At 43.2% G+C, this 136,334-nt stretch overlaps 3 protein-coding genes and 1 pseudogene across 3 annotated transcripts; 3 read left to right on the plus strand and 1 right to left on the minus strand.

The window, feature by feature from the left end:
• Window positions 1-1,063: 1,063 nt before the first annotated feature.
• Window positions 1,064-1,518, minus strand: LOC138074206 (small ribosomal subunit protein uS10-like; annotated as a pseudogene).
• A 24,705-nt stretch (window positions 1,519-26,223) lies between these two features.
• Window positions 26,224-73,802, plus strand: THEM4 (thioesterase superfamily member 4). Its single transcript, XM_068965441.1, has 6 exons — window positions 26,224-26,391; window positions 38,647-38,833; window positions 48,680-48,839; window positions 49,854-49,964; window positions 70,018-70,142; window positions 73,215-73,802. Exons 1-6 carry the CDS (start codon window positions 26,293-26,295, stop codon window positions 73,253-73,255), a joined length of 723 nt encoding a protein of 240 aa, XP_068821542.1. The 5' UTR covers window positions 26,224-26,292; the 3' UTR covers window positions 73,256-73,802.
• A 34,378-nt stretch (window positions 73,803-108,180) lies between these two features.
• THEM5 (thioesterase superfamily member 5) lies at window positions 108,181-116,626 on the plus strand. The gene is made up of 6 exons (XM_068966452.1): window positions 108,181-108,303; window positions 110,252-110,453; window positions 111,548-111,686; window positions 115,585-115,695; window positions 116,130-116,254; window positions 116,580-116,626. Exons 1-6 carry the CDS (start codon window positions 108,181-108,183, stop codon window positions 116,624-116,626), a joined length of 747 nt encoding a protein of 248 aa, XP_068822553.1.
• Window positions 116,627-128,604: 11,978 nt separating this feature from the next.
• Window positions 128,605-129,645, plus strand: C2CD4D (C2 calcium dependent domain containing 4D). The gene has a single exon (XM_068963096.1). It carries the CDS (start codon window positions 128,605-128,607, stop codon window positions 129,643-129,645), a length of 1,041 nt encoding a protein of 346 aa, XP_068819197.1.
• The last annotated feature ends 6,689 nt before the right edge of the window (window positions 129,646-136,334 follow it).

Consider the following 136,334-nt stretch of genomic DNA (forward strand, 5'->3'; position numbering starts at 1 on the left):
CGCATCAGGTGGACAAAGTATTGGAGTTTCAGCTTCAGCATCATTTCTTCCAGTGAATATTCAGGACTGATTTCCTTTCAGATGGACTGGTTGGATCAGCCAGAAGTGGAGAGTGCTTAATGGTAGGTGCCAGGCCCACAGCTCAAGAGTCTGGTCAAAAACTAGGCTGACAAGTTTTTACTTTTATTTTTATAATTTCTGTATTGTTAAATTTTCTTAGCATGTACAGTTGATACTGTCTCTGTATTTTTTTTTTTAAGCGCCAAAAAAAGAAAGACCTTTATTTTTGAAAACAATTCTTTACCCCCGAGCTGCTGCCCTCGCCCCTCCACAGGGCAAGCTGTCTTAAGACCAGTCTGTTCCTGATTTTACACATCTATTCACAGAGTTTCCCCAGGGGTTCAGTTGGTAAAGAATCCACCTGCAATACAGGAGACCTGGGTTCGATTCCTGGGTTGGGAAGATTCCCTGGAGAAGGGAATAGCTACTCACTTCAGTATTCTGGCCTGGAGAATTCCATGGACAGAGGAGCCTGGCGGGCTACAGTCCACAAGTTGCAAAGAGTCAGACACCACTGAGCAACTTTCATGCATACGTATATTCACTTTCTACCCATCCTCCACGCCCTCCAGTCTAGCCTCCAGCCTCACTTCATCTAAATAGCATTTCTTGAGGTCTCTAATATGTTCTGTGTAATTAAATCAACCAGCATTTTCAGGTCTCTCTCTCTCAAATTCCTGACTTTTTTATTTGCTCACTGGACATCTCCACAAGTATGTCTAAAACAGAGCTCACCTTTCTTCCCTCTCCCCCCAAACATTTCTCCTTTCCCCACTTTGAAGAATACCTTCCACCATCCCCCATCCAAGCTCAGAAATCAAGTGACACCCTGATTCCTCCTCTCTCACATGCCCCAGGTCTCATCCATTACCAAATCCCTTCTTTCCCATCCATCCCCACAGAGTCTCAAGTGTATCTTAATTTCAGTGCAATTTTTTTTAAGATTTTTTGACCTTTTTTTTTTTTTTAACAACTGATTATCGATTTATTTAAAAGGTTGATTTTAGGCATCGGCAATGGTGACTTCCACCTGACTCCCGGCTCAATACTGATGGAAGTGATCTGCTTGACAATTTCAGAAGGGCTGTGCAGGTCAATGAGTCGCTTGTGGATCCTCATTTTGAATCGATCCCAAGTCTTAGAACCTTCACCACAAGGAGTTTTCCTAGTAGTTATTCTCAGAGTCTTGGTAGGCATCCGAACTGGTCCTTTCACTTTGAGATTCTTTTCCTTCGCGCCTCTGATCAGGTCAGCACACACCTTCTCCAGAGACTTCACGTTGCGGCTGGTGAGGGTGATCCTAATCCGGTGAATGGCCACGTCTGGCTCCACGGGAGTCTTGCCGGTGTCTTTAAAGGCCATGGCTGCGGCGTGGCTTCCTGACCGACTTGTTCCTCGGCGAGAGCGAACAGCGGTGAGTCAGGAGCAGGAGCGGGCGGCACACAGAGCCGCTGCAACGGCGACCGCGTCTTCCTCCAAGAGGAGCTTTTTGACCGTTTTTTAAGTCTTTATTCAGTTTGTTACCATATCGCTTCTGTTTTATGGGTTTTTTTTGTTTTGTTTTTTTTTTGCTGTGAGGCCTCTGGGGCCCCAGATCCCCAACCAACCAAGGATGGAGCCCATACCGCCAACACTGGAAGGTGAAGTCTCAACCACTGGACCATTAAGGGAAGTCCCAATTCCAATACAGTTTTATGGTCTCCATCATGATCTTTCTGAAATGTCAGTTAAACAGTGTCACTGCTCTGCTAGCAGTCCTCCTGGGCTCCTGCTGCCCAGAGTCCCAGAGTCAACCCCCAGCATGTTATTAATAGTATGGGTGGTAACAGTCCTTCAGGATCTTGAAGGCTCTGCCTACTTCTGCAGCCTCATCTCTCCCTACATCCCTGTCCTAACCCCACAGAAACTGGTAGCAGTTCCCTGAGTGAGTGGCCCAATGCTGTCCTCTGGCATGGAGGATGACACCTGGACACTCTGCAGTTGTGTGTCCTCTCCCACCTCATTCCTGGGCCAACTCCTGCCCCTCGTGACTTAACTCAGACTTCACTTGCTCAGAGATTCAGTAACTCATACAGGGACAGTATGAATGCTAATCTGTTGCAGCTTTCCTTTTCAAGACTCTGAAGGCATTTGAGTTAGTGTCTAATCCTCAAGGGTTTTATACAACAGGAAAGAAAGTATGGCCTATAGGAAAGCTACAACTACAGAAGTGGATTTGTTTCTTTAGTAACATGTGGGTGCTTTAAAATTTGTATAGTATTTATGAATGGTACCTTTTATTACTCATGGCATACCAAGGCAAAAATAAACTTTCTTAAATCTTAATTCTGTAAAGAATGCTGCTTATCCAGTTCAACAGACCCCACTCACATCCAGAATCTTTATCTAATACTTAGATCAATCCAGGTGTCTATATAAAAAATTTTACAGGAGTCTTTAACTCTGAATTCAATGCAAGTCATCTTGAAAAAGACTGATCCAGCACTCTGTAATGAGAATGACATAGTAAATCCTTCTTAGGAACACATTATAACATCCACACGCCCTACATTTGATGATAGTACTGGAAGATATAATTTTCTCCAGGTGTTCTAACTATAAAATAGAGATAATAATGGTTATTTCACACAATTATTCAGATGATTAAGTAAAGAGAACTTACTGGAGATAAAAAGTTGGGAGCATCAGAATAAAGTGTTTAAATTGACAATTGATGAGAAAGGAAAGAGAATGAGTTGAGAGAGAAAAATAAAAAGCCCCAGCCTACTTTCCAAATGTTTCCCATTCATTTGTTCATTCAGCAACTATTTTCTGAGTGCCCAAGATCGGTCAGTTATTGTGCTAGGCACTGGGATGCAGGGGTGAGCCAAATGACACAGAAAAAGTTTACAGTCATTTGAAGGAGGCATAGAAATATACATTTACCTGTAAACTACTGTAAGTACTTTAAAGATAAAGTTCCAGCTATTATGGGAGAACTTAGAAGGAAATGGCGACCCACTCCAGTATTCTTGCCTGGAGAATCCCATGGACAGAGGAGCCTAGCGGGCTACAGTCCACGGGGTCGCAAAGAGTTGGACACGACTGAGCGACTTCACTTTCACTTTCACTTCATGAGGACCACATTCAGTAAGGCGTTGCCTGTAAAGCACTTAGCATAGTGTCTGACACACAGTAAACACTTTAGTCAAGGAAAGCCTCACTAAGAAAGCGACAGTTAGGGACTTCCCTGGTGGTCCAGGGGTTGAGACTTCTGCTTCCAATGCAGGAGGTGAGGGTTCGACCCCTGGTCAGGGAGCCAAGATCCCACATGCCTTAAAGACAAAAAACCAAAACATAAAACAGAAGCAATACTGTAACAAACTCAATAAAGACTTAAAAAATGGTCCACATCAAAAAATTTCTTTTAAAGAAAGAAAGAAAGTGACAATTATGCAGCCAGCAAAGGATTAGTTGGAGCTGGCTAGGTAGTGAATGGGGTGAAAAAGCATCATCAGCTGAGGAACACATCCAAGAAGGCCCTGAGGCAGGACAGAGCCTGGGATGTTCCCAGAAAGGAAAGGAGACCTGGATATTGAGAGGGTAACAGGAAGGAAGGCTAGGAGTCTCCATACGGAGGAAATAGGCTGCAAGTGTCAGACGATTTTATCTCTCTCTTAAGCAGCTGGAGAAAACAAACTGCAAGTGTCAGATTTTTTTCCCTTCTCTATACAAAATTAAGAGGAGGTTTCTCTTAAAATTCTGTGTTGCCATGACAACACCTGGTTCCACCTGAACTTAACTTTTCTCAAACCTTGAGCTAACCAATGCGTTTTTCTTACAGAAATGTTTTTCATTAAGCTATGTTAATGAACTATGTATTTACCCTGGACTCTGTCTTCAAGTTGGTTCCGCCTAAGACTCAGAACCGACTTGACAAACCAGTATGTTTTACACATACAATTTTTTTCCTATGTTACTGAAACCATATATTTGCTTGGAAACCTGCCTTTCTTCAAGATTCACGTCAATCATTTTATGGCCCGGGATGATTCAGCTTGTGTCGATGTTATCTCAAAATGCATGCGGTGGGTGAAGGGCCTGGTGCCACTCTGAATTTCGAGACATTTCCTTTCTCTAATTAGCAGACTGCTAGTAACCAAAGCCTTTGATTGTGTGGATCACAATAAACTGGAAAATTCTGAAAGAGATGGGAATACCAGATCACCTGACCTGCCTTCTGAGAAATCTGTATGCAGGTCACGAAGCAACAGTTAGAACTGGACACTGGTTCCAAACAGGAAAAGGAGTATGTCAAGGCTGTATATTGTCACCCTGCTTATTTAAATTATATGCAGAGTACATCATGAGAATCTCTGGGCTGGAAGGAGCACAAGCTGGAATCAAGATTGCCAGGAGAAACATCAATAACCTCAGGCATGCAGATGACACCACCCTTATGAAAAAGAACTAAAGAACCTCTTGATGAAAGTGAAAGAGGAAAGTGAAAAAGTTGGCTTAAAGCTCAACATTCAGAAAACGAAGATCATGGCATCCGGTCCCATCACTTCATGGCAAATAGATGGGGAAACAGTGGATACAGTGTCAGACTTTATTTTGGGGGGCTCCAAAATCACTGCAGATGGTGGTTGCAGCCATGAAATTAAAAGACACTTACTCCTTGGAAGGAAAGTTATGACCAACCTAGAGAGCATATTGAAAAGCAGAGACATTACTTTGTCAACAAAGGTCCATCTAGTCAAGGCTATGGTTTTTCCAGTAGTCATGTATGGACTATAAAGAAAGCTGAGCGCCAAAGAATTGATGCTTTTGAACTGTGGTGTTGGAGAAGACTCTTGAGAGTCCCTTGGACTGCAAGGAGATCCAACCAGTCCATCCTAAAGGAGATCAGTCCTGGGTGTTTATTGGAAGGAATGATGTTGAAGCTGAAACAGCAATACTTTGGCCACTTGATTTGAAAAGCTGACTCATTTGAAAAGACCCTGATACTGGGAAAGATTGAGGGGAAGAGGAGAAGGGGACGACAGAGGATGAGATGGTTGGATGGCATCACTGACTCAATGGACATGGGCTTGGGAAAGCTCCAGGAGTTGATGGACAGGGAGGCCTGGCGTGCTGCGGCTCATGCGATCACAAAGAGTCAGACACGACTGAGCGACTGAACTGAGTAGCTATATAACATCCAGCTAAAGACTAGCAGGGGGGCCCTCTTTCTGCTTTCTTCTGATGTCTACGTCAGAAGCTTTCTCTCTTTTATACTTTAATAAAACTTTATTACACAATAGCTATGAGTGATCAAGCCTTGTCACTGGCCCCGGATTGAATTTTTCTCCTCCAGAGGCCAAGAATCCCGGTATCTTTCATGGCTCAGGAATAACCTTTCAATAGCTAGAAAACAATAGTTAGGAAATAATAACACTTTCTGAGCTTCCCAGGTGCTCAGAGGTAAAGAATTCGTGGAGACTTGGGTTCACTCCCTAGGTGAGGAAGATACCCTGGAGAAGGAAATGGCAACCCACTCCAGTATTCTTGCCTGGAAAATCCCATGGACAGAGGAGCCTGATGGGCTACAGTCCATGTAGTCGCAAAAGAGTCAGACTTGACTTAGCATCTGAACAAACAATACCACCTTCTACCCAGCCACCCAAGGTAGAAATCTCCCTTTTCCCCATATGACTAAAATCACTTTAAGAAACACACAACAGGGACTTCCCTGGTGGTTCCAGGTTAAGACACTACACTCCAAAAGCTGGGGGCCCAGGGTTCAATCCCTGGTCAGGGAACTAGAGCCCACATGCTGCAACTAAGAATCTACATTGTAAAAGAGCCCTTGTGCTTCAACTAAGACCAGAAGAAACCAAAATAAATAAACAAATATTAAAACACACACACAATTTCTAGATACTGTATCAACATAGTAACAACACAAATGCATTGCATCTACCTGAAAATTAGCCTGCAGTCTGTCTTCAACCTCCCCTCTCACAGTCGCCCTTCTCCTGCTCTGCACTCTCACCCATCTAGCATCTCACTTTGGTGCACTGTCCTGGGGATAACAATTCAAGAATACATTCTTTCTGAGAAAGAGTCCTATAATAGCAAATCAGAGAGAAATTGAGCAAGAAATCTTAAACAAGGCAGCATTTTTATTGTCATCAAGGATACATATGGGCTTCCCTTGTGGCTCAGTTAGTAAAGAATCCGCCTGCAATGTGGGAGACCTGGGTTCAATCCCTCAGTCGGGAAAATCCCCTGGAGGAGGGCATGGCAACCCACTCCAGTATTCTTGCCTGAATAATGCCCATGGACAGAAGGAGCCTGGAGGGCTGCAGTCTATGGGGTGGCAAAGAGTCAGACACGACTGAGCGACTAAGCACGGCACACTTAGGCTACGTATAAATGCAGGGCTCAGAATTCAGTTTAAAATTCAAATGTGAAATGGCTATCTATCAGAAGGATACATATTATTAACAGCATTATTTGAGTTGAAAAATTACAGACTTCTTCTAACAGAAAGATTGATTTCCCTAACCGATTTTCCAATGAGGATCAACTTTACCAATTAGTTCATATGGCAAACATCTTCCAAAACTTAAGTGAGCTTAATCTGCAGCCCTAAGATTTTGACAAAAATATAAAGTATGTATTCATTATATAATACACCAAAAATTATAAACCTTACAACTATTTATGAGAAAAAAATTTAATATCACTTTTAAGATGTATGACAATAAAAAATTTTTCAAAATTATTTTAAGGTTATTCTAGTAAAAAACAAGAATGTGAAGACAACTGGCTTACAAGATTAACTGAAGAGTATCTGCTAAGTGCATGGGGTATAGTGGTATGGAATAAGAAGTCCAAAGTGATTCCTAGATTTATAACCAGGAAATATAAATTTGAGATTAACCCAAAATTCATGTATGTTCACATAGAGAATTGACAACAATGCAAATAACTGCTGATGAGGGAAATTAACTTCTGATGAGGGAAATTAACTTCTTGTGTCTTCGCTATTGTCTTGTGTATTTGTAATAATTTGCAATTATTGCCTTGTGAATTTATATTTGTAGTAACAAATGCATTTTAGTGTATCTGATTATACATTTACATATTTTCTCTTTGACTTCTACTTTAAAATTGTTATATATCTTACTGTTTCCCTCACTATATAATAAGTATAATAATAAAAAGTGCATGTATGTTCATGGTTCATTAAGGTACCTCTTAAATATTTTCCATTATACTTTATTAATTTTCTTTCTGGCCACACCATGAGGCTTGTGGAATCAGTTCTCCAACCAGGGGTCAAACTCTAGGCCCCCAGCAGTGAGAACACTAAGTCCTAACCACTGAACCACCAGGAATTCCCTACTTTATTAAATTTTGGAGGAGATGGTATATATGGTTTAGAGGTGAAAAACTTTTCCCGTCCTCCTTTCTGGTTAATCTAATAATTAAATTGACATAAAGCAGATTAACAGGAGAGAAACAAATTTCACACATAAGGGAGCCCCAAAGATATGAAACACAAAGATAGTCAAGCAATTGAGGCTTATACATCACCCTCAGCTAACGAGAAGGGGGAAGGGTCTGAGGTTTCAAAAGGGAGGAAGACAATTCACAGGAAGATGAGAAGAGCAAGTGCTTGGTAAGCAACTGTTTGCCATATAATGTAGCTAAGTCTCTCTGATAAAAAGTTATCTTTGGTATTAGCTCTTTTTCTGCCATCAATCTAAATTCTTTCAGGCAGTTAAAAGGAAGGTAAACAGCTCTTTCAGAGTCTGTTGGGCCTTATCAACTCAGAATAATTCACATGCCAAAGTGATGTATTTTGGAGTCACTTATTCTGTTCCTCCTCAATGGTGATATTGGAAATTTTGGAGATCTGTGAAGGTCTTAAAATTTAACTTTCAAGAAGATCTAAGGTCCACTATAGCTTACACGTTCACATTAATTCTGACTTCTGTTTTATAAAGAGGTCTAAGTTGCAGTTTTTATGTAATATCAAAGTTAACCAGAGAGAGAGAAAAAAAGTTTACCAGGAAATAGGCACCCAGTCTTAAAGTTAAAAATTAAAGGACTGGCTTGTGGTCCAAGATGCAGTTTGTTACCTGGATTTACCCTTTTACCTTAAAGAACTCTGACCCTACCTCATTCCCTACAAAAATCACCACCAACCACCACACAAAATGTATGAACAACAATTTTCAAGATACTGGACATCCGCCAGTGAAGAACAGTGATCCCTGAGAGACTGGAAGCAATAAAGAGAGCTGTGCAATTAACTTCAGAGGGTTCCCAGGCTACTGCCCAGGGGAGGGAACTCAGGGGAAGCTGTCAGAGTCCCTGAGTTGAGGAAGTGCAGCTGAGAGTATGTGGGACAGAGTGCTAGAGAGGAGAGATCTGTACAGAGAAAGAACTCTGGAGATCTGTGGAGGGTATTCAGAGTATTGGTTGGTGCCTTCGTGTGAGGAAGCTATCCCACAAATGCTGGGGAGAGAACTATCGAGAGAATGAGAGTAAGCAGCAATCAGCACTCACAGAGAGCTGGGAAGACAGCCTGTTCCCAACAGCTTATACTGGGAAACCTCATGATTCACAGGGCATTGGGTAAAGTATTCAACAGTCTTTCTTCAGTAATGGGAGATAATTAGCCCTTGACTAATGGTTCTCAGGGAGGGGAAATTGTGCTCCACTCCCCCAGGGAACAATGTCTATAATATCTAGAGACGTTTTTGATTTGTAAGGACTAGGGGCAAGGTGCTACTAGCATTTAGTGGGGAGCCAAGGATGCTACTAAATATCTTGCAGTAACCAGAACAGCCCTCCTGACAACAAAGTATCACTTGGTCCAAAATATCAATAGCGCTGAGGCTGAGAAACCTTGCTGTAGACTCAGCACTGCTCTTGTCCTTGCTAACAAACCTTAAAAGCAAGACTCAAAAGGATCATACTGTTCCCAAGTAAATTAGCTGCATCCCAGAGCAAAGCTCAAGCTTTATAGGAATACAAAACTGTGGTACTTGACAGGGTAAAATTCACAATGTCTGGTATTCAGTTCTTCCTCATTTAACAAAGATTACCAGGCATGCAGAGGTGCAGGAAAAAAAGAGCCGATCGAAACCAATCGGAACTGACACAGACATAAGAAGTGGCATAAAATGACATTAAAAGTTAATACACCTAAATTCTATAAATTCAATAGGTAAAGCAGAGATATGGCAGATATAAAAAAAGACCCAAATCAAATTTTTAGAGATAAAAGTTACAATCTATTAGATGAAAAATACACTGGATGGGACTTAATAGCAGATTACATATTTCATAAGAAAAGATTCATTAACTTGAAAGTATAGCAATATAAACTATCCAAAATGAAACAGAGATAAGAGAATTTTTAATGACACTCAAAAAGAAAAATACATCAGTGAGCTGTGAGACCATGTTAAATGGCCTAATATCTAAGTACTTGGAGTCCTTAAAAGAAAGGGCAGAGAGGAGAGAACTGAAAATAAAGCTGAAGAAGTTACAGTCAAAAATTTTCCAGATTTGATGAAAACTATTAATCCACAGATCTAAGAATCCCAATGAATCCCCAAACACCGGAAATACTAAAAATATATCAAGGCACATCATAACCAAATTGTTTTTTTTTTTTTTTAAGACAAGAAGAAAATCTTAGAAGCATCCAGAGAAAAAAGACATCTCATATATAGACAAAAATAAGGATGACATCAGATCTCTCATTGGGAATAATGCAAGCAATGCTAAATATTATGTGGCAGTCTGGATGGGAGGGGAGTGTGGGGAAGAATGTATACATGTATATGTATGACTGAGTCCCTTCGATGTTCACCTGAAACTATCAAAACATTGTTAAAAAGCTATGTGAGTGCTGCTTGCTCATCATGTCCAACTCTTTGTGGCTCCATGCACTGTAGACTGCCAGGCTCCTCTGTCCATTCAGTTCAGTTCAGTTCAGTCGCTCAGTCATGTCTGACTCTTTGCGACCCCATGAATTGCAGCACGCCAGGCCTCCCTGTCCATCACCATCTCCCAGAGTTCACTCAGACTCACGTCCATTGAGTCAGTGATGCCATCCAGCCATCTCATCCTCGGTCGTCCCCTTCTCCTCCTGCCCCCCATCCCTCCCAGCATCACAGTCTTTTCCAATGAGTCAACTCTTCACATGAGGTGGCCAAAGCACTGGAGCTTCAGCTTTAGCATCATTCCTTCCAAAGAAATCCCAGGGTTGATCTCCTTCAGAATGGACTGGTTGGATCTCCTTGCAGTCCAAGGGACTCTCAAGAGTCTTCTCCAACACCACAGTTCAAAAGCATCAATTCTTCGGCGCTCAGCCTTCTTCACAGTCCAACTCTCACATCCATACACGACTACTGGAAAAACCATAGCCTTGACTAGATGGACCTTAGTCGGCAAAGTAATGTCTCTGCTTTTCAATATGCTATCTAGGTTGGTCATAACTTTTCTTCCAAGGAGTAAGCGTCTTTTGATTTCATGGCTGCAGTCACCATCTGCAGTGATTTTGGAGCCCAGAAAAATAAAGTCTGACACTGTTTCCACTGTTTCCCCATCTATTTGCCATGAAGTGATGGGACTGGATGCCATGATCTTCGTTTTCTGAATGTTGAGCTTTAAGCCACCTTTTTCACTCTCCTCTTTCACTTTCATCAAGAGGCTTTTGAGTTCCTCTTCACTTTCTGCCATAAGGGTGGTGTCATCTGCATATCTGAGGTTATTGATATTTCTCCCGGGATTCTCCAAACAAAAATACTGGAGTGGGTTGCCATTTCCTTCTCCAGGGGATCTTCCCAACCCAGGGATCAAAACTACATCTCCTAAGTCTCCTGCAATGGCAGGCAGATTCTTTATCCAATACAAAATTAAAAGTTTGTTTTTTTTTTAAAAGAAATTATGCTAATGAGAATATAGTAGAGCAGTACCTTAAAAATACTGGGAGGGGGGGACTGTAAATGCAGAATTCTATACTCAGTAAAACTTTTTCAAAAGTAACAGCAAAATAAAGGCATATTCAAACGCATGAAGGCTGAAAGAATTCATTACCAAAGTACCCACTAGAAGACCCCCACACTACATACATAGATACATAGTACAAGAATATAAAGGAAGTCCTCAAGCAGACGAAAATGATACCAGATGGAAATCTGGATCTTCACAAATGAATGAAGAACCCTGGAAATGACAACTACATGGGTAAATTAATAAGATTTTTTTCTTACATTTTAAATTCTTTGAAAGAAAAATGGCTGCCTAAACAAAATAGTAGCAATGTAATGTGAGGGGTTTTAATACTTAAAAAGGTAAAATGCATAATAAAAAGAGCATAAATGTCATGAGAGAAGAAACAACACTATTGCAAGGCTCTTACAGTAAGAATGGTCCTGCATCTATCAAAGAAACTGAATGTATAGTTGAAAACCCTCCCACAAAGTAAACGCCATGCCCAGGAGGCTTCACTAGTGAATTATACCCAACATTTTTGAAAAAAAATGCCAATTCTACACAAGCTCTTCCAGAAAATTGGAAAGGGTAATACTTCCCAACTCATTCTATAAAGCTAGCATCATTCTAATATCACAACTAGAAAAAGATACTACAAGAAAACAAGGTCAGTTTTACATTCAAAAATCAATCAGGGTAGACTTCCCTGGTGGTCCAGTGGTTAAGAATCCCCCTGCCAATGCAGAGACACAGGTTCCATCCCTGGATCCCTAGTCTGGGAAGATCTCACATGCTGTGGGGCAACTAAGCCCCTTTGCCACAACTACTGAAGCCCGTGCACTCTAAAGCCTCCATGCTGCAACTAGTGAAGCCCGTGCACTCTAAGGCCTCCATGTTGCAACTACTGAAGCCCGTGCACTCTAAGGCCTCCATGCTGCAACTAGTGAAGCCCAAGTGCCTAGAGCCTGTGTTCTGGAACAAGAGAAGGCACTGAGATGAGAAACTCGCACACACCACAACACAGACACAACGCAGACAAAAATTAATTAAAATTTAAAAGTCAATCAAGGTAGTTCACAATAATAAACAAATTTAAAAAGAAAAAACACATGATCCTCTTAATAGATGCAGAAAAAACATTTGATTAAAGCCAACATCCATTCCTAATAAAAACTCAGCACACAAGGAATTTTAGGTAGGATTTCTCCTTATGTTAATAAGCATCTACAACAAACACATAGCTAACATCATCCTTAATGCTGAAAGACTGAATACTTTCCCCGTAAGATCAGCAACAAGACAAGCATATCTGCTTTCATCACTACTATTCAACATTGTAGTGGAAGTCCTAGACAGTGCAATAAAGAAAAAAAAAAAAAAATAGAGCTGTCCAGATAGTAAAAGATGAAGTAAAACTCAGATAACATGATCATCTTTGTAAAAAACCTAAGTGAAAATGAAAGTGAAGTCCCTCAGTCGTGTCCGACTCTTTGTGACCCCTTGGACTGTAGCCCACCAGGTTCCTACGTCCATGGGATTCTCCACGCAAGAATACTGGAGTGGGTTGCCATTTTCTTCTCCAGGGGATCTTCCCGACCTAGGGATCGAACCCAGTTCTCCTGCATTGCAGGCAGACGCTTTAACCTCTGAGCCACCATAGAAGCCCATGAAAAAAAACAAACTAAGGAATCTATTAAAAACTTACTAGAACTAGTAAATGAATTTAAAGTTTACAGATATAAGATCAATATATTAAAAAGTAAGTGGATTTCTATATACAAGCAATGAACAATCAGGTATTGAAATTTTAAATGTTCTTACTAGCATCAATATATATAAACTTCCTAAAGATATAAATATGACAAAAGATGTATAAAACCTGCACTACAAATTGCAGCTGAGGGAAATTACAGAAGATTTAAATAAATGAAGAAAAATAACTTGTTCATAAAAAAACTTGTTTAAAGACATAATTTGTTCATAAGAAGACTCAATTTGCTAAGATATCAATTCAAAACCCCAGCAGGTTTTTTGTAGATATTGACAAAATTATTCTAAAATTTATATTGAAATCCAAAATATCTAGAATAGCCAAAACAAGATTGATAAAGAACAAAGTTGAAAATAATTTCAAGACTAGTCACAACACTTCAGGAATCAAGATGGTATGACGTTAGTATTAAGAAAGGTAACTAGATCAAAGGTACAGAATAGAGAATGTAGACCAATACACAAAAGTGGATAACCAAAGAAGTCCCTGGCAGTCCACTGGTTAGGATCCCATGCTTTTACTGTAGAGGCCAAGGGTACAATCCCTGGTCAGGGAACTAAGATTCCATAAATCTTCTGGTGTGGCAAAAAAAAAAAAAAAGATAATCAATTTTTTTGATCCAGGAACAAGGACAACTGAATTGAGAAAAGAATGCATTTATTCATATAAAGACTTGTGCTCAGAGCAGTTTTATTCGTAATAGAGAAACACTGGAAACTACCTAAATGGTCATTGACAAGTGAATGGGAAAATTGTGGTACATCCAGACAATGAAATACTAATCAATAAAAAGGAACAAATTATTGATACAAGCAACAACATGGATGAATCTCAAAAAAAAAAAAAAGAGTATATACTATATGATTCTATTTAAAACTTGAGAAAATGCAAGTTTTAAAGTGACAGCAGATCGGTGTTCACTTAGAGGGTAGGAGGAAGTTTACAAAGGACATGAGGAGAAAACTTGTGGGTGCAAGATAGGCTCATTATCTTGACTGCAGTGATGGTTCCATAGGTGTATGTGTTCATACATGTTAAGTCTCTTCAGTCATGTCAGACTCATGCGTGACCCTATGGACCATAGCCCGCCAGGCTCCTCTGCCCATGGGATTCCCTAGGCAAGAATACTGAAGTGGGTTGCCATACTCTCCTCCAAGGAATCTTCCCAACCAGGGATTGAACCCATGTCTCTTATGTCTCCTGCATCAGCAGGTGGGTTCTTTACCACTAGGGCCACCTGGGGAAGCCCTCATAGGTGTATATGTGTATAAAAATTTACCAACTTGTATACATTAAATACATGGGGTTTATTATATGTCCCCATTTAACCTTAATAAAGCTGTTTATAATATTAAAGGAGAATGGTGAAAATACCATTAAGTTTCATACAGTTGACTTATTTTGTTATAGTTCTATCAAAAATGAGGAAGAAAATTTATTCTTTATGTAAGCCACACAAACACCAAAGAAAAACTTTTCCATATCCACAGGCTACCAATTCTATTGCTAGATTGTTACTTTCCCCATCTCCCTTCAAACTTGGCCAGACATTTCATATGTGTTGTCAACATGAATACCTCGGAAAAATACCTGGTGAAGGCTCTAGGTCAGAATGTGGGTGACTGGGCCAAATACATTGCTACTATCTGACATACGTGGAAGTTATACTGAGTATAACTGATCTAGGAGAGCTGTTGGTACCTTTACAATCTTAGCAGAGCTGGAGTCTACTTAGGGGTTTTGATGGATTCTAAGAGTACATCATGAGAAACACTGGGTTGGAAGAAGCACAAGCTGGAATCAAGATTGCCGGAAGAAATATCAATAACCTCAGATATGCAGATGACACCACTTTTATGGCAGAAAGTGAAGAGGAACTAAAAAGCCTCTTGATGAAAGTGAAAGTGGAGAGTGAAAAAGTTGGCTTAAAACTCAACATTCAGAAAACAAAGATCATGGCATCTGGTTCCATCACTTCATGGGAAATAGATGGGGAAACAGTAGAAACAGTGTCAGACTTTATTTTGGGGGGCTCCAAAATCACTGCAGATGGTGACTGCAGCCATGAAATTAAAAGACACTTACTCCTTGGAAGAAAAGTTATGACCAACCTAGATAGCATATTGAAAAGCAGAGACATTACTTTGCCAAAAAAGGTCTGCCTAGTCAAGACTATGGTTTTTCCAGTGGTCATGTATGGATACGAGAGTTGGACTGTGAAGAAAGCTGAGCACCTAAGAACTGATGCTTTTGAACTGTGGTGTTGGAGAAGACTCCTGAGAGTCCCTTGGACGGCAAGGAGATATAACCAGTCCATCCTAAAGGAGATCAGCCCTGGGTGTTCTTTGGAAGGAATGATGCTAAAGCTGAAACTTCAATACTTTGGCCACCTCATGCAAAGAGTTGACTCATTGGAAAAGACTGTGATGCTGGGAGGGATTGGGGGCAGGAGGAAGACGGGACGACAGAGGATGAGATGGCTGGATGGCATCACTGACTCGATGGACGTGAGTTTGAGTGAACTCCGGGAGATGGTGATGGACAGGGAGGCCTGGCGTGCTGCGATTCATGGGGTCGAAAAAAGTCAGACATGACTGAGTGACTGAACTGAACTACATTGTAATTTATATATATATATAGTTTTAAGTTATCTGTATAAACTATCTTCTTATTTATTAAGAGAAGTCATCTTGATGTATGGATTTGATTTATTGCCCGGGTCCAGCCCCGGTGGATCCAGGGTGATTCAAAGGTGGGGACGGAGTCAGCGTCTTTGGAAAAATACATATTTAATTATAGATATAGAGAGATTAGAAATGGATAGTGTAGTAGGAAGATTAGTGGAGAAAAAGAGGCTGAATAACTTGGATTACGTGGAATAGCATCCATGCTCCAGATGGGAATTCAGCCAGAAAAACGGGAGCAAGAAAGAAACGACATGAGGGAATCAGTCTTTCCGGAAACTGATCCGATTTCTTTATTTTTGGGTGTGCTTATACACCTTTTGTTACACATAGGGATGAATACAGAGTCACGCGGGGGTCAGCAGTCCTGACCTTTATCAAAATCAGCTGCTTCACATAAATGTATAAAAAAAGGTCTTAGGGATATTACATCATCTTCTGGCCATGAGTGAGACCTGCTGACATTTTATGATCCTTTCTTTCTGATAACCAAAAAACATTTTTTCCAAGGGTGTTTTTTCTTAAACCAGGCACCACCCTCCAAATAAAGTTGCATTCCTATAGGGTGAGGGTGTAGTGAGTTACAATCAAGAAAGGAATTTATTTAACCCAAGGTTAACATGATTAGTCTTAAAGGTTAATACTTATTTCTCCTATATGTTAGTTATATTCATTATAAGGGTAGGGAACATGGAGATTTAGCAGCAAACATCAGCCCAACAAATGAAAATCCTTTCACCAATGTTCCCCTTAAGATCTATTTGGTCTTAAGATAGTGATAAAGTTACGTTTTTGCATAACAAGGACACAGTGATTTATAACAAAGCACAGTGATCTATTATAAAAGAGAAAATCCATTAACTCAGAAAGTCTAGTATTGCTAACATCAAAAACTACTGTATTTCCTTTTCTATATTCCAAATACATTGATTAATATATTCCCAGGTGCTTAAGGATATGGCGGCCTGGCAGCAATCATTGACTCAAGAAGAAGAAAGAGCCCTATGCTAATTAAGACTCTCAAAATACTCCAAAACTCTCTGTGCTGTTTATGGTTAAGAGGTAGTAAACAATCATGTGTGTAATGGCAGGAGTATGGATAATCCTGTCACACAAGCTAGTCTGTCAGCAGCAGGTTTGACCTGAGACATCCTTGTCCCACCCAGGGCAGGGAATTAGCAGCAATTATTGACACAACAAATGAAAAACCCTTCACCAATATAATTCCTAACCAACCCATTAAACGAATAATTTCTAACTCCCCAAAAGAATTTGCCTTTAGTAAGTCTAAAACATCTCGTGCCTCTCAGATTGGGAGGCTGTAAACAATCACATGTGGCCGGACGAACCTATACAGGCGGGCTAGATAACCTCCAGAGGAGTCTGTAAGCTGAAACACTCTTGTCATGCCCAAGAATTTGTATTGCCTTGGAGCTGCGCGTTTACTCCTTCTCCAAGAGAAACGGTTATGGGGGAAAGCCCCCTGTAAAGTCAGAGGTATAGGTGAGAGCATAAAACAGACTCTGGTTTTGGGGTTAGATGCTCGGGAACAGGGGGTTTCCTGAGGCTTGATCACGCCTTTGCGTATGCCAAGCCTCCTTCCTCAGGACCTTTGCCATGGGCGGAGTTCCTGGCTCCCGGCATATCCCCCTTTTTTGTTTAATTTAATCAGGTACAGGTCAGTTGAGAGCTTCTGAATGCTCTGCCGAAGAATCCTGACAATACAAGGAAGAATTATTATAAGAAGCAAAATTAAAGCACCAACGGTAACGTAACTGAAGACATTAGACAGAATGTTTTTTCCAGAGATAAAATTAGAGAAGGTGTGGAAAAAGTCATTAGCGGCTCCAGCGGCAGTAAAATCCAAACGAGAGTGTTCCAAGGTCTGTATCTGATTATGAAGTTTTCCTAAGTCCAGGCCAATGTCAGAGCTGTTCCAAACACCTGAAATATGATTTTTAACCTTTTCCCACTCATAATCTGTCTTGTTTACTTTCAAAGATGTCACGCATATCCACCAGTAATCAGTGTGGCATGACAGCGCCATTTTCACTTTAAGAGCTTGCAACTCAGTCCCAGTATGCATTATTGCCTCCTCTAAGGCGTCTACCCTCATCTCTAGTTTTCCGTCTATAATTTCCTGATTTGCCAGCGTTAAAGAGACATTTTTTGACATAGTATCAACATATTGAGCAGTATGCACCTGTTGAGACAATGAAACTGCTGCCACAGTAATAGTAACAGTAACAGTAGTAGTTGTTGTTATTAAAGCTGAATTCCCTAAAATTAGTAAGCCCACAAACCATCTTGATCACCCTAAATCTTAACAAGATGAGAGCATACATTGTTTACAAGACACTACAGTAAGTCCACCTGTGTAATTCATATGAATGTTAAGTTTTCCCAAATTGTTAACAAAGAGGAAAACATGAGAGGGTAGACAAGCTAAAATAGAATAAGTAAAATCATTTTCTGGTCAGAGTTCGTCCTGCAGCAGCTGTCAGTCCTGCCAGGATCTCGATGCTTATCTTGCCTCTCCTGCCTGTGGCCAAGCAACCGCAGACTCTGTCGGGGCTACCGGCTGCGAGCGCGGCGCACTGGGTCTGGTCAGCAAGGCTGGCCCAGCCCATGGCTCCTGGCGTGTGGCTCTTCCCTGCAGCGGCAGTGAGAGGAGCGCCCTTCAAAGCAATGGGGAATCCTGATGCCTGGGGGATCCAAATTGGCGAATCTGCGTCCTGTAGAAAAATACAAGCACACCCTCGACCGCTATGGGTTGGGACCTTTCCATTGTCTGGAGAGGAGATCCTTCCACTTTACCAATGGCTTTGCATTTTGTATTACAAAGAGAGCATGTTGTAAAATCTGATGGGGAGAGCTATACTTAAACTCCCCTTCTCTTAGTTTTTGAATTAACAAAGCATGTGAGGGTAAATGATGTAAAAGTTGACCACAATAATTTCCTATAGCAATCTGCCAATCTTCATCAAACATTAGAAGAGCATCAAGTTGTTCCTTATTACATGGAATTACAACCTCTGCTGGCTCTCTCCCAAACAATTCAATACTCCGTTTCCTCCCTTTTAATATCAACGTTGCTATTGAGCCTGGGTAAGAAGCTACTACTTTTTTAGCTTGGGCAGGAAGGTGGATCCGTTCTAAGGGACCATTTTGCCACAGAACTCCCGTAGGTGCTGTCAGGGTTGCTAGGTAAAGGAATTGCCAGTTTACTGCTAAGTCAATTCTTTTTACATAACTATCAGATAAAGCTGCTTCTACTTTGCCTAGGGCTTCCCAAGCCTCAGCAGTTATTTGTCTTTTAGAAGTGGGGTTAGAATAAAAAGAGGCTTTCATTTAGCAGTCATTAATTTTAAATAAGGCCTAATCCAGTTAATATCACCTAAAAGTTTTTGATAATCATTTAAAGTAACAAGACAGTCTATCCTCAATTGCAGCGGGGCATGGTCACTGTTCTGAATTTATGACTCTTTCTAAGTAGGTTATGGGAGGCTTGATTTGAATTTTCTCTGGGGCAATTTTTAGACCCCTATCTGTCAATGCTTGGGTCAAATCTTGGAGAACAGTTTGCAAATGAGTTCTAACAGGATGAGCTATTAAAATAACATCCATATAGTGAATCATATATACTTGTTCATATTTAATCTTAGTATCTTCTAGGGCAGCATTAACAAATTTCTGACATAACGTGGGGCTATTTTTATTTTATTTTTTAATTTATTTATATATATATTTTTTTAAGCATCCCAAATATAACTTACATTTATTAAACAGGGGAAAAATCAACATATTTTCCAAAGAGGCAGATATCCCAGTAACTAATGTAACATCAATTTGTTTAACAAGGCATTTAGAATAAGCAAGCAATTAAATTCTTCAGGTAGGAACAGAACATCAACAAGCTTTAGATCGCAGAATCGTTACAAGCCAAGTTAGCCATTGTTTTGCTTAACAATTTAACTTTAATGTAAATATTTATTATTTAGAATATTAGCTTCTGAACTACATAATGACTTTATCACTATAATTAAAACCAGGATTTCTGAAACCTCCAAGTAATCTTTTAAAGTTTTCCAATATGGACATAAATTAACCCTTATTCTTGTCTACATATCGAATTTGAAATAACTGTCGCAATATATCAGCATTTTCACAGGAAGAATTTTAAGGCTTCTGGCACATAAAATGTGCAAAATCTGTGTGACAATAATAATTATATACAGAAAATAGTTAAAATTCTCCTTGTGCAACTTAAGTTCTAAAGATTAAAAAACTTAAGTGTCCATGTTAATAAAATACTAAAATACGAGCTTTTTGATAAACTTGACACTGATTTTGTAATTACATAAAGAATGTGCAAGATAAGACTTGCTCACTAAGTGATTCATCATTGAAATTAACTGTTAAACTGAATATACTTATTGATAGCATTAGTTTTCTAGATCAAACTTTCAGCACAAACAGGCTTTAATATAACTTAAAAACATTTCCAATTAAACTGTAACGTTGAGGCAGCAAATGTCAGATCTATGTTTGCCTAGCCATTTAGGTGTCACATAAATAAGTCTATGAATCCTAATTTATCCTTTTGTCTAAGTCACCATTGTAGATAATGTGTTAATAAGTGGAAAATAAGTGAAATCAACAAAAAGTGATTATTTCTCATTTGAAAAAATGAGTTATCAACACCTTGTCTTAAAGTTTTGAAGCAGCATATTCAGTTCTTAAGGCAAAAAAGGCCAAACATTATTATAAATTATAAATTTTGGTAATTTTTTTTGCACGAAAAGTCACAGCACAAATTCTTATGCTTTTATAGATAATATATTAGTGTATATCTCACTATACATTTGCTAACATTCTCCATCAGTATTAAGTTGGGCAGGGCTATTTTTCATTTCCTGGGGCAAAACCTTCCACTGAAACCGCAAATAAGGCTATTTAAGATTTTCTGATGGCAGGCTAAAGGCAAATCGCTTTTTATCCTCAAGATTTAAAGGAATGGTGAAAAAAGCATTTTTGTAAATCAATTACAATTATATTATATCCCTCTGGAATGGCTATTGGAGAAGGGAGCCCAGGTTGTAATGGGGTCGGCAGCAAAAACAATAGCCTTTATTATAAATTTGGATACCCCAATCCAGTACGTAGCCTTTGCGTATGCCAAGCCTCCTTCCTCATGACCTTTGCCATGGGCGGAGTTCCTCACGCTGGCTCCTGGCGATTTACAACGTGCCACTTTCTGCATGCACCACATGGAAAGACAATAGGATACTTTGGGCTCTTGCTGCCAAACAAGTATTGAAATAATTTGTGTGGGTTATTAAAAGAAGTACTACAATTAACAGGACAATTTGGCACCATCCATGCCCTCAGGAAACTGGAGTACTGTATTGGAAAGGAGACAACTTAGGCAGACTGCTAAAATTACAGAACATCAACAGCCACCCCTTATGCCGAATCATCTTCAGTTTGAGTCATTCTTGCACACTTCATTTCTCAAATTCTGTCTATCTCAGAATGATATACCTTTACCCCCCAGTTAATGTTGTGGGTTTAAAGTACTGGGCATTCTTTCCTACTGACAAACTGATGGAGAAGTTCATATAGTCAAGGAAAACTGTTGTTGTTGTTAAGTCACTCAGTCATGTTCAACTCTTTTGTGACCCCATGGACTGTAGCCCACCTGGCTCCTCTGACCATGGGGTTTCCCAGGCAAGAATACTGGAGTGAGTTGCCATTTCCTTCAGGGGATCTTCACAACCCAGGGACTGAACCCTAGTCTCCTGCATTGGCAGGCAGATTGTTTATCACTGAGCCACCTGAGAAGCCCGAATCAAGCAAAATATCTGATTTTTATATAAAGATATTTTAAATAAAAATACTAATTGCTTACAAAAAAAAGTAGACTGAGGATCTCTGAACTTAGACCCAAACCCAAAGCCAAGTTTGTTTATCTCTGATAAATCTCTCCTGATGATTCCTCCAGTCCCACCTTTAATGTGTGAGTAGTTACAGAGCTGTGTTGGCAGAAAAACTTTGTGTACGGATGTTCTGGGGGTAAGCAATTCTAGTAACCCTTAAGACTTAAAACTAAGACTGTGGTATATTGGTGAATATTTAATAAGGTAAGAAAGGAAAGCCCTCAGTTGCAGTATCTGAATGAATACTCCCAATCAGTCAGTTTTAAGCCACCACTGTAATGTGACCAAATGCAATATTTGGAAGGGGTGCCTAGTATTCCCACCATACAAATGTGACAGAGATAAACAACCTCAAGAGTGTAAGGTCGGACCCCGGGGGCCATGATGGGCGGCTCCTCCTCTCCCTCCCGCCGGCGAAAACAGTCCCTAACGGAGGATCCTCCCAGATCCCAGGGACCAATGACAGCACACTTCGCCGGTTGCCATGACGAGCCGCCCCCTCCTCAGTCCCTAACGGAGGGAGCCTCCCAGATGCCAGCACACTCCGCCGGCTAAAGCCGCCCCGCCCCAGCCGCATAGAGAAACCTATCAGCTCGCGACGCCAGGAACCAGCAGCCTATCCAAACCTCCATCCGCTAGCCCAGCCATCCCTCCCAACGTGCATATATAAACAAACTTCCAACGCGGTCCAGCGCCCGGATTTCCTCGACCTGCTCCGTTCGGTCCGGGAAACTCCGCCCGGGAGCGCTGTGCCATTAAAGCCCGTTAACCATATTTTGGTGTACCTGGTCGTCTTTTACCTAATAAAGAGCACATATAACAGCAAAATAGAATAAAAATAATTAAGCAGTTTTTTACATTCTAAAAGAACTAATAATTTATTACAAAGCATAAATCAAACTATTGTTGGTATTTCATTATATTCCTAAAGAAATATATTTTTTAAAAGTTTTGTACACCAGAATTAAAACAGCACTTATAATTGTTTGTGGCTATGAAAAGGCAATCAACTTTCACTTAAAACTGTAATCAGTGATGAAATATACTTCAAGAACATAAACAGTTTTTAGTATCTAATACTGTCACCAGCGAAGCCCACGAACAATTCCCAGAAAATAAAATCTGGGTAGTAAAATAAAATCTAACCTTTTTCTTTTCCTTTGTGCTTAGTCTAGTTTCAGTTGCTCACACGGTGCCCGTGTGCAGAGATTTTACACCAGGCTCTTCAGACCAGAGTTCCTAGTACAAAAAGGCTGTGCCCCCCACACCTCAGCTCCAGGAACCATATTTATTTATTTATTTATTTATTTATTTTCAGGAACCATATTTAGAAGCACTGCAAGCAATATTGCAATTCAAGATAGCTATCAAGCCCAGGGGAGGTATGCTGCCCCTCCCCCACATTGCCTTCTGAAAGCTTGAGCTGCGAAAGTGGGGGGAGGTGCTTGCCAAGAACTCGCCCGCTCCCTGCTGACAAGAACCCTATGAAGCAGCCAGGCCAAACGCCTATGAGGAAGACCCGAGTACTCTAGAGCTGGAGCTCACACCTCCCTTTTTTATTTCCTTTGATTCTGAACCAGACTTGATCTCCTACTGGCTCCAAGATACCAGGCAGAAGGACCTTTATTGGGGACTGACTCAGGGGTGTTGTAACAATACTTTCATTTTTAAAATACAACTTATTAACTGTAAGTTTATATAAATTACATTTTAAATAATGGAAGTGTTTGAGAACTGGCTAGCCAAATTCTTACCATTTTAACAAGTCTGTACAAGCCCCATTTCAACACATTACTAGCCTGGGGTCATTTTCTTTGCGAGCAAGATACAAGGTAACCTCAAATAACTTCTAACTTAAGTGACTCCTACTGAAAGAGAAGGTCCTGGTGACAAGTAAAACTTGATATATTCTTTTTAATACAACAATGAAGAAATAAGACGACAGGTACAGTTTAAAAGCATACAGTGTTACAGGGCTTCTCCCTTGGCTTAGCGGGTAAAGAATCCACATGTAATACAGGGGACACAGGAGACCCCCCTGGATCCCTGGGTCAAGAAGATCACCTGGAGAAGGAAATGGCAACCCACTCCAGTATTCTTGCCTGAAAAATTTCATGGACAGAGGAACCTGGCGGGCTACAGTCTTCAGGGGTCACAAAGAGTCAGATAAGACTGAGTCACTAAGCACAAACCCACCAGCGGTGTGGGTGGTGCCCTGGACTGGAGCTCAGTCATGTCTCCAGAGCTAAGAGGTGTTGCTACAACTTCTATTTTTTAAAAAGTCAGACTTAAAGACTTTCACAGCTCTGCTCCCGTAAAGATGTGTGTGCAGGGGTGTGTGTGTGTGGTGGGGGTGGTCTCCAAGAAAAATATTCTATTCCTACAATCTTCTGTGTGCACTCCTACCCGCCTGAGGGCTTAAGTCAGCTGCCAGCAGTGCAGCGCTAAGTCTCTTCAGTTCAGTTCAGTTCACTTCATTCGCTCAGTCGTGTCCAACTCTCTGCGACCCCATGAATCGCAGCACACCAGGCCTCCCTGTCCATCACCAACTCCCAGAGTTCACTCAGACTCACGTCCATCGAGTCAGTGATGCCATCCAGCCATCTCATCCTCGGTCGTCCCCTTCTCCTCCTGCCCTCAATCCCTCCCAGCATCAGAGTCTTTTCCAATGAGTCACTCTTCGCATGAGGTAGCCAAAGCACTGGAGTTTCAGCTTTAGCATCATTCCTTCCAAAGAAATCCCAGGGTTGATCTCCTTCAGAATGGACTGGTTGGATCTCCTTGCAGTCCAAGGGACTCTCAAGAGTCTTCTCCAACATCACAGTTCAAAAGCATCAATTCTTTGGCGCTCAGCTTTCTTCACAGTCCAACTCTTACATCCATACATGACCACTGGAAAAACCATAGCCTTGACTAGATGGACCTTAGTCGGCAAAGTAATGTCTCTGCTTTTGAACATGCTATCTCTGTTGGTCATAACTTTTTCTTCCAAGGAGTAAGCGTCTTTTAATTTCATGGCTGCAGTCACCATCTGCAGTGATTTTGGAGCCCAAAAAAATAAAGCCTGACACTGTTTCCACTGTTTCCCCATCTATTTCCCATGAAGTGATGGGACCGGATGCCATGATCTTCATTTTCTGAATGTTGAGTTTTAAGCCGACTTTTTCACTCTCCACTTTCATCAAGAGGCTTTTGAGTTCTTCTTCACTTTCTGCCATAAGGGTGGTGTCATCTGCATATCTGAGGTTATTGATATTTCTCCCGGCAATCTTGATTCCAGCTTGTGTTTCTTCCAGTCCAGCATTTCTCATGATGTACTCTGCATAAAAGTTAAATAAGCAGGGTGACAATATACAGCCTTGATGTACTCCTTTTCCTATTTGGAACCAGTCTATTGTTCCATGTCCAGTTCTAACTGTTGCTTCCCGACCTGCATACAGATTTCTCAAGAGGCAGGTCAAGTGGTCTGGTATTCCCATCTCTCTCAGAATTTTCCACAGTTTATTGTGACCCACACAGTCAAAGGCTTTGGCATAGTCAATGAAGCAGAAGTAAATGTTTTTCTGGAACTCTCTTGCTTTTTCCATGATCCAGCGAATGTTGGCAACTTGATCTCTGGTTCCTCTGCCTTTTTTAAAACCAGCTTGAACATTAGGAAGTTCACGGTTCACGTATTGCTGAAGCCTGGCTTGGAGAATTTTGAGCATTACTTTACTAGCATGTGAGATGAGTGCAATTGTATGGTAGTTTGAGCATTCTTTGGCATTGCCTTTCTTTGGAATTGGAATGAAAACTGACCTTTTTCAGTCCTTGGCCACTGCTGAGTTTTCCAAATTTGCTGGCATATTGAGTTCAGCACTTTCACAGCATCATCTTTCAGGATTTGAAATAGCTCAACTGGAATGCCATCACCTCCACTAGCTTTGTTCATAGTGATGCTTTCTAAGGCCCACTTGACTTCACATTCCAGGATGTCTGGCTCTAGATGAGTGATCACACCATCATGATGATCTGGGTTGTGAAGATCTTTTTTTTACAGTTCTGTCGTGTATTCTTGCCACCTCTTCTTAATATCTTCTGCTTCTGTTAGGTCCACACCATTTCTGTCCTTTATCGAGCCCATCTTTGCGTGAAAATTGCCCTTGGTATCTCTAATTTTCTTGAAGAGATCTCTAGTCTTTCCCAGTCTCTTCAGTCGTGTCCAACTCTTTTGCGCCCCCATGGACTGTAGCCCTCCAGGCTCCTCTGTCCATGGGATTCTTTCTCCAGGCAAGAATACTGGAGTGGGTTGCCTTGCCCTCCTTCAGGGGATCTTCCCAACCCAGGGATGGAACCTGCGTCTCTTACGTTTCCTGCATTGGCAGGCGGGCTCTTTACCACTAGCGCCACCAGCGGCGGGAGGGAGAACTATTAGGAAACAGCACAGAATTTGGCCCTCTAGCAAGAGATGGGAAAAGACCAGGGAATCCTCACCAGCAGCGCTTAGGTGCCGGGGCTTGGGGGCTGAGCCACAGTCGCGGACCCGCACATCTGGCGTCCTCGCCCTCCCCAGGCCGCGCGGCCGCTGTTGCCGCTCGCCCCTCGGTCCAGTGGCCTTCACAAGTCTTGACAGTTTCCCCAGCAAAGGTTCAGGCGCGGAAGGACAGCTAAAGGCTTTACCCGACGCTGCGCCTGCCTTCAGGCCCCTCCCTCCCACTGCCCCTCCGAGACTCGTGTGCCCTCCCACCGGCGCGCCAGGCCCCGCCCTCACCTCGCCTCAGTTAAAGAAGAAGAGCAGGAGGATGGGTAGCTGCGTGAGTGAGTCAGCTTTTACCTCAGCTGGCGCGAGCCAGCTCCCTCACTTCTGAGAGCCATGCTGAGGAGCTGCACCGCGGGACTTCGCTCGCTCTGGGCCCTGCGCGGCCGGCTGCAAGGCGCGCCCCGGCTATCGACGGATCTGCAACCCGCGCGGGTGAGTCCCGGTTAGCCCGGCAGCGAAAATGGGCAGAAGGGTAGAACTTTTTCGTCAGGAACTTAGCCTGTGATAAGGGGTATGCTGCTGCTACTGCTGCTAAGTCACTTCAGTCGTGTCCGACTCTGTGCGACCACATAGACAGCAGCCCACTAGGCTCTTCTGTGCCTGGGATTCTCCAGGCAAGAATACTGGAGTGAGTTGCCATTTCCTTCTCCAATGCATGAAAGTGAAAAGGGAAAGTGAAGTCGCTCAGTCGTGCCCGACTCTTAGCCATCCCCATGGACTGCAGCCTACCAGGCTCCTCCATCCATGGGATTTTCCAGGCAAGAGTACTGGAGTGGGTTGCCATTGCCTTCTCCGAATAAGGGGTAATGTTCAGCTGTTTATCCCTTTCCTCAGCCTCAGAATGAAAGCTAACATTAGCTCCAAAGGGTATCAGTATTAACAAGGTCACCGGATCTTTCAGTCTCGAGAGTCAAGCCGTAAGAAACTGGACAGGAGGGTGACAGGGTTTTGAGGCAGTGTGCAGGATGCTTGAATCGCGTCAGCAAGTAAAAGTATACCACTACCACTAATAAAGAAGGGTTATGACTTAAGGAAGGTCACGTGCTTAAGAAAACACGTGGTAGAGTTGGAATTTGAACCTAAGCAGTCTGGCAAATAACCGTTACCTTATACCCTCAGGAGGATCAGTTTCCTCAGGTTTAATACTTGTTACAAGGTTTACATGAGATAAGGCTATGTAACAGCGGTGTCTGGCATTCAGTTCAGTTCAGTTCAGTTCAGTTCAGTCGCTCAGTCGTGTCCGACTCTTTGCGACGCCATGAATCGCAGCACGCCAGGCCTCCCTGTCCATCACCAACTCCCGGAGTTCACTCAGACCCACGTCCATCGAGTCAGTGATGCCATCCAGCCATCTCATCCTCTGTCATCCCCTTCTCCTCCTGCCCCCAATCCCTCCCAGCATCAGAGTCTTTTCCAGTGAGTCACCTCTTCGAATGAGGTAGCCAAAGCACTAGAGTTTCAGCTTTAGCATCATTCCTTCCAAAGAAACGTCTGGCGTTAGTATTAAATAAATATTGTTGTTGTTAAGTCTCTAAGTCCTGTGACCCCATGGACTGTAGCCCGCCAGGCTCCTCTGGCCATGGGATTTCCCAGGCAAGAATACCGGAGTGAGTTGCCATTTCCTTCTCCTGATCTTCCTTATCCAGGGATGGACCTGCATCTCCTGCATTGGCTTCTTTACCCCTGAGCCACCAGGGATGCCCTAAATAAATATTGCCTGTTGGAGAACTGTTTCCTCCTCTATGTACTCTTAGTACTTTCCCATTGTTTTTGTTGTTCAGTCCCTGTCGTATCTGACTCTTTGGGACCCCATGGACTGTAGCACACCAGGCTTCCTTGTCCTTCACAATCTCTCTCGGTTTGCTCAGACTCATGTCCATTGACTCAATGATGCCATCCAACCATCTTGTACTCTGTTGCCCCCTTCTCCTCCTGAATCTTTCCCAGGATCAGGGTCTTTTCCAATGACTTGACTTTTGCATCAGGTGGCCAAAGTATTGGAACTTCAGCTTCAGCATCAGTCCTTCTAATGACTATTCAGGGTTAATTTCCTTTAGTATTGACTGGTTTAATCTCCTTGCTGACCAAGAGACTCTCAATAAATAAATATTGCCTGTTCTTGTATCCCTATGTTTTGATTCATTGATATATTCAATTAATATTAATCAAGCACTAACAGTATGCCAGATATTGGTTTCTAATGCTGTAAAGATGAATAAGAAACAACCCTTTCAGAGAGCTCAAGTCTAATTTGGGAGAAAGAAATGAAAGTGCAAAATTTTTAAATAAATGTACTATGGGAAGTACTAAGGGTCCATAGAGGAGGGAACAACTCTGTTTTGAGCATGAACTAAAAGCTGTTGTACCTTGTTTTTATTTATTTTTTCAACTTAGGCATTTAGGCATTAGTATCATAAGTCACTCCCATGTTACAGTTTGAAAACACCAATACTAAGAGAACAGAGCACTGGATTCAGATAAATTATCTTTTAGTTATTTTTAAGTTATCTTTAAGCACTTGAAAACTTTAAAAACAGGTACAGGTGGGGGAGAGGAGACTCAGCAGGCTTCCTGAGAGGACAAAGACAAGAACAATAACATTTCACTTCAGTATAGCAATCCAAGATTTATCTACTAGAAAAAATAAGATTTTCTTTCTTATCATAAACAAACAAATAAATAAAAAGGTACCAGCCTCTCCTTTCTTTTTGCTAAAAACTTCATCTTGAAATTCCACTCACCAATTAATACAAATATTTGCTGCCTCTCGCCAGCTATATCTAAGGAATATCTAAAAATAATAGTTTATAAGGATATTGACTTAATTCTAGATAATTAAATTAAATTGTACTGCTTAGATTGCCCTTTCTGAAGGAGATCAGATAGGTGAAAATAATCATTTTAGGCCCTTATAGGACACGCACAAATGGATTCCATTCATGATAGTTAAAACCATTTGAACATCTCTGAAAATGTTAAGTTTAAGAATGTTGAAACAATTGCTATACAGTACTTATTATTAAGCAGTCTACTTGAATTGAATAATGAAATAATATTTACCTTGGAAGATTCAAGGTAACTAATAATAATTTACAATAAAATTAGCTTCCCCAATTATTTTAATAGTAAAAATAATAAAGACAAGTAACGTATTAAAATATTCAAGTAATAGTAAACAGTGAAAAATTTCAAGATGAAGTTTTTAGCAAAAAGAAAGGAGAGGCTGGTACCTTTTTATTTATTTGTTTGTTTATTTTGGTTGCACGGGGTCTTTGTTGCTGTGCCCAGGCTTTCTTGGGGCTTTTTCCTAGTTGTAGTGAGCGGGGGCTACTCTTGGTTGCAGAGCACATGCTTCTCATTGCAGTGGCTTCTTTTGTTGTGAAGCACAGGCTCTAGTGTGTGTAGGCTTCAGTCACTGCAGCACACAGGCTCAGTAGTTGTGGCTCCCAGGCTCTAGCATGGGCTTAGTAGTTGTGATGCACTGGCTTAGTTGCTTAGCAGCATGTGGGATCTTTCTGGACCAGGGATCAAACCCATGTCCCCTGCATTGACAGGCAGATTCTTATCCACTGTACCACCAGGGAAGTCCAATGGTGATACTTTTAATAGAAATATTAATTAGTATTGTAATAGGATTCTAATGATATTAGCTGTAGGGAATAAGTAATAATTGATGAAATGAGGATGTTTTTATTGATATTTATTTCCTCGATTACTTAAATTTTTCACTAGAAGTCTAAAAACTTGGGGTTGAGTATACAGAAGAGCATTAAGTATGGGCCATTTATAAGAGCAAAGACATCAAAAGAGTATTTTGAAGTTATAGGCTCATTCCTAGGCTTATGCAGAACATGCTTCTCTTTTCAACTTTGGGTTAAAAAATATCTACAAGACTGGTTGGGAGCCTCCAAATAGGGCTATTCAATAGTCATGTTTCCTTCTTCTGGGCCTTTTGCCTTCTGCCAGTTCTTCTCAATTTTCTAGAGACAGGAAATGATACTTCATTCCATTTATCACAATCTTAAGGCATTCAGGATTATCTTGAATAAGTGGTTCAGTTTGTACTGTTTTACTTAAATTCTTTGTTATAAGTGGAAACCTGACTTTGACAAGAAAAAGTGAAAGTCACTCAGTTGTGTCCTACTCTTTGCAACCCCATGGACTGTACAGTCCATGGAATTCTCCAGGCCAGAATACTGGAGTGAGTAGCCTATCCCTTCCCCAGCAGATCTTCCCGACCCAGGAATAGAACTGGGGTCTCCTGCATTGCAGGCGGATTCTTTACCAGCTGAGCTACCAGGGAAGCCCATAACAAGGATGTCAGCCATAAATGGCTGGCGATTAGGTTCACCGTATTTTAACCACCAGACTGTGTGCTGTGTGCTTAGTCACTCAGTTGTGTCCGACTCTTTGCGACCCCATGGACTGTAACAGGCCAGGCTCCTCTGTCCATGGAATTCTCCAGGCAAGAATACTGGAGTGAGTTGCCATGCCCTTCTCCAAGGGGTCTTCCCAACCCAGGGATCCAACCTAGGCCTCCAGCATTGCAGGTGGATTCTTTACTGTTTGAGCCATCAGGGAAGCCTGATCCTCTGCTCTCACAGTCAGAGTGTCCTGGGTGAGGAGATGTGTAACTCGCTTGGCATCAAGTTGCAGACGTTCATCAGTTTTAAACAGTTCAACAAAATGCTGATGAATAAAGTCATCTGCTGTTCCTTTCAATTCAGGACAGTCTAGACACTCTGCTAGTACACTTAAACTGAGACAGTTTGAGGCATCAGCTTGTTCTTTCAAAAAATCAACACACAAACCTCCCTGGGGTCCAGTGGTTAAGAATCTGCCTGCCAATGAAGGGGACATGGGTTTGACCCCTACTCAGGGATGATTCCACATGCCGTGGGGTAACTGAGCCCATGCTCTAGAGTCCACAATCTACAAGTTCTGAACCCACAGGCCACAACTATTAAAGCCCAAGCACCCTGGATCCCATGCTCTGCAACAAGAGAAGCCATCGCAATGAGAAGCCCTGCTTACCTCAGCTAAAGAGTATCCCCCACTAGCTGCAACTAGAGAAAGCCCACATGTAGCAACAAAGACCCCGCACAGTCAAAAAAAGAAATTAAATTTTCTTCACAGGTTCAGTCTGGTACTAGTTTGCTGCATCTAACAAAGACTGAACATTGTTGCTATTCACAGAAATTCTCATGGTATAAGCAAATTCCACAAGTTATTTGATAACCTCAGGTGCAGCATCTTTGAGTTCTATTTCAAAGGTCTTTGATTCAAGCATGGGAGTTGTGAGCATTAAGTTTTAAAAAATTGACTGGCTGCACCAAGGACAACATCATGAGGTATCTTTCGTTCCTGGACCATAAGAATCACATCACACAATGTTTTCTTTGTATTTTTGTAGCTTGTCAACAAGTAGTGATTATAGTAGTGATTATCCCTGACATTTATCCCTCATGCACAGTCTGTGCTGTGAATTTATAGGTGCCTTTACTTCCAAGTATCACTTAGTTCTCATCTCCTAGAACTGAAACTTTCATTATTTTTATTTCTCACAATATCATAGTGTTCATCTGTGGTCCCAAACTCAACATTCCCCAAACTAAAATTAATGGTTCCACTCCTACTTTCCACCTCCTGACATTCACACAAACATTAACAAAAACCTCCTCTTTCTTTTCCTCTGTCCACTCCAGTCTTCAAATCATAAGTCAGGAATTATCCAAAACTCTTCTACTTTCTCTTCCCCCATGATCAGTCAGTCTCTACAACCCTTGGTCCCAATATCCTAGATATCTCTTAAATCTTTTTCATTCCTTTCTAGTTCAGTTTCTGACCATATTTCCCCTGGATCTCTGCAACAGTCTTTTAACTGGTTTCCTTACCATTGCTTCTCACCTTACAATTTATCCTTTACATCAGAGGGAGCTTTCTAAAACCTCAGTTCATGTTACTGCTTTGCTTAAAACTCCCCAAGGCACTCCATAATGGAAAAAAAAGTACTTTGCCACTCAGTTGGCATGTACTTTTCATGAGTCTTTAAAGACTCCTTTCCTTTAAACAGCTTCATCCTAGGCAATAACACTTACGAAATCAAAGTGTGATGCACTATTTATGTCCTTTTATAATATTCATTTAAAAATACACGTGTTATTGTTGTTATGCCACCTAAAATTGTCTTTCCTATTGACCTTTTGAAACATTAACCTAGAAGATGAAATCTAAGCTTTCGTTAAAGCCAAAGAGCCACTATAGTGTCACTCCTCTTTTGTTTTGCCATCCCCATCTTGCTGCTGTTCTCTTTGTACCTTTTAGCCATAAAGGCTGAAATCCTAGCAGTTCCGCATATTAATCTGCCTTTGCTTGGAGCAGCCTGCCTGTTGTTTCTTTAGTGAACTTTTCATGCTTTAGAAAACATCTGTATCAGTTCTCATCTTTTTGAAGTTTTCCCTAAAAGTCACTTCTTCTGTGTCTGTATCTACTTCTGTTGTAGCATTTTTCACACTCAAGGCTACAAGCACTCGAGGACTGGGTCTAAGTTTTCTCTCTTTATGTTACCTGTACCTGGCCCAGAACCAGAGCATATAGTAGGGCTCAAAAAAGTTTGTTGCAGGACTTTCCTGTCAGTCCAGTGGCTAAGATTCCACACTTCCACTGCAGGGGACATAGATTCCATCCCTGGTTGGGGAACTAAGATTCCACATACCATACAGTTTGGCCCTAAAACGGGGAAAAAAAAAAGTTTGTTACATTTAGCTGAATCCCCTCAGACTTCAAAGTTAAAATCAGACAGGAGAAACTCCTAAACTCATTCTATGAGGCCACTATCACCCTGATACCAAAATCAGACAAAGATGCTACCAAAAAAGAAAATTACAGGCCAATATCATTGATGAACTTTGATGCAAAAATTTTAAACAGAATTGAACAACACATTTAAAAGTTCATACATTATGGTCAAGTGGGCTTTATTCCAGGGATGCAAGGATTCTTCAGTATATACAAATCAATGTGATACATCATATTAACAGATTGAAAGATAAAAACCATATGATCATCTCAACAGATGATGAGAAAGCTTTTGATAAAATTTAACATTCATTTATCATAAAAAAAATATTCTCCAGAAAGTAGGCATGGAAGGAAAATATTCAACATAATAAAGGCCATATACGACAAACCCAGAGTAAACATTATTCTCAACAGTGAAACCTGAAAACATTTCCTCTAAAATCAGGAACCAGACAAGGGTGCCCACTCTTGCTACTATTATTCAGCATAGTTTGGGAAGTCCTGGCTGCTTCTCAATCAGAGAAGAAAAAGAAATAAAAGAAATCCAGGTTAGAAAAAACAGAAGTAAAACTCTTATTATTTGCAGATGAAATGAGACTATACATAGAAAGGCATAAGGATGCCACCAGAAAATTACTAGAGCTAATAAATGAATATAGTAATATTGCAGGATATAAAATTAACACACAGAAGAACTCCCTTGCATTCCTATACACTAACAATGAAAAATCAGAAAGATAAATTAAGGAAACAATCCTATTCACCATTGCAACTAAAAGAATAAAATATCTAGGAAAATCTACCTAAAGAGATAAAAGACCAGTATGCAGAAAACTATCAAACAGTGATGAAAAAAAATCAAAGATGACACAAACAGATGGAGAGATATATCATGTTCTTGGATTGGAAGATTCAGTATTGTGAAAATGACTATGCTACCTGAAGCAATCTATAAATTCAATGCAATTCTATCAAACTACCAATGATATTTTTCACAGAACTAGGAAAAATAATTTTACAATTTGTATGGAAACACAAAAGACCCTGAATAGCCAAAGTAATCCTGAGACTGAAAAATGAAACTGGAGGAATCAACCTTCCTGACTTCAAACTATACAACAAAGCTACATCAGGACAGTATGGCATTGGAACAAAAACAAATATAGAGCAATGGAACAAGATAGAAAGCCCAGAAATGAATCCACCCACCTATAGACACCTTATCTTTGACAAAGGAGGCAAGAATATACGATTGAGAAAAGACAATATCTTCAATAAGTGGTGCCGGGAAAACTGGACAGCTACATGTAAAACACTGAAATTAAAATACTTCCTAACACCATACACAAAAATAAATTCAAAAGGAATTAAAGACCTATATGTAAGACTAGAAACTATAAAACTCTTAGAGGAAAGCATAGGCAGAACACTGTCTGACACAAATCACAGCAAGATCCTCTATGACCCACCTCCTAGAGTAATGGAAATAAAAACAAAAATAAATAGGACCTACTTAAAAGCTTTTGCACCGTGAAGGAAACTATAAACAAGGTGAGAAGACAGCCCTCAGAATGGAAGAAAACAATGGCAAATGAAACAACTGACAAAGGATTAATCTCTAAAACATATAAAAAACTATTGCAGCTCCTTACCAGAAAAACAAACAATCCAATCAAAAAGTGGGCAGAAGACCTGAAGAGATATTTTTCCAAAGAAGACATACAAATGGCTAATAAACATGTGAAAAGATGCTCAACATTGCTCATTATTGAAGAAATGCAAATCAAAATTACAATGAGGTATCACCTTTCACTGGTCAGAATGGCCATCAAAAAAAAATCTACAAACAGTAAATGCTAGAGAGGGTATAGAGAAAAGGAACACTCTTGCACTGTTGATGGAATGTGAATTGATACAGACACTATGGAGAACAGTATGGAGGTTCCCTAAAAAAACTAGGAATAAAACTACCATATGACCCAGTAATCAGGCATATACCCTGAAGAAAACCATAACTGAAAAAGACACATGTACTCTAATGTTCACTGCAGCACCATTTACAATATCAGGACATGGAAGCAACCTTGGTGTCCATCAACAGATGAATGGATAAAGAAGCTGTGGTACATGTAACAATGGAATATTTCTTAGCTATAAAAAGGAATGTATTTGAGTCAGTTCTAATGAGGTAGATGAACCTAGAGCCTATTATACAGAGTGAAGTAAGTCAGAAAGAGAAAAATATGTAATAACACATATAGATGGAATCTAGAAAGATGGTACTGATGAACCTATTTGCAGGGCAGCCAAGGAGACACAGACATAAAGAACAAACTTGTAGATGCAGTAGAGAAAGGAGAGGATGAGACAAATTGAGAATAACGTTGCAACATATATATTATCATATGTAAAATAGATAGTGAGAATTTGCTCTAAGATTCATGGAGCTTGAATCCATGCTCTGTGACAACCTAGAGGGATGGGATGGGGTGGGAAGTAGAAGGTCGGTTCAAGAGAGAGGGAACATATGTATACCTATGGCTGATTCATGTTGATCTGGGGCAGAAACCATAATATTATAAAGTAATTATCCTCCAATTAAAAAAAATATTTTAAAAAGTCAGGTGGGAGAGCCCAGGATCAAGGGAGTCATTCTAATTCCTAAAAGTCTTCTATTATCTCTATTGCACTGGTCCATAAAAGGATGCTAGAACTGATCAAACCTAGAGTTTCCTATTTTGAAGGAAAACTATAGATGAGGTAAACCCAAATTCACAACTCCAAAGCTTACACATGCTATTCTATCTCTCAGTTGAAAAGTATTGGTCAATACACACTAATTTATGACTAATTGTGTCTGTTATGTTACTTCCAGAATTTATGTACTTTAAAAACTACACAATTGGAACTAAATTCTAAGAAAATAATCCAAAGTAGAGAAAATACCATATTCATAATGTTCCAATGGTCCTTTTCATTTAAAGTAGCAAAACATTGGAAACAATTTACATGTACAATTTAAATGGTTGAGTAAAGTATAGTATATCATTTTAAAGGACTATTTTTCTGCTGTTGAAAATGGTGATAACAGATTAAGGACATGAGAAAGTCAACACCAAAGCATTTTAAGTGATGAGGTAAAAGAAAAATTATATTTCTTACTGAGATTACAAGTATACTAAGAAAAGTTACAAAAACTTGGAGGAAATATATCAAAATTTTACCATTATATTAATATGAAGAGATAATACATGGGTTAAAGTTCTTTTTGTTTGTTTTTCTTTTCTTTCCTTACCAAAATTTTTGAGCTGAAAACCATAGGAAAAAAAAAAAAAAACAAAGGTACAAGTATTGGGCTAGGGAAGTGGAGTAGTCTCAGTCTTACTCATATTTCCCCTCAAGAAGTCAAGGCTTTTTATAGCTAGGAAGTTTTTAGTTCCGTAGAGTTCTTAAGACGGGCTCCCTAAATTCTTACCATTTGATTAGGACCCAACCCTGAGGTCAGCAGAAGCCTATTTGTCTGGTTATTCCATCACAGTAAGTATACCTCCCTGTACACTGGGTGTAGTCCGAGTGTTGTAGATACTTTGAATCTGAATGACTTGGTAAGGGTGACTGGAAGTAGAATACTACAGAGGTGATAGCTTCTGCAGTCTTAATGTTCTAGGACTTCTGCACAAGTCACAATAACTGATTTTCCTTTGTGGTGCCTGTGGACATTTGCTTTGTTCAGCTCCCTAGGCGACACTTTGTCCCTCATTCACCAGGGCCCCTGTACCTTTCCACCTGCTGTGTGGGCACTGGTGTGGTTCAGTTCAGTTCAGTTCAGTTCAGTCGCTCAGTCGTGTCCGACTCTTTGTGACCCCATGAATCACAGCATGCCAGGCCTCCCTGTCCATCACCATCTCCCGGAGTTCACTCAGACTCACGTCCATCGAGTCCATGATGCCGTCCAGCCATCTTATCCTCTGTCATCCCCTTCTCCTCCTGCCCCCAATCTCTCCCAGCATCAGAGTCTTTTCCAATGAGTCAGCTCTTCACATGAGGTGTCCAAAGTACTGGAGCTTCAGCTTTAGCATCATTCCTTCCAAAGAAATTCCAGGGTTGATCCCCTTCAGAATGGACTGGTTGGATCTCCTTGCAGTCCAAGGGACTCTCAAGAGTCTTCTCCAACACCACAGTTCAAAAGCATCAATTCTTTGGCGCTCAGCCTTCTTCACAGTCCAACTCTCACATCCATACATGACCACAGGAAAAACCATAGCCTTGACTAGATGGACCTTAGTCGGCGAAGTAATGTCTCTGCTTTTGAATATACTATCTAGGTTGGTCATAACTTTTCTTCCAAGGAGTAAGCGTCTTTTAATTTCATGGCTGCAATCACCATCTGCAGTGATTTTGGAGTCCAAAAAAATAAAGTCTGACACTGTCTCTACTGTTTCCCCATCTATTTGCCATGAAGTGATGGGACCAGATGCCATGATCTTCGTTTTCTGAATGTTGAGCTTTAAGCCAACTTTTTCACTCTCCTCTTTCACTTTCATCAAGAGGCTTTTTAGCTCCTCTTCACTTTCTGCCATAAGGGTGGTGTCAGCAGTGCTGAATGCTACAGGGAAATAGCAGTCGTGGAAGCTGCGGTTATTGTGATGCCAAGAACTTTTCTCCTCCAACCTCCTCCTCCTCTTTCTTTGTGTTGTCTTTCTGTTCTCTTTCTGAAAGAACATTTAGCTCTTTCACCGACTTTGTTGCATAGTTCAGAAACCTGGGATTAGCTCTGGTATTTTTCCCCTTCCCTCACTCTCCTGTATCCAATTAGTCACCAACTGTGCTTCATGTACTCATAATTTTTCAGCTGAGTTATTCCAGTAGCTTCCAGACAAGGCCCTCTCATTCCAATCTTGAAATCACTCTCACTATCTTTCGTATTATGACCAAATCTGATCTTGTCACTCCCTTGTTTACAATCCCACCAACAGCACTGCAGATACAGTTCAAACCAGTCTCACAGTCAGGCCCTTGCTCCTCCCCTTGTACTGAAACAATGCCAAACTTCCTTGAGGCCTTGTTTCTTTTGTTTATTTACTTATTTGTTGACTGCACTGGTCTTGGCAGCACATAGGGCTTCTCTTAGTTCTAGCGCACTACTGCAGGGCTTCTCATTGCAGTCCACTATCATAGTTGCCCCTCGGCATGTAGGTTCTTAGTTCCCCAACCATGGATCAAACCAAGTCCCCTGCATTAGAAGGTAGACTCTTAACCACTGGACACCAGGTAAGTCCTGAGCCCTTAGTTTCATCATCTGTAAAATGGGGATATAATTAGTACATACTTCATATGGTTGTTGTAAGGCCCCTCAGAACTGTTTCATGTCTCCTTGCCTTTGCACACAATATTCCTTTGCCTACAATACTCTATCTGGCTGATTTCTGCTTGTCTAATTGAATCTAGTGAAGATTCAAGTCAAAGGACCCCCTCCCTGATTACGCAATCTGAGATGAATACCTCTCCCCTGTGCTCTGGCTTCCTGTGTGTTCCTCACTGGTAGCACCTTTTACATGGAGAAAAGTTGTCTGACCTTCATCTTTCTTTATCACCAATTTCTGGCTCACCTGTGCTTCATTAAGGTTTGAGAAAAAGAAGGGGCTCTGCAGACCTGGACTTAATACCAACTCTGCCACTAGCTAGTTAGATGACTTTGAGCAAATCATTTATCCTCTCAGTCTCCCATTTCTCCTAAGGAGGGAGGACCAGGTGATGCTAGAAATTTGTTTCCACTTCAAAATAATAAGCTTTAGGGAAGAGGAAAAGCAATAAGATAGTCTTAGAAAATAGAATATGTTATGAAATAGGATGTACCTTCCTTTACTCTTCTTTTTCTCCTTTTAGAGGTTGTTTTCTACTGAGAAAGCCGTTCGTAAGGACTGGGCTCTCCCCAACCCCAGCTGGAGCAAGGACTTAAAACTCCTTTTTGACCAGTTTATGAAGAAATGTGAAGACGGCTCCTGGGAACGTTTGCCTTCATATAAACATACATGTACTCAACAGAGTGAAGACTTCAAGACCTATTTCCTTGGTAGGAACAGCTACTCTCCCATAACAGAATACTTAAATATCAACTATAAAACTAAGAACAGATTGAAGCACTAGTTATTACTTGAAAAAGGAAGGAGAAAAGTGCTATATGGTTGCTATATTCTCCAGTTTTATAGGCCAGAAATCTCAATAAATTTTGCAGATTGTGGGAGAGCATAAAGTCTATTGCCATTAACAAGACTACCCCCACCATGGCATCATCATCAACATTAGCAGGAAGGGGCCCCAGAAAGCCTCCACCCTCCCACATTCTCATCACCTTTCTGTCTTGAGGCTGTCATCACTAACCTTAATTTAATATTTAAATATGTGGCTCTGTCCCCCTAGGAAGCTCAGAACACTCAAGTCACCCCCTCATCTCACAGACTCTAAACTCCCAAGGCAGACCACACCACCTCCAACTTACACACATTGCACTTCCTGTCTGTGTGTGTTTTAATTAATAGATTTTTTTTTTTTTAGTAGTAGTTTCAGGTCTATTGGGCTTCCCTGGTGGCTCAGCGGTTAAAGCGTCTGCCTGGAATGTGGGAGACCCGGGTTCAATCCGTGGGTCGGGAAGATCCCCTGGAGAAGGAAATGGCAACCCACTCCAGTACTCTTGCATGGAGAATCCCATGGATGGAGGAGCCTGATAGGCTACAGTCCATGGGGTCGCAAAGAGTCGGACACAACTGACCGACTTCACTTTCACTTTCTTTCACTTTCAGGTCTATAGTGAAAAAAGTGGAAAGTGCAGAGTTCTCAAATATCCCTTACTTCCCTCTGCCAGGATCCCATTTATTAATATCTTGTGATAGTAAAGTATATTTGTTATGATGGTGAGACTGTATTGGTAACATGAACTTAAGCCCATAGTTTACATCAGGGCTCATTCTTTGTGTAATACTTTATGAAGTTTGACAAATGTATAATGACATGTATCATACTGAATAGTTCCACTGCCTTAAAAATTCACTGTTTTCCTTCTGTTCATCTCTCCTTCCTCCCTCCAAACCCTAGGTGACGACTGATCTTTTCACTCTCTCCATGATTTTGCCTCTTCCAAAATACATACAGTATGTAGTGTTTTCTTTCACTTAATAATATGCATTTTTAAGGTATATATTTATTTTTTCCACAGTACTTATCTCCATAAGACAATGCTTTGTGTTTTAACGGTTTCTCTCTCACCACTAGAGTGTTTGCTTCAAAAGGGCAGAGATTTTTTGTGTGTTTTATTCCCCACTATATCTCCAGTGCTTAGAATAGTACCTGGTACATAGTAAGTGCCTTATACATACTTGTAGGAAGAAGAAAAATAAGAAGGGAGGGAGGAAACACACACCAGGGAACCTGCTTAAGATGCTGTACTTGGTTTTTTGTTTCTTTTTTTTACCTAACATCTCTGCCCTTCTGGAGTAATGAGAGATAAACCACTAAGTAATGAAAACAAAGTAAGTCAGATTGTAAAACATGCTGTGAAAAAAATAGATGCACTTTATTTTTTTTTAATTTAAATTTTATTTTTTTACTTTACAATACTGTATTGGTTTTGCTATACAGTGACATGAATCCACCACAGGTGTACATGAGTTCCCAACCCTGAACCCCCCTCCCACCACCCTCCCCATATCATCTCTCTGGGTCATCCCAGTGTAGATGCACTTTAATAACAACAAAAGAGATTCCTCATATAGGAATTGGGAGGAACAATGTACGGCCACCTTTTCTACCCATTGCTTTTTTTTTTTTAAAGGAAATTTATTAGCACATATACCTCATGTATACCTGGGTGATAGCCAGGGGAAAGTAGTGAGTAACTCCCCTAGATGGTCTAAGCCACTGGGTTAAATACCGTTTCAACTAAAGACAAAAGAGAAGGGTTGGGGATAGGAGGCAGTATGGGGAAATTACCAGGAAAAGATGTAAGTTGTTGCTTTCTCCCTTGAAAAGATTCTCTTGTGATACAGAGTTTTCCATCTCTTACTGATACAGAGATGGAGATTTGCTTTATATGTAATTTTCTGAGGTTATTGATATTTCTTCCTTGCAAAAAGTTAACGTCAGTTGTTTTGTAATAGAAAACAGGTTGGGAGCTTCCCTGGTGGCTCAGTTGGTAAAGAATCTGCCTCTAATGCGGGAGACCTGGGTTTGATCCCTGGGTTGGAAAGATCCCTTGGAGAGGGGAACATCTATACACTCCAGTATTCTGGCCTGGAGAATATCATGGATTGTATAGTCCAATTCAGTTCAGTTCAGTCGCTCAGTCATGTCCGACTCTTTGCGACCTCATGGGCTGCAGCACACCAGGCCTCCCTATCCATCACCAACTCCCAGAGTTTACCAAAACTCATGTCCATTCAGTCGGTGATGCCATCCAACCATCTCATCCTCTGTCGTCTCCTTCTCCTGCCTTTAATCCTTCCAAGCCTCAGGGTCATTTCAAAAGAGTTAGCTCTTTTCATCAGGTGGCCAAAGTACTGGAGTTTCAGCTTCAACATCAGTCCTTCCAATTCAGGACTGATTTCCTTTAGGATGGACTGGTTGGATCTCCTTACAGTCCAAGTGACCACCAAGAGTCTTCTCCAACACCACAATTCAAAAACATTTCTTCAGCGCTCAGCTTTCTTTACAGTCCATCTCTCATATGCCTACATGACTAGTGGAAAAACCATAGGCTTGACTAGATGGACCTTTGTTGGCAAAGTAATGTCTCTGCTTTTTAATAATGCTATCTAGGTTGGTCATAACTTTTCTTCCAAGGAGTAAGCGTCTTTTAATTTCATGGCTGCAGTCACCATCTGCAGTGATTTTGGAGCCCCCCAAAATTAAGTCTGCCACTGTTCCCATTGTTTCTCCATCTATTTGCTATGAAGTGATGGGATCAGATGCCATGATCTTTGTTTTCTGAATGTTGAGCTTAAAGTCAACTTTTTCACTCTCCTCTTTCGCTTTCATTAAGAGACTCTTTAGTTCTTCTCTTTCTGCCATAAGTGTGGTATCATCTGCATATCTGAGGTTATTGATATTTCTCCCAGCAATCTTGATTCCAGCTTGTGCTTCATCCAGCCCAATGTTTCTCATGACGTACACTGCATATAAGTTAAATAAGCAGCATGACAATATACAGCCTTGATGTACTCCTCTTCCAATTTGGAACCAGTCTGTTGTTTCATGTCCAGTTCTAACTGTTGCTTCTTGACCTGCATACAGATTTCTCAGGAGTCAGGTCAGGTCTGGTATTCCCATCGCTTTCAGAATTTTCCACTGTTTATTGTGATCCACACAGTCAAAGGCTTTGGCATAGTCAATAAGGCAGAAATAGATGTTTTTCTGGAACTCTCTTGCTTTCTCAATGATCCAGCGGATGTTGGCAATTTGATCTCTGGTTCCTCTGCCTTTTCTAAATCCAGCTTGAACATCTGGAAGTTCAGGTTCATGTATTGCTGAAGCCTGGCTTGGAGAATTTTGAGCATTACTTTGCTAGCGTGTGAGATAAGTGCAATTGTGCAGTAGTTTGAGCATTGTTTGGCATTGCTTTTCTTTGGGATTGGAATGAAAACTGACTTTTTCCAGTCCTATGGCCACTGCTGAGTTTTCCAAATTTGCTGGCATATTGAGTGCAGCACTTTCACAACATCATCTTTCAGGATTTGAAACAGCTCAACTGGAATTCCATCACCTCCACTAGCTTTTTTCGTAATGATACTTTCTAAGGCCCACTTCACTTTCATTCCAGGATGTCTGGCCCTAGTTGAGTGATCACACCATCGTGATTATCTGGGTTGTGAAGATCTTTTTTGTATAGTTCTGTGTATTCTTACCACCTGTTCTTAATATTTCTGTTTCTGTTATGTCATACCATTTATTTCCTTTACTGTGCTCGTCTTTGCATGAAAAGTTCCCTTGGTATCTCTAATTTTCTTGAAGAGATCTCTACTCTTTCCCATCCTATTGTTTTCCTCTATTTCTTTGCATTGACCACAGAGGAAGGCTTTCTTATCTCTCCTTGCTATTCTTTGGAACTCTGCATTCAAATGGGTATACCCTTTTCAACAGGGTATACCCGTTCTCCTTTGCCTTTCACTTCCCTTCTTTTCATAGCTATTTGTAAGGCCTCCTTAGACAACCATTTTGCCTTTTTGCATTTCTGTTTCTTGGGGATGGTCTTGATCACTGCCTCATGTACAATGTCACGAACCTCTGTCCATAGTTCTTCAGGCACACTGTCTATCAGATCGAGTCCCTTGAATCTATTTGTCACTTCCACTGTATAATCGTAAGGGATTTCATTTAGGTCATACCTGAATGATCTAGTGGTTTTCCCTACTTTCTTCAATTTAAGTCTGAATTTGGCAATAAGGAGCTCATAATCTGAGCCACAGTCAGCTCCTGGTCTTGTTTTTGCTGACTGTATAGAGCTTCTTCATCTTTGGCTGCAAAGAATATAGTCAGTGTGATTTCAGTATTGACCATCTGGTGATGTCCATGTGTAGAGTCTTCTCTTGTGTTATTGGAAGAGGGTATTTGCTATGACCAATGTGTTCTCTTGGCAAAACTCTATTAGCCTTTGTCCTGCTTCATTCTATACTCCAAGGCCAAATTTGTGTGTTACTCCAGGTGTTTCTTTTCTTTCTACTTTTGCATTCCAGTCCCCTATAATGAAAAGGACATCTTTTTTTGGTTGTTAGTTCTAGAAGGTCTTGTAGCTCTTCATAGAACTGTTCAGCTTCTGCTTCTTCAATATTACTGGTTGGGGCATAGACTTGGATTACTGTGATATCAAATGGTTTGCCTTGGAAATGAACAGAGATCATTGTGTCGTTTTTGAGATTGCATCCAAGTACTGCATTCTGGACTCTTTTGTTTACTATGATGGTTAGTCCATTTCTTCTAAGGGATTCTTGCCCACAGTAGTAGATATAATGGTCATCTGAGTTAAATAGACCCATTACAGTCCATTTTGGTTTGCTGATTCCTAAAATGTCGATGTTCGCTCTTACCATCTCCTGTTTGACCACTTCCAATTTGCCTTGATTGATGAACCTAACATTCCAGGTTCCTTTGCAATATTGCTATTTACAGCATAGGACTCTACCTCCATCACCAGTCACATCCACAGCTGGGTGTGGTTTTTGCTTTGGCTCCATCTGTTCATTCTTTCTGGAGTTATTTCTCCACTGATCTCCAGTAGCATATTGGGTATATGTGCGTGTGTGTGTGTGTATGTATATATATATATGCCTAAAATGTATACATTCTTTATTTTTAGAGTCAGCCTTTTGGGTTTCTTATTTGCAACACCCTTTGTATGTTCATTCAGCAACTATCTGTTGAGGATCTGTGCTGTACAAAGCATATTCCTGAAACAAGCCTGAGTGCACAGATAGGGTTCCTGACTTCATGAAGTTTTTACAAATATTTCTCAGTTTATTCATTACCTTTCAATCATGTAAACGTATCTTTAGGGAGGCATTTGGGGATTGTGATGTTTTGAGGTTGTTTTCTTTTTTCTTTTGGCCATGCTGTGCAACTTGCTGTATCTTAGTTTTCCAGCCAGGATTAGAACCCATGCCGCCTGCAGTGGGAACAGAGAGCCCAAACCACTGGGCAGCCAGGGACTTCCCATGATGCTTGTTTGTTTGTTTAAGGACCCCAAGTAGGCCCTTAATGTTGCCTGGCCACCGTATTTCATTTTCCCCTTGTCTCCTCACTCTCCTGCTCTCCTGGATGACTGTTTCCTACCTTCTTTTTCTCAAGCCTTACTCTTAGCTGCTCTTGTCTCCTGTTTCATAGAATCAAAGCAGTCAGAAGATAATTTCCAAACAACCCCTGCTTCTTCCCTGTATCTGTGCCTGATGTTCTGCTTTGTCCTGTGGTGAATGAAGTAGCCATACTCCAACGAGAGGTCAAGCTGTCGATGTGTGCACTGTATCCCTTTGGCCTACTTAAGGGCATCCCTTCTCTGCTACATCTTTCTCATCAGCGTGCAGACATGCCACATCTCAGTTTCTTTCTTCCTAGTCTCTCTTAAACCCTCTCCAGGCAGACTCTCACTCACACCACTCCATCAGAACTGCTGTCACCCATGACCTTCATGTTGCTAACCAATGACCTCACTTAGCTTTTGGCACAGCTGACGACTCTTTTCTCCTTGAACGTGGCTTCCAAGACACCACATTCTTCTACTTCACTGCCTCTTGCCTTTTAGTTTCTTTTGCCAGTTCCTTCTTGTCCTCAAACTTGGTGTTAGGATGCCCCATGTCTCCAACCTTAGTACTCCTTGCTTCACTATACTCTGTTGGTAATCTCATTCAGTCACATGGCTTTAGAGGCTATTCAAAAGATAGCTTCCTAATCTAATGGTTGAAATTTAGTGAGTGGGTTCAAATTTTGCTTCCACAATTTAAAGCTGGGTTACCTTGGGCAAGTTACTTTACCTTTCCTTGCCTCAGTTTCCTCATGGCATTTGCTGAGTACTTCAGTATTTGCTGAAGGAATGAAACAAAAATAAAACCACCTTTACCAATAAAAATGGTAATTTACAAGTTTCTTTATAGAACTACCAGTATAGAGAGAAATAAGAATTAACTATTTTACAAATGAGGGGGAAATTTAGCAGTTTGTAGTACTAATTCCATTCTAACTATTGAACACCTCACACAATTAACTGAATATACTTAACCAGTGCAGTTTGGCTTCTATGCTAATAGCTCTACTTCAATTTCTTCACTTAAGCCACTAGCAACCTAATTGTCAAATTTGATGGACATTTTTCAGTCCTTACTGTGCTCGATCTAGCTATTAATTTCATTCTCCTTGAAATGTTTTGTCTGTCGGCTTTCACAAACTTCTCTGAGCAATTTTCCCTTTCTCCTTCTATCCACTCCGTAAATATCAGTGGTTTCCGGGGTTCAGTTCCCACATGTTTCTGCTCATCCTTTCATCCAACCTAACTACCCTCTCTTGCCTGAAACTTGACCCTCTCAGACTAGGGAGGAGTTTGAGGTCCTCTCTTCTACTCACACTTGCTTTCAAATCATTACTTCCTCTGCTTCTTAGAAAACCCCCATTCCTTTTGAGGTTTATACCTTCTGACTTTATCACCCTCAACTTCCTCTTCTTGTAGCTGTCATCCAGCCTCTCCCTCATATGTTGAGCATTTCAGCGCCTGGTTAACTGTCTTCCTCTCTACCCAGTTCCATACACCATCCTCGGCAACCCAACATCCACATCATGGCTACTCGCTTTATTTACCTCCTCAGAAACTTTCTTTTGCACAGCCCCAGCAACACACTCCCACAGACATCTTGAGCCTTTTCATCTTCAGAAAATGGCACAACCTCCAAATTCACACATTTAGACATCCTTTTTTTTACTGCAACCTTTTTCCTACCAGCTTACTTGTGCAAAGGCCCTACAGAAAAAATTATTTAGCCTCATTAAGACTGTCATCTCATCGAGTCCTCTACTTTCTCACTATCTCCATAGCCCTCTTTTATCTGAACTCCTTTAGCGTACTTGTGTGGGATAACCCCAGCCCTCGATGAATCCAGCCATCTGCCACCACTTACTTCCACAGGCCCTCACATAGCTGGAGAAAATCACCCCTCGACTCAGAAAATTTTGGTGGTTGTGATTTGATAGTGTTTCTGTGATCTTCTCACTCATCTTTTTTTTTAATATGCTCTCTTTTTTTAAATTTTTATTTATTTATTCAGTTTTGGTTATGCTGGGTCTTCGTTGCTGTGTGTGCTTTTCTCTAGTTGAGGTGTGGGCTTTTCTCTAGTTGCAGCAAGCAGGGGCTACTCTTTGTTGCAGTACACAGGCTTCTCTTGTTGCAGAGCACGAGCTCTATGGCCCACAGGGTTCACTAGTTGCAGAGTGTGGGCTCTAGATCACAGGCTCAGGTGGCACACGGGCTTAGTTGCTCCTTGGCATGTGGGATCTTCCCCAGCAGGGATCACACCTGTGTGCCCTGCATTGGCAGGTGGATTCTTTTACCAGTGAGCCACCAGGGAAGCCCCTCACTCATCTTTCTTATCGGCCTCCTTTCATCCCGCTGGCAGAGATTCTGAATGCAAATTTTTATCATGTTACTCCTCTGCTACCTTCAGTGTTATCTCATGTATTAAAAGACCGGTTCTTCTCAGATTTTAACATGAATATGAAGCAGCTGGGAATCTTGTTAAACTGTAGTTTCAGCTTCAGTAGGTCAGGAATAGAGCCCAAGAGCCTGCATTTCTAACAGACCTTCCCACCATCTTTTTTTTCCCCCATTTTTATGAGGTAACCTCAATGTTTAGTAACCTAGACCAGAAGTTTTGAAATCCTAAGTCAAAAATTAGAAAGACTTGAGTACTTGGGCCATCTCATGTGAGGAGTTGACTCATTGGAAAAGACTCTGATGCTGGGAGGGATTGGGGGCAGGAGGAGAAGGGGACGACAGAGGACGAGATGGCTGGATGGCATCACTGACTTGATGGACGTGAGTCTGAGTGAACTCCGGGAATTGTTGATGGACAGGGAGGCCTGGTGTGCTGCAATTCACGGGGTCGCAGAGTCGGACACGACTGAGTGACTGAACCGAATCGAACAGATGCTTATCTTATCCTGAAGTCCCAGAATGTCAGAGTTGGAACAAACGTTAGGGGTCATTTAGATTTATCTACTTGCTGTATGGATAAAGTATGGAGAAAGGAGCAAATTCTAGGCCAAAGCTAAGTCACAGAAAATTTTCTGACTCCCAGGACAAGACTCTTTCTACTGTGCTGTGAGACTGATTATCAGTTTTAAGTTTCTTTGGCTCTTCAAATCATTCAATTTCTCAACAACTGCTAGAATGAACATATTGTGTGCCTATGTGCCAGTTGTTGAGCACATGGAGTCCAAAAGACAGGGTGTCTGCCACCAAATGCTCAAGGCATAAATAACAGGCATCCTTTCTTGTCTTCCCCACTTCTCCCAGATCTTCTCATCTCATATCCTTTTCCAAGTTTGTAAATGTAAATCTTGTAGCAATAAAGGAAACAACATTATACATAGCAAATCATGATGAGCTGTAAAACAAAGCTGAGAGTTTGGGGAATTAAATCTTAAAATGGATATGAAAGAAAAAATATGCCCTTCCCTCAGAGCAGTAGTTTTTAGTCTTTATTTTGAAGTTACCTACATTTTGACTCACAACCCAGAACACACAACTTGTGCACAGTTGTATAACTGAGAAAACATATCTAAATGAGTACACTAGTACTTATCCAGGATATATGTGAAGCATGAGGAAAGTTTCTTTTTAAAGTCTTACAACCCACTAACTTGATTTCATGAACCATAATTGTTCTGACCCTGAGTTTCAGACTCAAGCATCATAATCACATTGAATATTGGGTTGAACTGGCTCAGTTTCTGATTCAGTATGATATCTATCTTCTGCTCAGGTTAAACTCATGTCTGCAAGGAAAACTTCTCTACTATTACATTCCTCACTTTCTTTAAATCCCATTTAAACTGCACTTATTTGCAGAAGGATTTCTGTCTGTATTTTATTATATTATTCCATATTCCCTTCACATTTATGTACTGTATTTCCTGATTGCCATGTGTTAGTACTTTGTTTTGATTTCATTTATTTTTTACTGTGTCCCCACTTAGACCAATTCCACAGGAGCAAATATCCTGTATTCTGTTTCTTTGGAACTCTCCCATCCCCTTCGATTTTGCACCTGGCTGGCATTTTAATCAATCATCCGCTGACCGGTAATTCTCGCAGGGAACAGATATTTGCCTCTGACATGGTGTTTTTCTCATACCTGTTTCTCATGTGTGCATCCATCTGGTTGCCCTGCAGACCCACAGCTTGTGGAAGGAGAAGGATTATCACAGGCCCAGCTCTTCACCAGAGGCTTTGAGGATGGCCTGGGCTTTGAATATGTGATATTCAATAATAATGATGAGAAAAAGACAGTTTGCTTGTTTCAAGGAGGTCATTATCTGCAAGGACTACCTGGGTAAGAATGATAGCCTAGAAATGTGGATCTAAGAGAGTATCTTACAGTATCACCTTGTATCAATGGACTACAATAAAGGCATTCAAGTGGTAATATAGACATATATATATATTTACTGACATGGATATATATATATATATATATATATATAGAGAGAGAGAGAGAGATGTAAATTATTGAATGACAAAAGCATAGGACATAGTGCAAGCATATAATTTTAGAGAGTATCATTAACATGTTAATAATGGTTTGTCATTAGATGGCCTTATAGGCTTTCCTGAAGGTGGCTCAGCAGTAAAGAATCCACCTGCAATGCAAGTGATATGGGCTTGATCCCTGGGTCAGGAAGATCCCCTGGAGGAGGGCATGGCAACCCACTCTAGTATTCTTGTCTGGAGAATCCCATGGATAGAGGAGCCTGGTGGGCTACAGTCCATGGAGTCACAAAGAGTCAGACACGACTGAGTGACTTAGCACACTTTCATCTAGATATATGCCCAGGAGTAGGATTGCTGGATCATATGGTAACTCTATTTTTAGTTTTCTAAGGATCCTCCATACTGTTCTCCTCAGTGGCTGTACCAACTTGCATTCCCCCCAACAGTATAGGAGAGTTCCCTTCTCTGACCTAGCAACAGCAGCAGATGGCCTTATAATCTTTAGTTTCTTTTTCTTCTGTTTGTCTGCATTTCCTAAATTTCTAAACAATGATATATATAGTTAGTTTGATAAAAACATAAATTTCCTAAATTGCATTTTAGCTTTTTGCTTACTTGTGACCTGATTATTATTAGGTTCTAGCTTTGTTACAAATACTACAGTATTGTGCTATGAACAAAACAAAGGTGTGAAGAACATGAACATAATTTGATATTTAGTACCTTGAACCTGAACTATTAAATAAGTGGAACTTTCAGAAATAAATTATATTGGATGCTTGGATAATTTTTGTCTCTGAAAGGGCTGTTCTCAGAACTTCTGAATACCTTTCTCATTTCCTCCTGTTGTACCTAGATTCCTTCATGGAGGTGCCATAGCAACAATCATAGATGTTGCTCTTGGTTCGTGTGCAGTTACACCAGAAGGAGCTGTCATGACTGCAAATCTCAACATCAATTTTAAAAGGTAAATTCATGGGTATTCTTTACTTCTTAGGTGTCATAAGTTGGATTCCCCAGCAGCAGACCCTGAGAAAAGGATTTCTATGCAAGAAAGAAAGTACTCCGAGAGGAAACTAGCTAGGGCATGGGAGAAAGACAGGCAAGGAAGTCACCCAAGGTTAGGCTCTCAGTCCTGCAAAGGGTAGCTTCATCCTGAACATGCAAAGAATTCCAGAGTGAAATGTGTACCTTGGGATTGTCCCTACCTCAGGCAAGGGAGCTGGAGTCTTCATATTCTCTCACACATTCATCATAAGAAAAGAACTACCCTGGGACCATAAATTCCCAAGTACTTCTTGCTCACAGTCTTTGAGCAGAGCAGGTTCTCAGAAAAGTATCCAAAAAGCAAAGGGAAAAAAGGATTGAAAGGAATCTGAGTGAAGCACGAAATACCACTACATAACAAAACATAAGTTTTATATAACATTACACAAAGAAATAAAAGGGCAGCAAGAAAAGTTTGATATCCATCAAAAACAAAGCTCAGCATGATCTTAATTCTTCAATTATGCAGCTATACCTCTACAGTTAATCAAATATTATGGATATTGGCATAAGCATAGAGAAGGAGACCAATGGGGCAGAACAGAGTTTAAAAACAGAGGTTAGTAGAGACGAGCTCCAAACAAGGTTCTGAGGGTTATTATTTCACACAGTAGGAAGCATGTAGGTAACAAAACATCTCCATATTATATACCAGAGAGTTGGATGGCTTCTGTGGCAGTCATCAGGGAGCCATGCCTCATAGATTATGGGTTTATTTACTTGAAGTAATACTTATCCAGGTATGTCCTACTCAGGGCATTCTATAGAAAAAGACTCTTCCCCCTAGCATGTATCATTAGTTTATTTCAGGGGTCAGCATAACTTTTTCTACAAATCTTTTATGCTTTATGGGCCATACAGTCTCGGCAGCTACTCAACTCTGCCAGCGTAGCACAAAAGCAACCACAGACAATACATAAATAAATGGGTATAGCTGTGTTCCAATAAAATTTTAGTTTTAAAACAGGTAGCTGGCCAATGAGACATACTTTGCCAACTCCTGGTCTAATTACCTGCAGGCCCAGGGGAAAAAATTAGTCAGAGTCACTTGCCTCCTGGGAATGTTTCTCTTTGCTCCCCACAATACACACACACACACATGCAGGGCCATTTGCCTCCTGGGAGTGTTTCTCTTTGCTTCCCACAACACACACACACCAAAAAATTGGAGGCCAGCTGCTTTAACTTCCTCCTCCCCAACTTCCAGTAATAGTAACTTCAAAATAAAAATAACTTAAACAAGATAGAAACTTATGTGAAAGAAATCTAGTATGGCAGCTCCAGAGATGCAGGCTCTTCCAAGCTCATCTTTTCACAGTTCAGAGTGGCAATAAGAGCTGTCATCACATGTCCAGGATTGAGTAATAAGGATAGAGCTGTCTTCTCTCTTTCCAAGAGACTTCCTGTAAGTACTGCGGAACACACCCATTTAATCTCATTAGCATTAAAGGAGATTGGGAAAGTGGTTCCTTAACTGCTGTCACTGTCACCCCAGTTAAACTCAGTGTCATCAACTAACACAACTACAGACATTTTTAAAATTTTTATTTATTTTTTGTCTTGGTTGCTGCACAAGGGCTTTCTCTTGTTGCGGCAAGCAGCGGGGGCTACTCTTTAGTTGCAATATGCAGGCCTCTCATTGCAGTGGCTTCTCTTGTTGCAGAGCATGGGCTGTGGGCCACACAGGCTTCAGTAAGTTGTGGCTTATGAGCTTAGCTGCCCTGGCAGCAAGTGGAATCTTCCCAGACCAGGTATCAAATCCATGTCCTTTGCATTGGCAGGTAGATTCTTAACCACTGGACCACCTGAAAGTCCACAACTATAGACATGTTAATAAATCCACACATAAATAATACAATATAAATCATTTTAAATACTAAAGCACTAATTAAAAACATAATTGGATTTAACTAAACATCAAATTAGTTTCTTCTAATTATCAAATTATCTCAGTGATTACAAATCTTATTATTTCATCTACACTTAACCTTGCATTTCCCAGGTGGCACTAAGGTAAAGAACCTGTCTACCAATGCAGGAGACATAAAAGACTTGGGTTCGATTCCTGGATTGGGAAGGACCCCTGGAGGAGGGCATGGTAACTCACTCCAGTATTCACGCCTAGAGAATCCCATGGACAGAGGAGGCTGGCAGGCTGCGGTCCGTAGGGTTGCAAAGAGTTGGACAAAACTGAAGTAACTTAGCACACATGCACATTCCCATTTGCACAGAATTTTTTAAGTTTGATGTATTCCCCTTTTTTTTTTAATTTTGTTGTCTCTGTCTTTGGTGTCATATCCAAGAAATCATTGCTGAACCAACATCATGAAGCTTTTCTCCAATGTTTTCTTTTAGGAGTTTTATAGTTTTAGGTCTTTCATATAGGTCTTCAGTCCTTTTCACATTATTTTTTTTATATGTGGTTTAAGGTAAGAGTCCAGCTTCATTCTTCTGCTCGTGGATATCCAGTTTTCCCAGCACTATTTTTTTAAGAGACTGTCCTTTCCACATTGAGTTCTTTTGGTCACTTGTAGAAAATCATTTGACCATATACGTGAGGGTTTATTTTTAGGCTTTCTGTGCTATTCCATTGATCTATATAGTCTGTCTTTAGCCAGTACCACACTATCTTGATTATTGTAGCTCAAACTACCGTACAATTGCACTCATCTCACATGCTAGTAAAGTCATGCTCAAAATTCTCCAAGCCAGGCTTCAGCAATACATGAACCGTGAACTCCCTGATGTTCAAGCTGGTTTTAGAAAAGGCAGAGGAACCAGAGATCAAATTGCCAACATCTGCTGGATCATGGAAAAAGCAAGAGAGTTCCAGAAAAACATCTATTTCTGCCTTATTGACTATGCCAAAGCCTTTGACTGTGTGGATCACAATAAACTGTGGAAAATTCTGAAAGAGATGGGAATATCAGACCACCTGACCTGCCTGTTGAGAAATCTGTATGCAGGTCAGGAAGCAACAGTTAGAACTGGACATGGAACAACAGACTGGTTTCATATAGGAAAAGGAGTACATCAAGGCTGTATATTGTCACCCTGCTTATTTAACTTATATGCAGAGTACATCATGAGAAATGCTGGACTGGAAGAAACACAAGCTGGAATCAAGATTGCCAGGAGAAATATCAATAACCTCAGATATGCAGATGACACCATGGTTATGGCAGAAAGTGAAGAGGAGCTAAAAAGCCTCTTGATGAAAGTGAAAGAGGAGAGTGAAAAAGTTGGCTTAAACCTCAACATTCAGAAAACAAAGATCATGGCATCCGGTCCCATCACTCCATGGGAAATAGATGGGGAAACAGTGGAAACAGTGTCAGACTTTTATTTTGGGGGGCTCCAAAATCACTGCAGATGGTGACTGCAGCCATGAAATTAAAAGACTCTTACTCCTTGGAAGAAAAGTTATGACCAACCTAGATAGTATATTCAAAAGCAGAGACCTTACTTTGCCAACTAAGGTCCGTCTAGTCAAGGCTATGGTTTTTCCAGTGGTCATGTATGGATGTGAGAGTTGGACTGCGAAGAAGGCTGAGCACCGAAGAATTGATGCATTTGAACTGTGATGTTGGAGAAGACTCTTGAGAGTCCCTTGGACTGCAAGGAGGTCCAGCCAGTCCATTCTGAAGGAGATCAGCCCTGGCATTTCTTTGGAAGGAATGATGCTAAAGCTGAAACTCCAATACTTTGGCCACCTCATGCGAAGAGTTGACTCACTGGAAAAGACTCTGATGCTGGGAAGGATTGGGGGCAGGAGGAGAAGGGGATGACAGAGGATGAGATGGCTGGATGGCATCACTGACTCGATGGACGTGGGTCTGAGTGAACTCTGGGAGTTGGCGATGGACAGGGAGGCCTGGTGTGCTGTGATTCATGGCGTCACAAAGAGTCGGACACTACTGAGCGACTGAACTGAACTGATAATGTGTTTTGAAATCAAGAAGTGTGAGATTTCCAACTTTTTCCTTCTTTTTCAAGATTGTTTTGGCTCTTTGGAGTCCCTTGAGATTCACGTAAACTTTAGGTGGATTTTTCTTTTTCTACGAAAAATGTCATTGAGAGAACAAGATGGCAGAGAAGCAGGTGGACGTGAAGAACATCTCTCTCACAGATACATCAGGAATACACCTTCAGACACAGAAGTGCATGCAGCACACCAGCTGAGAGCAGATGGGAGTACTTGACCAGCAGAAAAGAATATATAGAACCACGCAAAACTTGGTAGGATGAAGGAACTAGGGGAAGTAGGACTGGACCTGCCCTCGGCGGGTGGCAGAACTGAGGCAGGTGTCCGATCCCCACACTTGGGCAATTGTCTGAGTCAGAGGAGAAACGTTTAAGGCTGAGAGTAAGGCAGCTGCTTTGTAGCGGCCTAAATGGAATGAGAATCAGACAGTCCTTGCCACTACCATACGCACCCCAGACAGGGATGCAGGTCCCCTGGAAGGCGCAGAGGCTGGGAGCTGGAGTTGTGGAGCAATCCCAGGGCGAGGGCTGCTGTTGACTGTGGAGAGACCAAGGGGAGGTGAGGAAGGAGACTGTGGTGGGAAATACCTGTGGAGGAAAGCCGGGCAGCCATGGAAGCCAGGCGATACTGCTGAGTCACACGTGGCAGGTGGAGCCATCACTGTCGCCTCTCTCTCCCCATACGTCAGCATTGGCAGCTGAACAATAGAGAGGCTGGCCCATCAAACGCCTGACACACTGAACTCCAGAGTAGGACCCCACCCTGGGTGCTCCTTTAAGTGACTGATACACCAAACTACAGAGTAGGACCCCAGCCAAGGGGGCCCTCTATGTGCCTGATGCGCCGAACCACAGAGAAGGGCCCCAGGCAAGGGAGCAAGCACTCTAAGTGCCTGAATGGATGGAGCTACAGAGAAAGACTGGCTAAAGAGGCCTTCTGATCGCCAGCTATAAGAGACTCGAAAAAAACTCTGAGAGTGCCATAACTCCTATGGTGGAGGCAGTTCATGTCCCTGCACACTTGGTGCTGCCAGGGTCCCCGCAAGCCAAGCAGCTACACCACCTTCATGCTCAACTCTTACCGGGGCAGAGCTGCCACAGACCAAAAAAGTCTTGCATCTATGTGCACAGGGTTGCTTTGGTCCTGTCCAACTCTTTGCACCCCTGTGGACTGTGGCCTGCCAGGCTTCTCTGTCAGGGGGGTTCTCCAACAAAGAATACTGGAGCATATTGGCCAATACTGGTTGCCATACCCTTCTAGAGCACTGTATTTCCTGCTGCCCTAGCCGCCAACTCCCCTGAGTATCCGGTGCTGCCAGAACCCCTGTGACCCAAGCAGCTGCACCATCTTTACACCTGGCCCTCACAGGGGCAAACCCAAGTCCTCCAGGGCAGCCTCAGGAGCAAACCCCAGTGGACAACCCACATGTAGAGGTGGAAATAAAACCACAGTTGAAACCCAGAGGCAGTGTGGCTACAGAAGAAGACCCAAAACCTTCCCACCAGATGTACAAGCTGCAGATTAAATCTACACAATCAACTAGGCAGACTCTGTGTCTATGAAATATATAAAAGGACACTGAGAGCTCCCACAAAAGAAAACGCACTAGTTCTGATAGCTGTGGACATTGGAGACAAGAACACACAGGAGTAGGACCAAATTAGAATCTGAGCTGCCCCTACAGCAGGTCCCAAGACCAGCACAGTGTTGGAGGGCATCCTAGGTGAGGTGGACTGTGACTCCCAAAGGGGGAAAGGACCCTGACACCAGTGACTCAAGCAAAACATTTATTATTCTTATGTTTTGACTTGTTCTGTAGATTCTTTTGGATATTTTTTCTCCCTTTTATAGTTGTCAATTTTATTGGCATTATGAAATCTAATTAAGCTTCTGAGCTTTTTTTTCCTCAGTCACATTTTTTATTGTTGTTTTAAACCTCTGCCTCTGTGTGGGGCTTTTGCAGTTCTGGGGAGTTTTCCTTTTTTTTTTTTTCTTTTCTCTTTTTTTTTAATTTCAATTTTTTATTTTTTAAACCTATTACTATTTTTCTACATTTATTCCTTTGTTTCCTTTTCCTACTGTTCTTTTCCCCTTGCAGTTAAGTTCAGTTCAGTCACTCAGTCGTGTCCAGCTCTTTGTGACCCCATGGACTGCAGCACGCCAGGCCTCACTGTCCATCACCAACTCCCAGAGTTTACTCAAACTCATGTCCATTGAGTCGGTGATGCCATCCAACCATCTCATCCTCTGTCATCCTCGTTGCCTCCTGCCTTCAATCTTCCCAGTATCAGGGTCTTTTCAAATGAGTCAGCTCTTCTCATCACATGGCCAAAGTATTGGAGTTTTAGCTTCAACATCAATCCTTCCAATGAATATTCAGGACTGATTTCCTTTAAGATTGCCTGGTTTGATCTCCTTGCAGTCCAAGGGACTCTCAAGAGTCTTCTCCAACACCACAGTTGAAAAGCATCAATTCTTCAGCGCTCAGCTTTCTTTATAGTCCAGCTCTCACATCCATACATGACCACAGGAAAAACCATAGGCTTGACTACATGGACCTTTGTTGGCAAAGTAATGTCTCTGCTTTTTAATATGCTGTCTAGGTTGGTCATAACTTTTCTTCCAAGGAGTAAGCATCTCTTAATTTCATGGCTGCAGTCACCATCTGCAGTGATTTTGGAGCCCCCCAAAATTAAGTCTGAAACTGTTTCCACTGTTTCCCCATCTATTTCCCATGAAGTGATGGGACTGGATGCCATGATCTTCGTTTTCTGAATGTTGAGCTTTAAGCCAACTTTTTCACTCTCCTCTTTCACTTTCATCAAGAGGCTTCTTAGGTCCTATTCACTTTCTGCCATAAGGGTGGTGTCATCTGCATATCTGAGGTTATTGATATTTCTCCTGGCAATCTTGATTCCAGCTTGTGCTTCTTCCAGTCCAGCGTTTCTCATGATGTACTCTGCATAGAAGTTAAATAAGCAGGGTGACAATATACAGCCTTGACATACTCCTTTCCCGATTTGGAACCAATCAGTTAGTTGCATGTCCAATTCTAACTGTTGCTTCCTGACCTGCATACAGATTTCTCAAGAGGCAGGTCAGGTGGTCTGGTATTCCCATCTCTTTCAGAATTTTCCATAGTTTGTGGTGATCCACACAGTCAAAGGCTTTGGCATAGTCAATAAAGCAGAAATAGATGTTTTTCTGGAACTCTCTTGCTTTTTTGATAATCCAATGGATGTTGGCAGTTTGATCTCTGGTTCCTCTGCCTTTTTGAAATCTAGCTTGAACATCTGGAAGTTCAGGGTCACGTACTGTTGAAGCCTGGCTTGGAGAATTTTGAGCATTACTTTACTAGCATGTGAGATAAGTGCAATTGTGTGGTAGTTTGAGCATTCTTTGGCATTGCCTTTCTTTGGGACTGGAATAAACACTGACCTTTTCTAGTCCTGTGTCCACTGCTGAGTTTTCCAAATTTGCTGGCATATTGAATGCAGCACTTTCACAACATCATCTTTCAGGATTTGAAATAGCTCAACTGGAATTCCATCACCTCCACTAGCTTTGTTCGTAGTGATGCTTCCTAACACATCTTGACATCTCATTCCAGGATGTCTGGCCCTAGTTGAGTGATCACACCGTCATGGTTATCTGGGTCTGTATTCGTACCACCTCTTTTGACATTTTCTGCTTCTGTTAGATCCATACCATTTCTGTCCTTCTGAGCCCATCTTTGCATGAAGTGTTACTTTGGTATGTCTAATTTTCTTGAAGAGATCGCTAGTCTTTCCCATTCTATTGTTTTCCTCTATTTCTTTGCACTGATCACTGAGGAAGACTTTCTTGTCTCTCCTTGCTATTCTATGGAACTCTGCACTTAAATGGGTATATCTTTCCTTTTCTCCTTTGCTTTTCCGTTCTCTTCTTTTCACAGCTATTTGTAAGGCCTCCTCAGGCAGCCATTTTGCTTTTTTGCATTTCTTTTTCTTGGGAATGGTCTTGATCCCTGTCTCCTGTACAATGTCACAAACCTCCATCCATAGTTCATCTGAATAAAGGAAACCAAAAATTATATCTACCAATTAAGAACAAAACTAAAACACAAACTGGAAAACAAAACTAAAGTAAGGTGCCAAATGGGAAATAAAGCAATGAAAATAAAACTAACAAATATGTTGAGAGGAAAGGAAAGAAAGAAAAGAAAGAATAGATGTGCAATAGTTAGTTTTGTTCTTAACTGGTAGATATAATTTTTGGTTTTCTTTGTTCACTGGGTCAATCTACTGACTTTATTTCTGTTAGACTGTTTTGATTTTGCTTATGGGTATATAAATGCTGAGCTGGAAGAAGCACAAGCTGGAATCAAGATTGCTGGGAGAAATATCAATAACCTCAGATATGCAGATGACACCACCCTTATGGCAGAAAGTGAAGAAGATCTAAAAAGCCTCTTGATGAAAGTGAAAGTGGAGAGTGAAAAAGTTGGCTTAAAACTCAACATTCAGAAAATTAAGATCATGGCATCTGGTCCCATCACTTCATGGGATATAAATGGGGTAACAGTGGAAACAGTTTCAGACTTTATTTTGGGGGGCTCCAAAATCACTGCAGATGGTGATTGCAGCCATGAAATTACAAGACGCTTACTCCTTGGAAGGAAAGTTATGACCAACCTAGATAGCATATTGAAAAGGAGAGACATTACTTTGCCAACAAAGGTCCATCTAGTCACGGCTATGGTTTTTCCTGTGGTCATGTATGGATGAGAGAGCTGGACTATAAAGAAAGCTGAGCGCTGAAGAATTGATGCTTTTCAACTGTGGTGTTGGAGAACTCTTGAGAGTCCCTTGGACTGCAAGGAGGTCCAACCAGTCCATCCTAAAGGAGATGAGTCCTGGATGTTCTTTGGAAGGATTGATGCTGAAGCTGAAACTCCAATACTTTGGCCACCTCCTGTGAAGAGTTGACTCATTGCAAAAGACTGATGCTGGGAAGGATTGGGGGCCGGAGGAGAAGGGGACGACAGAGGATGAGATGGCTGAATGGCATCACCGACTCGATGGACATGAGTTTGAGTGAACACCGGGAGTTCGTGATGGTCAGGGAGGCCTGGCGTGCTGCAATTCATGGGGTCACAAAGAGTCGGACACGACTGAGTGACTGAACTGAACTGATGGGCGTATATGTATATGTGTATATTCAGTCACACTTTTTATTGTTGTTATAAACCTCTGTCTCTATGTTGGGCTTTTGCAGTTCTGTGGAGTTTTCCTTTTTTTTTTCTCTCTCTCTTTTATAACTCTAATTTTTTTAAACCTATTATATTTTTTCTATGTTTATTCCTTTGTTTGCCTTTCCTACTAGTCTTTTCCCCTTGCAGTTAATCTTTAATGTATATAAATCTTCTTCATCTACCTCTGTTTAACTTTACATGTCTATTCTTTCTTATTTTTTCCTTTCTTTCCTTTCCTCTCAACATATTTGTTAGTTTTGTTTTCATTTCTTTATTCCCCACTTGGCACCTTGCTTTAGTTTTATCTTCCAGTTTGTGCTTTAGTTAGTTTTGTTCTTAACAGGTAAATACATTTTTTTATTTCATTTGTTCTCCAGGTCAGATAACTGTACTGTATTTTCATGGACTGTTTTGACTTCGCTTTTGGGTATATATGTATACTCCATTATTTTAATTATCATTTGCCTGATTTTGTAACTGCCATTTGTCTGGGGTTCATCTTTGCTTCGGAGAAGGCGATGGCACCCGACTCCAGTACTCTTGCCTGGAAAATTCCATGGATGGAGGAGCCTGGTAGGCTGCAGTCCGTAGGGTCGCAAAGAGCTGGACACGACTGAGTGACTGCACTTGCACTTTTCACTTTCATGCATTGGAGAAGGAAATGGCAACCGACTCCAGTGTTCTTGCCTGGAGAATCCCAGGGACGGGGGAGCCTGGTGGGCTGCCGTCTATGGGGTCACACAGAGTCAGACACGACTGAAACGACTTAGCAGCATCTTTGCTTTCTCATTTTGGGGTATTTGTTTCAATCTTACTTAGTGCCATAGCAAGCCACTTGTGGAATCTTCATTCCTGACCAGAGATCAAACCCTGTGCCTTTGGAGTGGGAGCACTGACTCCAAGACCCTAGACTCCCAGAGAACTAACCCTAGGGAGTATCAAATAGTGAAAGCTCACACAAAGGAAACCACTTAAATACAAGACCCAGCATCACCCAACCACCAGTAGCACCCTGTGCAGGATGCCTCATCTAAACAACAAACAAAACAAAAATATAAGCCCAATGATCAGTAGACAGGATCACCACCTCACTCAACCTTGCCCAGCAGAGGAAAAACAAACAAACAAAAAACTCAGCACAAATCTCACCCTGTACAAAGCTTACACAAAGCATTGGACCAAACTTAGGAAGGGAGAAACCAAAAGGAAGGAAGAATTCAGCGTTGAAGCCTGGGTAAAGGAGACCTCAAACACACACACACAAAAAAAATAGTGAAAAGGCACAGAAATACTATACAAATGAAGGAAAAAGTAGAAACACAAAGTCCAAATAAATGAAGAAGAAATAGTCAAAATACCAGAAAAAGAATTCAGAATAATGATAGTAAAGGTGTTCAAAAACCTTAAAAACACAGTGGAGAAAAATGCCATTGACATTTTAATGGGGATTGCCCGGAATCTGAAGATTGCTTGGGGTAGTAATGACATCTTAAAAATATTGAGTCTTCATTATCAGAGAAATGCAAATCAAAACCACAATGAGGTACCATCTCACGCCAGTCAGAATGGCTGCTATCCAAAAGTCTAGAAACAATAAATGCTGGAGAGGGTGTGGGGAAAAAGGAACCCTCTTACACTGTTGGTGGGAATGCAAACTAGTGTAGCCACTATGGAGAACAGTGTGGAGATTCCTTAAAAAACTGGAAATAGAACTGCCATACAACCCAGCAATCCCACTGCTGGGCATACACACTGAGGAAACCAGGATTGAAAGAGACACGTGTACCCCAATGTTCATCGCAGCACTGTTTATAATAGCCAGGACATGGAAGCAACCTAGATGTCCATTGGCAGAAAAATGGATAAGAAAGCTGTGATACACATACACAATGGAATATTATTCAGCTATTAAAAAGAATGCATTTGAATCAGTTCTAATGAGGTGAATGAGACTGAAGCCTATTATACAGAGCGAAGTAAGCCAGAAAGAAAAACACCAATACAGTATACTAACACATATATATGGAATTTAGAAAGATGGTAACGATGACCCTATATGTGAGACAGCAAAAGAGACACAGATGTAAAGAACAGATTTTTGGGCTCTGTGGGAGGAGGCGAGGGTGGGATGATTTGAGAGAATAGCATTGAAACATGTGTATTATCATATGTGAAAAAGATCACCAGTCCAAGTTCCATGCATGAGACAGGGTGCTCAGCGCTGGTGCACTGGGATGACCCTGAGGGATAGGATGGGGAGGAAGGTGGGAGGGAAGGTCAGGATGGGGAACACATGTATACCCATGGCTGATTCATTGAATGTATGTCAAAAACCACCACAATATTGTAAAGTAATTAGCCTCCAATTAAATAAATAAATATATATATATATATATATATATATATATATAGAGAGAGAGAGAGAGAGAGAGAGAGAGAGAGTCTTCTAACTAATGAACACAAGATGTCTTTCCATTTATTTGTGTCTTTAATTTCTTAGTCTTCTGTCTCCTTGATTAAGGTTATTTCTAAGTATTTTATTCTTATTGATGTTGTTTTTAATGAAAGTGTTTTCTCAGTTTCCTTTTTAGATTGTTCATGGTTCATGTATAAAAATGCAATTGATTTTTTATGTTGATTTTATATCCTGCAACTTTGCTGAATTTGTTCATTAGTTCTAACAGTTCTTCTTTGGAATCTTTGGGCGTTTCTATAGATAAGACCATTTCACCTGTGAACAAAGATTATGTACTTCTTCGTTTCTGATTTGTCTGCCTTTCCTTTCTTTTTCTTGCCTAACTACTGAGGCTAGATTTCTAGTACTTTGTTAAATAGAAATGGCAAAAGTAGACATCTTTGTCTTCTTCCAAATCTTAGAGGAAAAGTATCAGTCTTTAAACTATTGTGTATGGTATTAGCGATAGGCTTTTCATATGTGGCCTTTATGATGTTGAGATAGTTTCTTCTTATTCCTAGTTGTACCTTAGATTTTTAACCCCTCACCCAGATTGTCACTGTACCTCATTCTCTTGTTTAACCCTGTGTCTCATCAACCAATTCTCTGTCTCACTTGAGTGAACCAAATTAAAGTTAGAATAAATTTGTCGAATTCTACCCAAAAGCAAAATGTGATTTTGATAGCAATTATGTTGACTTTAAAGATTAATTTGGGAGAAATTGTCATCCTTACATGTAGTCAATATTTTATATCATTTATGACTAAAAATTAGATCCTAGAAATGGCTTTCCTAACATGAGATATAATATATTTTAAATTAAATTTTTAGTGTTTTTCCTTGCTTCACAGTTTTTAAAATATTTTTCTATGTTTACATACAGGTGAAGAATACAGTACAACCTCACCTGTCAAAAAAAGGGGGGTTTCATCTGGAAACAAGTTCAGCAGAGTATTTATTTGGATTACAGTTTAGCACAACAAGTGTTTGTGTGTTGAGCACACGCAACCTGGCAGGTCTTATACCTAGTCCTTGTCTCATCCAACAAACTATTCACATAAATCAGTTAATTTGTTATTTATTTGTTATTCACAATTGGAAAATGTACTGAAAATAAGTTTTACCTGAAATCACATGGATAGAGAGAATCCAGCCAGGGTTAGAACTCAAGTCTTCTAAGTCTGGTACTTGACACTACAATGTACAACCTCCATTCTCTTCTGATGATTAAAGATCAGAATAAAGCATTAGATTATATAAGTAGTCTAGAAGTTAATATTTATCAGATCCTGTATTTTGTATGAAGTTGTTAGATTCATAATAATAATAGTAACAATAAAAAAAACATGCTTAATCAATTGATGGCCCTCTGGGATGCTAGAGACAACCACCTGGGATTAAAATTTAATTGAAGATAATTTATAGTGTCAGTTTCGGGTGTCTTAATCTACCCTTCTGCTTCTAACAAGCAAAGCTACTTCCTTCTTTTTATACTGGTTCTGGCCTTCACTGATGTGTGGGCTTTCCTCTAGCTGTGGTGAGCTGGGGCCGCACTCTAGCTGTAGTGTGCAGGCTTCTCATCACAGTGGCTTCTCTTGTTGCTGAGCACAGGTTCTAGGGCACACGGGCTCAGTAGTTGTGGTTTCCAGGCCCTAAAGCACTGGCCCAATAGTTGTGGCGCACAGGCTGAGTTGCTCCACGACATGTGGGATCTTCCTGATATCCAGAATTGAACCCATGTCTCCTATATTGGCAGGTGGATTCTTTACCACTGAGACACCAGGGGAACTTGCAAACCTGCTTCTTATTCATCCCAAATACTTTTCAAGCTCCTGGTCCAAATGTCACACTTGGTTTATTTCCTTGTGCTTAGTACATTAAGATAACTAGACAAAGAAGCTAATGAGTAGGGCTGACTAGGCAGCCAAAAGGATTAAGGTCTCAACATTTCTATAATCCATTCATGGTATATTGGTTGGGAAGTTCTAGATTAGACTTATTCACGCAACAGAGCAGACCAGAAATTCTGAAGGACATTCCTCATTGAGAACAGCTAGATCCTGTGCCAAAATGTAGGGAAATAAACCACCATAAGTGAGAATCAGCAGAAACAATAAACAATGGACTTGGACCCTCAGGGGCTTAAGATAGCATGATAATTAGATATATAGTATAAAATAATTATATATGAGATGTTTAAAGAAATAAAAGATGAAATCACAAAGAGAAAGCAACACAAAGCTATAAAAATTAACAGGTTTGCCACAGAACCTAAAACCTATAGAAATGAAAACATCATTGTTTAAAAACAGAAGTATCTCAGCAGATAGATTAAAGGGCTATCTAAACACAGCTGAAAGTGAACAGAAATAAAGAACTGAAAAAATCAAACTGAATTCAGAGCAAATAGAAAAAGAAGTGAAAAACAAGAGAGGTTAAGCTAAGAGGACAAGTGAAAAGTCTTAATGTGCTGTGGCGCCCCACTCCAGTACTCTTGCCTGGAAAATCCCATAGACGGAGGAGCCTGGTAGGCTGTAGCCCATGGGGTCGCTGAGGGTCGGACATGACTGAGCGACTTCACTTTCACTTTTCACTTTCATGCATTGGAGAAGGAAACAGCAACCCACTCCAGTGTTCTTGCCTGGAGAATCCCAGGGACGGGGGAGCCTGGCGGGCTGCTGTCTATGGGGTCGCACAGAGTCAGACACAACTGAAGTGACTTAGCAGCAGCAGCAGCAGCAGCAGCTGTGGTTGCAGTTCCAGAAGACAGCAGAGTGATGGAAAAGATCTAATATTTGAAGAGATAATGAGTGAGTATATTCTAGAACTAAAGAAAATCATGAGCCATAGATACAGAAAGTACAACTTATATCAAGACCAAAACCATAGCTTTGACTAGATGGACCTTTGTTGGCAAAGTAATGTCTCTGCTTTTTAATAATGCTATCTAGGTTGGTCATATCAAGAAATATAAATAAAAATAAATCTGTATCTTCAGAAATTACAGAATGCTAAAGGCAAAGTGATCTAAAAGCAGTCAGAGATAAAAGACAGGATTCTCATAACAGTAGTCTTGCCTCTTAGAAACAGTGTACTTCTTTTCAGCAACAGTGTATGTGAGAAGATATAAAATATCTTCAGAGTGCTAAAAGAAACATGTAACTTAGAATCATGCTCTTGGCAAAACTAAACTTCAAAAATGAGGACAAAATAAAGCCATTTTTACTTAAACAAAAATGGGAAACGTTTACAAACAGGACAATACCTAGGGAACTTCTAAGGAATATACTTCAGAAAGAAGAAAAGTAATACCACCAGACAGGAGGATGAAAGAAAGAATAATGAGCAAATATATCAATAAATATGTTGATAATATACATCTCCACAAAATCTATATATAAGTAGTAATAATGGCTATATTTTGGGGATTTCAAAAAAGGACAGCTAAAAGACTGAACAAAAATAGTATGGGGACTTCCTTGATGGTCCAGTGTTTGAGATTTGAGCTCCCAGTGGAGGGGAACTAAGATCCCACATGCTTTGTCCAATAAATAAATAAAATTTAAAAAACATTAAAAAAAATAGTATGTAGTTTGGGGATGGGGTAAACATAGGTAAACATAATTAATCTTTGTATTTTTCAGTGGCAAAAGTGATTAAAATAATAATGAAAAAATGAGTGTATATAGTTAAAGCCTAACCAGTAGAAGAGTCAAAACCAAATAACTATATAAATAAATAGAAATTTTTAATTTTTTGAAATCCAAGAAAGGGAGAGGAAGCATCATTAGAGTCAAATAGAATACCAAAATAAGATGGTAGAAATAACTCTTAATGAAACACGAAGTACACTAACTATAAATGGACCAAACCATCAGTTCAAAGAAAGAAATTATAAAATTGACTTTTACAATACAAAAAGCTATAAACTGTTTATATGAGACATATCTAAAACATGACACAGAAAATGGAAGGGAAAATATGCTAGGCAAAAGAAAGTGGAGTAGCCATGGAAAAAAATAAATTATCAAAAATTAATATTGGGGATAGAGGAGACTACTTCATAATAATGAGATTCAATTCAGTAGTGGATAGTAACAATTCTAATCCAGTATGTATATAATAAAATAACTTTAAAGTTAGTAGATTCTTAGGAATAAATTAATCTATTTTCATAGTGGGAGATTCCAGCAAGCTGTTCTCAATAATTAATCAAGCAGACAAAAAAAAGAAAAAAATTTGAATACCTCAAAATAACAAGTATGATTTATTGGACATATGTTGAACCCTATATTCAGTAATTAGAGAAAAATATACTTTCTGCTTAGGCAGTCTTGGAAAATTTACAAAAAACAGTCAGGATTAGTCCATAGATTAAATCTCAATATATTGTAAAGAATCAAGATATTATAGGCCAAGTTCTCTGTACATTAAACTAGAAGTCAAAAATACAGACTTTTTTTTTTTAATGTAGTAAATTAGTTGGGATAGCACTAGGTACATTTATAACCTTTAACGTTTTGCTTGATTAAATCAATAGACTTTTTGTTTGCATTGTCTTATGTGTGAAAGTTAGTAAAGGACCCACCCCTGAAATGATTCAAAGACCTGGATCCTTCCTGGGTGTGGCTTCTCTATCCTCTGGCCTCAATGACTTCTTTGTTCAATTATTCAGGCTTTCTAACCCTTTTTTTTTTTTTTGGTCAACTTCAATAACTTTTTTTTTTGCAACTTTTTCCATTTCATCTGAGTTTTTAAATTTATTAACATGAAATTATTAATAGGGTTCTCAATTTTTCTTACCTCAGTTAAGTACTTAGTTATGTCTTTTTTGGTCCCAGTTCAGCCAGTTGAGTTCAGTCAGTCAGTCGTGTCTGACTCTTTGCGACCCCATGTACTGCAGCACGCCAGGCCTCCCTGTCCATCCCCAACTCCCGGAGCTTACTCAAACTCATGTCCATCAAGTTGGTGATGCCGTCCAACCATCTCATCCTCTGTCATCCCCTTCTCCTCCTGCCTTCAATCTTTCCCAGCATCAGGATCTTTTCCCATGAATTGGCTCTTCCCATCAGGTGGCCAAAATATTGGACCTTCAGCTTCAGCATCAGTCCTTCCAATGAATATTCAGGACTGATTTCCTTTAGGATGGACTGGTTGGATCTCCTTGCAGTCCAAGGGACTCGCAAGAGTCTTCTCCAACACCACAGTTCAAAAGCATCAGCACTCAGCTTTCTTTATAGTCACATCCATATACGACCAGTGGAAAAACCATAGCTTTGACTAGATGGACCTTTGTTGGCAAAGTAATGTCTCTGCTTTTTAATAATGCTATCTAGGTTGGTCATATCTTTTGTTCCAAGGAGCAAGTGTCTTTTAATTTCACGGCTGCAGTCACCATCTGCAGTGATTTTGGAGCCCAAAATAAAGTCTCTCACTGTTTCCATTGTCTCCCCCATCTATTTCCCATGAAGTGATGGGACCAGATGCCATGATCTTAGTTTTCTGAATGTTGAGCTTTAAGCCAACTTTTTCACTCTCCTCTCTCACTTTCATCAAGAGGCACTTTACTTCTTCTTTGCTTTCTGCCATAAGGGTGGTGTCATCTGCATATCTGAGGTTTTTGATATTTCTCTCAGCTATCTTGATTTCAGCTTGTGCTTCATCCAGCCCAGTGTTTCTGATGATGTATTCTGCGTATAAGTTAAATAAGCAGGGAGATAATATACAGCCTTGATGTACTTCTTTCCCAATTTGGAACCAGTCTGTTGTTCCATGTTCAGTTCTAACTGTTGCTTCCTGACCTGCATACAGATTTCTCAGGAGGCATCAGGTGGTCTGGCATTCCCATCTCTTTAAGAATTTTCCACAGTTTATTGTGATCCACACAGTCAAAGGCTTTGGCTTGTCAATAAAGCAGTAGATATTTTTCTGCTTTATTTATTTATGCTCTCTCTGTTTTCTTGATCTGTTTGTCAGATTCACCATTTAACTTTTTAAGCCTCTCTGTTGTATACGTGTGTTTTCCCTTTTACTTTTAAAATTTGCTTGTATCTCTATTATCTTTCTTTTTGCTTCTAACACACATCTAAGTAAGTTGTCTAATAAAACTGAATAAATAAAATTATATGAAGCCTGTTTTTTATGCCAATCAAGCTTATCTGTGCCTAAATATTAGTTGCACTAAGAAAATTATATTCTATAAACAGTTATATTATTTTGTATTTCTCCTTTCTCTTACTCTCTCTTATTAAACAAGGAACTTTTCATTCTAAGGGACAGACCTCTTAATTCACAATAGTGCAAGGAAAAAAGGAACGTATTGGCTTGCATGGTGGAGAAGACAGATATGTCTGGATGCAGGCATTCAATGATGCCATTAGGAATCTGTGCCTGTGTCTCAGCCACACTTTCCTTTAAACCTTCTCCATCCTTGGGTAGCCTTTCCCAATTTAGTGCCACAGCTAACAGGCAGGCTTGTATCTTGCAAGCCTAGCAACTCAAGCAGAAAAAGAACCCAGCCCCAAGGGCTCCAGCACAAGTTCCAGGGTTGATAGTCTCAGCTCATGCTCATATGCACAACCAGTCACTGTTGGGGGGGGGGGGCGGTGGTCAGGGGGTGTGGGGGATAAAAGTCAGCTGTCAACCCTAGTCAACATACGTGGGTTAAAAATGGGGCTGATTCCCCAAAGAAAAGGGAGTGTTGGTGTGTGGATGAGTGGTGAGAGGTAGAACAGATGGATAAATGAAAGGAGTGATGTTAGTAGGAAAGGAAGATGCTGAGCAGGCAAGGACACCTAATGTCCCCTGGGTCTTAGTAAATACTGGGTTGGCAAAGCTCAGTTTTTTCATCAAGAAGTTCAGGAAAAGCTAATGGGAGCAAAAACTGGACAGAAGGGTAATCAGAATGTTCATTTCCTTTCCACATGGAGTAGTTCCTTCATCCACATGATGGTACTACAGGAACGTAAAACACATCTCCCTGCTCTACTTTGTGTTTCTATTAACTAAAATTTTACCTTTAAAGAGATAATGTTTTTCACTACAGCACTTTCTCTAAGATTCCCAGAATTGACTATAGACACATATAGCCAGTAGACACATATAGCTATATAAATTTAAATATAAATTAATTGAAACTAAAAGACGCTTACTCCTTGGAAGGAAAGTTATGACCAACCTATAGAGCATATTGAAAAGCAGTGACAGTACTTTGCCAACAAAGGTCCATCTAGTCAAGGCTATGGTTTTTCCAGTGGGCATGTATGGATGTGAGAGTTGGACTACAAAGAAAGTTGAGTGCCAAAGAATTGATGCTTTTGAACTATGGTGTTGGAGAAGACTCTTGAGAGTCCCTTGGACTGCAAAGAGATCCAACCAGTCCGTCCTAAAGGAAGTCGGTCCTGAATATTCATTGGAAGGACTGATGCTGAAGCTGAAACTCCAATACTTTGGCTACCTGATGCGAAGAGCTGACTCATTTGAAAAGATCTTGATGCTGGGACAGATTGAGGGCAGGAAGAGAAGAGGACGACAGAGGATGAGATGGTTGGATGGCATCACTGACTCAATGGACATGGGTTTGGGTGAACTCCGGGAGTTGGTGATGGACAGTGAGGTCTGGCATGCTGCAGTTCATGGGGTCACAAAGAGTCAGACACTACTGAGCGACTGAACTGAATTGAAACTAAACTAGTTTAAAGATTTATTTTCTCATTCACAATAGCCATATTTTGAATGCTCAGTAGCCATCTCTGGCAACCATGTTGGACAGCTCAGCTGTGGCCCATCGTTTCTGTCATCACTTACAGTTCTGTTGGACAGCTCTGACTTAGCACATTAAGCCAATACCAGCAATTTGTTATTCAGTGTCTTTCTAGTGACAGTTACTCTAAAGCAGACTGGGTGAGAAATTTTGATTATGACAGAGAAAATGAGAGACGCTGACTAGGACCATTCCATGGTCCTATTTTCATTTCTTTAAAGGATTTCAGCTCCCTTCAGATGGGACAGTCCCTGCCATCACAGAGCTGGAATCCCTGGTGATCTCTTTGAACATAACCCACAACAGCAGGCTGGGACTGGATGCCCAAGAGCCACCTGAGCGCAGTTGTGCTTGGGAGCAAGGGAGTGTGAGTGGCTAGTGATGTCAGCCCCACTTTAGGAGCAGTTTATCTAAGACAGTCAGTACCCATTGATACCCAAATGTCATAAATTTCCACCCCTGTCATGCACTTGATCATCTCTCAGTGTTACATAAATCTGATAAAAACGGATTTTTTTTTCCTTTTTTGTTCTGCAGACCTGTCCCTCTTTGTTCTGTTGTTGTGATAAATTGCCAACTTGATAAAGTTGAGGGGAGGAAACTGTTTGCTTCCTGTGATGTTCGAAGTGTTGATGAGAAGACTCTATACTCAGAGGCAACAGGTAAGAAGCTGCCACTTGCTATTTTAAGTTTGGTTTCAGCTGTTTGGGGTGTTTTTGTTTGGGGAGGGGTGGGGTTGGTTTGGTTTGGTTTGGTTTTTTAACCCATGCATGCCTAGAAATTCTTAATTCTGAGAACAAGCTATTCTTATTCATTGTTTGCCAGTATCTCTCAAAATTATAGTCATGAGCCTCGTGACCCATCTTCAGGGTTTTATTCCAAAGGTGTACTAACATGTGTTCAACATTACAACGTGTGTAAGGTTGCTCTGTTGTTCTTTAGTTGCTAAGTCTTATCTGACTCAATTGCGACCCCACGGACCCCCTGCCAGGCTCCTCTGTCCATGGGATTCTCCGGGCAAGGATCCTGGAATAGGTTGCCGTTTCCTTCTCTAGGGGATCTTCCTGACCCAGGGACTGAACTCACATCTCCTGCTTGGCAGGCAGATCCTTTACCACTGAGCCACCTGGGAAGCCCCTAAGGTTGCTCTAGAGCTCTAGTATTCGTGCTGCTCGTGCAGTGTCATTTGACCTGGCCGAAGACTGGCCAAACATAGATGTCTATCAATAGGAGACTAGGTAAAGAGACCACAGTTCATCCATATACTATATTGTGTGTGGGGAAAAAAAAATTATTGTGGAAGGAAATGGCAAGCAACTCCAGCATTCTTGCCTGGGAAATCCCATGGACCGAGAAACCTGGCAGGCTACAGTCCATGGGGTCACAAAGAGTCGGACACAACTGAGCAATTAAACAACAAATAAGAATAAGGGAACTCTTTTGGTCTGATACGGAGCTATATGTCATTACTATATACTGAACGAAAAATACAGGATACAGGACAGTGACTGTAGTTGTGCTATCATTAGCGCAGAAAAAATAGAGAGGTTCTTCCCATTCTCTTCCCTTTTTCTTCTTCCTTCCATTTCACCCATTCCTTTCTTCTTAAATATTTCTAAGGCTAGGAGGGAGAGTCGGGGTGGGGCGTGGTAGGTTCAGGGGTGAGGGCAGGGCCGTGGGGAGGGATGGTTACAACAGCCTGTCGCTGTCTAGGAACCTGAGTGGAGTAAAGGATGTCGGCACAGGGCAGTGGCCCAGCACAGGATGTCAGAGTCCAAGTAGGGAAAGGGTAGAGTTCACATGGGGAGCAGCATGGGTGTCGAAGCCCACAGGGAAAGAGTAGCATCTGCACAGGCTGGGAACCAGGTTTCTCACATCAGAGGAGTTCCAGATATGGAAAAAGTGCAAATGAGAATGAACCCTTTGGTCCTGGATTGGAGTTGGAGATATTGGACATGGATATTTTCTGTCTTTTGCTCTTGCAAATACTGTTGTAATCAGTAACTTTGTATATTGTCAGCTCTCACAGGGTCTTTGCAAGTGATGGGTCCTGGAAGCCTCATCTTCAGTAGCTTCAGACTTAGAAAAGTTAATTTAGATACCCAATACTTTTTATCTGTTTTTTTTTTTTCTTTTTATTTTAATGGAGCTCAGATTCACATGTTTGGGTTAGTCAGAATCCTTGATGTAGGATATATACAGTCATTATTCGTATTGACATGAAAGGCAATCTTTTACTTACTCATTCACTAATGTGTTTATTTTTTCTAATTTAATAACAAACATCTTGAAATTTTCAATCAAACAAGAACCAGACTCTAAATAATGTTATATCCCTACCTAATTACTTTTCCCCATCTCATCCTTCTATTTTTCCTTCAGAAGTAAGTATGATCTTGAATTTTGTGGTTTTCATTCCTTTATATCTTATTTTGTTAAGTTTTATTAAGAATATATGTGTGTCTAAGTAATATATTGTTTAGGTGTTTGTTTTTGAACTTTGTAGAAAAGAGATTGTACTGTATGTGCCTTTCTGGGATTTGATTTTTTTTTTTCCCACTCAGCTTCATATAACTGAAGTTCACACATGTTGGTTCTGTAGCTTGTTCTTTACTACAGTATAATATTCCATTGTGTGACTATACCACAATGAATTTATCTCCCCCTTAAATGGTGGAAGTCTGACTATTATGAATGGGGCTACTATGAACATTCTTATTCATGTCTTCTGCTAGTATATATGGGCAAGAGCTTGGCCTATACTTAGGAGTGAAATTTCTGGGTTGTGGGGTGTAAGAGTGTTCAGCCTTACAGAGGAATGCCAGATTATTTTCTCAAGCTGTAGCAAATTACATTCCCACCAGCAATAGATAAGATTCTCTTGATCTCTATTTTTTCCAGCAATTGATAAAATCAAACTTCTTGATTTTTGCCAATCAAATGGTTGTAAAATGGTATATCAGTGTGATCTTAAGTTGCATTTTCCTGATATATTTATTAATCATATTTGTCTCCCATTCTGCAAAATTCCTATTTGTTCAGCCTCTATTGTTTTTTCTCACTTTTTTAATTGGTATAGAAATTCTTTATCTATATTTTTATTAAACTAATCTTTTTGTTGACTATATAAGCTGCACATATCTCCTAGAATATGTAAGTTGCCTTTTATTTGCTATGTTATCTTTTTATGAACAGAAGTTTTTGATGTAAATGTATTCACACTTATTAAATTTTTTCCTTTACAGTTAATGCTTTTGTGTCTTGTTTAAGAAATTCATTTTTCCCTTAAGTATCAGCTTTTGCAGGAATGATGGATAAAAGAAGGAGGAGGAAGATCATGAATAATTTGAATCCACAGTTAATTTAAACCCCATTCCAGGCTGTGGTTTGTGCTTCCTGTCTCACTAAACCTTTCAGTATCATAAAGGTACCAGATGGCTCAGTTGTAATTTTACATCCTTTCACCTTCTTGACTATGTCTAATGGAAGTGGTAAAGAACCATGAAATGACCAAGAGGTAGACGACTTGGTTACCCAGGAGTTGCTAATACGGTATTGTGATAGTCAAAAGTTGATTCTTAATTTAGCTGAAAAATGAGAGTATGCAAATATCCTGAGATTACCAATATGAATCAAAGTGCTTTTCTTTGCGTGTATTTACGTATTTCTACTTGTAGAAGTTTCATCAGGTTAAAGTCAGTTGACTTATAATCATCTCCTTCTGTTTTGTTTAGGTTTATTTATAAAGCTGGATCCTAAAAAAAGTTCAACATAAAAGAATTCCATAGCAGTCTGTGTAAGGCTGCCCCTCCTCCAGAAGAAGCAGTTGTCTCCAGTCCTGCTCTTGTCATCCACTGTTGACTCCCCATCAGGCAAAACTTGCTAACACGGACCTTCCTAAATAAGTCTTTTGAATTCCATTCCAGGAGCTCCATTTCCACCTTCCAAACTTTTTTTAACACAGAGACACTCCCTGTGAGAGTATCAGCAATTCTTTCTGTCTCCTTAGGATGAGTGTCTGGTTCTCCTAAAATTTGAATGGGCTCCTTAAGCTTGCTCGAGTGTGATGTCTGATCCATTGCAGACAAGAGGAAAAATTCATACTGAAACTTTTACCACAAACTTGGAAATGCCAGAAAACTGAAGAAAGGAATGAATATGTGGGTACATGAGTGTGTGTGTGTGTGTGTGTGTGTGGTGTGTATGCATTATAAATTACAAAACTAGCTTTGTTGTATCTAAACGAATCTTCTAGGCTACAGTAGGAAACAACCAGTTTCTACAGAATCAGACCCTTCACCTCTGTTGTCTTGGAGTCTAGGGATTAAACTTGTACCATTTTAACATAGACCGTGTTATTGTCTCTCACCAGTAGCATGGTTTATCATCACTGGAAGGAGCCTGTATTCATTTCCTAAGTGTCTTAATCCATTTGGACTTCTATAACAAAATACCACAGGTCAGGTAGCTTGTAAAAAACAGAAATTTATTGCTCACAGTTAAAATGAGTTAAAATGGAAAGCCCCAAGATCAGGATGCCAGTATGTTCACCTTCTGATGTGGGCCCACTTACTAGTTCATATTTGGTACCTTCTCACTGTGTCCTTACATGGTGGAAGGAGCTAGAGATCTCTCTGGATCTTTTTATAAGGACACTAATCACATTCTTGAAGGCTTCACTTTAAGCACTTCCCAAAAGCCCTGCCTACTGATACCATCATATTGGGCATTAGGATTTCAACACATGAATTGGGCCAGCCCAGGGTGAGGCAACCCAAACATTCAGACCATAACATTAAGGCTGCCATCATGAAGTACCGTGCACTAGGTGGCTTAGAACAACAGAAACTCATTGTCTCATGGGTCTGGAGACTTTAAATCCAAAGTCGAGGTATCAGCAAGGCTGTGCTCCCTCTGAAGGTCTAGGGAAGGGACGATTCCACGCTCTCTCCTAGCTTCTGGTTGCCTCATGCAGCCTTTGGCTTGTAGGTGCATCAACCCACCTTCAAATGGCATTCTCATGTGTGTCTTTGTATCATTTTCCCTCTGTCCATGTTTCCCCTCTTTATAAGGATACCAGTCATATTGGGAGGGTCCACCTTAACAACCTAGTTTTAATTTGATTACCTCTATAATTGATTACCAAAGATAGGTGGGTCATGGTGGAGAGGTGGGACAGAATGGTCCACTGGAGAAGGACCACTTCAGTATTCTTGCCTTGAGAACACCATGAACAGTATGAAAAGGCAAAATGATAGGATACTGAAAGAGGAACTCCCCAGGTCAGTTGGTGCCCAATATGCTACTGGAGATCAGTGGAGAAATAACTCTAGAAAGAATGAAGGGATGGAGCCAAAGCAAAAACAATACCCAGTTGTGGGTGTGACTGGTGATAGAAGCAAGATCCGATGCTGTAAAAAGAAATATTGCATAGGAACCTGGAATGTTAGGTCCATGAATCAAGGCAAATTGGAAGTGGTCAAACAAGAGATGGCAAGAGTGAACGTCGACATTCTAGGAATCAGCAAACTAAAATGGACTGGAATGGGTGAATCTAACTCAGATGACATTATATCTACTACTGTGGGCAGGAATCCCTTAGAAGAAATGGAGTAGCCATCATGGTCAACAAAAGAGTCCGAAATGCAGTACTTAGATGAAATCTCAAAAACGACAGAATGATCTCCGTTCGTTTCCAAGGCAAACCATTTAATATCACAGTAATCCAAGTCTATGCCCCAACCAGTAATGCTGAAGAAGCTGAAGGTGAACAGTTCTATGAACACCTACAAGACCTTTTAGAACTAACACCCACAAAAGATGTCCTTTTCGTTATAGGGGACTGGAATGCAAACATAGGAAGTCATAAAACACCTGAGTTAACAGGCAAATTTGGCCTTGGAATATGGAATGAGGCAGGACAAAGGCTAATAGAGTTTTGCCAAGAGAACGCACTGGTCATAGCAAACACCCTCTTCCAACAACACAAGAGAAGACTCTACACATGGACATCACCAGATGGTCAACAGTGAAATCAGATTGATTATATTCTATGCAGCCAAAGATGGAGAAGCTCTATACAGTCAGCAAAAACAAGACCAGGAGCTGACTGTGGCTCAGATCATGAACTCCTTATGCCAAATTCAGACTTAAATTGAAGAAAGTGGGGAAAACCACTAGACCATTCAGGTATGACCTAAATCAAATCCCTTATGATTAAACAGTGAAAGTGAGAAATAGATTTAAGGGCCTAGATCTGATAGATAGAGTGCCTGATGAACTATGGAATGAGGTTCGTGACATTGTATGGGAGACAGGAATCAAGACCATCCCCATGGAAAAGAAATACAAAAAAGCAAAATGGCTGTCTGGTGACACCTTACAAATAGCTGTAAAAAGAAGAGAAGAGAAAAGCAAAGGAGAAAAGGAAAGATATAAATAAGCATCTGAATGCAGAGTTCCAAAGAATAGCAAGAAGAGATAAGAAAGCCTTCCTTAGAGATCAATGCAAAGAAATAGAGGAAAAGAACAGAATGGGAAAGACTAGAGATCTCTTCAAGAAAATTAGAGATACCAAGGGAACATTTCATGCAAAGATGGGCTCGATAAAGGACAGAAATGGTATGGACCTAACAGAAGCAGAAGATACTAACAAGAGGTGGCAAGAATACACAGAACTGTACAAAAAAGATCTTCAAAACCCAGATAATCATGATGATGTCATCACTCATCTAGAGCCAGACATCCTGGAATGTGAAGTCAAGTGGACTTTAGAAAGCATCACTACGAACAAAGCTAGTGGAGGTGATGGAATTCCAGTTCAGCTATTTCAAATCCTGGAAGATGATGTGAAAGTGCTGCACTCAATATGCCAGCACATTTGGAAAACTCAGCAGTGGCCACAGGACTGAAAAAGGTCAGTTTTCATTCCAATCCCAAAGAAAGGCAATGCCAAAGAATGCTCAAACTACCACACAATTGCACTCATCTCACACGCTAGTAAAGTAATGCTCAAAATTCTCCAAGCCAGGCTTCAGCAATACGTGAACCGTGAACTTCCAGATGTTCAAGCTGATTTTAGAAAAGGCAGAAGAACCAGGGATCAAATTGCCAACATCCGCTGGATCATCGAAAAAGCAAGAGAGTTCCAAAAAACATCTATTTCTGCTTTATTGACTATGCCAAAGCCTTTAGCTGTGTAAATCACAATAAACTGTGGAAAATTCTGAAGGAGATGGGAATATCAGACCACCTGACCTGCCTCTTGAGAAACCTATGTGCAGGTCAGGAAGCAACAGTTAAAACTGGACATGGAACAACAGACTGGTTCCAAATAGGAAAAGGAGTACGTTAAGGCTGTATATTGTCACCCTGCTTATTTAACTTCTATGCAGAGTACATATGAGAAACACTGGGCTGGAAGAAGCACAGGCTGGAATCAAGATTGCCGGCAGAAATATCAATAACCTCAGATATGCAGATGACACCACCCTTACGGCAGAAAGTGAAGAGGAACTAAAAAGCCTCTTGATGAAAGTGAAAGAGGAGAGTGAAAAAGTTGGCTTAAAGCTCAACATTCAGAAAACTAAGATCATGACATGTGATCCCATCACTTTATGGTAAATAGATGGGGAACAGTGGAAACAGTGTCAGACTTTATTTTGGGGGGCTCCAAAATCACTGCAGATGGTGACTGCAGCCATGAAATTACAAGACGCTTACTCCTTGGAAGGAAAAGTATGACCAACCTAGACAGCATATTGAAAAGCAGAGACATTACTTTGCCAACAAAGGTCCATCTAGTCAAGGCTATGGTTTTTCCAGTGGTCATGTGTGGATGCGCGAGTTGGACTGTGAAAAAGCTGAGCACCGAAAAACTGATGCTTTTCAACTGTGGTGTTGGAGAAGACTCTTGAGAGTCCCTTAGACTGCAAGGAGATCCAACAAGTCCATTCTAAAGGAGATCAGTCCTGGGTGTTCTTTGGAAGGAATAATGCTAAAGCTGAAACTCCAATACTTTGGCCACCTCATGCGAAGTGTTGACTTACTGGAAAAGACTCTGATGCTGGCAGGGATTAGGGGCAGGAGGAGAAGTGGATGACAGAGGATGAGATGGCTGGATGGCATCACCGACTCGATGGATGTGAGTCTGGGTGAACTCCGGGAGTTGGTGATGGACAGGGAGGCCTGGTGTGCTGCGATTCATGGGGTCGCAAAGAGTCAGACACTACTGAGTGACTGAACTGAACCTCTATAAAGACCATATTTTCAAATAAGGTCACATTATAAGGTACTGGGAGGGTTAGGACTTCACCATACCTTTTTAGGGGCAGGGGACACAATTCAAACCATAACAGAACTTTAGACAAGAATAAAAGTAAACTGAGAAACTAATGTTCTAGAAAATATATTCTGCTTCCAGTAGATTGAGTTGAATCTATTGCAGGCAATGGATTCTTTGGGCTTCAGTTTCTTGCTTGTTTTCTCCTTATTGAAAGTTTAGGCTGCCTTCTGAATGGGAGAAAATAATAGTAAATGAAGCAACTGACAAACTAATCTCAAAAATATACAAGCAACTTATGCAGCTCAATTCCAGAAAAATAAACGACCCAATCAAAAAATGGGCCAAAGAACTAAATAGACATTTCTCCAAAGAAGACATACGGATGGCTAACAAACACATGAAAAGATGCTCAACATCACTCATTATTAGAGAAATGCAAATCAAAACCACAATGAGGTACCACTTCACACCAGTCAGAATGGCTGCGATCCAAAAATCTGCAAGCAATAAATGCTGGAGAGGGTGTGGAGAAAAGGGAACCCTCCTACACTGTTGGTGGGAATGCAAACTAGTACAGCCACTTTGGAGAACAGTGTGGAGATTCCTTAAAAAATTGCAAATAGAACTACCTTATGACCCAGCAATCCCACTGCTGGGCATACACACCGAGGAAACCAGAATTGAAAGAGACACATGTACCCCAATGTTCATCGCAGCACTGTTTATAATAGCCAGGACATGGAAACAACCTAGATGTCCATCAGCAGATGAATGGATAAGAAAGCTGTGGTACATATACACAATGGAGTATTACTCAGCCGTTAAAAAGAATTCATTTGAATCAGTTCTGATGAGATGGATGAAACTGGAGCCGATTATACAGAGTGAAGTAAGCCAGAAAGAAAAACACCAATACAGTATACTAACACATAGATATGGAATTTAGAAAGATGGCAATGACGACCCTGTATGCAAGACAGCAAAAAAGACACAGATGTGTATAACGGACTTTTGGACTCAGAGGGAGAGGGAGAGGGTGGGATGATTTGGGAGAATGGCATTGTAACATGTATACTATCATGTAAGAATCGAATCGCCAGTCTATGTCCGACGCAGGATACAGCATGCTTGGGGCTGGTGCACGGTGATGACCCAGAGAGACGTTATGGGGAGGGAGGTGGGTGGGGGGTTCATGTTTGGGAACGCATATACATCCGTGGTTGATTCATGTCAATGTATGGCAAAACCAATACAGTATTGTAAATTAAAATAAAGGAAAATAAAATTTAAAAAAAGAAAGTTTAGGCTGAACTGAGATCACCATTTTCAAAGGTCAAACTGGTTCAGTATTGACAATTTCCTATGGCTTAACCTAATAACTTCGAAATATCTGTGGGGGCTTCCCCAGTGGCTTCCTGGCGGCTCAGTCATGCAGAATCTGCCTGCCAATGCAGGAGATATGGGTTTGATCCCGCATTCCTCAGAGCAGTTAAGGCCGTGTGCCACGACCATTGAGCCTGTGCTCTAGAGCCCAAGAGCTGCAGTTATTGAGTCAACACACTGCAGCTACTGCAGCCCACACCTACAGCCCATGTTCCACAACAAGAGAAGTCAGCACATTGAAAGGAAGAGTAGCTCCCGCTCACCACAACTAGAGAAAGTCCTCACACCAATGAAGACCCAGCATAACCAAAAAGAAATAAGTAAATAAAAGTTTTGAAAAAAAGAAATATCCTTGTGGTACCCTAGCCAGTCATCCTTCCACAGGTACGAGATCAGCTGGACTCCTCTACTTCCAGGGCCGACTGATCCTGGGATGGCCAAGTCTCCTGTCCTAGAATTTCTGTCTCTAGGGCCCACCTGAAGTTCCCAAACTCCAAGAAAAGCCCGAGCAGATGACTCACTGCGGAGGCGAGGCTGGCAGTTTCATCTCCCTGGAAACTCAGAGAGGCCTTGCGAACGTGTCCGGGAAGTGCCTGGGCTTTCAGCTCTGCAGTTTACATGTCTGGCAACAACCACCCTTTCTTCCCAGTCTTCCTTCCATCCAATCCTAGGCCTACAGAGACAGGGCTTTTATGACAGCTCTGTCTCACAGCTTGCTTTCAAGGACACTAGGCATGTTAAAAATGTGAAGCTGAAAGAACAAGCCAGCACTGCCATCTATTCTCACTTAATTAGTACAATTTAGACAGTGAAAGTACTTAATCATTTGGTCAGACTTACAAAGCTTTGGTAAAGAACCCACCTGCCAATGCAGAAAACATAGGAAATGAGAGTTGGATCCCTGGGTCAGGAAGATCCCCTGGAGGAGGGCTTGGCAATCCACTCCAGTGTTCTTTCCTGGAGAATCCTGTATACAGAGGAGCCTGGTGGGCTACAGTCCATAGGGTCACTAGAGTCAACACAACTGAAGCGACTTAGCATGCACACAAGAAACTGCTACAACACTCCAGACCTTCAGCCAAGGGAAAAGAAACACAGGAAGAATGCCAAACGACTGGTTTCTCTTCTTTCTATCAGATATGCTCATATCTCCATTTCTAGCCATTGTGCAGTTTTAGTTCTGACTCTACTTTGTCTATGTCCAAGGTACATGGCAACATATGAGTGAAACTACACCAAATAACTAAAGGAAAAGCTCAGTAGCTGTTAACACAGGGTTTCCCCCATAGCCAGTGAGGCCAAAATGGGTTCCCTGTTTTGCAACAGACTGTTCCTAGGCTTGACCAAGCCCTGGCATTCCTGCCCTTACCAGATTTTTACTTTGATAAATACATAAGATTAGCAAAAGGTGGCTAAACAGAAAGGAGATAAGAGCACAACTGTTGCAACCGTCACTCCATTACTAGCTTGCTGTGTAACCCATGCAGTTGTTCCTCACTGCCCATTTCCCCTCTACACTGGATGGAAAATAACATTTTGAATGAAGATTAGGAATAGATGCTGGTCAGTGTTAAAATATCCTTGAACTATCAGTGCAAACATAACAAGGCAGTGAGTTTTTGCTCTTAACCCCATGCATCTAAATGTTTAAGAAGCATTATTGGAGAAATAAAAAATAATGGAAAATAAAGGTAACTTTTTTCCTCTAATTGGAAAGTGGATGGAAACAAAGAGAAGTCAAGAAAAACTTACTCTTTATTAAGCAACTTCCTGTCTCCTGTGTTGCCCACCCCATTACCTTCTCAGGACCCTGACATTCCCTCTACCCTAGGGAGCTGTAAAGTCAAATTGGTGTTCTACTAATAACCAGCCATCATGGAGCCCTAGCAAAACATTTCAGTGCCAACTATAATGGTAGGAACAAGGTAATCTCTTTCAAATTTATATCACTGAAAATAAACCATGGACTTTTCTTCTCGGGAAGGGTTCAAATTTATTCTGATAGTATTCTTGGTCTTGCACTTCTATGGTCAACACAGAATTGCAGAATTGGCTCATTCTTCTTAAGTGTAGATTTAAAATTAAGTGGACTGCAGACAAAGGTACCACAAGAAAAAGAAAAACGCCAAAAGATTAATATCCTTTTTGAATATGGTTACAAACATTCTCAACAAGACAGAAGTAAACTGAATTTCAACAGCACATTTAAAAGATTATATACACCATGACCACGGGGGTTGATCCCAGAAACCCAACAATAGTTCAACATAAGAAAATCAGTAATAGAACAAAGGCATAAAACTACATGATCATCTCAATAGATGCAGAAGTCATTTGACAAAATTCAATATCTTTTCATGAAAAATATACCAAAAAGTAGAAATAGAAAATAACTTCATTAACATAGTAAAGGGCACCTATGAAAAATCCACAGCTATCATACTGAATAGTGAAAGACTGAAAGCTTTCCCCTTTAACTCAGAAACAAACAAAAAAGGATTCATACTTTTACTACTGCTATTCTAAGTAAAACCAAAGTCCTAGACAGTAATTGAACAAGAGAAATAAAAGGCATCCAAATTGGAAAGGAAGAAGTAAAGCTATTTTTAGATGATATGGGTTTATACATAGACAATGCCAAAGAATCTACCAAAAAACAAGCTATAGCTAATACATGAATTCAGCAAAGATACAGCATACAAGACTTCATATAAATTTTAAACTTTTGTGCATCAAAAGACATTATCAAGAAAGTGGAAAGGCAACCTATAGAATGGGAGAAAATATTTATAAATTATGTATCTAATAAGGGTTTAGTACCCAGAATATATAAAGAATTCTTAAAACTCCACCCCAAAGGCCCACAGTTTAAAAATCAGCAAAGCACTTGAATTAACATTTCTCCAAAGAAGGAATACAAATTGCTAACAAACACAAGAAAGATGTTCAATATAATTGGTCATTAGGGAGTTTCATATCAAAACTGCACTTCATACTCACTAAGATGACTATAATTTTTTAATGGGAAATGTGTCAAGCAGAATATGAAGAAATGGGAACCCTCCTACATTGTTGGTCAGAATATAAAAGGGTGCTGCTATTATGGAAGTTTGGTGGTTCTTCAAAAACTCCTAGAGGAGAACATAGGCAAAACATTCTTTGACATAAATCACAGCAGGATTCTCTATGACCCACCTCCCAGAATATTGGAAATAAAAGCAAAAATAAACAAATGGGATCTAATTGAAATTAAAAGCTTCTGCACAACAAAGGAAACTATAAGCAAGGTGAAAAGACAGCCTTCAGAATGGGAGAAAATAATAGCAAAGCAACTGACAAAGGATTAATCTCAAAAAGTATACAAGCAACTCCTGCAGCTCAATTCCAAAAAAATAAATGACCCAATCAAAAAATGGGCCAAAGAACTAAACAGACATTTCTCCAAAGAAGACATACAGATGGCTAACAAACACATGAAAAGATGTTCAACATCACTCATTATCAGAGAAATGAAAATCAAAACCACAATGAGGTACCATTTCACACCAGTCAGAATGGCTGCGATCCAAAAGTCTACAAGCAATAAGGGCTGGAGAGGGTGTGGAGAAAAGGGAACCCTCTTACACTGTTGGTGGGAATGCAAACTAGTACAGCCACTATGGAGAACAGTGTGGAGATTCCTTAAAAAATTGGAAACAGAACTGCCATATGACCCAGCAATCCCACTGCTGGCATACACACTGAGGAAACCAGAATTGAAAGAGACACGTGTACCCCAATGTTCATCACAGCACTGTTTATAATAGCCAGGACATGGAAACAACCTAGATGTCCATCAGCAGATGAATGGATAAGAAAGCTGTGGTACATATACCCAATGGAGTATTACTCAGCCATTAAAAAGAATACATTTGAATCAGTTCTAATGAGGTGGATGAAACTGGAGCCGATTATACAGAGGTAAGCCAGAAAGAAAAACACCAATACAGTATATTAATGCATATATATGGAATTTAGAAAGATGGTAATGATAACCCTGTATGCAAGACAGCGAAAGAGACACAGATGTATAGAACAGTCTTTGGACTCTGTGGGAGAGGGAGAGGGTGGGATGATTTGGGAGAATGGCATTGAAACATGTATAATATCATATGTGAAATGAATTGCCAGTCCAGGTTTAATGCATGGTACAGGATGCTCGGGGCTGGTGCACTGGGATGACCCAGAGGGATGGGATGGGGAGGGGGGTGGGAGGGGAGTTCAGGATGGGGAACACGTTTACACCCGTGGCAGATTCATCTCGATGTATAGCAAAATACAATATTGTAAAGTAATTAGCCTCCAATTAAAATAAATAAATTTATATTTTAAAAAAATGTTAAGCACAGAATGACCCAGCAATTCTATCTTAGGTGTATGTTCAAGAAAAATAGAAACATGTCCACACAAACTTGTACACAAAAGTTTATAGCCACATTATTCATAATAGCCAAAAGGTGGGAAAAAAAAAAAACCCAAATGGAAAATAACAAATGTTGGCAAGGACATGGAGAAATTCTAACCCTCATATGATGCTAGTGGGAAAATAAAATAATGCAGCCACTTTGGAAAACAGTTTGGCAGTTCATCAAAAAGCTAAACATATAAATTACCATATGACACAGCATTTCCAAAGGAATTGAAAAGAGACACTCTACAGCCATCAGAGAAGAAAAAGAAATAAAATCATGACTGGAAAAGAAGTAAAGCTCTCACTTTTTGTGAAGACATGATTCCTTACACAGAAACCTCTAAAGGTGCCACCAAAAAATTATTAGTTTTAATCAATGAATTAAAGTTGCAGGACATAAAATTAATACACAGAAATTTCTTGTATTTTTATACACTAACAATGAAAATTCCCATCTCTTTCAGAATTTTCCACAGTTTATTGTGATCCACACAGTCAAAGGCTTTGGCATAGTCAATAAAGCAGAAATAAATGTTTTTCTGGAACTCTCTTCCTTTTTTGATGATCCAGCAGATGTTGACAATTTGATCTGTGGTTCCTCTGCCTTTTCTAAAACCAGCTTGAACATCAGGAAGTTCACAGTTCACGTATTGCTGAAGCCTGGCTTGGAGAATTTTGAGCATTACTTTACTAGCATGTGAGATGAGTGCAACTGTGTGGTAGTTTGAGCATTCTTTGGCATTGCCTTTCTTTGGGATTGGAATGAAAACTGACCTTTTTCAGTCCTGTGGCCACTGCTGAGTTTCCCAAATTTGCTGGCATATTGAGTGCAGCACTTTCACAGCATCATCTTTCAGGATTTGAAATAGCTCAACTGGAATTCCATCACCTCCACTAGCTTTGTTCATAGTGATGCTTACTAAGGCCCACTTGACTTCACATTCAGGATGTCTGGCTCTAGGTGAGTGTGATTCATGGGGTCGCAAAGACTCGGACACGACTGAGCAACTGAACTGAATTGAACTGAACTAAACAATGAAAAACTGGAAAGCAAAATTAAGGAAACAATCTCATTTGCCATTGCAACAAAAAGAATAAAATATTTAGAATAAACTTACCCGAAGAGACGAAAGTTCAGTTCAGTTCAGTTGTTCAGTCGTGTCCAACTCTGTATGACCCCATGAACTGCAGCACACCAGGCCTTCCTGTCCATCACCAACTCCCAGAGTTTACCCAAACTTGTGTCCATTGAGTTGGTGATGCCATCCAACCATCTCATCCTCTGTCGTCCCCTTCTCCTCTTGCCCTCAATCTTTCCCAGCATCAGGGTCTTTTCAAATGAGTCAGCTCTTCAAATCAAGTGGCCAAAGTATTGCTGTTTCAGCTTCAACATCAGTCCTTCCAATGAACACCCAGGACTGGTCTCCTTTAGGATGGACTGGTTGGATCTCCTTGCAGTCCAAGAGACTCTCAAGACTCTTTTCCAACACCACAGTTCGAAAGCATCAATTCTTTGGTGCTCAGCTTTCTTCACAGTCCAACTCTCGCATCCATACATGACCACTGGAAAAACCATAGCCTTGACTAGATGGACCTTTGTTGGCAAAGTAATGTCTCTGCTTTTTAATATGCCGTCTAGGTTTATCATAGCTTTTCTTCCAAGGAGCAAGTGTCTTAATTTCATGGCTGCAGTCACCATCTGCAGTGATTTTGGAGCCCAAGAAAATAAAGTCTGTCACAGTTTCCATTGTTTCCCTATCTATTTGCCATGATGTGATGAGATTGAATGGCATGATCTTAGTTTTTTGAATGTTGAGTTTTAAGCAAGCTTTTTCACTCTCCTCGTTTACTTCTTAATTAGTGAACACTAATGGTTCTGGAACTGCTTAGTCAGTTGGTTATCTTCATTTTGTACAAAATGTAGCAGTAAAAAAAAAGAAGTTGTGATACATATACACAATGGAATATTACTCAGCTATAAAAAATGAATGCATTTGAATTGGTTCTAGTGAGGTGGATGAACCTAAAGCCTATTATACAAAGTGACATAAGTCAGAAAGAGAAAAATAAGTATCTCATATATATATATATATATATATATATATATATATATATATATATATATATATATATATATATGGAATCTCTTGCTTTTTCAGTGATCCAGAGGATGTTGGCAATTTGATCTCTGGTTCCTCTACATTTTCTAAAACCAGCTTGAACACCTGGAAGTTCAGGGTTCACGTATTGCTGAAGCCTGGCTTGGAGAATTTTGAGCATCGCTTTACTACGTGTGAGATGAGTGCAAATGTATGGTAGTTTGAGCATTCTTTGGCATTGCTTTTCTTTGGTATTGGAATGTAAACTGACCTTTTCCAGTCCTGTAGCCACTGCTGAGTTTTTCAAATTTGCTGGCATATTGAATGTAGCAATTTCACAGCATCATCTTTCAGGATTTGAAATAGCTCAACTGGAATTCCATCACCTCCACTAGCTTTGTTTATAGTGATGCTTCTTAAGGCCCACTTGACTTCACATTCTAGGATGTCTGGCTCTAGGTGAGTGATCACATCATCATGATTATCTGGGTTTTGAAGATCTTTTTTGTACAGTTCTGTGTATTCTTGCCACCTCTTCTTAATATCTTCTGCTTCTGTTAGGTCCATATCATTTCTGTCCTTTATCGAGCCCATCTTTGCATGAAATGTTCCCTTGGTATCTCTAATTTTCTTGAAGAGATCTCTAGTCTTTCCCATTCTGTTCTTTTCCTCTATTTCTTTGCATTGATCTCTGAGGAAGGCTTTCTTATCTCTCCTTGCTATTCTTTGGAACTCTGCATTCAGATGCTTATATCTTTCCTTTTCTCCTTTGCCTTTCACTTCTCTTCTTTTCACAGCTATTTGTAAGGCCTCCTCAGACAGCCATTTTGCTTTTTTGTATTTCTTTTCCATGGGGATGGTCTTGATCCCTGTCTTCTGTACAATGTCATGAACCTCTGTCCATAGTTCATCAGGCACTCTGTCTATCAGACCTAGTCCCTTGAATCCAGAGTTCCAGAAAAACATCTATTTCTGCTTTATTGACTATGCAAAAGCCTTTGGCTGTGTAAATCACAATAAACTGTGGAAAATACTGAAAGATATGGGAATATCAGACCACCTGACCTGCCTCTTGAGAAACCTGTATGCAGGTCAGGAAGCAACAGTTGGAACTGGACATGGAACAACAGATTGGTTCCAAATAGGAAAAGGAGTACGTCAAGGCTGTGTATTGTCACCCTGCTTATTTAACTTCTATGCAGAGTACATCATGAGAAACACTGGACTGGAAGAAGCACAAGCTGGAATCAAGATTGCTGGGAGAATATCAATAACCTCAGATATGCAGATGACACCACCCTTATGGCAGAAAGTGAAGAGGAACTAAAATCCCTTGATGAAAGTGAAGGAGGAGAGTGAAAAAGTTGGCTTAAAGCTCAACATTCAGAAAACAAAGATCATGGCATCTGGTCCCATCACTTCATGGTAAATAGATGGGGAAACAGTGGAAACAGTGTCAGACTTTATTTGGGGAGGCTCCAAAATCACTGAAGATGGTGATTGCACCCATGAAATTAAAAGACGCATACTCCTTGGAAGGAAAGGTATGACCAACCTAGATAGCATATTGAAAAGCAGAGACATTACTTTGCCAACAAAGGTCCATCTAGTCAAGCCTATGGTTTTTCCTGTGGTCATGTATGGATGCGAGAGTTGGACTGTGAAAAAGCTGAGCACCGAAGAATTGATGCCTCGAACTGTGGTGTTGGGAAAGAGTCTTGAGAGTCCCTTGGACTGCAAGGAGATCCAACCAGTCTATCCTAAAGGAGACCAGTCCTGGGTGTTCATTGGAAGGACTGATGCTGAGGCTGAAACTCCAATACTTTGGCCACCTGATGTGAAGAGCTGACTCATTGGAAAAGACTCTGATGCTGGGAGGGATTGGGGGCAGGAGGAGAAGGGGACAACAGAGGATGAGATGGCTGGATGGCATGATCGACTCGATGCACATAAGTTTGGGTGAACTCCAGGAGTCGGTGATGGACACGGAGGCCTAGCGTGCTGGGATTCATGGTGTCGCAAAGAGTCAGACATGACCGATCGACTGAACTGAACTGAACTGATGTATGGAATCTAGAAAGACTGTACTGATAAACCCATCTACAGGGCAGCAATGGAGATGCAGACATAGAGAAGAGACTTTTGGACACAGTGGGAGAAAGAGAAGATGGGATATTTGAGAAAGTATCATTGAAACATATTATTTACCATATGTCCAGTAGATAGCCAGTGGGAAAATACAGAATAACACAGGGAATCCAAAGCCTGTGACAACCTAGCGGAGTGGGATGGGGAGGGAGGTGGGATGGAGGTTCAAGAGGGAAGGGACATACATATACCTATGGCTGATTCATGTTGATGTATGGCAGAAACCATTACAATATTATAAAGTAATTATCCTCCAGTTTAATACAAAAGACTGCAAAAAAAAAATTTAATTTTAAAAAAGAGAGACTCTAACAGGACTTATTGTTCATTGCGATATTTTTAAATTTTATTAATATTATCATTATTTTCAGCTGCATCAGGTCTGAGCTTCAGTGTGCAGGCTTCTCTCCAGCTGTGGCCCGTGGGCTCACTACTTGTGGCACACGGGCAGAGTTGCCCCACAGCATGTGGGATCTTAGTTCCCTGACCAGGGATCCAACCCGAATCCCCCACACTGGAAGGCAGATTCTTAACCACTGGACCTCCAGGGAAGTCCTCCACTGCAGTATTTTTCAAATCGCCAAAAGGAAGAAAACCAAGTGCCCATCAGCAGATAAATGGGTAAACAAAATCCATAAAACATAATATTATTCAGGCATAAAAAGAAGGAAACTCTGACACATGCTACAATGTGAATGAATCTTGAAAACATGCTAAGAAAATACCCCAGACACAAGAGGACAAATATTATATGATTCCACTTGTATGAGTTATCTAGAGTAGGCAAATTCATAGAGACCGAAAACAGATGAGAGGTTAAAAGAGGGCTGGAGGGAGTGAGGAATAGGGAGTCATTGTTTAATAGGTACAGACTTTCTGTTTGGGACAATCAAAACATTTTGGAAATAGTGGTGATAGTTACACAATATTGTGGATGTAATTAATGCCATGAGATGTACACTTGAAAGTGATTAAAATGGCTAGTTTATGTGATATATAATATATATATACTACAACTTTTAAAGTTTAACATAACATATAGAAAGCCTTGAATTATACACTTTGCTATGTGAATTGTATGTTAAATAAATGTTATATCAATAAAGCTGTTTAAAAAAAAGAGGTAATACTAACAATGCAAGCACATGTTCCCCCCCACTATCCCAAAGTATAGCATTCCTATGAAACCTTTCATAAGCTGAAATAAGTTAAAGGGAAGAAACAGTTTCCTAAGGACACATCTTGCTGGTAAGCTGAGACAAAGCACAGATGCTCACAGACACAATTCAAAGGTGCGGCGGCTTGATGCTAACTAAGATGCTGAAGATGCTGAAATTCCCTGGGAAGGAGTTGATGGTGCCACTCGGGGTGTCTCGGGGTACCTGCTGCCTCTAAAAGGCTCATTGCAAAACAAATGCTGAATGCTATTTTTGCTTTTCAACTTTTTTCATAAAAGCAAAACTCCTCTTCAGATTTCTTTCAGTTAGTGAAAACAAGTACTAATATAGGTCTTTTGTAAAATCAAAGTTGAGTAAAGCAAATTTTTCAAAAGCAAACAAAAGAAAACAACAGAGCCATCACTCATATTACCAGGAGTCCTTTGTCAGTCACATTACAAGAGTGAAACGATGTATTCGGTTTTGTTGAACTCCCTTAAAATACTATTACAATAAGGTGTTTCTAGTAAAAGCAAAAATATGATTTGTATTGATACCAAATAAATTATTTTAATTGTTTAAAAATTAAGGGGGCTGGAAAATGTATCAATTTTGTGTTTACGCTGTGTTTATTTTGCAAATCTTCTTTAACTTATTACTCTGAGGAAATCAAACTTGCCCAAGCAAGAGTCTTTGAAGTTTTCATTTTCTTCTACTCCTTCTCAGCCAGGTTCTTCCTAGGCTACAGTCATTCTCAAGAGCAGAACATTTTCAAACTCATTCAACTTATCTTTGACCCTCAAAAACCTTTCAGTACAATGATCTGAATCTTACCAAACTGCCTAATAATCTGACAAAGTGATTAGAAACCAGAAAGTTTTCCCACTCGTGTCTTAATCTCAAAATCTTAATAAAACTACCTAACCTTTTTCCCTGAAGGAAAAGTATTATGAAATAGATACAAACTGGTCTTTTTTTTTTTCCTCCTGTAACACCTTTACGCAACACTATTTAGTCAATTCTGTTATGTAAACAGGACAGAGGTCAGCAAATTTTATCCAAAAGAACCAGAGGGTAAATATTTTAGGCTCCTTGGTCATACAATCTGTCACAGCTACTTAGCTGTGACATTGTAGCTCCAAAGCAGTTACAGATAATAAAAGTAGCCTCCCTTATCCATAGGGGATACTTTCAAAGACCCCCAGTAGATGCCTGAAACCTCGGACAGCACGGAACCCTATATATACTACCTTTCCTCCTCTACATATATACTTGTGATAAAGTTGGGGCTTCCCCGACAGATTAGCTGGTAAAGAGTCCACCAGCAACACAGGAAGCCCCAGTTCGATTCCTGGGTCAGGAAGATTGCCTGCATAGGCTATCCATTCCAGTATTCTTGCCTGGAGAATTTCATGGACAGAGGAGCCTGGCAGGCTACATCCACTGGGCCACAGAGCTGGACATGACTGAGCGGCCTTCACTCACTTCACTATGATAAAGCTTACCTTATAAATTAGGCACAGTAAGAGAACAATAATAACTAACAATAAAACAGAACAACTGTAACAATATACTGCAAGAGTTTTGTGAATGTGATAGCCCTCTCTCACAATAGCTCATTGTACAAACTTAATGCCTTTCCCATCTGAAAAAGCACGTCCCTTGCGCTCTGGCCGTAACTTTCACAGTCTGAGGTGCAACAGCCAACTAGCACAAAGTTCCCTTTCCTTCTTCACAACTTCATGACAGAAGATGAAGTTCCTTCATGCATAGAAGATTCATCCTTACCATCCTTCTTAGCAACCTCAGCATATGATTTTTTTTTCTCTCCTTTTTAAGTTGAGAACTCTCACCTTTCCACTTAAAGGAGGCACTGTCTCTTTGGGAATTCTCTTGGACATATTTGAATTGCCGGTATCACCACTCTTGTGCTCTGGGCTCAGTCATGTCCAACTCTTTGCGACCACATGGACTATATAGAGCCCACCAGCCTCCTCTGTCCATGGGATTTTTTCAGGCAAGAATACTGCAGTGGGTTGCCATTTCCTCCCCCATGGTGTGCTTTGGGGATATTCATAAATAAAATAAGAGTTACTGGAACACAAGAACTATGATACCATGGCAGTGGCTCGATAGCGATGAGGTAGGAGATAGATGGGCATCTGCGCTGGACAGCTGCTGTTTGTCAAGTGGAGTAAAAGTGAAGCTTTATTCTCCACTCCAAAGAGGAAGCTAATGGCAGAAGCTGAGTAAAGAGATAAGATGAAGTAAAGAGATAAGATGCTGAAGTAAAGAGATAAGATGACCACTCTGGAGGTCAAGAAAACGTTCCTGTCTGCACAGTCCCAAGAAGGCTCCTTAGGGGTCAAGAGGACACCACCCTGTTGTAAGTGTGGACATGCACCCACAGACCTCTGTATGGGATTCATCTTAGTAAACAGTTGCACGTGCATCTTGGGGTGGGTCTTAGGACCAGTCGGGTGTGAAAAAAGAAACAAGATAACTGGCCAAATGTAAACAGAGGCTCCAGAAGGACTGTCCTATATAAGTGATTAAAATCACCTCTTTACTGCACTCCTCCTCCTCATGAGAATGCCCACAGCTTTCTCTCTGCTTTGCTTCTGTCTTAAACAAACTGGTTCTCTGCTCTCCTGCATGTTATGCTGTATCTCTAAAAAATAAACTTTGTACCTGCTTTTACAGTGTTGGCCTCCTTGAAACACTCTTGCTTTCAAGTGGGAGAAAGAGCCAGGGCCACTTTGCTTCTGGCCTCTAGCCCCTGGCGGCCTAGTAGCTAGGATTCCTGGTTTTCATCCTGGTAGTTGTTGTTATTTAGTCGCTCAGTCATGCTCAACTCTTTGTGACTCCATGGATTGCAGCATGCCAGGCTTCCCTGTTCTTCACCATTGCCCTGAGTTTGCTCAAACTCATGTCCATTGAGTCAGTGATGCCATCCAACCATCTCATCTTCTGTCATCCCCTTCTCCTCCTGCCTTCAATCTTTCCCAGCATCAGGGTCTTTTCCTGTGAGTCAGCTCTTTGCATCAGGTGGCCAAAGTATTGGAGCTTCAGCATCAGTCCTTTCAATGAATATTCAGGGTTGATTTCCTTCAGGATGGACTGCTTTGATCTCCTTGCAGTCCAAGGGACTCTCAAGAGTCTTCTCCAGCTCCACAGCTAGAAAGCATCAATTTTGCTGCACTCAGTCCTCTTTATGGCCCAACCCTCACATCCATGCATAACTACTGGAAAAACCATAGCTTTGACTATACAGATCCAGGGTACCCATGTCCAATTCCTGGGCAGGGAAATAAGACCTCTTTTCAGGACCACTCACTGCATCTCTCCAAGATCATTTGGTGCTGAAACCTAGGAGTTCAAGTTAAACTGCAGGTCTTCCCAAACTGTTGGCTGGATACTCTTAACTTTCTCTCTCCCGTGCTTCTGTGATTTTCTTTCCCACTTTACTTGCACAGCTGGGCTTCTAATCGCTTTACCCAATGCTTTAATACCCTCTGGGGAAAGAGTCTCTGTACTGTTGCTACTGCCAAACCCATTATTGTCAATATCAAATAATTGGCCTTGACTTCCGTGGTATTTTCCATTGCCGCCAACTCCAATTACTCCAGAGTTCCCCCCTTCACTCCAGGACTTGGCAGCCTGTACACTGTAACAGACTACTTACTGGGCTGGCCACTGCCAAGCAGCCTGCCTCTAAGGCATTATATGTTGTCTATAAAAAAACTTAAAGGAAAACTTTGCAACCGCTCTGCACTGCTCTGAATGTCCTCTCCAGATGTGAGAGGAGGATACCCTGTGCAAGGCACCAAGAACAACCTGAGATAATCAGGTTAGAAATCAGCAGGGGTTATAGCGGGTACTCCAAGTCCTGTTAAGCTATAAGGTCGAAGGGAATTCAGGAGACACTCTGAGTCCATTTCATGTGCCTCCTAAACGTGTTTAGGGCACTGGATTACATTTCTAGAAGCACTCTTTGCTTTCAGTTGCAGGTTGAGACGCAGGAGACATAAGTTCAATTTCTGGGTCGAGAAGATCCCCTGGAAGAGTTAACTCCTACATGTCCTTGAGATACAAACATAGCCCACTTTGCCTGAGACTTCAGCCTTTGGTTATTTAGTGAAACCTCAAGTCAAGGAGGCAGTAGGGGGTAGGGGAGAGAGGAAAAGAGATATTTTAAATTTCAACTAGAAAACTATGATATCTCTCTCTGTATTTATGTGTGTCTTAGTATGTGTCTTTGCCTTTGGATAATATTGCTGAGGTTAATTTGTAAATAAGCCCTGTTCAATTGGCTTAAAAGAAAAGAAAGCACTCACAAATCAAGCAATTCTAAATACAATAGAGAAACTGAAAATGCTTGGACTTGTTAGACACATGCTTTGTATTACATTGAGAAAAGAAGTTGTGCCTTGGGAAAATGCATGTTTTTTGAGGTTATAGAATATGTTCTTGAGTGTGCTAATCAAAAATTGCCAATATGACAAATAGTTCATAATTGCTTTTATATTGGTTTTCACTAGAAATTAAGGTTTTTTAAGGGTTAAAAATTATAATATGTAATCAAAGCCACTGAAGTGACAAGGGAAGCATTTCAGAGTGCAAAGCAGGTAAGATATATGTTTTTGGTATATCTGGAGATATCTTGTTGAAGGAAATGAGAATAATTTTGTTCTAGAGCCAACTGTATATGATGGGAAAAAAAATAGGACAAGTTAATATAGATCCAGAAAGTGATAAAGGGTTTGCACAAAAGGAGCATTGGGAAAAGAATTTTGTATGTGCTCAGGACTTTCTAAGATTAATTGGGACTAGATTGAATTTAATTGCTGCTGCTACTGCTACTGCTAAGTCGCTTCAGTCGTGTCCGACCCTGTGCGACCCCATAGACAGCAGCCCACCAGGCTCCCCCGTCCCTGGGATTCTCCAGGCAAGAACACTGGCGTGGGTTGCCATTTCCTTCTCCAAAGCATGAAAGTGAAAAGTGAAAGTGAAGTCGCTCAGTCATACCCGACCCTCAGCGACCCCATGGACTGCAGCCTACCAGGCTCCTCCATCCATGGGATTTTCCAGGCAAGCGTATTGGAGTGGGCTGCCATTGCTTGTAATTAATAGTAAGCTGGTACCAGACTTAAATTTGGCTTTCTCTCTGTTAAGAGAACAAAGTTTTCTTGGGATGCTGCTTTTGATACCAGGCTGCATGAATTTCTTTGCCTTTAAGTAATTTATGCTTGCTTTAAAATTTTTTGTTATTTTGGTTATCAGGTAAATAAAAAAAGACTGTCTCCTGGTATGTACAGGAATCTCAAAATATTTTGAAAACCTCTAAAACAGGTCCTCTCTGAAAGAGAGAAATCCACCTAGACAAAATCTGATGGCAGGCCTTTGACATGGCTTTCTTGCCCTTAGGAATTTAGTCTGAGACTCCTGAGGAATTACACCAGAATCAGCATAGAAGAGCCTATGCAGTCAATAGACCAAACTTATTTTAAAAACAAATTCGCCTTGGCTGGGTTTGGTTAAAAAAAAAAAAGTGGGATAATTTTAGGAAAAAAAAAATGTGTTTCACTGAATATTAAATTCTAGTTTTATTAATTAAAGTCTGTGTTAGTAAGACTCACTTCTCGATAGTTCCTTGCTATGATGTTATACTGTTACAAGATTTAATTAAATCATTAAAGGAACATTCTAAGTCTGTTTCTAAAGCCTAACTTTTGGGGTAATTTCAGATACTCCATGAGCTACAACCAGGAGATTAACACTGGGGTATGACCATTTAAATGCAAAGGAACATTCAAGACTGTACCAAGGATAACTAATCTAGTAACATTAGGAAATTGGGGTAAATGCCTTATGAACGATGCCAATGTACACACTTTCCCTTAAAGATAAGGACTAGTATGAAACAGACTAAGCCAGACAAACTGGGGATATACTCAGTTCAGTTCAGTCGCTCAGTCGTGTCCGACTCTTTGCGACCCCATGAATCGCAGCACGCCAGGCCTCCCTGTCCATCACCAATTCCCAGAGTTCACTCAGACTCACGTCCATCGAGTCAGTGATGCCATCCAGCCATCTCATCCTCTGTCATCCCCTTTTCCTCCTGCCCCCAATCCCTCCCAGCATCAGCGTCTTTTCCAATGAGTCGACTCTTCACATGAGGGGATATACTAGGCTGCACCTAATGAAAGATCTTAAAGTCATACTTATGACCTTACTAATACTGCTAGCTATATTGTTTCTTTTTTTTGGCCTGTTTTACACAATTATTATTTCTTACATTACCAAATATGTGACTGCGCCTCTAATAAAATGATGGTCTATAGTTCTGTACAAAATCAATTATTGTAATAGTATAACTATAGATATCGGAAGAAGCAACAAGAGGGAATATTTTCCTGGACCTTAAGAGACTAATAAGATAGGTGGTCCAGAGATTTCTGGGTACTGCTAACAAGCCCTAGTCCAATAATAGCATATTGAGTGGCCCCTTGGCAAAATCTTCGTCACACCTGGGCATGAACATTCCTAGCACCATGGGACGAAATGAACATAAAATGCATCACCCAAACCACGGTCAAATTTACAGCCATGACAGAACCCTGCTGACCGAAAACTAACACTTGCCGTCTGCTTCTGCGAAGATTAAATCAGGAACGGCTGCAGCTGCTAACCTTCAACACCCCCCGAAAGGAATTCAGAGTAGAGATCAGGAATGAGACCCTCTGTACCCTGAAAAAAACTGACAGAGCGAGCCTTCAGATAGTTAGATATTTTTAGGTAAGGATTTTTAGGAGCCCAAATTCTTGCATCTTCTCATACCCAGAGAAATACTAAAATTATTAACAGTGACAACTGCTTTGGTTTACGGGTTAATACCACATCAAAGGTTAAAACCTACTTGGATGAAACCAAACAACTGGCTACAAGTCTCCTCCAAGTGCCAGGTCTAGACTGGGATTCAGGCTTCTGGACTATTGTTAAGATACAGCCATAGATGTCAGTTGCTTTTTTGTCTGCCCATCTTTCCTTCCTCCCTTGTCTTCTGGTAAAGGAATGCTGCTGACTTGGCAGACAGCCCTTCTGGGTTACATGTGATTCTATGGGGGAGGGGACCAATCACACCTCTGGCACTGGGGCAGGCACTTGACCAGCCTCAGTCCCCTGTGTGTGCATTGTATAGACATGTTTATGAGTGTGCATGCATGTATGAGTGTGAGTGTGCATGTGAATGTGAGGCGGGGGGACATGCCTAGTATGCTTGCGTATATGCACGTTCCCCTGTGTGTATGTGTTTGCATGCCTCTGCAGGCACTAAAGAGCCAGGTAACTCTGGTACTATAGTTCCCAGGAATGGGGGTGGGGAGTAAAGCACAGGGATTCACGGTGTCTGGGAGCCAGGCCTGAAGAAGGCGATGGTGCCCCACTCCAGCACTCTTGCCTGGAAAATCCCACGGACAGAGGAGCCTGGTAGGCTGCAGTCCATGGGGTCGCTGAGAATTGAACGTGACTCAGTGACTTCACTTTCACTTTTCACTTTCATGCATTGGAGAAGGAAATGGCAACCCACTCCAGTGTTCTTACCTGGAGAATCCCAGGGACGGGGAAGCTTGGTGGGCTGCCATCTATGGGGTCACATGGAATCGGACATGACTGAAGCAACTTAGCAGCAGCAGCAGCAGCAGCAGGAGCCAGGCCAACCTAGCCTAGCAGAGGGCGCTGTGAAGGAAGCAAGTCTTTCTCTGCACCGAGGAACTCTACACCAAAACCATTACAACACTGTTCTTTTTTAACAGGGCCACCAAAGCACAGTGGTCATGCCGGGTGTCCACTGCCCAGTACCCAGCTGTGGATAAGAGAGGAGACCACGTCTCAAGCTCCCAAGGAAGGGCCAGGAACTACAGCAGCAGGAAGGAAGGGACCTCCCAATGGGCTCTTTGTCTTAATAGACAGAACCTATGGCAGAACTGCCTGGACCACCTGACTTCAAAGATGGAATCCATGGTCAGGCCAGTTTAATATGAAACTTACTCTTTTTACAGCACTCAAAGAATGGAATACCAGTGTTCCCCCTCAGCCCTCCAGAAGTATGATGATAGAGCCAGATCAGCCCCCAGGAAAGGAAGAACCAATTTTTTTAGATGCTAACCATTCTGACAGAGAACTCTGAGAAAAGAGGGAAGAATTCAGACAAAGAAGACAAAGAATTCAGAAGACCTGCCAACTAGGTCTGAGGACTAACTAGGAAGAGGGGAGGTGGAGAAGGTGGCTATGGTAGAGAGGGTGGATAAGGGATAGTGGGTGGCAAGAGAAACTTTTGGGAAGCACCAAGGTTGGGGGCGGAGGCGGGAGAGTCTTGGCAGAGGCTTCCCTGTGAGGGACAGTGTTCAAGGCCTCCTCTGGGAGCCACTCAGGAGCTGAAGTGCCGGGAGCCAGCCTGAGGAATCCCGCCCGTGGCAATGGTCATGAGGAAGGAAGCCAGACAGAGCACAAAGGCATGATCTAGCGTCAGGGGTTCCCCCTGAGTTTTCCTGAACATCTACCCCAAAAAAACCAGAGTGTGCCTGCACACCACCACTATTCTCTGGAAAAAAGTTAATTCAGGGCTTCAGTCTCCTGCATCAGCTCAGACCCCTTTGATGGCTCTCTAACTTGCCTGACAGGTTCCCCTGGACTTTTTACAATTTGTGAATTGTTTACAGCCCCCCAACCGCGAGAGGCACAAAGCTTAAAGCATCTTAAAGATACAGAGCCTTTTCGAAAGAGCTAAAAATTATATTGGTGACAGGTTTTCACTGTTGACTCAATGACTGCTGCCAGGCCTCCATATTCTTTATCTTTTAGGCACCTGAAGGATATTAATCAATGTAATTGGGATATAGAAATAGGAATATAGTAGTTTTGATGTTAGCAACACTAGACTTTTGAGTTAATTACTTTTCTTTGTTATAAATCACTGTACTCCTTTTACTTGTTACAAATTGTTGTATCTTTGCTATGTAAGAATGTAACTTTAGTGCTTTCTGAGAGTGGCACCAGACTTTGGGAAGATCAACACAAATAAGTCTTCTGGTTGACAAACCCTTATCAGAAAAAGGCCGTAAAATGTTAATTGGCCCTCTGGCCAGAAGATGATGTAAATCACCTAACACTTGTGTATACAATTAGGTATGCAGAGAGAAAGCCTGGTTTTGATAAGAGTCAGGGCTGCTGATGCTGCATAATTTTGTATTACCCATTGATCTCTATATACAATCAAAAAGGTATAAAAGACCTTTCTAGACAATAGAGGCCGGGCCAGTCTCTGGACTGGTTTCCCCCGTGTCTCCTCTCTAATTTCTGGCTGAATTCCCATCTGGGGCATGGAGGCTCGCCATGTCTACTTACTTGCCCCGGCTTCTAAGATCCACGTGAGAGGGAGCCCAAGGTGGGGCACCCCCCGCTATTCAAGAGGACACCGGTGGCCTAACGTAGATGGTGCAAGCTCCTTGTCTGGAACTTTGTTGGCTTTCCACGTAAACCAAGTTATTCAGCCTCTTTTCTCCACTTAGTTTTCCTACTACACTATTTCTTCCTAATCTAATCTTATATTTCTAATTAAATAAATAAATAAGTTTTTCCTCGCCCACACCGTCCCCACTTCAAATTACCCTGGATCCACCGGGGCTGGACCCCGGCACCAAAGCACCCCCTGCCCCCAAGGCCTGTCAGTAGTTCGTCCTGGGGACTAAAAAGGACTTGCCCTCATGGCACTCACCCCACCCTCACTCCTTCATGACCGAGCAGCTGGAGCGATACCCACCAGGGCCAAAGGACATGATTCCATAACCATCTGATTATTCTGTGTGGACACACTCCAACCTAAGGATGCCCGTGGCCCTGAGGACAGGAGTCCTGGCACCTAGCAGCTGCTGGTGATGCCACCATCGCCTATACTCTGAGGGCCCATGAAATTGGCCCCTGAGTCAGTTCAACAGTTAGCGAAACCCTGTTTCAGAGTTTTCAGGGGAGAAAGGGCTCAGGTATCCCAGGAATGGGTGTTAGACATTTAACGTACTTTTTAAAAGGAATGTGATCTTACTTTGTGCCCAAAGCTCGGAAAGCAGATGTGACTGTCCATTGGTTTTGAAAGAACCACCACTCAAGAAACTGTCTGGATTGGGGAAAGAGGGGGTTCCAGGTGCTGGCCTGGCCATGCCTCTGAGCCCACCCTGAGCATGAGCACATGTGTGCACACACACACCTGCAGGATTTGTCACTTTCTGAGCTTAGCGGTCCTGCCTCTCTCTGCCTCTATGCATTTCGCAGCCCCAGCTGAGCAACAAGGGGGAGCACTCACATTTCTGGGAGGAGTTTAGGTTCCCCTCCACGGGCCTAGTTCCCTGACCCTATACTCTTCCAGGACCCCCTCCTTCAGCCCAGAGACCATACCAGGCGGCAGCATTTGGAGCCAGAGCCTGCCGATCAGCTCACCTGGACACCAGGTCCCCTGCCACAGGCCCTGCCTTACCTGTGTTATTCTTCTACCAGGAGGACATCCCACCAGCCCACCACCCAAGTTCCCTCTGGACAGAGGACTTAGCAACCACTGCTTTTACCTCCACCCAGGGCCCCAGGCTTGGGGAAAACAGGCTTTTCTCCTGTCTTGGCCAGTCTGAAGCTGACCTTCCCTGTAACACTTTGCACCCAGAGCAAAAAACCAAGAACCTTAGAAACTGGATAAAGCAAAATCCTGAAGCAGCATAGAGCCAAAGGACTCATCAGTTTCAATATGTGACAGTTATTTTCCTCCCCAAAGGGCCCACCGGGGGCACCCAGAGTATAAAATGAATCTCAGGAAGGCCTCTCTGAGAGGAAGCCAGGAAAAGATGGCTGACCTAGGAATACTCAGAGAGAAGAAAGCTGGAGCAGACAAACAAGAAGCTTCTGGGAGAGCGAGGTAAGAAAGGCTCAGGAGTGAGCTGAGAATCAGATGGCATGATCAGCAGCCTGCAGGCCAAGATCCGATCAGAGATGTCAAGTTTGGCTCATGCAAATTTTTTTAAGATTTATTTATTATTAATTGAAGGATAATTTGCTTTACAATATTGTGTTGGTTTCTGCCATACATCAATATGAATGAGCCACAGGTGAACATATGTCACCTCCCCCCTGAACCTCCCTCCCACCCCTATAGATTGTCACAGTGGCTCCTGAAAATTTTTATACATTCAGTTCAGTTCAGTCGCTCAGTCATGCCTGACTCTTTGCGACCCCATGAATCACAGCACGCCAGGCCTCCCTGTCCATCACCAACTCCCGGAGTTCACTCAGACTCACATCCATCGAGTCCATGATGCCATCCAGCCATCTCATCCTCTGTCGTCCCCTTCTCCTCCTGCCCCCAATCCCTCCCAGCATCAGAGTCTTTTCTAATGAGTCAACTCTTCGCATGAGGTGGCCAGAGTACTGGAGTTTCAGCTTTAGCATCATTCCCTCCAAAGAAATCCCAGGGTTGATCTCCTTCAGAATGGACTGGTTGGATCTCCTTGCAGTCCAAGGGACTCTCAAGAGTCTTCTCCAACACCACACTTCAAAAGCATCAATTCTTCGGCGCTCAGCCTTTTATACATTAGTTGCAATAGTATAAGGTTTAATATAATAAAAGTCTGGATTTGCAGAATTCCCTGGTGGCACAACAGGCAAGAATTCGCCTGCCAATTCAGGGGATACGGGTTCGATCCCTGGTCTGGGAAGACTCCTCGTGCTGCAGAGCAACTAAGCCCATGTGCCACAGCTACTGAGCCAATGTCCTAGAGCCCGAGAGCCACAGCAGCTGAGACCGCGCGCCAGAACCCCTGCACCGGTGTGCTGCAACTCCTGAAGCCCACGCACCTACAGCCTGTGCTCAGCAGCAAGAGAAGCCACCGCCAGGAGAAGTCTGTGCACCACAGCCAAGAGTAGCCCCCACTGGCCACAACTAGAGAAAGCCTGAGCAAAGCAACGAAGACCCAGGGCAGCCAAAACTAAATTAGTTTTCTAAAAGCTACTTAACAGGTCTGGATTTGTGCTGGCTTCTTGGGAAAATGTGAAAAGCTGGCAACCAGGCCTGGGTTCTATTATGCTGCTACTGATGCTAAGTCGCTACAGTCGTGTCCGACTCTGCGCGACCCCTTAGATGGCAACCCACCAGGCTCCCCCGTCCCTGGGATTCTCCAGGCAAGAACACTGGAGTGGGTTGCCATTTCCTTCTCCAGTTCAGGAAAGTGAAGGGTTCTATTATGGCAATCCTCGAATGGAACATGGCCAGGGCAGCCCCCTCTAGGGTCTCTTGAGTTTGCCCATGACTTTTTGCTGTGCACAATGGTTCCTGCCCAGCCTGCCCCTTGAGGCTTAACTCATGAGAAGGTCAAGAAACCAACATCTCTGAGGGCAGGGCCAGCCTGGGAAAGAGTCTGGAGATAAACCATGAACTGATAGGGAGATGTGCAGCCCTCCAGGAGGTGCCCTGTGTGAGCCTACAGGGCCAAGTCTTCAGGAGGGATTTGAGTTCGCAGTGGATGAAATAGCAGTGGCATCTAGAAAGGCTGTTAGGGAAGTTCTTTCCTCATCTAGAAAGGCCAACAGGGGGTTATCTCAGACAGAACCCTTCCAAAGTGCTGGGAACCCCCCATCCTGGCAGGGAGCCCTGCGGGCTATCAGGAGAGGTCCACAGCCTGTCCCGAATGATCTGAGAAGGCTTCCAGTGCCCCTCAAGATGAGGAAGACTTTGTAAGATTTCTAGAAATGTTACAATTTTCCTCTTAAATATCTTGAAACAACACAAAAATCTTTAACAAACAAACAAATGAAAAAACATGTCCTATGAACTTGCTTGCCAGGCAGCAAGGAAGGAAGGCAGGCTGGGGAAATGAAGTACTATTGGTCTTTTGAGGGAAGGGAACCGGAAAAGAGGCAAGTGGTTGCAGGTTTACATTTGGGAGGACTCAGGGCCAAGAAGGGATCTAATCAACCTACCTCAGACTTGGTTACCTGTGTTGCTTTACCCCAAGCCAAAGAAATTTCTGGTTCAGTGATGTGCTGGAGCCAGGGCTTACCAGCTTCCGAGAACCGACTGAGCACACCTTTTCCCAACTTCATAGTCGGGGTCAGTGGCCTCATATTGGTAGCTTGAGATCAGCCACCACAGGAATATTGACACGTGACATGGCCCCAGAAGCATAGCCTGGGCCTGACCTGACACGGGTTGCACAGGAGAACCAACTGTGGTGTGCCAGTAAGCGGAAAGGGATCAACAACTCCCAGCAGAGAGTGTGTGGAAGTGTTAGTTGCTCAGTCACGTCTGACTCTTAGCAACCCCATGGACTGTAGCCCACCAGGCTCCTCTGTCCATGGGATTCTCCAGGAAAGAACACTGGAGTAGGTAGCCATTCCCTTCTCCATGGGATCTTTCCAACCCAGGGACTGAACCTGGGTCTCCTGCACTGCAGGCAGATTCTGTACCATCTGAGCCACCAGGGAAGCCCCCTAGCAGGGAGTTCAGTTCAGTCACTCAGTCATGTCTGACTCTTTGCAACCCCATGGACTGCAGCATGCCAGGCTTCCCTGTCCATCACCAACTCCCGGAGCCTGCTCAAATTCATGTCCATCGAGTCGGTGACGCCATCCAACCATCTCGTCCTCTGTTGTCCCCTTCTCCTCCCGCCTTCAGTCTTTCCCAGCATCAGGGTCTTTTCCAGTGAGTCAGCTCTTCCCGTCAGGTGGCCAAAGTATTAGACCTACAGCTTCAGCATCAGTCGTTCCAATGAATATTCAGGACTGATTTCTTTTAGGATGGACTGGTTAGATCTCCTTGCAGTCCAGGAGACTCTCAAGAGTCTTCTCCAATACCACAGTTCAGAAGCATCAATTCTTTGGCCCTCAGCTTTCGTTATGTTTCAACTCTCATATCTACACATGATTACTGGAAAAACCATAGCCTTGACTAGATGGACCTTTGTTGGCAAAGTAATGTCTCTGCTTTTTAATATGCTGTCTAGGTTGGTCATAGCTTTTGTTCCAAGGAGCAAGCGTCTTTTAATTTCATGGCTGCAATCACCATCTGCAGTGATTTTGGAGCCCAAAATAAAGTCTCTCACTGTTTCCATTGTCTCCCCCATCTATTTCCCATGAAGTGATGGGACCAGATGCCATGATCTCAGTTTTTTGAATGTTAAGGTTTAAGCCACCTTTTTCACTCTCCTCTTTCACTTTCATCAAGAGGGTCTTCAGTTCCTCTTTGCTTACTGCCATAAGGGTGGTGTCATCTGCATATCTGAGGTTACTGATATTGTGAGATGAATGCAATTATGTGGTAGTTTGAACATTTGGGGGCATTGCCTTTCTTTGGGGTTGGAGTGAAAACTGACCTTTTCCAGGCCTGTGGCCACTGCCGAGTTTTCCAAATGGGAGGGGACTCTAATTGGTAGTATTTGCCAGTTTCATTTATACAACAGAAGCTGCTGCTAAGTTGCTTCAGTCGTGTCCGACTCTGTGAGACCCCAGAGACGGCAGCCCACCAGGCTCCCCCGTCCCTGGGATTCTCCAGGCAAGAACGCTGGAGTGGGTTGCCATTTCCTTCTCCAGTGTATGAAAGTGAAAAGTGAAAGTGAAGTCGCTCAGTCGTGTCCGACTCTTAGCGACCCCACAGACTGCAGCCCACCAGGCTCCTCCGTCCATGGGATTTTCCAGGCAAGGGTGCTGGAGTGGGATGCCATTGCCTTTTCCACAACAGAAGCTAGCAAATGCTAATTATAGTTCTCCTCTCTGCTATGCTGTTCTTAGTCACTCAGTCATGTCCGACTCTTTGCAACCCCATTGACTGTAGCCTGCTAGGCTCCTCTGTCCATGGGATTCTCCAGGCAAGAATACTGGAGTGGGTAGCCATTCCCTTCTCCAGGGCATCTTCACAACCCAGGGATCGAACCCAGGTCTCCCACATTGCAGGCAGATTCTTTACTGGCTGAGCCACCAGGGAAGCCCAAGAATACTGGAGTGGGTAGCCATTCCCTTCTCCAGAGGAACTTCGAAACCCAGGGATCAAACTGGGGTCTCCTGTATTGCAGGCAGATTCTTTATCAGCTGAGCGACCCAGCAAGCCCCTCTCCTCTTTGCTGCTGCTGCTGGAGGAGAGGGGCTTGCTGGGTAGCTCAGCTGATAAAGAATCTGCCTGCAATACAGAAGACCCCAGTTTGATTCCTGGGTTTCGAAGTTCTTCTAAGAGGTGTTAATCCCTTACAACTTACTAGCACACCACAGCTGGTTCTTCTGTGCACAGATCAGGCCTCCTCTATGCTTCTGGGGACATGTCATATCTCAGTCAGAAAAGCCTCCAAACTCAACATTCCCCTACAAGATCCCAAACAGGAAATGCAGGAGGCAGATCGAAAGCCAAATATGAATCCAACAGGAGTTCTGAATTATGCTGAACCTTCACTGACTTCCCTCTCTTTTCTAATTGCGTATCCTGAGACTCCAGGTCTGGAAAAAAGCTTTTTCTCTGCACTGAGTGTTCTTTGTTCTCTGAGCTGAGTTCACACAAAAGAAGAAGGGTTGTGGCCAGACCCCACGTTCAAGGCACTAGTCTAGCACCTTTCCACCTCGCTGGATAGCTGAATTCCCAGCCCACATGTGGGAAGTGCTCTGTGTAGCAGAAAGAATCCACAAGATGTATGAAATAGTGGGAAAGGAGTTCAAAGGGAGGAGAAGAGTGCTTTCTCCACAATCTTAATTTTTCTCTTCCTAGATGGCCTTGGACAACAACATCCTCCATCCTACACGAGCCGTCAGAATTCAACACCCCATGTACAATTTTGCCATCACCATAGATATTCTCCTCAGATATCTTTCTTTCTAGTTACTCTCCATCTGTCATAACATTGATCTCATTATATCTTCTCTTAACTATCACAGCCATTGCAAGATCTTCATTTTTTAAAAAAATTTTCTCTCTCCTCCCTCTCAGCTGGGAAATGAAAGCTAAGCATCTCAACCACTGTCCTCCAAATTCCCTGTATTCCCCTGGACCACATTGTCTAGTTGAACCTTGGAAATTATCCATTCACAGAAAATAAAACTTATACAAGAAATAAAATGAAACTATAGCATATGGCAAGGCTGAGAACAAAATTTACATAATCATAGTGATGTCAGGTTTTGAAAGTTAATTTAATCAAAAGCTGCAAAACAACTAAAGTAGGAGGGTACTTATAGGAAAATTTTCCTGTGTTTTCCCTTTGCTCACACACACACACACACACACACACACTCCCCTTGCTCTCACACACACACTCTAATGTCCAATGTGTGGGGTTTTCCTCCCCACCAAGCAATTCTCTATATGACACCAGATGGATGCTCCATAATTTAATTCTGACACTAACCAAAGTTAGCACAGACCCCATGGGTTAAAGGCTCAGTCCCACAAGACTGTGCCCCACCTCAAATGCCGGTCACCACGTTACTCACAACTTCTGTCAGACTTGGCTACAAATCAGATCTTCCCATGACCACACCTCTCCTTAGATTTGATCATTGGCTAGAACAGTTGGTCAAATTCAGAAACAGTTTTACATTTTTTGGCTTATGATTTATTAAAGGGTATTATGAAAGATATACATGAACAGTCAGATGAAGAGATATGTAGAGCAAGATTTGGAAAGATCCTGCAAAGAGTCGGACACGGCTGAGCAACTGAACTGAACTGATCATAGAAGTTGGTGTGTGCCATCCTGGAAGCTCTCCAAACCCTACACTCCTGGGGTTTTTATGGAGGGCTCTCAATTGGTAAAGAATCCACCTGCAATGAGAGAGACCTGGGTTCGATCCCTGGGTTGGGAAGATCCCATGGAGAAGGGAATAGCTACCCACTCCAGTATTGCGGCCTGGAGAATTCCATGGGCTGTATAGTCTATGGGGCCACAAAGAGTCAGACGCGACTGAGCAACTTTCACTTTCATCACGTAAGGATGATGAATCATTAATTCACTCTCCAACCTCCTCCCCTTCCTGAAAGACGGGAGGTGAGACTGAAAATTCCAAGCTTCTAACCAAGGCTTGGTCTTTCCGGTAACCAGCCCCCATCTTGAGGCTCTCTGGAGCCCACTCAGAGTCACCTCATCAAAACAAAAGATTCTCCTATCACCCAGGAAATTTCAAGGGATTTAGGAGCTCTGTGTCAGGAACCAGACAGTGAACCCAAGCAATGAAACAAGGATTTCCTTTCCCAGATTCAGCTACTGATTCTTCTTGGGACGACAGCCCCTGCCTTCTCTCAGGGCAACCTTCCTGGGCTCAGCTCCCAGCCTCCAACACTGTCCCCACCATGAATCGTTCTCCTCCTTGCTCCCTTTTCCTCTGCCTCCTCTTCAGTCTATTTTTTTTTTTTTTTAAGGATTTATTTGGTTCCTCCAGGTCTTAGTTGCAGCATGTGGGATCTGGTTCCCTGACCAGGGATTGAACCCAGTCCCCCTGCATCAAGAGCAGAGTCCTAGCCATGGGGCACCAGGGAAGGAAGTCTAACCTTTCTAAGATTCCTCTTTTCTCTCCTGTCTCCTGCTCAAGTCTCATCTTCCAAATCAAGTATTGCACATACTTGCAAAGCTGCTGGCTGCTTTGATGGACCTTTGTTGGCAAAGTAACATCTCTGCTTTTCAATATGCTGTCTAGGTTGGTCGTTTTTCCAGTAGCCATGTATGGATGTGGGAGTTGGACCATAAAGAAACCTAAGTGCAGAAGAATTGATGTTTTTGAACTGTGGTTTTGGACAAGACTCCTGAGAGTCCCTTGAACTGCAGGGAGATAAAACCAGGCAATCTTGAAGGAAATCAACCTGAATATTCCTTGGAAGGACTGATGATGAAGCTGAAATTCCAATATTTTGACCACCTGATGCAAAGAACTGACTCATTGGAAAAGACCCAGATGCTGGGAAAGATTGAAGGCTGGAGAAGGAGATGACAGAGGATAAAATGGTTGGATGGAATCATCGACTCAATGAACATGAGTTTGAGCGAGCTTTGGGAACTGGTGATGGACAGGGAAGCTTGGCGTGCTGCAGTCCATGGGGGTCTCAAAGAGTCAGACACAACTGAGCGACTGAACTGAACTGAACAGAACTGAACATAGAGACTGGCAGACAGAGTGAAGGAATGTTCAGGATCGCCGAGGCCTGGGGCAAGCCAAAGGGCAGACAGGAATGAAGATGCCCTGTTGCCAGATCTTTCCACTTATCTGGAGGTCTGAGGCCTTCTGCTCTCTATTAAACTCCTTGTTTTTAAATATTGGCAACTAGTTCAAATATTTATGGTTAGGCCCAGAAACTGAATCAATCAAAAAACTGAGTTCCCCCAGTTCTTGAAGAAGTTTCATTTCAAACATTGACAAGAGTGAGGAAAATACTTATATTCTAGTCTTGTAGGGCAGCTAACTACAGAAGGTGGGACAAAATCTTTAAATTTCCGTGTTTATTCTGGTGAATTAAATTCTGGGACTTTTAGTTGAAAATTGGCAGTTTTAATTCAGTAGAAGAAATACCACCACCAAAAAGAGTTCACACCCTAGCAGACTGAGTGCTTCTTCCCCACCCCCATCCCCACCCAAAGCTGGCTCTTTCCTAGACTTGTCTTTGACAAAACCTCTGCTGCCCTGCTCCGCTTCTCACTCCCAAAACTGCCTGCTGCCAAAACTCCACCAACATACACAGATCTTCCATCAACAACCTCCCATCAAGGATCAGACCTCCCTCTCCTTTCTGGGAGTATTATTGGGTTCTTCCCAGAAAAGCTCCAGGGCAACTCTCTGAAGTTTCATATACACTCTACTATTTTCATTAAGTATTCTTTTGCTCCTTTAAGAAATATTTCTGAACTGAGGCTAGCCCTGCTCTGCATTCATGCCCAGGCAGCACCTGCCTCTCCCCAAGGGCTGGATGGGACTCTGCACCAGCTAGAAGCCCCAAGCATCTACAGGTGTTGCATCAAACGAGCCCAGCCTTGCCTCGTCATCTGTGGTGGGAGCTTGCTAATAGGAGCCCGAGACAGGAGAGAGGCTCGTCTGAGAGGCAGTTGCACCAACAGCTCCAAGAAACAGCTGGAAGGCTTTCACTGGCCTCACTGCTACAGCCCTGAAGTTCAGCATTCAGCCATGCTACGGAGAGGCTTCCAGATGGCAGTGATACTTGGCCACCATGGAACTCTTCCTGGTGCCACCCACCTCCTGCCCAGATTCAACCCTGCCTCAGCCTTCGGATCCTCCACGGAGTCCCTGGTGAGTGAGTTCTCAGTTCAACCAAATGCACAGTCCTTCTGGAGCCCAAGGATATATTTGTTGTTGTTGCTGTTTTTGTTCTGTCGCTAAGTTGTGATTCTTTATAACCCCATGGACTGTAGCCTGCCAGGTTCCTCTGTCTATGGGACTCTTCAGGCAAGAAAACTGAAGCAAGCTGCCATTTCCTTCTCCAAGGATCTTCTCGACCCAAGGATTGAACCCAAGTGTTCTTCATTGCAGGTGGACTCTTTACCATCTGAGACACCATGGGGCCCAACCCAAATCTCCTCTTCATAGGTCATGGCCAGGGCAGGTGAGCAGCTTGCTGGGAGCTATTTGATTTGGCAAAGGAAACCAAGTAGCCCAGATCCCAAACTAAGACCACCAGGTTACTTTCCTCCTGATCTGAACCTTGTGTGGCCACCAATCACTTTCCTCCTACGGGGCTCAGACTGTTGGGACATCCCCAGACGAAGGATGCTTTGTGTGGCCTTAGCAAACAGCTGGTGTGTTGCCCATGATTGCAGTTGGTGCCTGAGCATCTGGTGCCGCAGAGGACTCCTCTTCATCCCATAGAAGGTACTGCACCACTGTGGTGCCCAAAACACGTTTCAAAAGAGCCCCCACTCCCCACTTCCCCATTGTTACTCACTTCAGAGTGAGGACAGCTGTGGACAGAGCCCAAGTAGCCCCTGAGATGAGTAACGATGGTCCTCACCTGTGGTCCCACTCCCGCCCCCACCCCTGAGGTAGACGGTTGTTCAAAATGAGCTCTGAGCTTCCCAGGTGGCATTAGTGGTGAAGAATCCACCCGCCATGCAGGAGGCAAAAAAGACACAGGTTCGATCCCTGGGTTGGGAAGATCCCCTGGAGGATGGCACAGCAACCCACCCCAGTGTTCTTGCCTGGAGAATTCCATGGACGGAGGAGCCTGGCGGGCTGCGGGCCATGGGGTTGCAAGAGTCGGACACAACTGCAGCAACTTAGCACATGCAGAAAGGGCTCTAGTCCAGCCATCAGCTCACATGCTTATAAGTTTGGCAGCCTCAGCCGTATTTCCTCAGTTTTCCCAGTGGGACTAATCCTAGCCATTCTCAGCCTCAAAGAACAGCTCCAGGTGGTCTCGTTTTTGTTCTTGTTTGGCTGCACTGGGTGTCAGTTGCGGCACATGGGATCTTCTTTGCGACATGCAGGATCTTTCATTCTGGCACTCCGACTCTCTAGTTTTGGCGCAGGCTCAGTACTGCGGCACACAGGCTTAGTTGTTCCTCAGCATGTGGGATTTTAGTTCCCTGACCAGGGATTGAACCTTCAATCCCTCCATTGCAAGGTGGATTCTTAATCACTGGACCAGCATGGAAGTCCCTTCTCAGGTTTCAAAACAGAGCAATTATACTGCACCATCACAGAGCTGCTGCCTCTAATTGTCAGCCCCAATGCCTTTCCTTCCCTTCCTTTGCACATTAGTGTCCCCTAGCCTGATAGCTCAGTTGGTAAAGAATCCACCTGCAATGCAGGAGACCCAGGTTCGATTCCTAGGTCGGGAAGATCCACTGGAGAAGGGATAGGCTACCCACTCCAGTATTCATGGGCTTCCCTTGCGACTCAGCCGGTAAAGAATCCGCCTGCTATGTGGGAGACCTGAGTTTGATCCCTGAGTTGGGAAGATCCCCTGGAGAAAGGAAAGGTTACCCACTCCAGTATTCTGGCCTGGAGAATTCCATGGACATGGGGTCCCAAAGAGTCGGACATGACTGAGTGATTTTCACTTTTCCCCTTGACTGGTCACTCTGAGGAGTCCCCAAGGGCCATTTTCCTCAACACTGACAGAAGAGATTGAGAAGCCCAAGAACCCAGGAGCTGGGTTACATCAGGTACAGGTACCACAGCCCAAACCACAGCCCACCTTCTAGAAAGCCATCTAGTCTCCCCAATCTTTCCTGCCCAGGTCTCAAGATTCTGTCAGGAGAGGACAAAGACTAAGAATTACGCCCTCCCCAATGCCAGCTGGGGTCCAGACATGCTGAGCCTGTATCATGAATTTCTGGAGAAGACCAAGACCGATGGCTGGGTCAGAGTGCCTTCCTTCAGGTCCAACAGAGAACACATCCAGGGGTTCAAGCTCCCACTAGAGTTATCAGCTAACTCAGGTAAGACCTGGCCTGAGAGCGGCCCTTGGCACGCACATGCCCCAGCCCATAAGAATCAGTTTAGCCAGCCCCTTTTCCTACGGCCAGAGACTTGTTGGGAGGAAATTAACAAGCTCTCTGCCAGTTCTCAGCCAGAAGTTCTTTCTGACAAGTCCACCCCTCACGATGCAGCCCCAGGCACATGGATGAGGAAAACGTCCTCTCAGCCCCCGCCCCCTCCTCCCCTCCTCCTGGGGATGAGAGCATGCCCTAGCAACCGCCTCTGCTCCCAGCCCAGAGTGCACCCACTGGAGAACCGCTGACTCAGCCCTCTACCCATCTGCCTTCTCACCAGGGATGCTTGCTTTACTGTCAAGCCTTATCCCAAGTCCTCCTCCCCACCGCACAAAGGTCTGAGGATTCCCCCGTGCCCACTGCAGACCTTCCACACCATCCCTGTTCTGCTAGGCTCAGAGACTCCTGAAACACCCACAGGTCAGAGCAATAGAGCTTTCCACTTTGATCTCTCTGCGTGTGCATGGACTTGGACGGGTTAACATGTCTCTCTCACTAACATAACTGTTCTTCCAACCAAGTGCTGACTGGATGGTCCATTCAGTTTATGGAAAAAACAAAGTTGCATCAAAAATTTTTGAAGACTTTGGTTATCATCCAAGAAGGATATGGTTCTTATAGTTGCCTTGAGGAAAAAAAAAGTCAGAACTTCAGGGGATTCATATCCACTATTTTTCTGTTCTGTATTTTTATTTTGAACTACATGTGAATTAAATGCCTTACATTTTAATTTTCAATGTTTAAGGTCTCTGACTTGTCTCTGACCCTACATCTACTCTCAGCCAGGGAACTTCATATGTGTTTCTTCCTCAAGATTCAGGGCTCCCAGAGGACAGAGCTGTGTCCCCTCAGACCGAAGACCTTGAGGACAGGTCGGTGCCTCACTCTCCAGTTGAAGAGTCCCCAAGAGCAGAGCCCACGTGTCCTCTGGTTCTCTCCTCAATGGTGTGCCAGAGGCCAGCTCCATCTCCGCTGCTGACCGGCCCCCCTGCCCTTACACACTCCCTCCTTCAGCTGTGTCACTGCCCATCTCTCCCCAGATAAGAGTGACTGGCGCCTCTTCACCAGGTGTATTGAAAGGGAGGGACAAGGCTACGAGTATGTCATCTTTTTCCAACCATCTGAGAAGAAGTCCGTCTGTCTTTTCCAGCCAGGCCCCTGCTTGGAGGGGGTCCCAGGGTAAGATAACGGGCTAGCCCAGGGAGGGACATCTTTGGCTGCTTTCTGGGCTTGGCCAAGGGGTGCATTAGGCTTGGCCAGCCTCTAGGCTCTGTACCTCTCTCTAAGGAGCTGGGTGGAGAGTGGGAGGCACTGGGCGCAGTGTCAGATGTGGAAGGATATTCTGTCATCTGGTTCAGTCCCCACTGGGCAGATGAGAGACAGTTTCCTTATTCCAGGCCTGGGAATTTTTCAGTAAGAAGGGGCCTTAGAAGCCACTCTGAGAAGGGTGTAGTAGACTCAGAAGATGATAAGATCTGGAGTTAAGGGCTGGGCTTGCAGTCCTGCTCCGCCACTGCTTGTATGAAGACCCCAAGCAAGCCATTTAACCTCTGTCTCCTGGCCTTCAGTCTCCTGGAAAAGGCAATGGCAGCCCACTCCAGTACTCTTGCCTGGAAAATCCCATGGACAGAGGAGCCTGGTGGGCTACAGTCCATGGGGTCACAAAGAATTGGACACGACTGAAATGACTTAGCATGCATGCACTTCAGTCTCCTTACCTAAATCTTGGGGCAGTAATATCTACCTCCCAGAACAGCTAAGAGATAACAAGGGCCTGTGTGTACGTACTCATAAACCATAAAGGACAATACAGCTATCAGGCTATCTCTTCAAACTTCACCTTTGCCCAGTGGGCAAACTGAGGTGCACAGAGGTAATTGATCTTGCCCAAGGTAGCACAGGCAGTTAAAGTCAGATCCAGGATTCTAACCCAGGAGGCGGGACTCCAAATCCATTGCTTCTTCTGTACTCCGCTGCCTCCAAACTGGGAAAAGACCCAGGAAAGAACTCACACTGGACGTAAATACGTTCATGCTGGACATAAAAACACATTCAGATGGGCCCTGAGCCTCTTGCTTAAGGGCACTGGGTCACCAGGTCCACCTTTGCTGCCTTCTTGACCCCTGTTTCTGCTTTAGACAGTCACTGAAGGCTAACTGTGGAGTCAGAGTTCTTGCAAGGGAGAGGAGAGAGGGGAGGGAAGGAGAAACATAAGGGTCGCAAGACCTGAGAGAGACTGAGTTGCAGTTAAACAGAATTCAAAGAGATTATTAGATGTCAGCACCTCTACGGGCCACGGATTCCAACTGCAGCCCTTTCATCACCTTGGCCATCCTGAAGGTATCTTCAGGGGACTTCCACACGAGTGCGTCCAGACACTGGGGGACGAGGTCAGAACTCTACCCAGACCACGGGTCCCCTCCCTTATGAAGATGAAAACCCCCCCAAAGAGGCAGGGATAGGGTGGAAAGTGGGCCTTTTATTTAGGGGCTCATGGAGGTGGGGCTGGAAAGGCAGAAGAGGATTACTCAACACTGAGGCTAGAAGATTGAGGGGATCCAAAAAGGGGTCAGCACTGAATTAGAAACACCCAGGTCAGTCTATCTCCTGCGTAAGGAAAAATCTTGTACTTTCTGCTGTCTTTCTTTCCTGTGAGCCTCCTTCACTCTCACACAAAACACTTCACTTCTGACACTTCAGTCACCAAATGGCTGGAAGCTCCCCCAACACCAGGCAATTCTCTGTGACACCACTTGGGGAGGGGGGAGGTCCTACATCAGAACTCCATTCTGACACTGTCTACCCGGAGATAGTGTCAGGCCCCGCAGGTTAAAGGCTCAGCCCCACGAGACTGCTTCCACCCTTCTTTAGATGCCAACTGCAAGTGTAGGTGCACAGGTCACCCACAATTTCTGACCTGGCAGTAACTGGTGGTTCCCAGGATCCTTTCCTCTGGTTGGATAAATTTACTAAAACCATTCACAGAACTCAAAGAAACACTTACTTATGTTTACCAGTTTATTAAAGATATGGTAAAGGATGAACAGGCTTCCCTAGTAGCTCAGTCAGTAAAGAATCTGCCTGCAGTACAGGAGACCCAGCTTCAATCCCTGCATAGGGAAGATCCCCTGGAGAAGGAAATGGCAATCCACTCCAGTATACTTGCCTGGGAAATTCTGTGGACAGAGGAGCCTGGCGGTCTATAGTCCATGGAGTCACAAAGAGTCAGACACAACTGAGCAACTAAACCACCACCAAAGGATGAATATCCAGATGGAAGAAGTCCATCTGGAGAAGGTCTGAGAACACATCCTGAGTGTAAGAGCTTCTGTCCTTGTGGACAACCTCCTAGTGTGGATGCGTTCACCTACCCATACTAACTGGAATTACTATGGAGGCTTCAACATATAGGTATGATCCATCGTTAACTTCATTTTCAGCCCTTCTCCTTTCTCAACAGAACTAGAAGTTGTGGGGGCAGGACTGAAAATTCCCAGCTTCTAATCATGGCTTGGTCTTTCTGGTAAACAGCCCTCAACCAGGAGCCCACCCAGAGTCACCTTGTTAGAACAAGGATGTTCCTATCACACAGGAAATTATGAGGGTTTTGGGAGCTCTGTGCCAGGACCCAGGGGCAGAGACCAAGGTCCCCTGGAGAAGGCATAGGCTACCCACTCCAGTATTCCTGGGCTTCCCTTAAAAGAATCTGCCTGCAAAGCAGTAGACCTGGGTTCAATCCCTGGGTTGGGAAGATCCCCTGGAGGAGGGCACGGCAACTCACTCCAGTATTCTTGCCTGGAGAATCCCCATGAACAGAGGAGCCTGGTGGGCTACAGTGCATGGGGTCGCAAAGAGTCTGGCATGACTAAGCGACTAAGCACAGCACAGCATACATATATATTATATTATCTTACAAGTACCTGTCCAGCCCCAAGGCAACGAGGCAGGGTAGAATAACTGACCCAGAGCTACCCTGAAGCATCTTCACACTTGCCACTGGGTCCTGGGCCCTGAACAAAGAGGGAAGAGCAGGCTTACTGTTCTTTGGCTACAACTCTTCCCCTATTTCAAGCCATGTGGGAAGGGAAGTGGCTAGAGGTGTATGTAAAGTTTTATAAACATTACCTCATTGGATTTGATGGGACACAAATTATTTTTATTCACAACTCACAGTGAGAAAACTAAGGCTCAGAAAGGTTTAGCAACTTGCACAAGATCAAACAGGTAGTGAGGGTGGAGCAAGGAGTCAAACCAGGCGGGTGTGGTTGCATGGCCCCCAGTACTTTCCACCAAAGGGAGCAGAAGCAGGGGTGTGGGAAGCCCGCTGGTGGCAGGCACAGCAGGGTGACCCGTGATAGCACAGCAGGGAAGCCGACCTGGTCTGTGGAGAATCGGGGTCACACTGCTGAAAGTCAGAAACTGGAATCTCTTTTCAAGTTATCCGCTTTCTAAAACTCGGTGCCTCTCTATTTTCCCCAACTTAACCAGCAATGGAGTTTTGGCATGAAGAAAGTCAGGTTACACAAGTGAGAACGAGAATTTGCACCCTTTAAATAAAGCAAGTGTTTGCAGCATCTGCTGAAGCTGGCTCTCAGCTTTCCACAGGCAGCGCCGCTCGGGAGTCCATCTTGTTATCACTGAATAGGTCCTAGGTCAAGTCTCATGGTTACTGGTCTTGAAAATGTGGGCTCAACACTGGCCATAGTGACTGGTGAGGTGAGAGCTGCCCAAGGTCACAGTTTAGAGACTAAAGCCCAAAAGTTCAGGGATTTTTCCATCCCCTGAAGGAGTGCACCTTTCCAAACTACAGTAATTGCTACCAGCAATTAGGTGATTAATCAAAAAAAAAAGCTTCTTCCATTCATTCTATCAGAAAAAAAATTTTTTCCTGGTGAAATACAATAATGGTATCAGTGGTTGCTAACACAGGCTGTAGTAACATGGAAGAAAAACCAGCTGATTTTGACTGGTTTGATCAGACAGGATCCAGATCTGTTTCCTTTTTTTGGCGGGGGGAAGATGGAATGGGGGGTGTGGGGTTTCTGTCCCTGGCCTTACTCCTTGCTTCCTCCCCCAGGTTTGCCCACGGAGGGTCCCTGGCAGCCTTGATAGATGAGACCTTTTCTAAAACTGCTTACCTGTCTGGAGAGGGGCTATTAACAGTAAATTTCAACATCAGGTTCAAAAAGTAAGTATGGGGTACTTCCCTGGCAATCCAGTGGTTAATACACCTCGCTTCCAATGCAGAGGATCTGGGTTCAATCCCTGGTCAGAGAACTAAGACCCCACGTGCTACATGGTGTGGCCAAAAAATTAAACAAACAAAAAATCAGATTATTTTTTTTTAAGTAAGTACAGATCTTTGGGGTGTTGGCCATTGAGGGGACAGTTGGGGTGCAGAAGACCTGTCATGCTCCTTCCCCAGCCACACAGTCCCTTGGTCCCCTGGCCAGATCAGAATCTCTGCCATGCAACTCTGGTTGCTGGCAGATGGGCCCTGAGCCGGGAGCCACTTAAGTCCTTGGACAAGGTAAGATGAAGAGAAGTATGGGGGAGGACAGAGAGTTGAGGGGCAGGGCCCAGGGGCTTACATGAGCGGGGCTAAGCCACCTCCTCTCCCAGCTTGATTCCCCTGGGCTCTCTGGCTGTGCTGAACGTCAATGTGGAAAAGATCGAGGACCAGAAGATGTACCTGTCCTGTGTCACCCAGAGCAGAGATCAGCAGACAGTTTACGCTAAAGCCTCAGGTAAAGAGGACCTCAGCTCCAACCCCTGGCCCTGTCCTGCTGGCGCTATGCCCAGAACAAACAGGAGGGGGAATGCTAAGGATCCAAGCACAAGGTGGGCTCTAGCTTTTTAGAGTGGGATTGGGACCTGCTGTACACACAGGCAAAGTGAGGAAAAACTGAATTAGGACTTTTTTTTTTTTTTTTCTGTATATGAGTGGCCCAGCATGTCTCACAAAGACAGGACCCAGGTACTTAGTAACTGGGTACCAAAGCTCTGAGCACCCCATCAGCTCCTGCGATCCATGCTTTGGCCCCTGCCATTTGGCTCACCCTTCTCTTGCAGGCACTTTCCTCCAGATGCAGCTGGAAGAGGAGTCATCTCAACAATAGACACAGTGCCTTCAGGAGAGCCTACCAACCACCACCTTGCCTACCGGGGACCCACCGTGGGGCAGGGAGGGGTGCCCAAAAAGTAGCGGGTGAAGTGAGGGAGAGGGTGCTTTCCTTGCATAAATAAAGTCTCACAGCCCTGTTCTCAGTCCAAGACGCTCCTATTGTTGAAACTCAAGATTCTCCCAGGGCCTCCCACATACCCACTTTCCCATTCAGCACCAAGAGAAGAGGCGTACTGAGGCCTGCCGGGCACCGGGTGAGGCACCAGGCGCACAGTGATGAAAGACGAGGCCCTTGGCCTCAGCATGCACAGCGCAGGGCGGGGAGCAGAGCACCCTGTCCACCCCTCCCACCCGGAGGCCCCAGTTATGCCACAAAGGGAGGGGGGATTGCTCTAGGAAAGCAATCAGAGGTTTTCTAGAGGAAGCTGTGCTTGAACTGAGTCTCAAAAGTTAAGTGGTGTCCACCTGGCAGGCAGGCAGGGAATAAGAGGACATTCTGAACAGGGGGCTAGTCCGGGCAAAGGCACGGTGACTTTGGAGAACAGCAAGGTGTTGAGTGGGAAGGAGTTTAGGGAAAGAGAAGGGAGCAGGGCAGGTGCAGGCCATGGAAGGTGCCTTAAACCTTGCAGTGCAGCTTGAACAGTGTCTTGTAGGCAACAGGGATGCTTTAAAGGGTTTTGGCTGGGGCATGGCATAAAGTTTTGTTTTTTGGAAAGATGACTCTGGTGACAATAAGAGGTCAGCAAGACTGAAGTTGGGAGCACTGGTTAGGAGATCCCTGTGGGGCTCCAAACAAGAGACAGTAAGGACCTAACAGGGTTCAAAGCAATGAAGATGAGAAATATGAAAATGTTGCAAAGAGTACGGTTTCTGGCTTGATGGTTCCAGGTGGCATCACTGGGCATACAGGGGAGCAGGCGTGAGGTGGAGGGAGACACTGAGGTTAACTTCACACGAATTGAGCTTGAAGTACCCATGGAACCTCAACCATAGGGCGAGCAGCAGCAGGGGCCCTGGATATTATCATTTGGAACTCAGAATTGATTACATACTGACTCAATCAGTAAGTCACCAATATAAAAACTGGCATGGAATCCCACGGAGTGGATTATGCAGAATGAAAGTGAGGAGGAGCCAGAGAGCATGAGAGTGACAAGATGAGAGAGGAAGGAAAGGCAGGGAAAAGGGTCAGTGACAGAACATGTGGCCACAATGGGGCTTAACGCTGGGACAGAGCATCAAACACCCACTAAGGAGGCCAAGAACGGGACAGGTGGGACCATCATTAGATCAGCAGTATCAAATGCTATAGAGGAAGCAGACAAGAATTAAAAAGAGGCCTTTGGACTTGGCAGTAAGGAAGATGGTGGTCTTTTTTGCCAGGAGGTAGGAGCAAATTCTAGATTGTGGTAGACGAAAAAAGGAATGGGGATGACAAAGTGAATCGAGATGAGTCTTTCTAGGAATGTTGTTGTTGTTATTATGTGATTTAAAGAAAGAGATTTAAGTGTATTGAGGAGAGAGGTGTCATCTCGTAGAACAGCCATCTGGTCTTAGAGCTAGATCAAGAGCACAAATGGTGGGCTTCCCTGGAGGTCCAAGGGATTCTTAACCGAGAATCCACCTGCCAGTGCAGGGGACATGGATTTGATCCCTGGCCCTGGAAGATCCCACGTGCTGAGGGGCAACTGAGCCTGTGGGCCACAACTACTAAAACTCTGAAGGCCACAAGTGGACACAAGTGGAGGCAGAAGAACATCACCGTGACTCTGAGACCAAAAGGAAGGAGTTGGAGGGTGGTACAGAGAGGAGGTAGAAGTTGACAGGAGCACCTTGACTTCCTCAGTGAGATAGGAGGCAAGGCCACCGGTGCAGAACGAGGTCTGGAGGAAGGGCAATGATGTGCATAAGCCACAGTGAGGATCAGGAAAACAAATACATGGGGGCTAAGGCATGCTGAAGGCCCAGCTACTGGTGAAAGGCAGGCCTCTGGAGTGGCACCATCCTGGAGTGAAAGGAAGATGTGAAGCAGCCGGCAAAACCAAGGGCCATGGCAGACACATCAGGTGAGAACAATGGCAAAGGGGGAAAAAGACTGATATGGCTGGTGCACATTTCCAGGGAGGAAAGGTTTGATGTGAGAACAGCTATGTCATTTTTCAGTCGCTCATTGGTGTCCAACTCTTTGTGACCCCATGGACTGCAGCATGCCAGGCCTCCCTGTCCATCACCAACTCCCAGAGTTTGCTCAAACTCATGTCCATTGAGTCGGTGATGCCATCCAACTATCTCACTTTCTGTCATCCCCTTCTCCTCCTGCCTCCAATCTTTCCCAGCATCAGGGTCTTTTCCAATGAGTCAGCTCTTTGCATGAGGTGGCCAGAATATTGGAGCTTCAGCATCAGTTCTTCCAATGAATATCAGGATTGATTTCCTTTAGGATGGACTGGTTGGATCTCCTTGCAGTCCAAAGGAATCTCAAGAGTCTTCTCCAACACCACAGTTCAAAAGCATCAATTCCTTGGCACTCAACTTTTTTATAGTCCAACTCTCACATCCATACATGACTACTGGAAAAACCATAGCTTTGACTATATGGACCTTTGTCGACAAAGTAATGTCTCTGCTTTTTAATATGCTGTCTAATTTCAAGGAGCAAGTGTCTTTTAATTTTGTGGCTGTAGTCACTGTCCACAGTGACTTGGGGCCCAAGAAAATAAAGTTGGTCATTGTTTCCATTGTTTCCCCATCTATTTGCCATGAAGTGATGGGACTGGATGCCATGATCTTAGTTTTTTGAATGCTGAGTTTTAAGCCAGCTTTTTCACTCTCCTCTTTCACCTTCATCAAGAGGCTCTTTAATTCCTCTTTGCTTTCTGCCATAAGAGCGGTGTCAGTTGCCTATCTGAGGTTATTGATATTTCTCCGGTAAGTCATGTCCAACTCTTTGCAACCCCATGGACTATAGCCCGCCAGGCTTCTCCGTGCATGGGATTTCCCAGGCAAGAATACTAGAGTGGGTTGCCATTTCCTTCTCCAGGGGATCTTTCTGACCCAGGGATCAAAACCCCGTCTCCTGCATTGGCAGGCAGATCCTTACCACTGAGCCACCTGGGACACCCTTTATTAGGTATGGTGATGCCAAATGCTGAAACAGATAAAGCTTTGCATCTCTGTAGTCTAACCCTTTTCATAAATAGACTAGTTTTCATTCAGGTTAGGTCTAGTGTTTGGTTTTTAGCAGTCATTCAGTAACCTGACTGACAAAAGCTCTGTCATCTTCAACATGCAATTTCCAAAGTCATCCTGGGTTGATGCCTAGTTGCCAAACGAAAGAAGAGAGAATCACAGGGAGGTTTTCAGAACCAAGCCTCAATGTGTTTCCTCAGTCACAAGACTCCGCCAAACTGAAAGGAAGTTTGGCTAGAAAATATGGTCTAACTCCATGTTGTGGAAGTAAGGGAAATGGGGTTGGTAAGTAGCTAGCCACCACTGCCTCAGTTTGAAAGGAGAATCAGCAGAGGAGGGTGAGTCTGTGTCCAAACTCTCATCCTGCCAAGTAAAGAATTCAAATTCAGGGGGTTCAGAGAAAATGAGGTTTTTGTGGCATGGAACAGGGTCAGAGAGTTGGACACAAATTCAGCAGTGGTGGGTGGATCAGGCTCTCTTTCTAGTAACTAGAGCACATACTTCCTAAGCCATCAGTCTTGAATGACAAGCAAAAGATCAGTTGACATGGATTTGAAGGGACTTGATCCAGTGCCTTCCAAAAACTGGAGATTTACTAGAAGCCACAGCCAGAAACCTTGTGGCAGCTATTCCCTCCCCCACATACTCACATAAAAATCCTTTCTCAAGGACTTCCTTAGTGGTCCAGGGTTAAAACTCTGCACTTCCAATGCAGGGGGCATGGATTTGACCCCCAGTCGGGGAACTAAGATCCCACATGCTGCATGGCACAGCAACAAACAAAACAAAAAACACCTTTCTCTTGTGCTTTCACAGTTGCCTTTGAAAACCAATTAAACCCAGAGTCTAAATCAGTGTACACCAAAAACCTATTGTCCTTTATCATGGTCAGTTCAGTTCAGTTCAATCACTCAGTTGTGTCTGACTCTTAGAGATCCCATGGACTGTAACATGCCAGGCCTTCCTGTCCATCGACAACTCCCGGAGTTTACCCAAACTCATGTCTATTGAGTCAGTGATGCCATCCAACCATCTAGGGCTAATCTTCATTTATTTATTTATTTATTTTAATATAAATTTATTTATTTTAATTAGAGGCTAATTACTTTACAACATTGTATTGGTTTTGCCATACATCAACATAAATCTGCCACGAGTGTACACGTGTTCCCCATCCTGAACTCCCCTCCCACCTCCCTCCCCATCACATCCCTCTGGGTCATCCCAGTGCACCAGTCCTGAGCATCCTGTATCATGCATCGAACCTGGAATGGCGATTCGTTTCACATATGATAGTATACATGTTTCAATGCCATTCTCCCAAATCATCCCACCGTCTCCCTCTCCCACAGAGTCCAAAGACTGTTCTATACATCTGTGTCTCTTTTGCTGTCTCGCATACAGGATTATTGTTACCATCTTTCTAAATTCCATATATATGCGTTAGTATACTGTATTGGTGTTTTTCTTTCTGGCTTACTTCACTCTGTATAATAGGCTCCAGTTTCATCCACCTCATTAGAACTGATTCAAATGTATTCTTTTTAATGGCTGAGTAATACTCCATTGTGTATATGTACCACAGCTTTCTTGTCCATTCATCTGCTGATGGATGTCTAGGTTGCTTCCATGGCCTGGCTATTATAAACAGTGCTGCGATGAACATTGGGGCACACGTGTCTCTTTCAATTCTGGTTTCCGCAGTGTGTATGCCCAGCAGTGGGATTGCTGGGTTGTATGGCAATTCTATTTCCAGTTTTTCAAGGAATCTCCACATTGTTCTCCATAGTGGCTGTACTAGTTTGCATTCCCACCAACAGTGTAAGAGGGTTCCCTTTTCTCCACCCCCTCTCCAGCATTTATTGCTTGCAGATTTTTGGATAGCAGCCATTCTGACTGGCAAGATATGGTACCTCATTGTGGTTTTGATTTGCATTTCTCTGATAATGAGTGATGTTGAGCGTCTTTTCATGTGTTTGTTAGCCATCTGTATGTCTTCTCTGGAGAAATGTCTATTTAGTTCTTTGGCCCATTTTTTGATTGGGTCGTTTATTTTTCTGGAATTGAGCTGCAGGAGTTGCCTGTATATTTTTGAGATTAATCCTTTGTCAGTTGCTTCATTTGCTATTATTTTCTCCCATTCTGAGGGCTATCTTTTCACCTTGCTTATAGTTTCCTTTGTTGTGCAGAAGCTTTTAATTTTAATTAGATCCCATTTGTTTATTTTTGCTTTTATTTACAATATTTTGGGAGGTGGGTCATAGAGGATCCTGCTGTGATTTATGTCAGAGAGTGTTTTGCCTGTGTTCTCCTCTAGGAGTTTTATAGTTTCTGGTCTTATGTTTAGATCTTTAATCCATTTTGAGTTTATTTTTGTGTATGCTGTTAGAAAGTGTTCTAGTTTCATTCTTTTACAAGTGGTTGACCAGTTTTCCCAGCACAACTTGTTAAAGAGATTGTCTTTTCTCCATTGTATATTCTTGCCTCCATTGTCAAAGATAAGGTGTCCACAGGTGTGTGGATTTATCTCTGGGCTTTCTATTTTGTTCCATTGATCTATAGTTCTGTCTTTGTGTCATTTAAACATTTCCAAGAGAAGAAGGGAAATATATTCCATCTTTCCCATACAGTCAAGAAAAAGAATAAAACCAAAACAGTTGTATTTGGAAACTCAAATACAACTTGCTTCTTTCTTTTCTCACTTGGCAACTGGATGTCAACACTCAGGATGACTTTGGAAGCCAAGTGCTGAGGATGGCAGAGGTTTGATATGCCCTGTCACTTCTCCACTGGGACCAGTTTCTAGCAGAAAATAAGCATAAGCCAAAAAACATTCAGAAGTAGGAGGGTCTCAGGCAAGACCCACAGCCAGGCCGGGAGTGACAGCCTTGACTGGAAAAGGCCTGGGGGGCAGGCAGGGATCTCCAGAATGGAAATAAGATCGCCAGCTGCTGGAATGCTTCTCTAGCATTAAGAGCGTCGACAGATGCCTCTCTTCTCACAGAGGGCCAAGCATTGCAGCTTTCTAGGCAGAAACAATGAGAGGTGCTACCTCCACAATTTAAAAGCCAATTCCATGTGTAGTGCGTTCATCTGGAATGCAACTACTACTCAGGTAGATTGGGTGGAATCCAACAGGCCATCCAGGCAAATGTGCTAGCTTATTTTGCTTGAAGCAAAGGATATGTGTTCTCCAAATATCTGAATCAAGGGCCAAGAGAAGCCAAAGAGTGAATAAAGCAATTATAGGACTAACCAGTTCAGAGAGCAAGGGCTATCAATAGTTCATATCAGCTCCCCCTAAGGTCTTCCTGAAACTAAGATCAGAGAGTTAGGTCATTCATCAAGGGTCCTGGGTGAGGAGCCAGAGATGCAAGACATAGTATATCACCAATCCTATCACCTGCCAGTACCTGCAGTGAGCGCGCTGGCCAAGTTATGCTGCCTGAGGCCACTGCTCAAGGACAAGGGACAATTTAGCCCAAAAGCCCAGGGAGTCTAGTAGTTGTCTGCTGACCCAGAGGAAAAGTCTCTCCCCTCTGTGTCTGTTCTTCTGGCTTGAACCCAGGAAAGCACTCTGTCCTGCCCAGTCCTCTAAGTGTCCTTCTACAGTGGCACTGGAAGAAAAAGGAGGTCAAGGCCCCAGGTCACCTATAAAGTTCTTGAGTGGCAGCAATGGTGCTGGAAGTTGGGGGAAGCCACACTGTGGGTCCTCATTCAACGAAGAAGCTCTGCTTAATAATGAAGACCCCTGGAGTACAAGAAAGAACAGAGGTTCTTTAGGATAGTAGATCTGGGTTCTAGTCTCAACTCTGCTACTCTTTGGCACATCATTTCTTTTGAGGTCTGTTTCCTGCTCTATAAAAATTAAAGAGTAGATGAGGTGACCTCCAAGTTCCAGGTCTGATGTCTTATTGTTCTAATTAAGTCAGCTTTCAGCTCCCTGGTGTGCCGGTCATTTGAGTGATTGCTCTCACATCCCCACCCTTGTCCTACTCTGCCTCGGACTGCAGAGTCCCAGTGCCTGCAATCTACATTTCCCAGTCTCCTCTGTCATCAGCTTTGAAAGGCTCTGGTGGCAGACTGGAAAGCGGGAAGTCGGGAGATGTAAGGGTATTTCTCGCCCTTTTCTGTTTTGAGAGGCAACTCAAGTAGTGGCGTAGATCCTACAAGATTACAGATCCTACTAGACAGCCCTCACCTTCCTATTTTGCCATTTTTGTTCTTCCACCACCTTGGTGACAGGTTCCCTGTGATAAATGCCCTCTGTTGAACCATCTAATAACTGCTTGCAACCCCATGGACTGTATCCTGCTGGGCTCCTCTGACCATGGAATTCTCCAGGCAAGAGTTCTAGAGTGTGTAGCCATTTCCTTCTCCAGGGGATCTTCCCAACCTAGGGATCGAACCCAGGTCTCCTGCATTGTAGGCAGATTCTTTACCATCTGAGCCACAGGGATATAAAGTGGGCCCATAATACTGTCCAGCAATCACCCTGCAGTTTTGTAGATCATTCGCTCTCCTGACTCCATGGATTGCAGCATGCCAGGCTTCCCTATCCTTCACCATTGCCCAGAGTTTGCTCAAACTCATGTCAGTGATGCCATGCAACCATCTCATCCTCTGTCATCCCCTTCTCCTCCCACCTTCAATCTTTCCCAGCACCAGGGTCTTTTCTAATGAGTCAGCTCTTCGCATCAGGTGGCCACAGTATTGGAGCTTCAGCTTCAGATCTAAAATTGAGCTCCTCATATTTTCCCCCTCAGCAAATGGCAACTCCATTCTTTTAACTGTTAGAGCCAAAAACCTTGGATAATTCTTTCTCTTTGGATAAGGATGGATCCATCATGAAATCCTGTTGATTCTATCTTCAGAATACGGCCAGAAACTGACTACTACAATGCTGATCCACGCCCCAATCAACTTGTGCAAAAATTATCTCAATATCCTTTTATCTGTTTTCCCTACTTATGCCCTTATCCCTCTCATTCTACTGTCAGCACAGCCGCCAGAGCAACCCTTTTAATGCATAAGTCAGGTGGTGTCACTCCTTAGCTCACCACAAGGAAAAGCTAAAATTGTTACAGCGGCTTCAAGCCCCATAAGATTCTGGCCTTACTATCTCTCTAAGGTCATCTTCCCATCATTCGTTCTGTTCCAGCTACAATGGACTCTGCCTCCTTAAACATTCCAGGCATGCTTCTGCTTCAGGACTTTGCATTTCAATTCCTTCTGCTTAGAATGCTTTCCTTTCTCCTTCCTTCATATCATTACTGAAATGTTACATTCTCAAGATGGCCATCCTTGACCCCGCTATTTAAAATTGTACGCTCTCCTCATACCCTCTATGATCCTCCCCTACTTTAATGTTCTCCCCAACACTGATTTTCATCTGACAAGCTGTACTTTTTACTAATTTATTTTTGTCTATGGTCTTTCTTCTCCCACGAAAGTAGAGATTCCATTTGGCCAGAAGATTTCTGTGTTTTCTCACTTCTATATCCTCAGAGTCTAGTACACAGTGCCTGGCATGTGGTGGGTAGTCAATAACTATAGATGGTTGAATGAATGAAACTAAAGAATCAAACTTCCCTGAAGCCTACCCTTCCTCTGGACTTCTAATCACAGAAGACAAAAACGTCCTTATTGTCAAGTAAGATTGAATTAGGGTCTCTGTTTTTGTGTACTTGTAGCAGAAGTCAGTCTAACTGATACGCAAGTGTGATCTTTTTCACTCTTTTGGTTGTTGGTTTTTTTTTAATTTCTGTGCAGTTCCCTGGGTCTTCGTTGCTATGCGTGAACTTCCTCTAGCTGCAGCAAATGGGGGCCACTCGTTGCACGGCGCGGGCTTCTCTTGTTGCAGAGCACAGGCTCCAAGCGCGTGGGTTTCAGCAGCTGCAACACAAGCGTTCGGCAGTTGTGGCACATGGGCTTAGCTGCCCCATGCGTGTGGGCTCTTCCCGTACCAGGGATGGAACCCATGTCCCCTGCATTGGCCAGTGGGTTCTTAACCACTGGACCACCAGGAAAACCTCTATGTATGATCTTAATCTTCATGCTAACTCTGAAGTTTAGATAGTTTCTCTCCATTTTTCAGATGGGAAAGGAGAACTTCTGAGAGATTAAGTTACATGCCAGAGGTCATACAGTTAGTAAATCCCAGGGCTCAAATCCCCAACCTGACTGATGCCACAGCTGCGAGTTCTTGGCTGCAGCACTCCACACAGACCACTGTCCCCAGAAATGACACCAAGGCTGAGCTAAGTCAGAAGCCTTTGGATTGGAGGGTCTGGGTGCTGCCAGTCATCTCCATAAAGGAAACATTTGCTCCCTGAAGACTCTTGAGTATCAGATGTCAAAATAATAATCTTGTTCATTTCCTGAACTTCACAGTTTGCCTTGTTGCTGTCATTATTGTCTGTCTGCTTCCCCCTTCTAGGTATCCCCAGCATTTAACACAATGAAGGATAAAGGAACTAATTCAGATACAATTCTGCTTGAAGTGAAAATGTTAGTCACTCAGTGGTGACTGACTCTTTGAGATCCCATGGACTGTAGCCCGCCAGGCTCCTTGTCCATGGAATTCTCCAGGCAAGAATACTGGGATGGGTAGCCTTTCCCTTCTCCAGAGAATCTTCCCGACCCAGGGGTGGAACCCCGGTCTCCTGCATTACAGGCAGACTCTTTACTGGCTGAGCCACCTGCTAAATATCATTCATTCATTCACAAACCTGCTTAAGCATCTGACTTGTTCTAAGCACTGTCTTTGTGATGCTTACAGCCTACTAAGAGAAGAGGATATTAAACAGTCACAGAAATAAATCACACACACAAAAAAAGAAACTGTGAACAGGGCCATAAGGGAGAAGTATGGGGTACTATGAAATCAGACAACACAACATCTTAATTTCAGTGGGAAAATGTCAGTGAGGACCTCCAGATCTGAAGGGTGAAGGGGAAGTGGTCCTCGAAGACGAATGTCCTAAGGAGGGAATGAAGGATGGTGAGTGTTCCTGAAGTACAGCTGATGGGCCTGTGTTTCCTAGAATCTGCCTTCAAGGACAGGACGGAAGGGGGAGACACTGTATTTACAGTTTAACACACATCTGGCAAGCCTGACCTCTACTCACTGATGGAAACAGCTCTGTCCTCAGTGTCTCTGTGTCCAGATATTTCCAGCTTGGTCACTTTTCCCTGGTCCAGTGTAATTCAAAGAACCAGTCACTGCAGTCACTGTGTTTGGGAGCAACTGGGATGTCTCCAGAACTAAACAATGGGGGCCAAGGCAGGATTCCAGCAGGGAGGGCTTTGCAGAAGTTACCGTTTGTGTGGTCAGGGCTGTGGGTTTCACCTAGGAGGGTTGGGTGGGGCCCGGGTAGCATTAAGGGATGGAGGCCACTGCAAACGAATGGCTGTCTCCCTTTTCACAGCAGCCCTCCCCAACTCCCAGCAGAGAAGGCTCCAGGGCACAGGGCTGGCTTGCTGCTAGAAACCTGAAGGAAGGAGTTAAGAAGGCCGGGCTGATGGACTTAAAGACAGAGCTGTGTTTATCCAGGAAAAGAGGTCGTACGTAGGCAACGGAGGCCCCTGCCAGCTCCTCCCGGGACTGGGCTGCGGGAGCAAGCTGGAGAGGAAGTTGTTCCCCTCCCGGCTTCGAACGGCTCCTGGCCCGAGGCCAGGACCCAGAGGCGGCCCACAGGTGAGGCCTGAACTCTGGGCGCCAGGCCGAGCCCACTGCCTTGGAGCTCAGACTCCCAGACAGAAAGTCGGAACATCGCGCTCCCTGGGAGTGCGGCGAGCGGGTGCGGTAAGCGCGCCGCGGAGGGCCTCCCGGAATCAGGTCAGAAGGTGACGGAGAATCAATGCTGTCTTTGTGCTCAGCGGTTTCCTAGGGGAAAAGGAGTGGAGAGTGGGAGGGGCGGCCCAACTACTCGGTCCGCTGCAGACTCGGGATGCGGTAGGACTGGGAGGTAGGGAGCCGGACAGCCAGGGCTTAAGTGGGGGGCGGCATTCTGTGTCCCCGAGAGGTGCTCTTCTTGAGCAGGCCGTGGGTGCTCTCGGGGCAGCAGTCAAATGTGCAGGCAGTTCGTTTCTGGCCTGGAACGGCCCCGGAAGGCGAGGGAGGAGCAAGAGGATACAAGTGGGGCGAGGGACGAAGGATGGCTCAGCCTGCAGAAACTTGCGCAGCCGCAGGGGACGGGAGCCAAGAGGTGGGGGTGGGGAGGGGAGTGGCGGGAGTCCCAAGCGGCGCCAGATCAGACCCTGGAGGAGCGCCCCAGTGTTCCGGAATGGGCATGGGAGAAGGGGGTGACCCCCCCTCCCCTAGGGCCGCGGTGTCTCTTGAGGAGGAGAGTGACTATGAGGGAGTTTCAGCTCTGGGTCAGTGTTTTTGACTACAGACCTTTCGATAATGCGGTGTGACTCGATTCTTCTAATAGGAGCCTAGGGTTCCAGTAGGTGTGTGCGGCCTTCTCACTCTGAAGTGGCCGTGAAAGCAGTGGGAGAGTCTGTGCTCGTATGTCCGAGGCCTGCCTAGCCCTGGACTCCATTTCTCTCCGGACCCTCAGACTTTGCCGCCCTTTGTTTTTGCTGCTCAAAAAGGGCCTACTGCGCGGGTTGGGCCCCCAAAGAAGGGAGCGGCGGCAGATCGCCCGGTGTACGATTGCAGCGTCATTCACCTTGGGCTCCCCTTCTTTCCTTGCCCAGGCCTCCACGCTGGACTCGGATCCTCTCGGCCTCGTGGAATTCGGGCTTTCAGCACCCCACCACGGCCGCCGCCGCCTCATGTGGCTCTTGGAGAAAGCTGGCTACCGGGTAGGGGCCGCGGAGCCCAGGGCCCGGTGGGCGCCCTCCAGTTTGTTTCCTAAGCGCCGCACCCCGTCTCGCCCGTGCCCCAACGTCCTCACCCCGGATCGCATCCCGCAGTTCTTCATCCCGCCTCGGCTCCAGGACCCAGGAGGCGCGCTGCCCCACAGCGGCGGGCGCGGCCTCCCCGCGACCTGTTCGCTGCCACACCTGGCGGGCCGCGAAGGCTGGGCCTTCCTGCCCGAGAGTCCGCACACGCGCCGGCGCGAGTCCCTGTTCCACTGGCCACCGGCCACCCCCGCCGGCGGGCTGCCCCCCGCGCCGTCCCGCCTGCACGTCTCCGCCCCGGACCTGCGCCTCTGCCGGGCCCCCGACAGCGACACGGCCTCGTCGCCGGATTCGTCGCCCTTCGGCTCGCCGCGGCCAGGCCCCGACCGGCCCCGGCCGCCCCGGCCGAGCTCGCTGTCCCGGCTGCAGGCGAGCTCGGCGGCCACCAGCCCGCACGCCGCGCGCCGCGCGGGACCGCCCACGCCGCCCCTCTTCCACCTCGACTTCTTGTGCTGCCAACTGCGGCCGACCCAGGAGAGCGTGCTGCACCTCGAGCCCCGGGGAGGGCAGCTGCGGCTCTCCGCCGAGTACCCGGCCGGGCCCGGGCGGCTGCGGCTGCGCCTGGTGAGCGCCGAGGGCCTGCCGCGGTCGCGGGCTGGCCCCGGGAGCGGCGGCGGTGGCTGCTGCGTGGTGCTGAGGCTGCGGCCGCGCTCCCGGCCACGGGGCCAGAGGAGCCGAGTGGTCAAATGCAGCACCAACCCCATCTTCAATGAGGACTTTTTCTTCGATGGGCTCGGCCCGCCTGACCTGACCGCCCACAGTCTGAGGGCCAAGGTGCTGGACAGGGGCGCAGGATTCCGCAGGGACGTGTTGCTGGGGGAGTGTGAGACGCCCCTGATTGCCCTGCTGCCGCCCTTGGGTGGTGGGCTATGTCCCGGGGCCTCCCTGGTGCCTGCCCATCTCAGCCTGTAGCCTGAGAGAAGGTCTCTTCCTCAGGAGGGCTCCACCGGGTCTACAGTCTCCATTCTTTCCATCTGCCCAACATGTATTTATTTTTGCAAATAAAATATCTGTCTCCCCTTGTTTGCACATTGCGTTCTCAGATCTGCAGCCTGCCCTCCTCCCTCTGCGCTGGCCCTACAAGGGATGGAGGAAGCTCATTCAGGTTTTCTGATTTGGAGCAGACTTTAAGAAGTGGTTCTCAAACTTGAATTGAGTATCACAATTACCAGACATCAGAAATGCTGGATGAGCTCGTTAAACATAGGGAAAGAATCCTGAGCTCTGTTCCTGAGAGACTCAGACACTAGTTTACTAGGTCTGAGCTGAGTGGGTCCGAAGTTCCCTGCTCAACACAGCGCCTATCCCTTCAGGGGGCCCTCCAATCACTGTAAAGCTCTGTGACTGAAGCTCCAGCATAACTCACCTTCCCCTGGGGGGTTCCTGGGGGCTGCACAGGGGAAATCAACACCCCCCACCCATCTAGCACCCCACTCACACCCACATCTGATCTGAAGAAGTGAAGTGAAGTCGCTCAGTCGTGTCCGACTGTTTGCGACCCGATGGACTGTAGCCTACCAGGCTCCTCCATCCATGGGATTTTCCAGGCAAGAGTACTGGAGTGGGTTGCCATTTCCTTCTCCAGGGGATCTTCCCGACCCAGGGATTGAACCTGGGTCTCCCGCATTGTAGGCAGATCTTTACCATCTGAGCCACCAGGGAAGTCCAACCTTCTGATCTGAAGAGAGAGATGAAATTTCTGGGTCTTGGGAGTGAGTCAGAGGATGTCAGACTAGCACACTATGCCTTTAGGGATCCTCGCTCCTGCCTGTTCCTGCCATACCTAGGCCTCCCTGGGGAGTAAAGCAGTACTTGAGTGCTGAAAGACCAAGATATAAGGTCACAGGGATTGAGGTCCTAGGGGCAGAGGGGGTCCCACTGGACTGTGAGAGCTATTCTCATGGTTTTGCTCAGAAAAGGCTACCCAGGTGAGTAGGGGCAGAATGTGGAAGATGGATACATGTAGGTCACAGTATATTTACCTCCTACCTGAATGTCCCTGACGTCAGCAGTGACCTTCTTCTCTCTCACCCCTCCTTCTCTGAAGCTGGTTCCTCTTGGCTCAGGGCAGGCTTGGAAGAGGAAAACAGGGAGGAGGAGAGGGAGGGAGAGAAGGAGGGAGGGAGACACCGTGCCAACCCAGCTTCTTTTTCCCACCCCCTTGGGCCATTTCTCATTTTGCCAAGTGCCCGTAACCAGAGCCAAGCCTTTGTTACCTAGATAAACCTCAGCATATATAATGCTAGCATTACCCACACACACCCCCACCCCCACACACCCCATGCTCCTCCATTCCTTCTCCCTCCCCTGATTAGGTCCCTCTCCAATCCCCAGGCCAGGGAAAATCTTGCTCCAGATGTCCACCAGGTGGTAGCATTGATCAACTAATACTAAGCACTAACAGCTACAAAAAATATGATCGCCATGAAATGGCAACCCACTCCAGTATTCTTGCCTGGAGAATCCTGTGGACAGAGGAGCCTGGTGGGCTGCTGTCTATGGGGTCGCACAGAGTCGGACACGACTGAAGCGACAGCAGCAGCAGCAGCAGCATGCAAGGAATCTTATCCAACAACTTGTCAGCAACTCCCATGAGAGTTAAGTACTACTGTTAATATTGTTATCCAGTGTGACCTCAAGTTTTACTAATCCAGTGAGGGATAGAACTAGGATTTAAACCACAGTCTGGTCTTAGAGTCTGAGCTCTCAGTCACCTCACTATAGTGGTGCCGGAGAAGACTCTTGAGAGTCCCTTGGACAGCAAGATCAAACCAGTCAATCCTACAGGAAATCAACCCTTAATATTCATTGCAAATGACACCATCTTATGGCAGAAAGTGAAGAGGAAATAGCCTCTTGGTGCAAGTTAAAGAGGAGAGTGATAAAGCTGGCTTAAAACTCAACATTCAAAAAAAGAAGATCATGGCATCTGGTCCATTGAGTTCACTCAGTCGTGTCCAACTCTTTTTGACCCCAAGGACTGCAGCACGCCAGCTTTCCCTGTCCATCAAAAACTCCAGAGCCTGCTCAAACTCATGTCCATCAAGCTGGTGATGCCATCTGACCATCTCATCCTCTGTTGTCCCCTTCTCCTCCTGCCTTCAATCTTTCCCAGCATCAGGGTCTTTTCTGATGAGTCATTTCTTCCCATCATGTGGCCAAAGTATTGGAGCTTCAGCCTCAGCATCAGTCCTTCCAATGCGTATTCAGGACTATTCAGGATTTCCTTTAGGATTGACTGATTTAATCTCCTTGCAGTCCAAGGGACTCTCAAGAGTCTTCTCCAACACTACAGTTCAAAAGCATCAGTTCTTCAGTGCTCAGCCTTCATTATAGTCCAACTCTCACATCCATACGTGACTACTGGCAAGTCCAGAGTTTAGTTTTGACTAGACCTTTGTTGGCAAAGTAATGTCTCTGCTTTTTAATATGCTGTCTAGGTTGGTCATAGCTTTTCTTCCAAGGAGCAAGTGTCTTTTAATTTTATGGTTGCAGTCACCATCTGCAGTGATTTTGGAGCCCAAGAAAATAAAGTCTGTCACTGTTTCCATTGTTTCCCCATCTATTTGCCATGAAGTGATGGGAGGAAAAGGGGACAACAGAGGATGAGATGGTTGAATGGCATCACTGATGCGATGGACATGAGTTTGAGTAGGCTCTGGGAGTTGGTGATGGACAGGGAAGCCTGGCATGCTGCAGTCCATGGGGTCGCAAAGAGTCAGACACGACTAAGTGAACTGACTGACTGATGGGACTGGATGCCATGATAGACTTTATTTTCTTGGGCTCCAAAACCACTGTAGATGATGACTGCAGCCATGAAATTAAAAGAGGCTTGCTCCTTTCATGACAAACCTAGACAGCATATTAAAAAGCAGAGACTACTTTGCCAACAAAGGTCTAGTCCAAACTAAACTATGGGTTTTCCAGTAGTCACCTCTGGATGTGAGAGTTGGACCATAAAGAAGGGTGAGTGCCAAAGAACTGATGCTTTTGAACTGTAGTGTTGGAGAAGACTCTTGAGAATCCCTTGGACTGCAAGGAGATTCAACCAGTCCATCCTAAAGGAAATCAGTCCTGAGTATTCATTGGAAAGACTGATGCTGAAGTTCCAACACTTTGGCCACCTGATAGGAAGGGCTGACTCATTAGCAAACACCCTGATGCTGGGAAAGATTGAAGGTAGGAGAAGGGGATGACAGAGGATGAGATAGTTGGATGGCATCACCAACTCGATGGACATGAGTTTGAGCAAGCTCCGGGAGTTGGTAATGGACAGGGAAGCCTGGAGTGCCGCAGTCCATGGGGTCGCAAAGAGTCAGACACCACTTGGTAACTGAACAACAACCAGCTGCCACCTCCCAATCAGGTCACTTCCTTCCCTAAGATGATAGCTCTCCAATCTTTTCAGCCTGTGAAGTCCACCCATAGGTCCAGTTCTATCCCTAGTACTGTCCTTCTTCAACCCGAAATCCTCCCCTAACAACGTTCGGTGAACAGCTGTATTTGATGCCTCTTTCAAAGGAGAAAGAAAAGAAGAAGTCAGTCACCTTTCATTCCTGCAGTCCTTCAACAGATACTTAGGGAGGGCCAGCAGGGGCTGCCCTGGTGGCTCAGTCAGTACAGAATCCGCCTGCAGTGCAGGAGACCTGGGTTTGACTCCTGGGTCGGGAAGATCCCCTGGAGAAGGGCATGGCAACCCACTCCAGTATTCTTGCCTGGAGAATCCCATGGACAGAGGAGCCTGGCGGGCTGCAGTCCATGGGGTCGCACAGAGTCAGACACGACTGAGCGACTTAGCACATACACACACGGCAGGTGCTGAGCTTTGGATACAGCAGTGATCAGAATAGAAACGGGAGCCTGTTACACAGAATGGAGTCAGTCCAAAAGAGAAAGATAAATATTGATATCAACACATATATGGAATCCGGAAAAATGGTGGCGATGGACTTATTTGCAGGGCAGCAATAGAGACTCGGGGCTTCCCAGGTGGAGCTATTGGTAAAGAACCCTAAAGAATCCCTTGGACAGAGGAGCCTTAGGGGCTACAGTCCATAGCGTCGCGAAGAGTCTAATGCAATTGAAGTGACTTAGCATGCAGATGCGGAGAAGGCAATGGCACCCCCACTCCAGTACTCTTGCCTGGAAAATCCCATGGACGGAGGAGCCTGGAAGGCTGCAGTCCATAGGGTCGCTGAGGATCGGGCACGACTGAGCGACTTCACTTTCACTTTTCACTTTCCTGCATTGGAGAAGGAACTGGCAACCCACTCCAGCGTTCTTGCCTGGAGAATCCCAGGGACAGGGGAGCCTGGTGGGCTGCCATCTATGGGGCCGCACAGAGTCGGACACGACTGAAGTGACTTAGCAGTAGCAGTAGCAGCATGCAGGTGGGGTCATACAGAGTCAGACACAACTGAAGCGACTTAGCAGCCGCAGCAGCATGCAGGCACAATAGAAACACAGCATAAAGGACAAGCTTGTGGACGCAGGGAAGGAAAGGAGAGGGTGCGGTGAATTGAGAGGGTAGCATTGAAACATACACATTACCACATGTAAAATAGCTAGCTAATGGGTAGTTGCTATATGACACAGAGGGCTGAACCTGCGCTCTGTAACAACCTAGAGGGGTGGGAGGGAGGTTCAAGAGGGAGGGGACATATGTATACCTATGGCCGATTCATGTTGATGTGTGGCAGAAACCAACCCAATATTGAAAGCAATTATACTCCAATTAATAAATAAACACTGGAAAAAAAAACAGAAATGGGAATCAGATAAGTTACAAAATGAATAAGCAAAATGTAAAAATGTTACTTGGTAATCTGTTTTAGAGAAAATTGAAGCAGGAAAGGGGCAAAGGAAGGAAGTCAGACAGAGAGAAGAAGGGAGGAATGGAAAGAGAGAGAGAGAGACTGAAACATTTCTTTTTAACCGCAGTACTTTGTACCCGTAGGTCCTGTATTTTACTCATTATGCCAGTTAATCATTGCAACCACTCAGCAAGGTGGGTTCTGTTCCCATTTGACCGAGCCGATAGATTGGAGAGGTTAAGTAAACCTGTCTGAGGAGCAGCCCTGGCTGCAGAGAAATTTCAGGACTGTGGCTTCCTCCACACCTCCTACTGCTGCTCAGAGGTGGCTGAGAGGTGGGAATTCAAGTCCATTCCGGTCAGGAGCAGTTCACTCAGCGTCCACAGCTGCGACCTTCCCCTTCCCACACCATGGGGACCACAGTGTCTCAGGAGGAACTTCCTGGCGAGCTAAAGCCACAAAAGCATGCCCTGGGGCTAATAAGGTCAGACTAATCCCTCCAGTGTGCAAACTGCTCTGGCCTCAAAGTATGTTCAGACACAAGTCTGGACTGTTATTATTGTCCCTCTTTTTTTTTTTTTAATTAATTTATTTATTTTAATTGGAGGCTAATTACTTTATAATATTGTAGTGGTTTTTGCCATACATTGACATGAATCAGCCATGGGTGACCATGTGTCCCCCATCCTGAACCTATTGTCCCCCTTTTAATGATGTGGTAATTGAGGCCTGAAAATAGTAGGCTGCATTTTTATCTGTCTTTTGGCTCCAAAAATCAGAGCTCCTGCTTTTCAACGCTCCTTGCTGCATCCAAGCCTGCTGCTGCTGCTGCTAAGTCGCTTCCGTCGTGTCCGACTCTGTGCAACCCCATAGACAGCAGCCCACCAGGCTCCCCCGTCCCTGGGATTCTCCAGGCAAGAACACTGGAGTGGGTTGCCATTTCCTTCTCCAATGCAGGAAAGTGAAAAGTGAAAGTGAAGTCACTCAGTCGTGTCTGACTCTTAGCGACCCCATGGATTGCAGCCTACCAGGCTCCTCCGTCCATGGGATTTTCCAGGCAAGAGTGCTGGAGTGGGGTGCCATTGCCTTCTCCGCATCCAAGCTTAAATGACCACAAATGTTAACTGACAGACAAGGGGACATGGAATGTTCGGGCCAGGAACTAGGGTCAAATTTCTACTGTCCCTCCACCCACAGTGGCCTTTGTGACAGGAAAGGGGAGAGCTGGTGACTGAGGTGTTTATAGAAGCAGGATGTCTTTTCTTTCATGGTTGAGGGGCCTGGGCCCCCTTCCTGAGTCACTCCAGTGGGTTGAGGTCTCCCCAGGCATGGACCTCTTAGGGAGGACCTAAAGGAAAGTGTTCCTAATCTCTGGGTCAGGCTTCCCAGAGCGGGTGGGCCTCGAAGGATGGAGCTGAGGTAGTATGTGGCATGCAGGCTGCCCAGGTCCCCGTACTTTCCACCTTTCCACCCCAGGCCCCCCCAGGAGGGCAGGCCTGCCCTGAGCTTTAAGTGGTTTCTGTGGTTTAGGGGTGGGGAAGAAGGGAAAGAGAAGTTGTTCCCCAGTTCCAAGCCGCCACCACCACCCTCCACCCCCTCTAGGCTGCTTGCCCCTCACTTTCAGATTCCCCTGATAAGGGAACTTGGGCACGTGGGGGGTGAAATGATTCTCTGATCCCTATCAGCCTCTTCCTTGCATAAAAATGTGAGGAGGAAATAACCAATGCCCTGCTCTGAAAGGACTGATTCCTCCAGAAAGGGGGCTGCGATTGGAGCAGAAGAGAG

This window comes from Capricornis sumatraensis, chromosome 2 (assembly GCF_032405125.1).
Source record: "Capricornis sumatraensis isolate serow.1 chromosome 2, serow.2, whole genome shotgun sequence".
Classification (NCBI taxonomy): Eukaryota; Metazoa; Chordata; class Mammalia; order Artiodactyla; family Bovidae; genus Capricornis; species Capricornis sumatraensis.

Bases quoted from the DNA above. Each gene is read 5' to 3' on its own strand.
- C2CD4D (XM_068963096.1), top strand. From the start codon at position 128,605: ATGTGGCTCTTGGAGAAAGCTGGCTACCGGGTAGGGGCCGCGGAGCCC.
- THEM5 (XM_068966452.1), top strand. From the start codon at position 108,181: ATGCTACGGAGAGGCTTCCAGATGGCAGTGATACTTGGCCACCATGGA. The intron at 111,687-115,584 runs GTAAGATAACGG...TTCCTCCCCCAG, and splicing joins TGCTTGGAGGGGGTCCCAGG to GTTTGCCCACGGAGGGTCCC. The intron at 116,255-116,579 runs GTAAAGAGGACC...CTTCTCTTGCAG, and splicing joins AGTTTACGCTAAAGCCTCAG to GCACTTTCCTCCAGATGCAG.
- THEM4 (XM_068965441.1), top strand. From the start codon at position 26,293: ATGCTGAGGAGCTGCACCGCGGGACTTCGCTCGCTCTGGGCCCTGCGC. The intron at 26,392-38,646 runs GTGAGTCCCGGT...TTCTCCTTTTAG, and splicing joins CGGATCTGCAACCCGCGCGG to AGGTTGTTTTCTACTGAGAA. The intron at 48,840-49,853 runs GTAAGAATGATA...TGTTGTACCTAG, and splicing joins TATCTGCAAGGACTACCTGG to ATTCCTTCATGGAGGTGCCA.